This window comes from Suillus fuscotomentosus (assembly GCF_016647785.1).
Source record: "Suillus fuscotomentosus strain FC203 chromosome Unknown F5891scaffold_48, whole genome shotgun sequence".
In the NCBI taxonomy this organism is placed as follows: Eukaryota; Fungi; Basidiomycota; class Agaricomycetes; order Boletales; family Suillaceae; genus Suillus; species Suillus fuscotomentosus.
In genome coordinates this window covers 1-131258 of record NW_024539560.1, presented here as the reverse complement: position 1 = coordinate 131258, position 131258 = coordinate 1, and the positions used below count along the sequence as shown (strand labels likewise).

The 131258-nt window shown below is 48.7% G+C and overlaps 33 protein-coding genes across 33 annotated transcripts; 12 read left to right on the top strand and 21 right to left on the bottom strand.

The window, feature by feature from the left end:
• Positions 1–6528: 6528 nt before the first annotated feature.
• Positions 6529–10447, bottom strand: F5891DRAFT_540240 (CHAT domain-containing protein). The gene is made up of 5 exons (XM_041372177.1): positions 10191–10447; positions 9982–10132; positions 9787–9926; positions 9640–9737; positions 6529–9583 (listed from the first exon to the last, which is right to left on the bottom strand). Exons 1-5 carry the CDS (start codon positions 10228–10230, stop codon positions 6620–6622), a joined length of 3393 nt encoding a protein of 1130 aa, XP_041222789.1. The 5' UTR covers positions 10231–10447; the 3' UTR covers positions 6529–6619.
• Positions 10448–13732: 3285 nt separating this feature from the next.
• On the bottom strand, positions 13733–14678 carry F5891DRAFT_1049776 (uncharacterized protein). Its single transcript, XM_041362425.1, has one exon. It carries the CDS (start codon positions 14311–14313, stop codon positions 13822–13824), a length of 492 nt encoding a protein of 163 aa, XP_041222788.1. The 5' UTR covers positions 14314–14678; the 3' UTR covers positions 13733–13821.
• Positions 14679–18757: 4079 nt separating this feature from the next.
• On the bottom strand, positions 18758–20091 carry F5891DRAFT_1192144 (uncharacterized protein; the record flags this gene model as incomplete). Its single annotated transcript, XM_041367561.1, has 5 exons — positions 18758–19405; positions 19453–19506; positions 19561–19650; positions 19703–19996; positions 20050–20091. The coding sequence occupies 5 exons, from the start codon at positions 20089–20091 to the stop codon at positions 18758–18760; spliced, it is 1128 nt and encodes a 375-aa protein (XP_041222787.1).
• A 195-nt stretch (positions 20092–20286) lies between these two features.
• Positions 20287–23908, bottom strand: F5891DRAFT_957471 (uncharacterized protein; the record flags this gene model as incomplete). Its single annotated transcript, XM_041375491.1, is given in 17 exon segments — positions 20287–20394; positions 20446–20513; positions 20567–20669; positions 20717–20841; positions 20866–20867; positions 20887–21331; positions 21379–21502; positions 21557–21663; positions 21721–21814; positions 21870–22195; positions 22251–22352; positions 22400–22487; positions 22539–22676; positions 22729–23235; positions 23289–23412; positions 23471–23705; positions 23803–23908. 17 exon segments carry the CDS (start codon positions 23906–23908, stop codon positions 20287–20289), a joined length of 2802 nt encoding a protein of 933 aa, XP_041222786.1.
• Positions 23909–24507: 599 nt separating this feature from the next.
• F5891DRAFT_957402 (uncharacterized protein) lies at positions 24508–25678 on the top strand (the record flags this gene model as incomplete). The annotated part of the gene is made up of 3 exons (XM_041375484.1): positions 24508–24601; positions 24660–25069; positions 25124–25678. 3 exons carry the CDS (start codon positions 24508–24510, stop codon positions 25676–25678), a joined length of 1059 nt encoding a protein of 352 aa, XP_041222785.1.
• A 2269-nt stretch (positions 25679–27947) lies between these two features.
• Positions 27948–31383, bottom strand: F5891DRAFT_1149678 (CHAT domain-containing protein; the record flags this gene model as incomplete). The annotated part of the gene is made up of 4 exons (XM_041365105.1): positions 31301–31383; positions 31106–31245; positions 30961–31058; positions 27948–30905 (listed from the first exon to the last, which is right to left on the bottom strand). Exons 2-4 carry the CDS (start codon positions 31182–31184, stop codon positions 27948–27950), a joined length of 3135 nt encoding a protein of 1044 aa, XP_041222784.1. The 5' UTR covers positions 31185–31245; positions 31301–31383.
• A 1577-nt stretch (positions 31384–32960) lies between these two features.
• On the bottom strand, positions 32961–34343 carry F5891DRAFT_1049724 (uncharacterized protein). Its single transcript, XM_041362424.1, has 12 exons — positions 34310–34343; positions 34150–34246; positions 34055–34086; positions 33966–33996; positions 33872–33904; positions 33749–33825; positions 33644–33689; positions 33505–33586; positions 33316–33391; positions 33211–33257; positions 33134–33153; positions 32961–33073 (listed from the first exon to the last, which is right to left on the bottom strand). Coding segments are annotated over exons 2-10 (393 nt in total). The 5' UTR covers positions 34151–34246; positions 34310–34343; the 3' UTR covers positions 32961–33073; positions 33134–33153; positions 33211–33242.
• A 4335-nt stretch (positions 34344–38678) lies between these two features.
• F5891DRAFT_1243127 (uncharacterized protein) lies at positions 38679–42595 on the bottom strand (the record flags this gene model as incomplete). The annotated part of the gene is made up of 8 exons (XM_041369759.1): positions 38679–39233; positions 39293–41148; positions 41203–41329; positions 41373–41597; positions 41656–41788; positions 41844–41941; positions 41989–42128; positions 42183–42595. The coding sequence occupies 8 exons, from the start codon at positions 42593–42595 to the stop codon at positions 38836–38838; spliced, it is 3390 nt and encodes a 1129-aa protein (XP_041222782.1). The 3' UTR covers positions 38679–38835.
• A 3882-nt stretch (positions 42596–46477) lies between these two features.
• F5891DRAFT_539551 (uncharacterized protein) lies at positions 46478–47909 on the bottom strand. Its single transcript, XM_041372175.1, has 4 exons — positions 47692–47909; positions 47445–47459; positions 47087–47337; positions 46478–47029 (listed from the first exon to the last, which is right to left on the bottom strand). Exons 1-4 carry the CDS (start codon positions 47825–47827, stop codon positions 46691–46693), a joined length of 741 nt encoding a protein of 246 aa, XP_041222781.1. The 5' UTR covers positions 47828–47909; the 3' UTR covers positions 46478–46690.
• A 3806-nt stretch (positions 47910–51715) lies between these two features.
• Positions 51716–53828, bottom strand: F5891DRAFT_539520 (uncharacterized protein). The gene is made up of 15 exons (XM_041372174.1): positions 53444–53828; positions 53371–53380; positions 53297–53316; positions 53215–53247; positions 53055–53151; positions 52974–53002; positions 52888–52918; positions 52795–52827; positions 52666–52742; positions 52551–52605; positions 52395–52493; positions 52232–52342; positions 52127–52173; positions 52053–52072; positions 51716–51993 (listed from the first exon to the last, which is right to left on the bottom strand). Exons 1-15 carry the CDS (start codon positions 53501–53503, stop codon positions 51855–51857), a joined length of 861 nt encoding a protein of 286 aa, XP_041222780.1. The 5' UTR covers positions 53504–53828; the 3' UTR covers positions 51716–51854.
• An 8482-nt stretch (positions 53829–62310) lies between these two features.
• F5891DRAFT_539354 (uncharacterized protein) lies at positions 62311–63154 on the bottom strand. The gene is made up of 3 exons (XM_041372173.1): positions 62857–63154; positions 62540–62803; positions 62311–62488 (listed from the first exon to the last, which is right to left on the bottom strand). The coding sequence occupies exons 1-2, from the start codon at positions 63034–63036 to the stop codon at positions 62603–62605; spliced, it is 381 nt and encodes a 126-aa protein (XP_041222779.1). The 5' UTR covers positions 63037–63154; the 3' UTR covers positions 62311–62488; positions 62540–62602.
• A 138-nt stretch (positions 63155–63292) lies between these two features.
• F5891DRAFT_1174754 (uncharacterized protein) lies at positions 63293–65356 on the bottom strand (the record flags this gene model as incomplete). Its single annotated transcript, XM_041365683.1, has 14 exons — positions 63293–63328; positions 63369–63501; positions 63561–63586; positions 63644–63690; positions 63749–63859; positions 63920–64018; positions 64080–64134; positions 64198–64274; positions 64326–64358; positions 64419–64449; positions 64502–64530; positions 64583–64775; positions 65076–65098; positions 65275–65356. 14 exons carry the CDS (start codon positions 65354–65356, stop codon positions 63293–63295), a joined length of 975 nt encoding a protein of 324 aa, XP_041222778.1.
• A 1730-nt stretch (positions 65357–67086) lies between these two features.
• On the top strand, positions 67087–68347 carry F5891DRAFT_1049654 (apolipo protein O-domain-containing protein). Its single transcript, XM_041362423.1, has 5 exons — positions 67087–67164; positions 67217–67306; positions 67359–67530; positions 67587–68111; positions 68164–68347. Exons 2-4 carry the CDS (start codon positions 67229–67231, stop codon positions 68093–68095), a joined length of 759 nt encoding a protein of 252 aa, XP_041222777.1. The 5' UTR covers positions 67087–67164; positions 67217–67228; the 3' UTR covers positions 68096–68111; positions 68164–68347.
• A 179-nt stretch (positions 68348–68526) lies between these two features.
• Positions 68527–70371, bottom strand: F5891DRAFT_1280163 (uncharacterized protein; the record flags this gene model as incomplete). The annotated part of the gene is made up of 5 exons (XM_041370396.1): positions 68527–68656; positions 68708–69451; positions 69505–69751; positions 69799–70214; positions 70264–70371. 5 exons carry the CDS (start codon positions 70369–70371, stop codon positions 68603–68605), a joined length of 1569 nt encoding a protein of 522 aa, XP_041222776.1. The 3' UTR covers positions 68527–68602.
• Positions 70372–71085: 714 nt separating this feature from the next.
• On the top strand, positions 71086–72235 carry F5891DRAFT_539295 (CTR copper uptake transporter). The gene is made up of 4 exons (XM_041372172.1): positions 71086–71332; positions 71390–71522; positions 71572–71739; positions 71796–72235. The coding sequence occupies exons 1-4, from the start codon at positions 71185–71187 to the stop codon at positions 71890–71892; spliced, it is 546 nt and encodes a 181-aa protein (XP_041222775.1). The 5' UTR covers positions 71086–71184; the 3' UTR covers positions 71893–72235.
• Positions 72236–72443: 208 nt separating this feature from the next.
• On the top strand, positions 72444–74431 carry F5891DRAFT_1129976 (iron reductase; the record flags this gene model as incomplete). Its single annotated transcript, XM_041364469.1, has 10 exons — positions 72444–72484; positions 72539–72689; positions 72723–72834; positions 72894–72981; positions 73030–73335; positions 73383–73551; positions 73606–73680; positions 73849–74071; positions 74127–74309; positions 74373–74431. 10 exons carry the CDS (start codon positions 72444–72446, stop codon positions 74429–74431), a joined length of 1407 nt encoding a protein of 468 aa, XP_041222774.1.
• A 1487-nt stretch (positions 74432–75918) lies between these two features.
• F5891DRAFT_539281 (CHAT domain-containing protein) lies at positions 75919–79469 on the top strand. Its single transcript, XM_041372171.1, has 3 exons — positions 75919–76221; positions 76269–76366; positions 76422–79469. The coding sequence occupies exons 1-3, from the start codon at positions 76143–76145 to the stop codon at positions 79383–79385; spliced, it is 3141 nt and encodes a 1046-aa protein (XP_041222773.1). The 5' UTR covers positions 75919–76142; the 3' UTR covers positions 79386–79469.
• Positions 79470–79737: 268 nt separating this feature from the next.
• F5891DRAFT_539261 (uncharacterized protein) lies at positions 79738–80107 on the top strand. The gene has a single exon (XM_041372170.1). It carries the CDS (start codon positions 79799–79801, stop codon positions 80036–80038), a length of 240 nt encoding a protein of 79 aa, XP_041222772.1. The 5' UTR covers positions 79738–79798; the 3' UTR covers positions 80039–80107.
• A 423-nt stretch (positions 80108–80530) lies between these two features.
• Positions 80531–81026, bottom strand: F5891DRAFT_1049613 (uncharacterized protein; the record flags this gene model as incomplete). The annotated part of the gene is made up of 2 exons (XM_041362422.1): positions 80981–81026; positions 80531–80929 (listed from the first exon to the last, which is right to left on the bottom strand). Exon 2 carries the CDS (start codon positions 80904–80906, stop codon positions 80532–80534), a length of 375 nt encoding a protein of 124 aa, XP_041222771.1. The 5' UTR covers positions 80907–80929; positions 80981–81026.
• Positions 81027–81193: 167 nt separating this feature from the next.
• F5891DRAFT_1049612 (uncharacterized protein) lies at positions 81194–81569 on the bottom strand. The gene is made up of 2 exons (XM_041362421.1): positions 81498–81569; positions 81194–81447 (listed from the first exon to the last, which is right to left on the bottom strand). The coding sequence occupies exons 1-2, from the start codon at positions 81504–81506 to the stop codon at positions 81214–81216; spliced, it is 243 nt and encodes an 80-aa protein (XP_041222770.1). The 5' UTR covers positions 81507–81569; the 3' UTR covers positions 81194–81213.
• A 174-nt stretch (positions 81570–81743) lies between these two features.
• On the bottom strand, positions 81744–82638 carry F5891DRAFT_539252 (uncharacterized protein). Its single transcript, XM_041372169.1, has 4 exons — positions 82463–82638; positions 82284–82387; positions 82059–82140; positions 81744–82006 (listed from the first exon to the last, which is right to left on the bottom strand). Exons 1-4 carry the CDS (start codon positions 82561–82563, stop codon positions 81934–81936), a joined length of 360 nt encoding a protein of 119 aa, XP_041222769.1. The 5' UTR covers positions 82564–82638; the 3' UTR covers positions 81744–81933.
• A 1189-nt stretch (positions 82639–83827) lies between these two features.
• On the top strand, positions 83828–87405 carry F5891DRAFT_539208 (CHAT domain-containing protein). Its single transcript, XM_041372168.1, has 3 exons — positions 83828–84054; positions 84102–84199; positions 84255–87405. The coding sequence occupies exons 1-3, from the start codon at positions 83976–83978 to the stop codon at positions 87210–87212; spliced, it is 3135 nt and encodes a 1044-aa protein (XP_041222768.1). The 5' UTR covers positions 83828–83975; the 3' UTR covers positions 87213–87405.
• Positions 87406–89784: 2379 nt separating this feature from the next.
• Positions 89785–93664, top strand: F5891DRAFT_539137 (CHAT domain-containing protein). The gene is made up of 5 exons (XM_041372167.1): positions 89785–89983; positions 90040–90190; positions 90246–90385; positions 90433–90530; positions 90585–93664. The coding sequence occupies exons 1-5, from the start codon at positions 89944–89946 to the stop codon at positions 93540–93542; spliced, it is 3387 nt and encodes a 1128-aa protein (XP_041222767.1). The 5' UTR covers positions 89785–89943; the 3' UTR covers positions 93543–93664.
• A 1747-nt stretch (positions 93665–95411) lies between these two features.
• On the bottom strand, positions 95412–96809 carry F5891DRAFT_1129974 (RTA1-domain-containing protein; the record flags this gene model as incomplete). Its single annotated transcript, XM_041364468.1, has 11 exons — positions 95412–95554; positions 95601–95671; positions 95729–95906; positions 95965–96004; positions 96054–96134; positions 96192–96214; positions 96264–96376; positions 96434–96578; positions 96629–96656; positions 96707–96752; positions 96778–96809. 11 exons carry the CDS (start codon positions 96807–96809, stop codon positions 95412–95414), a joined length of 900 nt encoding a protein of 299 aa, XP_041222766.1.
• A 1720-nt stretch (positions 96810–98529) lies between these two features.
• F5891DRAFT_1243087 (uncharacterized protein) lies at positions 98530–104468 on the bottom strand (the record flags this gene model as incomplete). Its single annotated transcript, XM_041369758.1, has 14 exons — positions 103216–104468; positions 102977–103167; positions 102604–102829; positions 102405–102550; positions 102135–102323; positions 101923–102048; positions 101186–101862; positions 100696–101119; positions 100540–100645; positions 100319–100483; positions 99497–100270; positions 99146–99422; positions 98897–99090; positions 98530–98840 (listed from the first exon to the last, which is right to left on the bottom strand). Exons 1-14 carry the CDS (start codon positions 104438–104440, stop codon positions 98530–98532), a joined length of 5031 nt encoding a protein of 1676 aa, XP_041222765.1. The 5' UTR covers positions 104441–104468.
• A 271-nt stretch (positions 104469–104739) lies between these two features.
• On the top strand, positions 104740–106152 carry F5891DRAFT_538961 (uncharacterized protein). Its single transcript, XM_041372166.1, has 2 exons — positions 104740–105902; positions 105955–106152. Exon 1 carries the CDS (start codon positions 105071–105073, stop codon positions 105809–105811), a length of 741 nt encoding a protein of 246 aa, XP_041222764.1. The 5' UTR covers positions 104740–105070; the 3' UTR covers positions 105812–105902; positions 105955–106152.
• Positions 105955–108087, bottom strand: F5891DRAFT_1243081 (uncharacterized protein). Its single transcript, XM_041369757.1, has 4 exons — positions 107859–108087; positions 106306–107801; positions 106162–106252; positions 105955–106112 (listed from the first exon to the last, which is right to left on the bottom strand). Exons 1-4 carry the CDS (start codon positions 107983–107985, stop codon positions 106093–106095), a joined length of 1734 nt encoding a protein of 577 aa, XP_041222763.1. The 5' UTR covers positions 107986–108087; the 3' UTR covers positions 105955–106092.
• A 2907-nt stretch (positions 108088–110994) lies between these two features.
• Positions 110995–111870, top strand: F5891DRAFT_1174742 (uncharacterized protein; the record flags this gene model as incomplete). The annotated part of the gene is made up of 3 exons (XM_041365682.1): positions 110995–111021; positions 111075–111379; positions 111436–111870. The coding sequence occupies 3 exons, from the start codon at positions 110995–110997 to the stop codon at positions 111803–111805; spliced, it is 702 nt and encodes a 233-aa protein (XP_041222762.1). The 3' UTR covers positions 111806–111870.
• Positions 111871–114389: 2519 nt separating this feature from the next.
• Positions 114390–117450, bottom strand: F5891DRAFT_1049492 (uncharacterized protein). The gene is made up of 15 exons (XM_041362420.1): positions 116989–117450; positions 116746–116926; positions 116631–116684; positions 116505–116577; positions 116189–116456; positions 116102–116126; positions 115901–115995; positions 115765–115848; positions 115663–115707; positions 115579–115599; positions 115273–115526; positions 115029–115214; positions 114885–114976; positions 114568–114829; positions 114390–114518 (listed from the first exon to the last, which is right to left on the bottom strand). Exons 1-14 carry the CDS (start codon positions 117341–117343, stop codon positions 114649–114651), a joined length of 1914 nt encoding a protein of 637 aa, XP_041222761.1. The 5' UTR covers positions 117344–117450; the 3' UTR covers positions 114390–114518; positions 114568–114648.
• A 188-nt stretch (positions 117451–117638) lies between these two features.
• Positions 117639–118821, bottom strand: F5891DRAFT_1243057 (GPR1/FUN34/yaaH family-domain-containing protein; the record flags this gene model as incomplete). Its single annotated transcript, XM_041369756.1, has 7 exons — positions 117639–117959; positions 118011–118102; positions 118149–118247; positions 118298–118384; positions 118435–118485; positions 118537–118646; positions 118702–118821. 7 exons carry the CDS (start codon positions 118819–118821, stop codon positions 117808–117810), a joined length of 711 nt encoding a protein of 236 aa, XP_041222760.1. The 3' UTR covers positions 117639–117807.
• A 2011-nt stretch (positions 118822–120832) lies between these two features.
• On the top strand, positions 120833–122138 carry F5891DRAFT_1049481 (uncharacterized protein). Its single transcript, XM_041362419.1, has 9 exons — positions 120833–121051; positions 121104–121218; positions 121271–121304; positions 121360–121448; positions 121503–121533; positions 121589–121668; positions 121718–121746; positions 121795–121886; positions 121938–122138. The coding sequence occupies exons 1-9, from the start codon at positions 121026–121028 to the stop codon at positions 122012–122014; spliced, it is 573 nt and encodes a 190-aa protein (XP_041222759.1). The 5' UTR covers positions 120833–121025; the 3' UTR covers positions 122015–122138.
• A 2127-nt stretch (positions 122139–124265) lies between these two features.
• F5891DRAFT_1174738 (CHAT domain-containing protein) lies at positions 124266–128183 on the top strand (the record flags this gene model as incomplete). The annotated part of the gene is made up of 5 exons (XM_041365681.1): positions 124266–124387; positions 124496–124635; positions 124683–124780; positions 124837–127792; positions 128104–128183. 5 exons carry the CDS (start codon positions 124266–124268, stop codon positions 128181–128183), a joined length of 3396 nt encoding a protein of 1131 aa, XP_041222758.1.
• Positions 128184–128278: 95 nt separating this feature from the next.
• On the bottom strand, positions 128279–131099 carry F5891DRAFT_1049460 (uncharacterized protein). Its single transcript, XM_041362418.1, has 7 exons — positions 131028–131099; positions 130824–130952; positions 129560–130762; positions 129384–129539; positions 129186–129330; positions 128595–129131; positions 128279–128542 (listed from the first exon to the last, which is right to left on the bottom strand). Exons 2-6 carry the CDS (start codon positions 130884–130886, stop codon positions 128710–128712), a joined length of 1989 nt encoding a protein of 662 aa, XP_041222757.1. The 5' UTR covers positions 130887–130952; positions 131028–131099; the 3' UTR covers positions 128279–128542; positions 128595–128709.
• Positions 131100–131258: the final 159 nt, after the last annotated feature.

Here is a 131258-nt window from a genome sequence, read left to right as displayed (position 1 = left end):
CCTTGCTTCATTTGGACATGCTGCGCTATGGCCAATCTACATGTTCATCGGAAATCAGTCAAAGTATATCAGGAATTGTCCCTCTGCATTCGCTGCTCATCATCTGGCGTATATCCCAAAGGTTTGAATTTGTTTCTTGATCGAGTTTGCAAAGTTTGCTGACTTGCCTTCAAGTTACCAGACATCGTCCATGAATATTACCATAAATTGTATGGGCAAGCAGCGACGAGCGCAGTGCTCACACATCTCAAGCGAGAACTTATGCAAGCCATTTGGCTGTTTCTCCTTGACGAAGAATTCATGCACGCATATGAACATGGTATTGTGGTGCGGTTTGCTGATAATGTGAAGCGCAGAGTATTTCCTCAATTTTTTACATATGCCGCTGACTATCCTGAAAAGTAAGTACTCTGCCTGCACTACTATGCCATGAAACTAATCAAACGCTGACAGGATTCTTCTCGCATGCATCAAATTTCTGGGAAAATTTCCCTGTCCGCGCTGCCTCATTCCTAAGGAGAAGATTGCTGACCTTGGGACGAAGCTGGATAGACTGTGGCGTAAAAGGGACGTGCGATTGGATAATCACGCACGCAGGAGTACCATCGAGAGAGTGCGTGATTGGATCTTTACAAAAGGACGCAACATTGGCAGCACTGTGATCGACAAGTTGCTTGGGCCAATGTCACTGGTACCGACACGTGTAAGTTTCAAACTTCATTAAGATAACTTTGACTGATAGAATCAAAGAATGCATTTTCTGAACGACTATCTAGGTTTGGATTTGACTTTCATTCGATGTTCGTGCCCGACTTTATGCACGAATTTGAACTCGGTGTTTGGAAAGGGACTCTCACCCATCTACTACGGATTCTGCATGCGTTTGGTGGAGATACTATTACACGGTTCGATGCTAGGTGAGTTCTGTGATCTAATGCATCCAAAGACTAATATTTTGAAGATTTCGCTGTGTGCCAACGTTCGGGAGGGACACTATTCGAAAGTTCAGTCGGAATGTATCAAATCTCGCCAAACTCGCTGCGAGAGATTATGAAGACTTGTTGCAGGTCTGTCCACCCTTTAGTATACTGTTAGCTGTCTAATGACTCGATTCATATATAGTGTTGTATTCCAGTAATGGAGGGCTTGCTACCTGATCATGACGACGTCATTCTCGACTTACTTTTTGAGCTTGCGACCTGGCATGCACTTGGAAAGCTTCGGATGCACACCGAAACAACACTCAATTTCCTCGACAATTCGACTACCAGGCTAGGACGAGCTCTCCGCCGCTTCAAGCAGTCTACATGCGATTCGTTCATAACACAAGAGCTACCCAAAGAAGCTGCTGCTCGGGGGCGCCGAAAACCTGCATATTCGGCCAAGGGGAAGTCAAAAGCCATGCCGACAAACAAAGGTAACAAGAGAACCACTGAGGGCACTCGACAACGATATTTCAACATGTCTACCTACAAGTTGCATGCGCTTGGTGACTATGTGAAGTCAATCTGGTTGTTTGGGACAACTGACAATTTTTCGACACAAGTGGTGCGCTAATACACACATCTCCGCTCTTGATTCATGGTTCTAGTTTTGATTGCAGGGTGAACTGGAGCATCGCCGTGTGAAACGCTTTTATGCACGCACTAACAAGATCAAAATTGCACGGGGTATCGCAAAACAGCAGCGCCGGGAACGACTCCTTCACAAGATTCGACAGAAGGCTGCCACACAACGAGCTGAAGGTCGCTTGAACCATGCAGAAGATTCTTCTCCCTCAGTTGGCTTTGCCGAAACAGAGTCATTGCCGCAGTGTTCTCCGGAGACCCAGTATCAGATCTCCAACTCACGCCGCCAACACTGGGACATCACTTCATGGCTGCACAGGAACCATGAGGACCTTGCAGTGAAGGTAACTATCAGTCACTGTGGGTTTTGGTCTATCTGATTTTGCATAGGATTTTTTACCGCGGCTCAAGGACCATATTCTTACTCGTTTTCTTGGTAATGATGATTCTGAGGAACGCACATTTACTGTTGCGCAGCGGAACTCACTCATCATCCTCGACAATAAGATCTATAAACACAAAGTACTCCGTGTCAACTACACGACATACGATCTTCGAAGAGCTCAAGATTCGCTCAATCCACGTACACATGCAGACATCATGCTCCTAGGCAATGAGGAAAGTGAACCTGGTGAACTCACTCCTCACCCATATTGGTATGCGCGCATTATCGGCATTTTTCACGTATATGCCAGGTATCTTGGTCCAGATTCTGATGACCGGGCTTCACGACGTGTCGATTTCCTATGGGTGCGCTGGTTCTGTCGAGACTCTAATCATAAATCAGGCTGGGCTGCACGTCGGCTGCACCGGATTGGGTTTTATGATGCCAACGAGGTCGGAGCAGATGCTTTTGGATTTGTCAACCCTGCACAAGTGATTCGTGGTGTCCATGTGATCCCAGGATTCGCACATGGGTCCACCGCAAACCTTCTTCCTCCATCAATCGCTCGACAGGCTTGTGAAGGTGACACAGATTATAGCTGGTACTACGTCAACCAGTCGGTGGTTTTTTTTACTTGCAAAACAAATGGCTGACTTACATTTTTTTTAGATTTGTAGACCGCGACATGTTCATGCGGTTCCGTGGTGGTGGTGTCGGACATAAGACCACACGAGAGGCGACAGAAAGCTTCTACAAGGACCGAGATGCACTTGACTCAGTGCCGTTTACGAAGGAAAGCGAGCGCACCGGTATGTTTTACATACCAGGTTCGCCGATGAATGAGGACATCGACTCAGAGTCCAGCAATGATCGTGGAGACACACCGGCAGATGCAGACATGCGCAGCATCAGCAGTTCCAGTGAGGAGCATATGGATTGTACAGGAAGCCGGTCTGAGTCGGAAGATGAGCTTGAAGAAGCAGAGAACTTACAGAGTGCTACTTACGAGTTCGACACAGATTTGATTGATGGAGACGAGGAATCGGATGAAGAGGCTGATGATGACAAGGATGGTTCAGTGTTGGATGACGAGCGCAGTGAGTTTGGTTATGGTAACCTAGAGGAGCAGTTGTTATCAGATGACAGCTCAGAAGAGGAAGGCTCGCAGGATGAACTAGATGATGCCGTTCTTGGTGCTGAGGACGGAGAGGGTGCCGCGGATACCGAAGAGGATTATGGTGACTATGCCGAGTATTAGAATGCATTGGAAGGACTTGTCTTTCAGCCGTGTGAGGGAAGAAATATCATATTACATTACTATTGTATTGATAATTCTTGCATACATACATGTGCGAGTGACGTGGTTATAACATTACTTTGTGACACCTGGGAGCCTTACAATGCCTGGCACGACGCCCGTAAGGCCTGTAGCCATGTTTGGAACTCTACGCAAGGCTTACGGCATTTGCCGAGGCCTTGTCAGCTTGCGCCACTTTTGCTGATGCACTTCATCCTGCAGGACGCTGCACCTCGTGGAATTCTTGAAAGCAAGGGGCATTTTTACTGTCTCTTTTTGCATTCTGAATATTTTCCAAGCTTGTTTCTGTTGGTTTTGCGCAACAAAATCACATTGCGGACCACTTTTGCAGCGTGTGTATATTAGGTGTGTGGCGACTTCAAGTTGAAGCTCGACTTGCCATTTGCTCATTCTAACTGTTGTTCCAGGTCTCAGATCTCAGATCTCAATCATGTTCCTCGTCGCTCATAGTATCGTCCATCGCATTCCGCTATCACTTTTGACAAGCCCTGGCAATCCCTCGCTGGTGTTTCCACTTTGTTGCCCGTCCTTTCAGCAGTTTATATTATTTCTACTATGAAATACACATCTCACCTTACTATGTGCCGGGTGAATGGTACGACTCAGCGATAAAAGTACGGGAGTAGCAAACCTCACAGGATGCGCATGTTCCTTTCAGACTTGGCGTGCTACTTTCGCTCTTGACGTTGCTCACCTCTTTAGCATGTACAGACTCTCGCGCTAACATTTTCAAGTTGGCCATTGTTCTCAACGCTTTGTATAATCACACGTCTATCTTGCCAAACATAAATACACGCGCGATAAGACCTGGACCACCCACCTCTTCTCCTACCCCCGTCTTTTCATACTCCTCACTCATAACTGCACCTACCACTAGGCACATCCTTGATCCTCGTTTTCCTTCATCGCACCAGCATGTATGATGACTTGAAGGTGAGTCATTGCATATCACCGTACCCATTTCGTGATCCTTATGCTCAACAATCATCAGCGCAAAAAATATGAACGTTCCCTGCTCGTGTACACCCGCTGGCATTTACTTATGCGTCAGCGTCGACTCGAGAAGACGCTGAGATCAGCCGTTCGAGTCATATCATCCCATGAATATTTCACTAGGGTAGGATGAGATCATGACCTTGTGGTGTCCACGGGTGCTTTTGGATGCAATCCGTCACGGTACTTACACCCGTTTCAGCACCGAGGGCCAATCCACAAACGAGGCGTTCTGACCAAGGTCTTCGTGCTAGATGATCTTGGGGCCCTACAACCGTACGGTCACTCGAGTATTGGGTGTCGGAATGTTCAACTAGATGGTAAGTAAATGGTTTCATCTCAGTGATTCCATTGACTGAGTCATCAATGTGATTTGTACGTGCGAACAAGCGCATCGACACCACATTCGGCATGTTGTCACTTCGCATGCGACTCGCGCCATGAAACAATCATATACCTCCCCATCCCATCCTTGTTGTCCATCGATAATTTCTGATCAAGGTGAGTTTCACTCCGCGTCGGTTCCCACTTATACTCAGCTATCATGCCTGCAGTATCTGAAATTTGAGTGCTTGTTTCTATACACGCAGGTACTCGTCACCCTTGGACTTCGGAACTTCACGCAAGTCCAACACACACGCCGACTCAGACACGCAATAGACAATACGCCTGACACGGACATTTGCATTGCACCCTTGGGAGTGCTACTTATATTCTATTTAACATTTTTTTAAACTGGTTCTGCATACAGGTCCGATTTCACAGTATTTGCCCTGTATACAATACGCCGTGAGTCAACACGATAGGATTTGATACGAAACGAGTCTTACTAACCATTGGGGCTTGGTTACAGAGAGTCCTTGCCTACAACGAGGTTTACGCGTGCCCTGCTTACTTTGCGGTAGGTTCGGCCTGCATGTATTGCATGGTAAGTTCAATGCGAAACAAGACTCACGCGGGCATCCAGTTGTAAAGCGTTGGAGGTCGCCTAGCCCGTATGTCACCATCTAGTTTCGTCATCCACAATATACTGCATTGATGCAAAAGACAGATGTTGAGCATTACCGAATAAGTTATGCTAGACGACAAGACAAGGATAGCGAGTAGAGAGGGCATTGAACGCGGGAGTTCCCTTTCGCATTGGCTTTGGAGGACGTGGTCACTAACTCTGGAGCTCCTTGATTTTGGTGCTGGATGCAGGCGGACCAATGTTTGATGGGAGCACAGACGACACTTTGGTAGGTTCCGCTTGGTGTATTACTGATCTCACAATGTACAAAGCTACACGCATTTCTTCGAATCTATCTGTCCTAAATACTGACAGCCTTTCTGATATCTAGCTACAATTTCTGCACGCACATCAGCCACAAGATGTCCCATGCAGAAAGTCAGTCAGCAGTGAAATGTTCTTCAGTGAATGCGTCTATCACAGAAAAAATCCACTACTTCGTTATAACGTCAACGGGAGGTAGGTTTGAGGATGAGTCGAGGAGGTGCCGAGCACTTCACAAGTACACGTACATTTTAGATCATTCGTGCTTACCATAGGAAATGAATATTGAATACAGGCTATATCTTGCCTGAAATCAAAGTAGGCCTGAGCATGACACGACACGACACAATACTAAGTGCATGCTCCATGGGCAGATTAGGTCTGATTTAATTTGAGCGAATGCAAGCAGTACACATATGGGCCACAAGTCGAAGCAGCCAGCCGGGATTCGCTTCTGACTTGACTCGGCTTCTAACCGGCATTGCATTAATGACGTTGGCTGTGGTTAGTCGAGGTCAGACAAGGCAGAATGGGCGAAACTTGAAGGCGCGGGTAGGCTTGACTGGCATAACTCCCACTATCTAAGTACCCAAGTAGCAGACGAAGTTGCAAACGAGTCGAGTACACAGGAACTTTAATCAATGAACATTCTGGTCGAAAAAAAAAAACATGGCAGAGTATACGAAAACAAGATAGCTAGAGCGCAGGAACATGCATCAGGGTCATTTATACAACAGAATGCAAGAGGATCGCAGATCAACAACATGAAAATATAATTAGATTGGCTGTGGTTAGTCGAGGTTCGATGAGGCGGAAGGGGTGAAAATCGAAGGCGCAGTGGTGGGCTTGATTGGACTCCCACTATCCAAGTACCCAAGTAGCAGACGAAGTTGCAAATGAGTCGGGTATACAAGAACTTCGGTGAACATCCTAGTCGAAAAAAAAAATACTGCAGAGTATATGAAAACAAGATAGCTAGAGCGCAAGAACATGTATCAGGGTCATTTGTACAACATAATAAAAGAGGATAGCAGATAAACAATATGTGAATATATACCAGACGACAGCAATACGACGTAGGACTACACACCAATATGAACAAAAACCATCCTCTGCTCGAGCGGCACTTTCGTCTTCACCGCGTGCGTAGCACAGTTGAGCGCCCAGGCCGCCCTCGTACAGTCCATGACGCCACCCTTTTTCAAATCTCCAAACATATACCCGTAAAAAGCTTCGACGACGTGTTTTGCGACAGAATCGTCGACCTCCCACAGCGTGCCAATGACGCTCTTGAACCCTGAAAACTGGAGACCAGCTGCGAGGTGGATCACTTCGTCGGGCGTCTCCTCATCGCCTACAGCAGTGTGACAAGCCGATAAGAACGCGAACTCGGCCTGCGGAATATGTCTCTCCATGATATCGAGCAGCGTCAGATGTTCGTCTCTCATGACAAAATGCGAATCGTAAGGCTGTTTAGGGTCCTGCTTGCCATGACAAGCAAGGTGGACCCAGGTGTTCTGCTGCAATGCTTCGAGTGCACCTGCTCGTGTGGCTTCGTCGCCAGAAATAGTGGTGCGGTTGGCCGTGGCAGGGACGAGCTTATGGACAAGCTCGAGCTCGCTGTCGACGGCCAACAGCGCCTTGCCTTTCCCTGCACCCGGTTGACCCTGTCCGATCGCCACAAAGGACGGCAGCACACTGCGCTTCTTCATCAACTGTCTAGATCTGATCAGAGCAGAAAGTGTCGGCGTGTAAGAGCAGATGTAGATATCTTCGAGGCATGGCTCCTTTCCAGAACGATCCGCTTTTGTTTGAAACGGGTGAGCTGCATGGAGAGGAATGGACGTGAAAGCCGCAGTGGGACACAGCCAGATTCGAGAGCGGCGCTGTAGTTTGAGGACGTGCTCGAGTACGTCGACGATGGGTAGCATGATCTGGTCCCATATTATCCGCGAGAGCACTATGAGATCCGTCCTCGACTCCCGTGGGTTCATCTGAGATGAATCTCGTATTTCCCTGGCGAAGCGATCCTTGAGAATCTTGAGATCTGCGAAAGCGATAGACGGCAAAGGAACATAATGAGGGTCTCCTGACGTCGTGACGATGATGGCGCTGCATGAGTATTGACTCGCGATGAGGATGATGACCGGGCCCTGGCGCGCTGCCGCTTGCAAGTCTTCATACGAAGGTGGAAGTAGAAACCGCGAGAATGCCGGAAGATCGCGTATTTCAGCTACCACGTCTTCCCATTGCCTTGTAAGTGTCCTATACTCTGTTGCTGCCCGATCAGCAGCAGCTCTATCGGTGATGGTTGCAGAACTCTGGGCTGCATTAGAAATGAGTTTGCTCGACTCCAGATAGTTGCACGCCAGTGTTGGATTTGCTGACTCGAGGTCTTCAACTGGAGTCCTGAGTCGCGATGCCAGCGACCATTGCTGGCCACGGCCCTGCTCCACGAGCTCAACTGCTCGTTGTAGATTGACATGACGTATAGCACATGAGGCTGCATCTACTGGCAGCGATCTGGCATAACAGAAGGCAGCAGCAGCTTCGCGTCGTGAAATTGTCGATGATCGCGTTGCCAAGTAACCGTCAAAAAGGTTGAAAAATGTTGTGTAGGCCTCCAGTCCAGATGCATGGTTATACGCCTCTGCTGCAGCAACCCAGTACCAAACTGCCTTGATACGGTCCGGAAAGCCTTGTGTGGCATGTCCTGATGCTAGTCTGAAGTTCTCTACAGCGAGTGTCAAATCAGCAAGTTGGTGTAGAATTCGGTAACGAGACAAATAGGCTTCCTGCAGCCACCTGTAGCTGAGACACCTGTCCGGGTGCAGTGAAGACACAGCCGCCAATGATTGTTGGCAAAGGGTAATGGCCTCCTCGACATCTTCGTTCTTCTGAGTTTCCGTGAAACGAGAGCAGAGCGCCGAGCTCAAATTGAAAAGATTTCTATGGCGCTCTGGATGGTCAAGCTGCTTTAACTGAAGGGATTCGCGATACAAATCGATGGCCTCGTTCAGATCCTCGCTAACATGTGATTCGTTACATCTGGTTTTGAGCGCGAGGGCAAGGTTGTTAAGCGTGGTTTCACGACGTGGATGCCCAGGTGGGCACAACATCAGTGCTTCGCGACGGAGGCTGATAGCTCGGGTGATGTCATCAATGTCGCCGCGTTTGTTGAAACGGTCGACGAGGACGCTCCCTAGGTTGTCCAATGAGTGATTACGATATTCATGCCCGACAGGGCGCAGGCGCAGTGCTTCTTCGTGCAAAGAGATGGCCTCATCGAGGTCATCAGGGTTGCCTTGGTGTTGGAAGCGCAACGTGAGTGAGTCAGCGAAGTTGTTCAGGTAGGTATCACGGCCAGCATGTCCCTCGGCGCACAGAGACACGACTTCACGACCAAGTTGTATGCTCATGTCAAGATCATCGATGCTGCCGTGCTGATCAAAGCATGTGTTAAGTGCTTGTGCAAGCTCGTCGAGGGCTCTGTGACGCAGTCGATGGCCCAGAGGACAGAGCTCGAGGACGACTCGTCGAAGGTGGATGCCTTCATCGGATGCGTCTATTGGAATATAGTTGCATCCGCTGATCACATAATCAACACAATTCCCTGCCGCGATGCTACGAAGGTAAGTGCCCTCTGGACAGAGCGGCAGTAGCTCATGATAGAGTTGGGCGGCTTCGAATATGTCGGCAGCAGTAACTTTCTTGAAGTGGCGCCAAGTCAGCGCTAGGGCGAGATTGAATAGAGATAAGGGATGATCGGGATGGGGCTGCGGACGCAATGCAAGGGCCTCGCGGAACAGGGAAGTGGTGGCATCGATGTCTTGAACATCATTTTGGATGTAGCCTTGAAGGCGGGCCAACGCGAGGTTGGTGAGAGCAGTTGCATGGTCTGGATGGCTGACCGGACACTGGTCCAGAACCGATTGAAAATGTTCTACAGCACGTTTCAGGTGAGAGACTGTCTTGCGTCTCACATATTTGACAAATTGTGCATGGCCCGCATCTGTGTCTCGCGCAATCTTGCAGTCTACGAGGGACTGCAATTGCGTTCTGTCAGCAAAAGCTAATGGACAGATACCAGCGTCACACTCACATCAAACAGTGCGTCGTCCTGATAGTTGCAAGCGTGTACAATGGTGGCCTTCAGCTTCAGGGAAGGGTGGACACCGCGCACGGGTGGGAGGGAGATATCTACAGGATGTTAGTGTATATATGCATGAACGAGAAGCGAATCACTCACCGAATGGCTCATGTCGATGACTGAGTAGCTCGTTCCATGGCATTCTAAGTCTTCCAACGACCTCACCACTGCCAAGCATTCGACCAAGCTCCAAGGACGCCCTGATCTCCACTGACAACGTAGGTGAAGAGTGTGATGATCTATGAATCGATGATCAGTTCTCGCATCGCGTCAGATAATGTCTAAGGACTTTACAGAGTGACAGAATTCCCCCACACTACAGATTCATCAGACGATACGAAACTGATGGCTGATTTCCAGCGTCTCCGAGAGTCGACATTGACGGATATGTAGATGCCAGCAGGAATGCGCCAGGAGGGGACTTGAAAATTCTTGCCACTGATAACTGTAGGTCGAGTGTAAGGATGATGAAACAGATACGAAGGTAATATAGAGGGACTCGCCTTCAAGTCTGATGTATCGGCTTTCTGAGCTACCGGGCATGATGGTGCGATAGAGCAAATTGATGAGGATTGAAGATGGGCTGAGTGGTGTGGACGGAATCAGTGACAAAGTCAGACAGGGGTAAGGTTATGGTATGCGGATAGAGTTCAGCTGAGAGGGAGGTTGAGGGTTCAGGTGATGCTACACGTGTATTTCCATATTGTCGAAGGCTGTTCGGCACGATATAGACGCTGGTATGATTGCACTAAGCGCTGGGAATGGAGATTACCAGGACTAGCGGAAGAATCTAGAGTAGACAATGTCATGAGCAGTCTTCAGCGAAAGGGGCTAGCCGAGGTCGAGCGAGTCTCAGAGTGATTGGACTTGTAGCATACTACTCGTCAGCACACCAAGGGGAGATGTAGAATCGAGTGTATTTTGTATGGTAATGCGAACAATGTTAAAACCACTGAAGACGGCACGCTGAGAACCGAATGATTCGTCCGACTGAGCTCATAGCGGGTGGGAAAATGATCTTGTGTGGACAGAGGAATGAGAAAAGATTGACAACTTGGATGCAACCAATTGTGTGCTTATTCGGTGAAGGACGTGATCGCTGGCTTAAATATCAAGTACTGTGGAAGAGAAATACTCACTACTAAGTAATAATCATTGGCACCGGATGAACAGGCCAGCAGATCGTGTAGGGCCAGTGGCCACCTAGTACCCGCGTCATCCTCGGACAAGGTTAGCAACACGTCCTGCCAGGAATTCAATTTTCTATTTCAGTACAACTCCCGTGACCGTGTTGCTCATGTGATGCAATTGCCACCGATATCAATGGTTTTGATTCTTGAAACACTTACATCACCTCTCCTGGACGCTGCACCTCGTGGAATTCCAAAGCAAGGGGCACTTTTATTGTCTCTTTTTGCAATCTGAATCTTTTCCAAACTCAATTGTCCGTGTTGGTTTTGCGTAACAAAATCACATTGCCGACCACCTTTGCAGCGTGTATATATAGGTGTGTGGCGACTTGAAGCTCGACTTGTTTGCTCATTCTAACTGTTGTTCCAAGTCTCAACAAGATCTCAATCACGTTCCTCGTTGCTCATAATATCGTCCATCGCATTCTGCTATCCCTTCTGACATGCTCTGGCAATCCCTCGCTGGTGTTTCCACTTTGTTGCCCGTCCTTTCAGCAGTTAATAAATATTGTTTCTACCATGAAATACACTGAAATACACATCTCACCTTACTATGCGCCAAGTGAATGGTACGACTCAGCGATAAAAGTACAGGAGCAACAAGCCTTACAGGATGCGCATGTTCCCTTCAGACTTGGCGTGCTACTTTCGCTGATGACATTGCTCACTTCTTTAGCATGTACAGACTCTCCCGCTAACATTCTCAAGTCGGCCATTGTTCTCAGCGCTTTTTATCATCACACATCTATCGTGCCAAACATACAAATGCCATGGAAATACAAGCGCGGCAAGACCTGGTCCACCCACCTCTTCTCCTAACCCCGTCTTTTCATATCCTGACTCACCACTGCACCTACCACTAGGCACATCCTTTCCGCTAATATTCAAATCAACCTTAGTGTCCAGGAATGGATTAAATTCCAGGGTTTGAATTGCCATGAACTGTCTTGTGATCGATATGCGTGGAGCAAGCTGGTCAAGGACCAACAGACTATGGTACGGGCGATAGTAACTCTGGGGTGGTTGTCTCGCAAACTAACACATTTGTTGCAGGATCTCATGCAATCCCTATTGGATACTCTCCCGACAGTTCACAGCCAGCGAACGTTCTGGAAGGCATGGTGCGTTTTCAAGAAACATTTCTGCATCACTCTCGTTTACCTTTACCATTTGTAGGATATCCCCTGAGAGGCGCCCTAGGCACGTGGAAAAGGACGGTTGCTCATGCAATCTGCAACATGCTCAAGCGCCCGATGCTTGACGTTCGGGCGAATGGCATCCCATAACTTGCCGATGTGCAACCTTGGGCCACCAAACTAGCATCGGTAAGTACCATCCGCAGCATCTCTGACGGTGGCCTGAGCTTGCGATCGACTCGGATTGGAATGCGTTGGTGGTTGTAGACCGCGGGGATGTAAGTATCATCTTTCAAAGCGTCCATTATATTCCTTAGACACCTCGCACAGTATTTCATGCCAATAACGTAGTCTAGTAGCCGAATGATGCATGAAAACTTAAATAACTGACCCATATCTTGAGCAACCAACATCACACCACAAGGTAGAGCAAAATCAATTCAAAGAGGTATTAGGGAGTTGGGGGCTCAAGCACCGTTATGATTCAGTACTCTATGCAAACGTAGGCCAAAAGGAAGTCGGACTCGGGCGGGGATCCTGTCGAGGGAGACGCGAAACAATGTTAACAGCTACACATTCAGTTTATTCAAATCCCAGATCCTGTGTCTCGCATAGCCTCAGGGCGGAGAGCCACCATAAACCATCCTCTAACATCTTCTCCTTCGAAGTTCCAGACTGGTTTCAAAAATATATATTCTGTATGTCCTGTAGGCAGGTGTATTAATGTAGAATCAATGATAGTGATGTTTGTGTTGAACATACCAATTCCTCCTTACTCCTTACTCTCGATGGCCTCCCTGACATACTTGCAAGCGGAACATGACCCTGTCTGGTATTTCACCCATTTGTCGTGGGTGATATTCTGTGTCACGCCTCCCTTCGTAGTAGCTGTCCCTCTTCCCTCGCAAGTTTCGGAACATTTGGGGCAGTAACCAATTCTCGCGGCTCTCTTCGTCGAATTACCGCATTGGCAGTGATGCAAGCAGGGGAAGGGCGGGATGGTATATGTGATTGAGTAACTACGATGTGACTTCGCGTGAGGGTGTTATATAAAAATGACTCGGTAAAGCGGAACAGTGCCAGAGAGATGTAGTACAGTCCTAGCAGTGGCTGTATTTAAAGGGGTAGCGGCCTTAATTGCGTTGTATGAACCGTGGAAGGTGAGCAAACTTCTCGCATCATTCCTATCAAAAATGTCTCACTGTTGTCGTCGCAGCAAAATGTCGCCGAGAGGGCAGGCCCTGTCCTGCCGCGCATTACTCCCACTGTCACTGTGTTGCCACCGGACGCATGTTTTCTAGTAGCGATCACGTACTTTTCGAAGCGCCTGGAACAGCAGTAACTTAAAGCCCGATCATCCGGATCAGGTACCTAAAATCCGAGGTGGCCCGGAGGACCAGGGGGGACCAAGGAACTTGTGATGATAAGTACACCACTAAGGGGCAGCAACATTAATAAGACTTGATTCATGCATCAAGTCAGGGACCAGGGGGGACTTGTGATAAGTACTAGTAAGAGGCGCGTAATGAATCTAGGGAACTCTGATGATTCCGAACTGGTGATGGTGACGTGTTGTATGCGGTATAAGTTGAAGGTGAATTAAGAATTGAAGATGACGCGTCACTGACTGACGTGTTGACGTGTTGTTTGGTTGCTTACATAATTTTAACTCTTCTTGGCACTTTGGCCATGGCTCGTCTCAAACACGGAAACTATCGGTAGTCCAATATATGTGCATGTAGTATGATTATGTACCAATGCACTTTACAAATCGCTCAGATACCTAATCTTTGGGGAACAACATACATCTACAGTATTTCTATCGTCCTGACGTTCATCAGGTCTCGATCAGAAGCCACGTCTTCGACCTGTGCAATGATATCACGATCTGACGCGACCCTCTTGTATTCTCCGCCGCGCTGCCGCGCTAGCAAAAATGCGCCAAAAGGCTGCCCAAGGCGAACAAGTAACCGCAATGCTCGCAATTCTAAATCATCCACCTCCTGTTTTACAAGAGAACGGCTAGGTGAGTTGTCTGACGGAGAAGAAGGCGGCGTAAAATAATCCCCTTCGCTTTCTGAATCGTCTTGCAAATCTGTAAAGTCTGGTAGTTCGAGGAGAGACCGATCCCAGGGACGGACAAGCACGAAGGTTTGCTGAGTGGGCTTTGTTTGTGAGAATTGAACAATCGGCTCTTTAGTGGTGATCAGCAGGCCACGGAGCCCGTCTGCCTTGACTTCATATCGAATCTCCTGGGATGAACCGTAGCTCATATTGACTTCTGTAACACAAAATGCCATGCAAGGCAGGTGTAGTCTGCAGTTTGCGAAACGGGCAGCGCTCGTGTTATCAAGCCGTTCATAAAGTCCAGAAGCCAAATCCACAGCCACGGGATTTTCTCGCAGCGAAGAGATAGTTGTCTGAATCTGATCTTCGGACAAATATGGAAGGGTGCATGGAGGAGTAGCGTAAGAGGTAATATGGGCTGGAAGACAGCTATTGAACTCAGAAGGTTGTCCGATCCAGTTTAGGACAGTGATGTCGCCCGACCGAGCCACAATCTCCTGCAGGAGTCGCCCAAGCGCGTTCTGCGTCTTCTCGCCGTAAATTACAGGTAGGTGGACACCGAAGATGCCAAACAATGAGTACGCGATGTCTTCTTGCAATGTAGTGATGCAAGATGAGGCCCATTGAAGTCTCTGTCGGGCATCGCTCATCCCTGGACAGAAAGTTACCAGGGCCCGTGCGTCTATGCCCATCGCATCCTCCAACTCCTTCATGATTGCAGGGGACTCTTTGTGGTTAGGAGAACGATCGTCAAGATATAATGTCCAATCTTTCTGATAAAAGATGACAACTTTCGGAGCGACGAATTCTTGAAAGGTCCATCCTCGCTTGTTCCAAACACTCCTTGCCAGCGCACCGCGCTGGGATAAAGGAGGGACATCACATAAGTAGACGATGGTAAGCGCTGAATGGCGGTACCAGACGAACATGGAGTTGACCGATTCTTGAAGCTCGGTATTGCTCTTCTTGTCGATACAGCAGGTGTCCATCCATGCCCAGCGATACCCAGCGTCACGAGCGACTTTGCAGAATGACTGTAACTTCGCGATACCGCGAAGTCCATTCAACTCGCGCAAATCTTTGTTCTGAATGTCGTCCAGCAGTACCTCCGTCTCTTCCCATCTATGTGATAGCAGGACGCAGCGGAAGTACGTCGCCACTACGTCTTTGATGCGCTCCATTCGGTAGTTCGAATCCTTTGTTGCAAATGAGACAAGATCGTTGTATTCTGGACTCATTTTGAAAGAGTTTAGCTGCGCTGCTCGGTCACACAAAAGACCCGTAGAGGTGTTGAGGAGACGAAGGGGGGCATTTTCGAGTTCAATCCAAACCGCGCTTCGAATAGCGTCTTCTGCTTCGGATGGACAGACATACTGCTGACGTAGATCTGCAGAATGAATTAGGCATTTCAAGATCATAACGCAGGGTTCCATGGCTTACTTCGTATCTGCGCTTCAGGAGCATCGTCCAACTTAGACAACATGATTGTGAATGCCTCGATGGCTTCGTCATAACGTTGCGCGCCACACAGCGCCGTATGTGCCAACTGGTGTCCAACGTGAGACGAAGGATTGAGTTTGGTGACCTATGCATTGTCAAAGTCAACGCGGACTACGAAAACATAGTTGCCATCGCACCTTTTGCGCGTCGAGAAGCGCACCCTCCCATAGCATTTTCTCCGACCTCGCCTTGCTGCGATTTGCAAAGACGACATCGGATGCAGAATCCAGGTCGATCGTCGCCGAGTATAGGTCAATAGCCCTGTCGTACTTGCCTGCAGCGAGGGCAGCATCTCCGCCAGTAATACAGAGCGCGCTGCATTCTTCCGTGAAAACTAAGTGAAATACGGATGAGGATTGTAGTCTGCGCAACATTACAAACTCCACACTTGCCATCGGACCAGTCAAGGTAGTGGGCCTTGGTATTTTCGTCACTGGAAGCCATCATGTATCGGTATGATTTCACGGCATCTTGAAGTTTACCTGCCCGAAGGAGTGCATAACAATTTTTCTGGTGTGCAGTGCGCCACAACGATTTGAGATCCCAGCCGAAGAGCTGCACAAGGGATTTGGTTATGGAAAGTGTTTTGGACGTGTATCAACATACCACCACCAAATCCTCGTAAATGTCATGAATGTCCGATTCCGATGATAAAGCGTCAGAGTTGAGAGCAGCAGTGAAATGGTCAGCGGCTTCGTCATGGCGTGCATCATCCAAGGCTTTGAGTCCAAGTTGAACACGTAAATATGCCTGATGCGCGAGTTAGTGTCGATGACGCAGCGTGACTGCATGATACTGACTTCCACGATATGACATGCGCGAGTATCGGCATTCGGACAACCAAAAACAAGTTCTTTAAGGAGTAGGTTTGCCTCATCATATTGATCTGCATTGAAGAAGGCGATGACCTGAAATACGCGATGAAGCGGACAGTATGTGAGGCAAATGTAACATACTTTGATCAAAAGCAGGAAATGAATGGTTTGTGGATTTTGATCCGTGTAAATTGATGCAACATCAAATGCTGCCCTCGCGTTCCGGACATGGCCTTGTCCGCAGAGGGCGATGGCCTTGGAGATATAGCCTGTCAATGAGGGCTTAATGCTGATAGACTTTGTCACCGTCAAATTAGCCGTTTGTAAGGAGACCCTGATCAGCGCGTATAACTCACCTTGATCGCATCACGAAAGGCGTGGTCCCAGTTGTGTCTTCGGGCCATAACAAACGAGCGATGGGCGTAGGAAGAATGGTTGCGCGGATCGGTGTTGATATCTTGGGTGAGTAATTCTTCGGCAGTAGATAAATCTCCATTTATGCATGCAATGCGGGCAGTTGTGACGGCTAGGATCTGCACGAAATATGCTCAATTTGTGATATATGGGTCAAGGATGGAAACATGCCTTTGAGCGATGGGCGTAGGAAGCATGGTAGTTCGGATCGGTGTTGATATCTTGCGTGAATAGTTCTTCAGAGGTAGACAAGTCCTCATGCATGCATGCCTCGCGGGCTGTTGTGATGCCTGGGATCTGCACGAAACATGCTCGAATCGTGGTATACGAGTCAAGGACGAAAACATGCCTTTGAACTAATATCCTGGGGTAGTGCCCACTCCGAGACCACCCCATCCTCACCTCCGCCGAGGATGTAATTGCCATTCACGGAGAAAGTGACACAATTAACGATGGATGAGTACTTGAAGATGGCAATGGTTCGTCGGTCTGAGAGCTGCCAGAGACGAACATCGTTGTCATAAGATGATGATACAACGAGTGTGCCAGTAGGATTAACGGCGATGGAACGGATGTAGCGAGTGTGACCAGTCCAGGGATCACCGACTTGTTTCCAGGTTGTTGTATCCCACTCGCGTATGGTAGGATCGAGATTATCGCCGCCTGTGAGAATGCGTGCGCCATTGGGCGTCCACGTGAGGAACAAGTTCCATGATGTGTGGGCCTTGAAGAATGCGACGTGTCCCGGCGTCGTGTCTGGATTATAAATTTCGATATTGTCGTTGGTTGCGACGGCAAGACGTTTTCCAGACGGTGAATACTGTATGCAGTTGACCGTTCTACCACACATTATTGGATCTCCCTGTTGCTCCCAGGTTTTGGTGTTCCATAGCTTCGTCGTGTTGTCCCATGAACAACTGATGGCCAGCACTGTTCTGTCAGGAGAAAAATCCAGCGAGTTGATCCAATTGGAGTGAACTGCAATGGGTTGGGTGAGTGCTTCGCCAGTTGCTCCGTGCCAGACGATGAGCACTGAGTCTGTATCACCGCTCGCTATCAATTGCCCATCTCGCGATACTGCTAAGCTCAACACCCGACCGCGATGCCCTTCCATCTTCTTCAACAAGATACCTGTCTTCAAGTCCCACAGACGAAGCGTCTTGTCATGCGAGCCTGTAACCATGCGTTTTTTGTTGGGGAACACTGTGACTACATTTATTTGATTTTCATGGCCTTTGAACTCTCGCAGGGGTGTAGTGATTGGAATGAGCTCCGACATTTTACTGGAGGTTTATGGTGCTGAGCACGGTCGAGGTGGAATTTAATTCCAATTTATGTCCTTTGAGAGCAGGGATCACTTCAACTGTCACACCTACGGTGCTGCGGCGTCACGCGTCACGCCTAGGCTAGCACGGTACCACCTCGTACGTCTGCGTCAAACCCCACCTGCCAGCGCGCCAGTACTTCAACTGTTCGTGTAACTTAGGTACATTTTCAATCTTTCATAATAATTGATGTTCTAACAGCGTCTCCACCTTCCAGTCGAGCTCCGTGATCGCGCGATTGTCACTTATCATTCCCCCTCTCCACGTGTCATGAAGTACTTTCAAGTTGTTGACCAGAACTAGCTGCCTGCATCAGTATTATCGTGTGAGCACGCTGAATACTGAGTGCCCGTAATCAGTACATATAATATCGCTGTTCTTGCGATGTAACGGGCAGTCCTGACATATTATGGCTGCCGGCTGGCACCACATTATGGCAAAACGATACACCGTCTTGAGTTCAATATTGCGACCCCAATCGATAATCATTCGCCGCTATGCATTATAAAACATCAGGTGTGTAGGGAAGAACTTGAACATGGCTGATCGTCGTCCCTGCAGGTCTTCGTACAATTGAACCGTGCAATCATATTCTGATCTTCCTTGCATGAGCACTCGTGACATCAGTCCTCTCTCAACTGCGCAATCCTCGGCTCTCCTTCACAACCTTTAATGAGAACCGTCTGGTTCTCAAACACCGTGCCCTTCGCCAACAAGTACAAGCTTTGTTGATCATCCCAACCCAGCGGGACGCTCGAGTCGACCTGGAAGCCAGTCCAAACATACAAGAACCTGGACATGAGCCCACAAGCCACCGGAACACCAACAGCAGCCTTGTACCACATGAGTGCAACAACGAACGCCAGGAAGATCATGGCATGGTGGAATGCACAGTCGGCCCAGTGCGCAAAGCGACGAATACCTTGTAAGGACTTGAGATAGCCTGGGCGGAATACCACAAGCTCGAGTTCCTGAGGAAATAGAAGAAGCGCCCCGCCTACTGTTGCGCACCAGGGAACAAACAGTACCCCGCGGAGAATACTGGTGAGAATGCGCTGGGACGATTCACGCTCTTCATGAGAGGAGTCAGCGAGAGGGACTTGCGCGGCTACAGGTGGCGACGAGGGCATAGCGGCCTGTAGTTCCTCGACGAATCCAGGAAGACTGAAACTAAGGTTGCGTGATCTACGGGATGGCTTGTTGATGCTCGATGACGGTGGCCCCGAGATGGATGCAATCCTTCTTTCTGCCTTATGTCCAATAGTATTGGCCTGAGGATGTCAGCGAGGTTCGATAACGACGAATAACTGGAACGCACCTTTTGCATAGGCAAATCGTGTACGGAGAAGTATCGGTTTGGAAGACTGTAGAACTGTCCACAAGAACTTCATTAGTGCTGTATGCATGCCACTCTTAATGTACTGACCTCTTCTGGTCTGGTTTTGACCGAGATCCTCCTACCAAACCTTTCTCGCAATGGACTAGCAATGAAAACAGGCTCTTCTTCGTCCGACCTCTGGAAACAATTGGTTAGCTTAGCGTGATAAACAAAGACAAGACCGACTTACCCTTTTCTTAAAGACCGTAAATGCCCTACTCACCGTCTTCACAGCAGCAGACAACGTGCGCTGCCGGGAATGGAGTGCAGTTGCGGCCTTCTTCATAGCGAGACTGCCTCTCAAGACCGGACGGAGCTTCGCCTCGCTCTCTGAGGCAGAAATATGCCGCACGTCAAGTTGGAATACCTTATCCTCGTCATCTTCAGGAGTGGTCTGTCCTGACGAGGATGGGGAAGAATATTTGTCAAAGTCCGATGAGCCCGAACTTTTATCTGAGGATACACTGCTATATGATGAGCCGCGCTGGAGGGTTGTCAGTGTTGACGCTCATAAGTAGACACAAACAGGAAGCTCACTAGCACAATCAGCGATGAAGTCGTAGGTTTAGCGTTTGACATGGTTGCATGGAGTAAGAAGCTAACAGAGAGAAGAACGAAAAGAAATAGTCGGCCTGGGAGGGAACAATTCTGAACTCGCCTGACATCGTCATCAGGAAACAACTGATGGTAGTGTCCCCGGATGATGGTCTCAGATGAAATCAACAATAGTGTGACACATCATAAAGGATAGTATGAATTAGATGTTGTAATTCGTTAAATAGATAACCATCGTCTGTACAGTCCATCAGCCAATGGTACGGCACCAGTAGTCACATAGATGAGAGAAAGGTTATACGCGGCCTCTTTTGCGACGGATGCATACTGCCATAAACGTCAGCCACCATAGTCAAACGTGGCGGACGCGCCACTTACCTCGTTTCCCCGCTTTTCAGCAATCTCAAGAACACGCTCATAATGCGAGACAGCGTGCGTGTGAAGACCTTGACAAAGATTATAAGATAAAAGGTGTCAAATGAGAAGGTAAATTTCGTACCAAGCTGATGGAATGCCCGACCGAAATTGTATTCCACTTCTTCAAGCACCTCATCACCGGACGATTTCCGGAGTGTTCGATACTGAGACAAGAAGGCCATCCCCTGTCAAAAGTAAGCTACGGAGTCGATGAGGAGCACAAAATTCTTACTTGTGCTATCGTGTGGTGTCTATTGTCAGACTGCCGCTGCAAAGCTCGACCAAGAGAAGCGATGGCCAGAGATAGGCAAACAACAGGATCTTCAGGGCAATAATCGTATGCATGCAGCAGATAGACTGTAAAGAACGGTTATTAGGAACTCCTGGAAAGGGGATACTAACTTGCATATGGCGCTCTGGTAGCTTTTGGCAGCGAGAGACATCTGACCATAAAGAGTGACGATAATTGGATTATGCTTCGTAGGCATTCGGATCGCTGTTTTTTCTGTCGCGTTGTTCTCCACTGGACCAGGGATCTCCGCTTCATCATCCACTTCTTCCTCCGCTTTCGACGGCTCTTCCTTGCCCGACGACGACAGATTGTACTTGCGCCCGATAGCATTCCATTTCATGAGCTCTGGAGTCTTGACTGCAGCATCGTGAAGTCGGAGTTCACGAAGTGTATGCTTTTGCAACGTGGAAGAAACGAACGGATCAGTAGGGTGATGTCCGCTAGCTAACGAAACCAGCAGAAGACGGAAAGCTTCGTTGTTGAACTGGTGGGTGTTGATCATTTTGCGACACTGTTCTACCGCGATAGAGAACTTGCTGGCATGGATGGCGCACGCTGAAAGACGTGTTACGATGTCTAATCGAGAGAAATAAGACACTCACTGATGATCGTTATTCGAATCGTGTCCTGTGAATTGGAATCTCGATAGGCGTTCGATAAAAGGATATGTCGCAGGACTTCTTCACCCTGATCGTAGTCTCCCCGTTTGGTAAGAACAAAGGTATACTATGAAGTCAAAACGATTAAAGAGTCAGACGAATATCAACTGCGAAAACTGACTTGCATGAAAATCCTCAGCCAGTTTGAAAATGTAACGCCGCGGAACGAATCAACCTTATCGGATGCTTGGCCGTCATCTTTGGCTTTACGGGTATGCCTGTCGCGTTCTGCAGGAGTGTGAGGTCAAAATAACGTAGAGTCAACTAACGTCTGCCATCACCGACCATTGAGCTCGAGCCGTGACACCATCCTATCCTCTTCTGTATCGTCCCTTCGTTGTATTCTTCTCTTGGGGAACATGCCCTTAAAGTCGTAGTCCTAACAAAATCGATCAGTCACTTCAGCACAGGCGCATGAACACCCATCCAATCACCCTAGTCGTCACAAACAAATTCCTCGTCTCCCTAAACATCTCCACAAGTTTCTCAGCCTCCATCATCCACTCCCTCTCCGCCTCTGCATCTCCATGCCGCATACGCGGCCATAGATCCTCAACACGGGAATACCCTAAGCTCACCTCTCGCTCACGTTGCTCTTCGAGCGCTTTGAGCTCGGCCAAGGTGAGTCTGCTTTTACCGGGAGCTGGAATTTTAGCTTTAGTGCGTTTCTCTTCGAAGAGAGAGGCGCCTTGAGGTTGAGTGGCACTGGGTGTGGGAGTGGCTTCAGGCTGGTGGGCGCGTCGTTTGCGGGAGTCGATGACTATGGAAAAATAGATATTTGATTCTTCAGCTTGAAGAGTAAGAGATATCCTAACCTTGGTAAACGAGTTCCAGGGCCTTCCGGGGTTCGTCCATGATTTCGTAGAGCTCGGCAAGTTTCATCTTCGCGTCATTATTGGTTTGGTCTGCATCAATGACTAGCGGAAGATTAGACTTTAACGTGACTTGTTGAGGAGTATCTCACCTTGCTTATAGACCTCCGCGGCCTCTTGCAGGTCACCAAGCATCCTACGACATACAGCCACCTGAAGCAGTACATACAGGCTACTGGTCTTCACAGAAGATCAGTATGGAGACAGATATGAGGAGGAAAGGAAATGTACTGCAGGTTCTGAGCCAAGAATTTCATATATCGGCCTGGCGTCAGCATACATCTCGCGCTCAAAATACGAGTCAGCGATCTCTCCAAAAAGAGCAGCGTAATCGAGAACATCTTGTGCGAGAACAATAGACGCGTGCATCTATGTGACGAGTCACACATCCATAAGTTTTGACTGTATGACAAACGCGCACCTTGCCCTCCTCGACATCTCCGAGCTTGATCCGCGCGATAGCGAGTCGGTGTCGGGCGTTGATGTCGAGAGGATAGTGACCAGGCTGAATGTCACCGCTTCGCTCTGTATTCATATTGCCCTGATCTTCGGGAGGTAGATCGTATTCTCGATCGTCTGCACATCCATCCCAGAAGCGTTGGCCTGCACGGCCTTGCAGCCATCTGCAACCTTTCCTTACGATTTGGATTGCATTGTCGCTTTCTGCCATCGTGTTATACAGGTCGGCAAGAACTAGAATGTCGATGAAGCCAAATGTTTGGTTTGGTAACGGTTGGTCCATCAGGGAGGGGTCAATGGGTTGTGCAGGACCCAGGGGCTGAACGGTCTGATAGTGTTCCAAGGCAGTCTGGTAAAGAGAGGCACAGAGGGGAAGGTCTGATACTTCAATGAGTATCGGCCGAAGCTCTGCCAGAACCGTCATGTCGTGGGGGAACCGTTTCAGAATTGCAAGAAGAGAGTGTCGAGCCTACATCAGGTTGACATATTGAAGACGCGTGAATAGAAAACAATGGAGCGTACGGCGCGAAGGTCATTTATCTCCTTTGCCAAGGAAGCACGGTCCCAAAGTGCATCGACATTTGTCGGGTCAAGACTGTATACCTTGCTGTAGCAATATATAGCTTGTTGGTTGTAGCCCAAATCCCTGGGGAAACGCGCCATCGGTCAAGGTTCTCTTCGATGAAAGCCGATCACGACCCCACCTTGATTGTGCGGCCAGTCTCTCCCATTCATCTGCATCATGCCGGAGATGCGCCGCCATGATGCGCAGTTGCAGCGCCTTCTTCGGTTCATTGGAATCTTCATAACATTGAGCGATGACGGACCACGCAGACGCCGCTCGAGGCTCGATGCGGATGACTTCCTGCATCATCCGTATGGCTTCCGGAATGTTTCCATCGACATACGCTTGGTTTCCTTCACCTATGAGGGCGCGTACTTGATGGGAGAGCACGGGTCCTAGGTGACGACCACGCTGAAAACACGATGCGAAGCAGTAGTTGCGAGCGTGCCCAAAAGGGCCATCACAGACCACGCACCTTCTTGCCCTTTTTCTTTCCGATCCCGGATGCTTCGCGAAGGTCGTCACGAAACTCCGCGTCTTGCTGAGCGATATTGAAGTCCCATTCTCGATGGAGCATCGCTGTATTTGACACATCGTCCGTCATGCGAATGTTGCTTACTAGTCGGCTGTGCCTGATATTCAGATACATAAAATTGTCTCAAGGGAGATGAATGCACTTGAAATCAGTATCAATCTCTGCCTGAACACCCTGGGGCAATTCAATATCTTCAACTTCCGATTCCTCTTCTTCATTGTCAGATTCGGAGTCGGTGTATTCTGACTCTGAGTCCAGACTCCCGTCGTCTATTATGAGATTAAGTAAAGTCAAACTCCATGATTTCACGACTCACAAAAGTCATCCTCTTCATCCATGCTCATCATTGCGTTTGACTCGGAGCAATCAATTCCCCTTAATATGTGATGTGGCGTGCGTGACTCCCGTCACAAACTAGTTTACCGGGTGGCCCGGTGTAAGCCGTGCAGCACTTCGACTTCCACACTCAACTGACCAAGAGCTTCCACGTCGATTTTGCTCCTCTCAAACCGCGAATTCCTTCTCAGAGGCCAAAACCGGCACAACAACGCGATTGAAATCAACTTACGTAATACATAACTGATTTCCGAATTGCACGCACACAGAGTACCTGGCACTTCCTTGTCGACACCACCATGGCCATGGATTCATCACTAGATCTGAACGGTTTGGCAAAGTCTCTACCAGCAGCAAACCTGGAGAAGGCTGAGAAGGACTTACTGAACAATTTTAAAGGTGAGGAGCGTTTATCCAGGCTCCATCCACGTTACTCACGTTCAGCACACATAACAAGCTGCTGCGCTCAGTATAACAACTCTTTACCGATCTTCAAGACATGCGTCTAAACGCGCTTATAACGCTGGATATGCAACAGCCTGCCAAGATCTCATGTCGATGATCCAACAGGGCGTTTCTACAGGCGGTGTAGCATTATCTGGGTCAAGCAACCCAGCCGGAGACGTGATGACGATCGGGCGAATCATGGACTGGATTGAGGCTAGGATGGAAGCTGTAAAGGCTCGCGAAGAAGAGGAGGATGAAGATGAAGACCGTGAAAAGGAAAAAGAAAGAGTAAGAGGGAGCGTCCCTGCAAGCCGCCCCAACATAAATAAAGATTCCACTCCCCGTCATGTTTTTCCCGGGGAAACTACGAGGGACACTGTACAGCCAGGTCCCTCTTCTTCTCGTCTGGAACAGCAAACTGTATGCTTTCTCATCCTTTTTTGCGCATTGGCTGATATATTACCCTTTTCGTAGGCTGTTCCAGCGCCTTTGACTCCGCATTCTCCTTTCACGGTTAACATATCAAACGTTCCCAATAGACAAGCATCACCTACGCCATCCGCCGTGCCACCCGCGCGCCAATCAAGCCACCCATATGCCAGCCAACGTTCATCCAAATCTCGTGCCTTAGGCGCCAAGAAAGACAATCCCGAGTCATTTCCCATCAGCCCACCTATTACAGCATGCCTTACACCTTCAGAGAATATATTTCGCACCCCTCCTGTCACAGCCGCAACATCTGTTACAGGTGACCCTGCTTTTGCCGACTATACTGCTGGCGCTAAGCGCCGTCATGCTGTCATGATGATGCTCGATTCCACCGCTGTTTCGGGGGCTACCGAGTCATCATCACAAGGGAGTAGCGTCTCATCAACAATCACATCCGCCTCTGGAAATACCAGACGCAGAACGCGGAGCTCACGCACGTCCATCCTTAGCGCCAATCATACACAAACCCAAAACAACTTGGGGGACGCCATGGACGTGGAAGACGAGGGACGAGAACGAAAGCGAGCGGCTAGACGATGACAGCCATTCAATTAGAAGTATTAAAGGTAGGTATTACCTTTAAGTTGTATGTCATAAGGTCGCACTGTCTTTCTAACCCATTTTCATACAATCCTTTGGCATTTAATTTAACACACTTCTGATTCTCCCCTTGTATTGCTCACGCTGCACGAGTTCTGTATGTACGCTTGATTTCAAGTGATACCAATTTTTGTTTGGCAATCATCTTATCCCCATTACTGTTTTACATTAATATATGCAGTGGTTTAACGTTTATGGTTTACGTAGCAGGACTGGATTATCATAAAGGAGAACACACCACGATCCACCGTAACTGTTGTAGCCCTTGGCGTTATTTCACGACTCATCTCCACCTTCCCCGACTCGCCCTTGTATACCCTATTCCCAGAAGAAACCTCGGAAATTTGATCATTTTATCCACTCATACCCTTCCGGATCATCAGTCTCGTCATCATAAATCAAATCTACACGAACTCACCATCCGCTCAAAGACTCCTATTTACTGGAGCGGGTAGAGCCCGGAAACGACCCAAACCCATACGACGCTTGAAGCGCTCCAAAGGCCGCTTCATAATCCTTTGGCTGTGACTGCCCAGGGGAAGTCTGCTTCTTGTCCTTTTGTGACTTGAGCAGAGCTTCTGAGGATGCGTTGGAAGACGTGCTTGATGATGTGAATAATGATTTGAACATTTTCGGTAGTAATAGCGAAGATGATTATAGAGCTCTGGCGAAATATGATGCTTGTATTTTCTCTTTTATAAAGGGCTGGGGAAACTTGTATGAGTGAATGAGTGAATCACGTTCAACACTCACTGTTTTATACTGCATAGTAGATGTCATCATGTTTTGTGGTGCGGGATGCAGTAGCACGGCGGCACCGCAGTATCGGTACCATAACTGTAGACTCAAGACAGGTTCTGACTCGACTCATGCCTCGTGGTGCTGTTACAGCATATGACATTCAACCTGCGCAACGCAGTCCAGAAAGGAACACGGTAATGAATTTGCAATGAATACCGTCCATAATTAGCCGTGCACCAGTGAGCGCCAATATCGAAACAGATCCGCAGCATAACTTCGTTAAAAATCACGATGCCATTGGTTACATTGATCGCACTATATGACCATTGACCGTTATATAGCTCCCCAACCATATAAACATGTGGCTCGTGTGTTACTTGACCTCTCTTGCTGCGTTTCACATTCTTGGCACGGTCGAGTCAAGTTGCTGTACATGGTAAGTTTGACAGATGACGCAGCCACATTGTTGTCTGAAATGCGACTGCGGTGCACCTGCCACTGGGAGATGACATGGACACCCTGTTATTGTGCTCACCTTGTAAGTAAATAACAAGTGGTTCATCTTTCATCATTATGAACCCTAATAGTGAAGTTCAACGTAACCTAATTTGGTTCACTACATTATGGGGTCAGTCAGCACACTGATAGGACTCCAAGGACTTACAGGAAGTAGTAAACTTCAAACTTGACCATTTGGAGAACCTGCAACCACCATTGAATGTGTTGCAGATAATACGGCATTCGAGCACTGGTCTTTTGGAGCGCTGAGCGCTGAGTATTGCTGCGCGTGCTTGCGATCGTGTTCTAAATTGTGGAAGAACTAGTACAGGTGCGGAGAAACCATCCTTGGCAGAACGATAAACGATTTCAATTTGCTGACGCTGACCGTTAACGCGAAATGTTGAAGCTCCGATTCGAACCTTCCTGTACACTGCTTCCAAGTATCTACTCGACTTACGAGCGTGTGCGATATTGTCGGACATCTCTGGCACTGTTATAATAACGCCTGTTTTCTGTTTTCTGCTTCCTGACTCCCATTCTCTCACTGAAGAATTAATTATGCCTGGGAAGAGCACCTCACCTGCGTCGGAGCTCCCTCTGAATGATATTACCAGTCCCTTATGGGCAGACCCTGTTTATAAGACGTTGATGTTGATTGTGATTAATCGAGCTTTCGCGGAGCAGAACTTAACGCTTGAAACTTGAAGGATCTAGTATGACTGGTAGGCTTGACTGGCCCAAATCCCACCATCCAAGTACTCAAGTAGAAGGCTGCAAACGAGTCGAGTACACAAGAATTTTGGAACATTCTAATCGACAACAATATAACAGAGCATACGAAAACGAGATAGGGTATAGCTAAAGTGCAAGTATATATCGGGCTCGTTTTTTACAACAGTAAGAAAGAAGATCGCAGATCAACAACTTGTGAATATATACCACACGACAGGAATACGACGCAGTAGAACTACACACCAATATGAACGAAAACCATCCTTTGCTCCAGCGGCACTGTCGTCTTCACAGCGTGTGTGGCACGGTTCAGTGCCCAGGCTGCCTTCGTACAATCCATCGCACCTCCATCCTTCAAATCTTTGAACATATTCTCATAGAAGGCTTTGACGACGTGTTTTGCGACAGAGTCGTCGACCTGCCACAGCGTCCCAATGACGCTCTTGAACCCTGAAAACTGAAGACCGGCTGCGAGGTGAATTACTTCGTCGGGTGTTTCCTCATCCCCGACGGCGGTATGACACGCTGATAAGAAAGCAAACTCGGCGTGCGGAATATCTATCTCCATGATATCGAGCAGCGTCAGATCTTCGTCTTTCATGACGAAATGTGAATTGTAAGGCTGCTTAGGGTCCTGCTTGCCATGACAAGCTAGGTGCACCCAGGTGTTCTGCTGCAGAGCTTCGAGCGCACCTGCTCGTGTGGCTGCGTCTCCAGAAATAGTAGTACGCTTGGCCGTCGCAGGGACGAGCTTACGGACAAGCTCGAGCTCGCTGTCGACGGCCTTGAGCGCCTTGCCTTTCCCTGCACCCGGTTGACCCTGTCCGATTGTCACGAAGGATGGAGTGACACGCTTCTTCATCGTCTGTCTGGATCTTACCAGAGCCGAAAGTGTCGGGGTGTAAGAGCAGATGTAGAGATCCTCCAGGCATTGCTCCCTAGAGCCATCTGGATTGGTTCGAAACGGGTGAGCTGCGTGGAGAGGAATAGATGTGAAGGCTGCAGTTGGACACAGCCAGATTCGACAGTATTTTAGTTTCAGATCATGCCGGAGGACGTTGACGATGGGTAGCATTATCTCGTCCCAAACTGTCCGCAAGAGGACTATTAGATCGTTTCGCGGCAATTTGGGGCTCATGGTAGATGCCTGTCGTATTGCCCTGGCGAAGCGGTCCTTGAGATTGGTCAGATCTGCGAGACGGACAGATGGCAAGGGAACATGATGGGGATCTCCTGATGTCCGGACGATGATGGCGTTGCACGAGTATTCACTCGCAATGAGGATGATGACCGGGCCCTGGCGCGCTGCCGCTTGTAGGTCTGCATACAAAGGTGGGAGTAGGAACCGCGAAAACGCCGGAAGATCACGTATTTCAGCAACCGCAGCTTCCCATTGCCTTGTAAGTCTCCTGTACTCCATTACTGCCCGATCACCAGCAGCTCTGTCAGTGATGGGTGCAGAACTCTGGGTTGCGCTGGAAACGAGTATGCTCAGCTCCAAATAATTGTGCACCAGTGCCGGATTCGCTGACTCAAGGGCTTCAACCGGAGTCCTGAGTCGGGATGCCAGCGACCATTGCTGGCCACGGCCCTGCTCCACAAGTTCAACTGCATGTGGTAGATCGTCACAGCGGATGGCACATGATGCTGCATTTGCTGGGAGTCTTCTGGCGTAATGGAAGGCAGCGGCAGCTTCGCGTCGTGAAGTTGCCGAAGACCGTGTGGCTAGATGAGCATCCAGAAGCTCGAAAAATGTCGAGTAGGCTTCTAGCGCGGATCCATGACCATGCTGCTCCGCTGCAACGGTCCAATTAAATGCGCCAATGATGCGTTCTGGGAACCCTTGAGTAGAATGTCTTGATGCGAGTCTGAAGTTCTCCATTGCAAGCGATAAATCAGCAGGATCATGTAAAATCTGGTGACGAGACGAATGGGCCTCCTGCAGCCACATGTAGCTGAAGTACCTGTCCGGGTGCAGTGAAGACAGAGCCGCCAACGATTCTTGACAAAGAGCAATGGCCTCCTCAACATCTTCATTTTTCTGAGCTTGCGTGAAACGAGAGCAGAGCGCCAAGCTCAAACTGTAAAGAATTCTATGGCGTGTTGGATGGTCGAGCCGCCTTAACCGAAGGGATTCTCGATACCGATCAATGGCCTCGTTCAGATCCTCGCTGACTTGCGATTTGTCATATCTAGTTTGGAGCACGAGGGCAAGGTTGTTAAGGGCGGTGTCACGACGTGGATGCCCAAGTGGGCGCAACGTCAGGGCCTCGCGACGGAGGATGATGGCTTGGGTCATGTCTTCGATGTCGCCCCGTTTGTTGAAACGGTCGGCGAGGGCGCCCCCTAGGTTGTCCAATGAGAAATCTCGAGATTTGTGACCAACAGGGCGCAGGTGCAGCGCTGCTTCATATAAAGAGATGGCCTCGTCGAGGTCATTAGGATTGCCTTGATTCCTAAAGCGGGACCTGAGTGAAAAGGCCAAGTTGTTGAGGTAGGCACCACGGTCAGCGTGTCCCTCGGGACACAGAGACACGGCTTCACGACCAAGCTGTATGCTCGTGTCAAGATCATCGATGCCGCCGTGCTCATCAAACCGTGCTTTAACTGCTCGTGCAAGCTCGTCGAGAGTTCTGGGACGAAGTCGATGGCCCAGAGGACAGAGCTCGAGCACGACTCTTCGAAGGTGGATGCCTTCATCGGATGCGTCTGTTGGAAGACGACTGCATCCGTCGATCACATAATCAACACCATTTTTCCCTCCCGCGAATCTACGAAGGTACGTGCCCTCTGGACAGAGGGGCAGTAGCTCATGATAGAGTTGGACCGTTTCGCAGATGTCTGCGGCAGTACTTTTCCTGGAGTGGCGCCAATTCAGCGATTCGGTGAGATTATATAGGGATAAGGGATGATCGGGATGGTGCTGCGGACGCAATGCAAGGGCGTCGCGGAAGAGGGAAGTGATAGTATCGATATCTTGAAATTCATTTCGCATATAGCCTTGAAGGCAAACCCACGCGAGGTTGGTGAGAGCTGTTGCGCGGTCTGGATGGCCGACCGGACACTGGTTCAGAACCAACTGAAAATGCTCTACAGCACCGTTCAAGTAAGAGACCCTCTTGCGTCTCACGTATCTGGCAAGTCGTACGCGGGCAGCATCTGTGTCTCGAGCAATTTTACAGTCTACGAGGGACTATAGTTGGCGTTCCATCAGCAAAGCTAACAGGACAGAGTCCGGGGTTGCTCACATCAAACAGTGTGCCGTTTTGATCGTCCCAAGCATGTACAACAGCAACCTTCAGTGTGATGGAAGGTTGGACACCGCGCATGACTGGGAACGATAGATCTACGAGATGTTAACATATGTGCATGAATGAGAAGCGAATCAGTCACCAAATGGGTGATCTCCATGATCAAGTACCTCATCCCACGACATTTGAAGTTCCCCGATTACCTCTCCACCCCCTAGCATTCGACCAAGCTCATATGAAGCCCTGATCTCTATTGACAATGCAGGAGAAACATTTGATGGTCTATAAATCAATGATCAGTTCTCGTATCACGTCAGAAGATCACCATGGACTTTACAGAATTACAATATCCCCCCACACTACAGATTCATCAGACGATAGGACACTGATGGCCGATTTCCAACGTCTCCTCGAGTCGACATTGATTGACACGTAAATGCCAGCGGGAATGCGGTAGGACGCGACTTGAAGATTCTTTCCGCTGATGACTGTAGATAGAGCTTGAGGATCATGACACTGATACGAAGGTAATGTGGAGGAGCTCGCCTTCAAGTCTGATATATCGGCGTTTTGAGCGACGAGGCATGATGTTGGGACGGAGCAAAATTATGGGGATCGAGGATGGGTAGAGTGGTGGACGGGATGAATGGAAAGGGAAGATGAGGTTAATGATATGGGACTGTAGATAGAGTTCTGCCCAATGGGAAATTGAGGCCTAAGGTTCAGGTCATGCTGCACGTGTATTTTCATATTGTCAGTGGATGTTCGGCACGATAGACGCTGGCATGATCGCACAAGCGCTGGGAATGGAGATCACCGGCCAGGATTAGCAGAAGAATCTGTGTTGAAGTAGAGAATGACATGAACAGTTTGAGGCGAAAGTGGCCTGCCAACGTTGAAAGGGACATGCGAGTCTCGGAGTGATTGCTGCTCCTGGACTTGTATCGTACTACTCAGTTAGGACACAAAGGCAAAAGAATGTCTATATTGCTGAAAACGGCACGCAAATAAAAGACGAATGATTACATACGACTGGTCCAATTGAGCTGACAGTGCCATGGGGGAAGGATGATCTTGCCTGCAGCGACTCGCGAGGAATAAGATAGAATAAGGTGAGAATGCAACCAACTGTGTTCTCGTTCAGTGAAGGATGATTGACGAACAACGTATTGAAGAAGCTGTGACCGCTACCGGATTCGCTCACCACCGAGAGATATCAAAGTGAACCCGGCAGGAGAGAAATATCCATTGGAAATGGCATTGCATGGATAGCCTGGCAGGTCCATAGTGTAGGGAAGCCTTGAAGATGACGGGACCATACTTTGGCCAAGGACATGGTTATTGACATTAGCGCGACTTGAGGCTGAAAAATTGCATAGGTTACAGGAGCGAACTATTGCGTTGAGCACCTGAATGTGGGGCTTCGACGAGAGGGAGGGGTTGTGCTCGAAGTAAAGGTGATGTCAACGGAACAGGATGCAGAGTGACTGTTGAGTCAACGGTGAAGAAAACAGGATGAAGAGGGAATCGCCAGATATGAGGCGTATCTCGTAGGAGATGGACGTGGACTCCAATCATGTGAATGATTGAGGTGATGCGGATAGCTACTTTACCAAGTGTAAATCCTCGTGCGCTACGTCCCCCTTGAACTGCATCCTTAAGTACGAAAAGATGAATGATCATCTGAATATTCGGACTCCATAGAGAGAACCGTAGCAGAGGCACAAGGAATTCGAACTTGGGTGTCGAGACCGTGGTCCATCGAATTGCAACGTGCCAGCACATCAAGCGGCATCCCGTTTTCACGGTGTTTCTTAGCAATTTCCTCCAGTTCCCTTGCATATGATCTTTCAGAAGTTCTCGGCTTATGGCAATCATTCTATAAATGATAGCATCTTGTAGTTTAAAAGAGTCCAAAAGATACTACATGCACGGACCACCAACAACGCCGAATAAGTCACAGATAAGACGTTACACTGTACGGTCTGCAGGTAACATGTCGGACATGGAAATACATACGAGGGCGTCGGGATGGTGCGCGTGCCAGTAGTTATGCCAGAGATGGAGGTGCATGCGCGTGGCGAGTATTGCAAGGATAAAGACCTGAAAACTATAGGGTTTTGGGGGGTGTTGTAAGTAGAAATTCGCAACGGAAGTTGGAAGTGCATACCGTTCGAGGAAGTTTGCGGTCTGGGCGTGCTAAACATTAACGGTGTAATCATATTGAAGGGTATATGGTTCACTCACAACATAGGAAAACAGCACTGGCGTGAGGACGTTCATGGCTGAGAGAACTTTCGGAACAACAATCATCACTGATAAGCACAGAAACATATCCAAACCCTGACTCACACAAACTGCATGCGTAGTAAAACATATTGTGCTGCACCAGGATGGCGCCCAGAGGGCCCCTGGCTGTCCGCCAGCTCTGTATGACCCGTATGAGTGCGAGGAAGAACAATCCTGGGGAGAGCGCTGGTCAGTGCATGTCTGTAATGTATGTTTCCAGTTCCGGGAGACATACCTAGTGCAAATACAAACGAGGGAAGAAATGGCATGGAGAAATAAATAATGCGCATGTTCCAGGAGCAGCCTACGGTTCCTGAGATCGTGCTAGTCGTGGCTGTGAAAGTGGAGTGAACATGGGCGAATAGTAGTGGGCGAAGGTGAGAGTACAAACCATCAGAAGTGGCAAACCAAAAGCCGATGAATGATACAGTGATAGCCTGAGTGATCCATCAACAATGAACATTACAAGGTGTGGCCGAGGTAGCATGTGACTCACAAAGAGGGCGGACAGCATGGCTACGAGTACAATTCGATTTTTGTTCCAAAGCGCGTATGTTCTGAGTATAAAAATACCTGAATGAATCAGACAACGAGCATGTCGGAGGGGAAAGGGAGATACATTCAGAGAAAGTGAGTGATACCACCCCAAGACCTGTCAGAGGAAAGAGCAGAGCTCGGCTAGGAAGCGCAGGCAACATATACCGTGCACGCACATGAGTAAATATTCATCAACATCCAGCATTTCTGGCGAATTCACGCAGTCAGCGTCATTCACCAGCGGGCAAGTCCGCTGCACGCTCACAGCATCAGCATCCTTGTTTGGGGCAAAGATCACTGAAGGACAACATGTCAGTTTATTATCATTGGGATGTGTAGTGCTGCTTGAAATCAACGCACTATATAGGTCCGCAGCGACGAGGGAAAAGGGGACGTATCGTGCAATGATATAAAGAGCTTTGACCTTAGTCCAACGCGATCGAAGTAGGAATGTCCACTTTGAACAGCATGGTATCAGTACTCGAAGCGAGGCGCATAGCGGGACAAGTGCATGACTTACCTCTTCCTGAAGTGAACTAATGTAATCATAGGTCTGTATAAACAGGATCAACGGCAGATGGGAATGGATTGGGACAAGCCCACCCAAATTGTAACCAGCGTAACTGAGTTGTTAAGTTAGAACGAAGGGAGGGAGAAGCAGCTCAGACCGCACGCACCGCATGTATACTGGTGGTCGGGCATGATGAGTATCTGTTAATATCTTGCCCTCGTATCACGACGTACTGCCAAGTAATGCAAATTCCAGGCCATTGCGACTTGGATATCATCAGCCGAAGGCTCCATCTGCTCTCGTTCGAGTGGCAAAGAAATAGGTTTCGCGCATACATGATACAGCTTTTCTTATCTCTGTGAATGAGCCTGAGAACATGGCCGTTAGTTAGACCTAGTCCTATATATGATTAGATTTGATCGACACAAAGTTGAGTTGGACGCTCGCATGTGCCCATTGTGTCGGTCCTTGAGTCCTGTTTTTGAAGTTTGAAACACCATCAGTCCTTGAAAAACACAGCCACCTTGGAGGGACTCACGTTTATACAGGCTTTGATCAACCCGGCCGCTTCCGACGTACACTTCTTTCGCAGATGGCTTTGATATGTGGCGAAGGATACCAGCTTTCATTCTTGCATGAAAAATTGACACACACCTGAGGGAAATCAACCGTTCCAATAAGGAGTTGATACTAGCTGAAGCAGGACGCAATTTCAGGCTCGCTCGCTCGATGAGCACATACGCGTCGTCTAGAAGATACAGGCGCTCGTTCTTACATGGAAGATTGGCACATACTAGACGACAGTCAACCATTTCAAGAAGCTGGTGTTAATAGTGGAAACACGACGCAAATTCGTCCAAGTTTGAATGTGAGTGACACCAGGACCTTTTCCCAATCATAATCCTTTGTAACACAATCAGTAAATGTCCTTTCCTCTACAAGGTCAAATATAATGCTCGATAGCAAAATTACGCTGGTTCTTGTGATTATGTACTATATATCGTCATATATACCTTTCTCAAACCTTCACCGGTTCACTGATGCGAAGTGTAGATTTGCTGATGCTATACTAAAAGAACGAAAAAGATTGCCGACGTTGACACGTCGTCTGGATTCTCCGTTTGGTGGCGCTCGCACCTCGAGCTGCCTCATTCATCGGCCGTAGTCCCATTCTCCCCTTCGGCTCTTCCTCTCTCGGCCTTTCCGTCCTCAGGTTCATCGGCTCTCAACATAAACGTGAGTCCCTTCTAAGGTGACTGTGTGTTCCGAGGACTGATGGTGTTTCAAACTTCGAAAACAGGAATTAAGGACCGACGCAATGGGCACATGTGAGCGTCCAAATCAACTTTGTGTCGATCAAATCTAATTATATAGGATCCCTAGTTCTAAATTGAGTACTCTATATGTTCTCAGGCTCGTTCATAAGAGATAAGAAATGTTGTATGATGTGTGCGCGAAACCTATTTCTTTGCCACTCGAGAAAACAGATGGATCCTTCGGCTGAGGATGTCCAAGTTGCAACTGCCTGGAATCTGCATTACTTAGCGGTATGTCGCTTCCATAATACGAGGGCAATACATTAACCCCTCGTTCTAACTCAACAACTCAGTGACGCTGGCTACATTTTGGGTAGGCTTGTCCGAATCTATTCCCGTTTGCCATTAAACCTGTTTATCTAGACCTATGATTCTGGAGAAGGTAAACACGCTGATATGACCTAGCAGGTAAGAGTAGTCTCAGTCTCTGGGAACAGAACTCTATATTGACAAAACGTGTACCTAGCAGGTAAGAGTACTACGTCGCGTCAGCGTTTGTATACGAATAGCTAATGGTATAGGTACTCACGTCTCAGTCTCTGGGAACAGAACTGAGACGCTCGTGTGCGTGGGCGCTAGGCTTTATACTGTAAGTGATTTCTTATCGAGAATATTAGAATAAAACATTGATACTGTGCAGCTTTCGGTCCCGACGTCACATCCTCCTCGTGCCTGCCTTTCTGCCCTTGCGCTCGCATCATCTACTCGTCACGGCGTGCCTTGCCTTCGGTTTCATCAGCGTCGTTCTCGGAGGATTCGGTCGACGACGACAATGATTACATTAGTTTACTTCATGAAGAGGTAAGTCATACACTTGTTCCACTATACGCCTCGCTTTGGATACTAATACTATGCTGTTCAAAGTGGACATTCCTACTTCGGTCACACTGCATTAAGCTAAAAGCCCTCTATATCATTGCACGATATGTCTCCTTTTTCTTCATTGCCACGGACCTATATAGTGCATTCATTCCAAGCGATGAGCATACATCCCTACGATAATGAACTGACATGTTATACCTCAGTGATCTTCGCTCCGAACGAGAACCCCAATGTATGTGAGCGTGCATCGGACTTACCCACCGATGAATGATGCTTACTGTATGAATTCGCCAGAAATGCCGGATGTCAATCAATATTTACTCATGTACGTGCACGGTATATGTGACTGCACTTCCTGGGTGAGGGCTGATATTTCCTCTCACAGGTTTTGGAGTGATGTCACTCACTTCCTTCGAATGTATCTTCCTTCCCCTCCCACATACACGTACTCTTTATCTAATTCATTCAGCCTTTTTTGTGCTCAGAACATATGCGCTTTGGAACACTCGCACGTGTCATATAGAGCTGGTGGACAGCCAGGAGCCCTCTACGCGCTATCCTGGTGAAGCATAATATGTTCTACTATGCATGTAGTCTATGTGAGTCAGGGTTTAGACGTGTTTCAGTGCTCATCGATGATGATTATTGTTCCGAAAGTTCTCTTAGCCGTGAATGTCCTCACGCCAGTGCTGTTTTCCTATGTTGCGAGTAAACCCCCATACCCTTCAGTATGATTGAATTGTTGATATCCCTCACACCCAGTCTTCTCCGTCCTCGAACAATATGCACTTCCAACCTCTGTTGAGAATTCCCGCTGACGATACCCCGAAAACCCTATAGTTTGCAGGTCCTTGTCCTTGCGATCCTGGCCACGCGCATGCATCTCAGTCTTTGGCATAGTGACCAGCACGTGTACGACTCTAATGTCCTCATATATTTCGATGTCCGACATGTCACCTGCAGACTGTATGGTATAACGTCTTATCATGTGGCTTATTTGACGTTGTTGGTGGAGTGAATTCTGCCTTTTTAGACTGCAAGATGACTGATCTGGGTGGCTTGGTTGCGACCATAACTTTTCGGAATGATTTTTTGTCAGGATAAAGAATTCGACGCAGGAGATAAACCGAAATCTGGATGGTATGATAGTACTGGCAGCGCCGCGTTGTCACTTTCTCGTCCTTCATAGACTATCGGGAGTCTGTTTCAGCTCTCAGTCTGAACCACCACATATAACTGCTAAACTGTCCCTTCAATATCACGTCGACCAGGGCAAGACTCGTGGTCATTTGGACACTGCAAGCAATTATGACATCGGATGTGTGAATACTGACATATGTGGCATTATTTGTCACTATATGCTACCACACGTTGTATGCATCGCCGTGGATATTCCTTCCCCTTGCATTCCATGCCGCAGATGTTTTATTGCGCCTATTCCGCTATCGAATCAAGGATGTTACCTTACTGCACAAGACGCTCACATGACTTTGGCACGAGATAGGTGAGTGTCATTCGATAAACTGTTTGACTTCAACCTTCATAGATCCGCGTTAATAGTTGTGACGAAGGCTAGCCAACATATCAGACTGTGTGTTTTCTTCTGCAACAAAATGTTTGAATTCCACGCCCTGACTATTCCCTCGGCACCACCTTCCTATTTGTGCCTCTCCTCATCCAGGTTAGTGCGTCAACAGCACAGATTAGTGTTGGCCCATACCACTACGTCCCTGCAGAGTGTATACGTATCCTTGTGAGTTGTGTTGTTTGTGCGGTTTGCATCTATCTCACATTCTTCCCTAGTTCCTGGTGTTGTACAGTATCTCAACTGGTATGATTTTCGACTGTTGACGATGCCAGATACCATCGTTTTTTGTTGCTTTTTAGTATCATACATTCAAGTGGTATTAATTCCTCATATCTGACCTCCTCCTACGACATCATTTGCTTGATTGTACAAGCTGTGGGAGGCGCATCAGCTGCGCACGCCGCCAACACGAAGACAAGCGCTTCGATGGTATGAACATCATCTATAATAACGCCTGTTTTCTGTTTCCTGCCAGCTACCATACCGGTGGCTCCCATTCTCTCACTTAAGATTCCACGGTGCAGAAAGGCTCGACGATGGAAACTTGAAGGATACCTGATAGGACTAGTAGGCTTGACTAGTCTAATTAATTTCCCACTAAGGACGCAAGGTGAGTCAAGCAGAAGACGAGGCTGTAAAAGAGTCGAGTACACAAGAACTTTAGTGAGCATTCTATTCGACGAAAAAACGACAAAGTATACAAAAATAAGATAGCTGGAGCGCAAGAGTATGATATCAAATTTATTTTCACAACAGATCGCAGATCAACAATGTGTAAATATGTACCAGGCGATAGGAATCCGACAGAACTACACACCAATATGAACGAAAACCATCCTCTGCTCCAGCGGCACTGTCGTCGTCACGGCGTGCGGAGCACGGTTCAGTGCCCAAGCCGCCTTCGCACAGTCCATCACACCTCCATCCTTCAAATCTGGGAACATATTCTCATAGAAGGCTTTGACGACATGTTTTGCGACAGAGTCGTCGACCTGCCACAGCGTGCCAATGACGCTCTTGAACCCTGAAAACTGAAGACCAGCTGCGAGGTGAATCGCTTCGTCGGGAGTCTCCTCATCCCCGACGGCGGTATGACATGCTGATAAGAATGCGAACTCGGCGTGCGGAATGTCTCTCTCCATTATATCGAGCAGCGTCAGATCTTCGTCTCTCATGATGAAATGCGAATTGTAACCTGCTTTGGGTCCTGCTTTCCGTGACAAGCTAGGTGCACCCAGATGTTCTGCTGCAGAGCTTCGAGCGTACCTGCTCGTGTGGTTGCATCGCCAGAAATAGTAGTGCGTTTGGCCGTCGCAGGGACGAGCTCATGGACAAGCTCGAGCTCGCTGTCGACGGCCAAGAGCGCCTTGCCTTTCCCTGCACCCGGTTGACCCTGTCCGATTGTCACGAAGGATGGAGTGACACGCTTCTTCATCGTCTGTCTAGATCTGACTAGATCCGAAAGTGTCGGGGTGTAAGAGCAGATGTAGAGATCCTCCAGGCATTGCTCCCTAGAGCCATCTGGGTTTGTTCGAAACGGGTGAGCTGCGTGGAGAGGAATAGATGTGAAAGCTGCAGTTGGACACAGCCAGGTTCGACAGTATTTCAGTTTCAGATTATGCCGGAGGACGTTGACGATGGGTAGCATTATCTCGTCCCATACTGTCCGCAAGAGGACTATTAGATCGTTTCGCGGCAATTTGGGGCCCATGGTAGATGCGTGTCGTATTGCCCTGGCGAAGCGGTCCTTGAGATTGGTCAGATCTGCGAGACGGACAGATGGCAAGGGAACATGATGGGGATCTCCTGATGTCGGGACGATGATGGCGTTGCACGAATATTCACTCGCAATGAGCATGATGACCGGGCCCTGGCGGGCTGCCGCTTGCAGGTCTGCATACAAAGGTGGGAGCAGGAACCGCGAGAACCCCCGAAGATCACGTATCTTAGCTACGGCAGCCTCCCATTGCCTTGTAATTCTCCTATACTCTGTTGCTGCCTGATCGGCAGCAGCTCTGTCAGTGGTGGGTGCAGAACTCTGGGCCGCACTGGAAACGAGTTTGCTCAGCTCCAAATAATTGTGTGCCAGCGCCGGATTCGCTGACTCAAGGTCTTCAACTGGCGTCCTGAGTCGGGAGGCCAGCGACCATTGCTGGCCACGGCCCTGCTCCACAAGTTCAACTGCATGCGGTAGATTGTCACAGCGGATGGCACATGGTGCTGCATCTGCTGGGAGCGTTCTGGCGTAATTGAAGGCAGCGGCAGCTTCGCGCCGTGAAGTTGCCGAAGACCGTGTGGCCAAATGAGCACCCAGAAGCTCAAAAAATGTCGAGTAGGCTTCCAGCGCGGATCCATGACCATGCTGCTCCGCTGCAACGGTCCAATAAAATGCGCCAATAATGCGTAGTGGGAACCCTTGAGTAGAATGTCTTGATGCGAGTCTGAAGTTCTCCATTGCAAGCGACAAATCAGGAGGGTCGTGTAGAATCCGGTAACGAGACAAATAGGCCTCATGCAGCCACGTGTAGCTGAAATGCATGCCCGGGTGCAGTGAAGACAGAGCCGCCAATGATTCTTGGCAAAGAGCAATGGCCTCCTCAACATCTTCATTCTTCTGAGCTTGCGTGAAACGAGAGCAGAGCACCGAGCTCAAACTGCAAAGAGTTAAATAACGCCTCGGATTGTCAAGCCGTTGTAACCAAAGGGATTCACGATACTGATCAATAGCTTCGTTGAGATCCTCGCTGACTTCCGATTTGTTATATCTGTTTTTGAGCGCGAGGGCAAGGTTGTGAAGTGTATTGTAACGACGTGGATGCCCAGGTGGGCACAACGTCGGGGACTCGCGATGGAGGCTGATAGCTCGGGTCATGTCTTCAATATTGCCGCGTTTGTTGAAACGGTCGACGAGGGCGCCCCCTAGGTTGCCCAATGACGAATAATGAAATTCGTGCCCAACAGGGCGCAAGTGCAGCGCTTCTTCATGTATAAAGATGGCCTCATCGAGATCATTAGGATTGCCTTGGTGCTCAAAGCGGGATACAAGTGAACAGGCCAAGTTGTTCAGGTAGGTATCACGGCCAGCACGTCCCTCGGGACAGAGACACGGTTTCACGACGAAGCTGTATGCTCGTGTCAAGATCATCGATGCTGCCGTGCTGATTAAAACGTGCTACAACTGCCTGTGCAAGCTTGTCGAGGGTTTTGGGACGAAGTCCATGGCCCAGAGGACAGAGCTCGAGGACGACTCTTCGAAGGTGGATGCCTTCATCGGATCCGTCTGTTGGAAGTTCGTTGCATCTGCTGATCACATAATCAACACCATTTTTCCCTCCCGCGAATCTACGAAGGTACGTGCCCTCTGGACAGAGGGGCAGTAGCTCATGATAGAGTTGGACCGCTTCGCAGATGTCTGCGGCAGTACTTTTCCTGGAGTGGCGCCAATTCAGCGATTCGGTGAGATTATATAGGGATAAGGGATGACCGGGATGGTGCTGCGGACGCAATGCAAGGGCGTCGCGGAAGAGGGAAGTGGTGGCATCGATGTCTACAACATCATTTCGGATGTAGCCTAAGATGCGGGCCCACGCGAGGTTGGTGAGAGCCGTTGCATGGTCTGGATGGCTGACCGGACACTGGTCCAGAACCAACTGAAAATGGTATAGCGTCGTCCAGGTGAGAGACTGTCTTACTCGTCACGTATGTGGCCAATTGTGCGTGGCCCGCATCTGTGTCTCGAGCAATCTTGCAGTCTACGAGGGACTATAGTTTGTGTTCCGTCAGCAAAGCTAACAGGACAGAGTCCGGGATCGCTTACATCAAATAGCGTGCCGTTTCGGTCGTCCCAAGCATGTACAACAGCAACCCTCAGTGTGATGGAAGGTTGGACACTGCGCACGGCTGGGAACGATAGATCTACGAGATATTAACATATGTCCATGAATGAGAAGCGAATCACTCACCAAATGAGTGATCTCCATGACCGAGTAGCTCATCCCACGACATTTCAAGTTCCCCGATTACCTCTCCACCGCCTAGCATTCGACCAAGCTCATAGGATGCCCTGATCTCTATCGACAATGCAGGCGAGACATTTGATGGTCTATAAACCAATCATCAGTTCTCGCATCACGTCAGAAGATCTCGTGGACTTTACAGAGTTACAGAATCCCCCCACGCTACAGATTCATCAGATGATAGAACACCGAGGGCCGATCTCCAGTGTCTCCTCGAGTCGACATTGATGGACACGTAAATGCCAGCGGGAATGCGCCAGGAGGGGACTCGAAGATTCTTTCCGCTGATGACTGTAGATAGAGTGTGAGGATCATGAAACAGATGCGAAGATAATATGGAGAGACTCGCCTTCAAGTCTGATATATTGGCTTTCTGAGCTACCGGGCATGATGTTGCGATGGAGCAAAATGACGAAGATCGAGGATGAGTAGAGTGGTGGACGGGATGAATGGGAAGGGAAGATGGGGGTAATGATATAGGGACTGCAGATAGAGTTCGGCTGAGTGGGAGATGAGGCCTAGGGTTCGGGTCACGCTGCAAGTGTGTTTCCATATTATCGGTGGATGTTCGGCACGATAGACGCTGGTATGATCGCATAAGCGCTGGGAATAGAGATCACCGACCGAGTGAGCAGAAGAATCCATGCTCTAGAGAATGGCCCAGAACTAGCAGAAGAATCTGTGCTAAAGTAGAGAATAGCATGAACAGTTCGCGGCGAAAGTGGTCTACCAACATTGAGAGGGACATGCGAGTCTCAGAGTGATTGCTGCTCCTGGACTTGTATCGTACTACTCAGTTAACACGCAAAGGCAGAATGTAGAATTGAGTATATTTTGTGAGGTAATGACAGGCAAAAAAAGTCTATATCGCTGGAAACGGCGCGCAAAGAAAAAACGAATGATTACATACGACTGGTCCAATTGAGCTGACAGTGCCATGGGGGAAGGATGACATTGCCTGCAGCGAGGAATAAGAAAGAATAAGGCGAGTAATAGTATTCTCGTTCGGCGAAGGATGATTGACGAACGAAGTATTGAGGAAGCTGTGACCGCTACCGAATTCACTCACAGCTGAGAGCTAACAAACAGGACCCTGCGGAAGAGGAATATCCATCATAGGTGGCACTGAATGAATAGGCTGACAGGTCCATAGTGTAGAGAAGCCTTGAAGGTGACGGGACCATACTTTGACCAAGGACATCGCTATTGACATTAGTGTGGCTTGAGACTGAAAAATGACATAGGTTACAAGAGCGGACCATTGCGGTGAGCATCTGAATGTGGGGCTTCGACGAGAGGGAGGTGTTGTGCTCGAGGTAAAGGTGATGTCAATGGAACGAGGTGCAGAGTGACTGTCGAGTCAATGGTGAAAGAGACAGAGTGAAGAGGGAATCACCAGATATGAGGCGTATCTCGCAGAGGATGGACGTGAACTCCAATCATGTAGACGTGCAGAGGACAAGGAACTTGCCGGTGTCGAGACCGTGGTCCATTGAATTGCAACATGCCGAAATATCCATCTCGTTCTCACGGTGTTTCTTTCATGCCTCGTGGTGTTGTTCCATCAGAATACAGCATGTGATATTCGACCTGCGCACGCAGTCCAGAATTCAAAGCAACGCGGCACTAAAAATCAGCATGCCATCAATTGGTTACATTGATACTATCGCACTACATTGATCAGAATCAGCTCCCCAATCATATCATAAACACATGGCTCGTGTGTTACTTGACCTCTCTTGCTGCGTTTCATTACCCACAAAATTCTTGGCACAGTTGAGTCAAGTTGCTGCTTGCATCAAGGTAAGTTTGATAGATGACGCAGTCATATGGCTGTCTGAAGTGCGACTGCGGTGCACCTGCCACCGGGAGATGGCATGGACACCCTGTTATTGTGCTCACCTTGTAAGTAAATAACAAGTGTTTCATCCAAGTTTCATCATTATGAACCCTAATAGTGATTGAGTACCAGGTCGAACGTAGCCTAATTTGGTTCACTACATTATGGGGCCAGTATACCAGCACAGTGACACGATTCGGACCTGCAGCATCAAGCTTCAAGCTTGACCATTTGAAGAGCCTGCAACCACCATTGAATGTGTTGCCGGTATTACGACATCCGACCACGAGTCTTTTGAAGCGCTGGGTATTGCTGCGTGTGCCTGCGATCGTGTTCTAAATTGTAGAGGAACTACAGGTGCGGAGTGGGAGAACGATAAACGATTTTGATTGGCTGACGCAACTCACAATTTCGGAAAGCTAGCCAAGATGATTTGCCATATTCGGCCTGGCCTTGAACGTTACAATGCGAAAGCTCCGATTCTCTACAGCTACTTTCATATCGATAGGACCGGACTTGATTTTGTTCCCTTCCGCTCTTGTTTACTTGTGGAACTCGACAAACAAAAGGGTCTCGCTGGTTACGATATCTGAGCGCGCGAAGTGACTCAGAATGGCAAGCTCGGAGTCCACTCGTTTGGAGTCACTTGACGCTCATATTAGTCACCGAGTTGCAACGACGTTCGTCTGTCACCTCTCGTGGCGCACGACTATCGAATACGAATTGACAATATTGTACTAACACGTGTACCACTAGACTAATGTCTTCACAATTGACAATGCTGATTCCTCCTCGTGGTGATGCAAGTTCAGTGTTACTCAGCCCCATGCTCCCGGCTTACTGGGCTAGCAACCTGGTCATTGGCACGACGGCTTTCTTGTCTACACAAATTTCGGCCATTTTTCTGCACACACCGCGCATACTATTTGGTGGGTGCAAAGACTGGTTTTTTGGTGCGTCGCAAGTTTTATTTTATTTTTTCTACACCCTTGCTTGAAACTCGCCGAGACCCGTATCTGCCCTTGTCAATTTGATGCTGCCACTCCCGTTCGTCGCGTTCGCCGTTTGCTTTGAAGCTAGCTTTTCGATATCCAGTATCTAATGTTCTAGTATTGTCTTAATTTTTCTAATCTATTGTTATCGATGACCGAGACTAAGTTGACGCCTTGACAAAGTCTTGCGGGATCGAGATATTGTGCGATTCCCGACCAGCCTTATCATGAAATCGCTGTAACAAGGATGATGCTCTATTGTCGATATGAAACCTCTGCGAATTTTGCGCAATCAGCAGTGTGGTTTAGCCACATCATTGTTAGTGAATGTCTCACACTGATGTGTAACAAACGCTTGCAGTCAAACAATGAATAGAAAACAATACGCCCACGCAGTTGATGTGGATCGTGTGTAGTCGATGTCCACACCTGCCAAAGGTATATAAGGTCACGAACATCTCACGAAAAACATCAGTTGCAAACTTACTCACCTCATACCTCTCTTCCCCGGCAATCGGCTCGAAAATGAACGCAATGACAGTCCTGTCAGGCATTACTATCGTTGCCATCGGTATCGGGCGTAGTGGTACGGAAGGATAGCATGCGCAGCTACCTCTGCGCAATACTCCTGCTTCTGGTCGACATTTAGATCCACTGTCTGCGTGTGTCATCGCAAGCCCAGTCCAGTCCTTCATTACCCTCGCTGGAACAATGGGAAGACATGTCTCGACCCAATATCCCAGCGAGGGTAGGTGGAGGAGCTGGGCACGATGGCAAGGATCTCGATGTTGCGTGCCACAGGCTCCTTGCAGGGAATGAGTAAGTGTGAACACCGGGACTGCGCTGTGACGTGCAGATAGTAGTTGATCTACTGTCAGCGTAAGCCGGACCGGTCCCGTCCTTCATTACCCTCGCTGGTAGTATTGGAATGCATGTCGCAATAAAAAGCTGTCCAGCGAGTGCTAGTACTGTTTTCGGAGGTAAGCGTCGTGTGTTGTCATCATCCAACCGATCACTTACTACATGTGCCACAGTCTACACCGTACGTACGCGTAAGTGAGCATTACTCGTATTCCCGGGGTCAGGCTTGCGCTGGAGCGACAAACTTGCGATGCTGAGTTTATCGCAAGTTTGTCGTTCAAGCGCAAGCCTGTTACGTAACTTCCTGTCAGGTTCCGTGTTTTATTCAGGCGAAACTCGATATCAGCAAGGGCAGATCTAGAGCTGGCCGCAGACGGTCTCCTGTTTCCTTTGATGATAGCATAAATAGGTTATGACTGGGTACTCCTGAGCAACATTTGAAATTGATTGGTGGAGAACTCACCGCGGGCGAGTCTGACACTCAGTGAGCCAGTTCATTCCCAAAAATGAAATGACATCATTCAATTTATCGGACAGACACGAGGCGCAGATCATTTCAATTGACATTGACATCCCATCAACATCATCGCACCCTATCCTCGAGGCCAAAGCATGTAAGTACATCGATAAGATAAACAGTGCAGTCACCAAGAAAGGGGATTGATGAACTATCCCGTTCTCGACTACACCATTTGATTACTGCAAGCACAAGACGGCGACCATCCCAGAAAGCATCAACGCGCCAATTTGATCAACACAGCTATATTAGGCACGAACAGACCGATCAACGCCTACGTAAGTGATGGTGTGTCTGCCCTTCGACAGAATGCATGGCGATGAGGTGGCAGGTAAAAGTACATAACATCTATACATGTCGATGTAGCATGCTGTATTAAATAAGAGCGCTAGAAACAATAAGTATACATACATAGCCCAGAACCACCGTAGGTGCCTGTCATGGCTGGTCACCGCTTGGGCTCATGTCTCGGAGAGGGACATCGACGACCCCAAGCTCAATGACAGGTGGTCCATCCGCCTCCCGTGTGTGACATTGTGTGGGCATTGCAATGAGGACAGCTACGCTTACGGAATAAGGTGCCGATGTTGACGGAGATGAAGATACAGGCGTAGAAGGAACAATCGGAGATGACGTCGCCGGTGCTGGTGAAAATGGTGTACGGTAAGATCGTAGGAAGCGCATCGTGCGAGACGACGCGTCAGATCGGGTTTGCGGTGACTGTGGCCTCGAGGACCGTGGACTTGGAGAAGACTTAATATGAGCGGCGTAGACAGGCTGTGACATGAAGTTAGCGACAGCACTTGCGGGACGTTCTGCACGAGAGAAGCGTACCATTATGTCATCCCAAGCACATTTGATATCAGCTGGCCCCTCCTCATCACCACTGCGGAGCCATGCTTCCCACAACTTCGGCTTCTTTCCAACATCTCTTCGTCTACGACTCCCCCTGGGATCATACGATTGGTGAGGGAGCCATGTCCCTGCTCGAATAGCTTCTTCTACAATGCGTTGGTGACGTCGTCGAAGTATCAGGCTGCGAATAACAATGGCGGATGAGACAGCAAGCAGAAGGACGAGTGTAGCTATTAACGCCGTATATGACATAGATGTAGAAGCCATAGGATTTTGAGTGGAGGTAGACATTGCGAATCGTCAATGGTAGTGAAAGCAAGAAACGAGAGACACGAACCAAGAAAGGTGTAGACTGTGAAAGGCGAATTGATCATTTTGGTATTATGGGGATGTAATATGATTTCATGCACAGGTAACCGAACCGGTTCGGGCAGTTGAATAACACAAGCGAAGAAATCCCGGAACCACAGGAACGAGTTAGTGTACCACAAACACACGAGTAGAAAGTTGAAGGTAGAGGAGTGAGGGAAACATCGGAAAAGCAGTGTGAGAGCCATGTCACCATAACAATCAATTAGACTCACGATACAAGGCAGCACTCGAAGTTAAGCTGGGTTCGGCACTAGTAGTACTGTTCGTACTACTACCATTGATTGCACCAGTAGGAGTACCAGGAAAAGAAGATGTAAATAATGGTGAAAAAGTACTAGTGCTTGACATTTTGCGTGCTGAGCTGGCAGACCTTCTGGGAAGTTCAAGTAAGCGGGACCAAATCGTCGGAGCCTATTAATGTATAAGGTCTTGAGAACACAAGGGGGAAAAATCGAGACAGTCAGAGAGACGTGCGCGTGGGGTTTCGGTCGCCGTCCACAACGACGAGCTGGTCACACTGAATCCTGATCGACGATATCATTCCTCAGTGAACGATATTCACGGAATTTTGCGAAATGAATTCGCACACTGAAGTTCCACTGGATGCGGCCACGGTCAAAATTTGATCATACGCATTTCCAACTTCTTATTGATCACTGCGCACTCCAAAGTGGCCCGGTCCAGCCTGAGGGAAATCCATTATCCTTTGCAACCAGGTCCATGCCACGCATCAATTATGCATGATGCCTATCATTACTCTCCGGCTGACACCGAACAGCGTGGATTCAGGTTCCAGACTATTGACTTAATGAGCCCGCGGCGGCCCTGACAATGAGGTTGATTCTCTTGGTCAGGGTTTGTGAACCAGTAACAGCACCGACATGGTACTGCCGCCACCACGAAGTAAGTAAGTAGCCACGCGTTTCCGTGCTAATTAGAGTAAATCCGCTGTCTCGGTAAATTACTTGGAGGTAGCGGAGGCATATTCTACTTCCGTTCATTTGAACTGTGACACGACGACCGAGCGGTAGCAACTTTTTCGCAAGACTCATCTTGGAGGTGTATTGCGCGATTCCGTGTAAGTAATTTTTTTACTTCGGGTATTGCCTGTGACTGAAAATTTTGTTTTCTGCTGTCATCAATACACCGAACGATGAGATGCTTTACAGATGCGGTGGCACGCAAAAAACGCTGTGCGCTTATTTCCAATCCATGTCTACACACGACAACTTCAGCAGCACGAGCCCTTGAATCCAGTACTGTCCATTCAGAGCAGGTACCCGTATGTGGACGTGCTAATTAGGAGAACACCCGTGTCTTTTCCTCTTCTCCGTTCCTGCGAATGCTCCGAGACACGTACGCTTTGATACATACCCAAGTGCTGGGCCCTGGTTCGGTTCGTTCTCGGCCCCCTCACTTTCAGTGTCCGGCATTCACTTCAATTTGACTCGCGGTGACCTCGCCTCTTAATGCGTATACCCATTCATGTTCTTCCAACCCGTGTGGATTTCGATTTGAATTTCGTCGGCTTTTGAAAGGCGAGTTTAGGCTGCTATTGTTTGGAAAATGAGATACGGGAGCTCGTCGATAATCCATATACACGTCGAAGCTACGCAACACTATCGAAAGAGGTGCCACGAAAACTGGGTGAGATGCGCAGCCTTCTCTGCAATGGAAGTTCCACGTCACTGTTGACATCGCCCTCTGCATATATGTCTCACTATCGTCGGAGAAGCTGGGTTCGATGACCTTCTGCCAGACAATGTGAGGCTGAATCTATTTTAACTTCAGTGTCATCACTCTCTGCTCATTCTTCCAGGGGTACGTTGATGCACCAAGGTTTTAAACAGTCTTTATTCACTGATCGTCGTTCACCACAGAATATCACGAAGCTATTCGACGCAGCTGTGCGTTAACTAGTCCTTGTTCCTTCGCGCGATTTTGACTATCTACACTCTAGTTCATGCTACACGGCAATGACCTCCGAAAATCGAAGGTGCTCGTCGACTCATCGGTGCAAGGCTGGTCCTCGTAGTGCTTAATTATGCGCTGTAGGCTGTGCCACGCATGTGATAAGTTATCGGTCGTACGATATGATACGATATGACAATTGATGCCCACTTCTAAGAAGCAGCAGTTTATGTAATAACATAGTTGTGCATACCGTGTACTTTGCCACGATGCTCACTTCCTCCGCCTACCCCCGCTGGGCAGTCCCATATTGCAATTGCAACATGGAGTTGCCAGCGAGGATAATGAAGCTTGATAGAGCCGGGCTTGCGCTGAAATAGCAGACTTAGATCCTTCAAGTCTCGAGATCTCACCCTTCGGCACAGGCCTCATTACGGCCTGCTTATCTCCTATAAGCCGTGGCGCATAGTAAGTTCGTGGTTATACTTTGACAATCTGATACGATATTCACCCTCGGCGAACCTTGAAAATTTTGGGGTAATGCCGTTCAGAAGGGCTCAGCGCTCAGCAGTATTTGCGCATACTGTTGCCTATGCTGTGCCAGTGCGCTGGGTGCCAGTAACGATGGTGAAGCCTGATAGGACCGTCGTTGCGTTTGCTTGCAGCGATGCCGAAAACAAATGCACGGCCGGTCCTCCCGAGCACCGGCGAGGATCACGGGGCCCGGCGAGGCCGTGCTTTGACAGGAATGGACAGACTTCCGTGATCAAGACCTCTTGGAACCAGGCAAAGACCGGCCGCTGTAGGCCTGGTGGCTTGTGGCACACAGCAAACTATGAGCCATAGGCAGGTCTGGTGGCAAGTGAGGTATTGAGGGGTGAGTGGGTTTACAACTTATTTTTAGTGAGCTGTTCGCGACCTTATATACCTTATCGCACGTGTGGGTGAGTTGTTTTCTATTCATGGCTGGCTGCAAAATGCACTTCGGGGTGAGACACTTTTCTGATGATGATCAAGAGCGATGGCTTACAGTGGCAGCCCAAGGCTTCATGCCGACAATGGAGCATCCTTGTACGATTTCGTGATTTTTTTGAAGAAAAATTCTCTTATTGTCACTGTAGGCTGGCCTAATGTCGACAGGACTTCAAGCTTCAAGTATTACGCGATGTCAAATATGATCGAGTTAAATGTATAAATAAGTGTCCATTGGCTTGTACCTCCGCTGGGGGAGTGTACGAAGCAGTGAGAGTTGGTCTGACAACCATCTGGGATGATTTCGTGATACACGTCTGGCCAGAAACCGCACAAGGTCTTCACGTGATTTTGGCCAGGTGTAGCATTGTATATGCCCCCTATGTATGCGACGGAAACCTTGTCCCTGGATAAAGCCACGGCGAGAATTTACTGTCTTAGAGATGTGAAAATAAATAATCTTCGCTTGTCTGTTATTTTACCGATCCGATTTAAGTTGTTCAGGCACTAGTTGATGGGAGGGAGAGAGACTTCAAGCTTCAAGGTTCTCCCAATGGAATTGACTCCACGAGGGAAAACCAGTTAAGCGATGTTGGAGTGACAGAACAAGCAAGTATCGACTGTTTTCGTATTGCCCGCACCACCACTTAGTGCCCGGTTTAATCTAACGATATAGGTATGCCCGCGGCGAAGATTTTACTAGTGGTTATCCTCAGATGATCAATGAATCCTTGATGTATCCAGTGGATTTAATAAACATGTCGAAGTCGTGGCAGAACTTGAATACTCCATCATCACAAACATATGAAATCGTAGCGTTTTTAAATGGGAAGGTGAGCTGAACAGCCGTTCCTATTAATTCGGAATTACAAAGGTGGTCAATTTACAAGTGTCGAGTGCAAGCTCATACGTGCAGGGGTAGACCGAGCACTTTCTTTCGCGAGATCATCAAGTACGATTGGCGGCTCATAATATTTCCTGGAGCTGTGCTGGGAGAGCGAGCGTAGTTGATAAAAAAATTGTTTGCAATTTCGTACGTACCATTGACTAAAAGAAGGGAGACGTAGTCAAATGCCACTGCAGGGAAGAAATTGAGGTGATTGACATGAGAAATTGCAGTGCAACATCGTGTGTGTCAGTATATCCCCATCCCTGCCATCATTGCTTACAGTATCCAAATGACCACGAGATCGACGTAATATCGAAGGAAGAGTGCGTGCTGGAATTCTGGGTGGCAGTTCAGACTGAGGGTTGAAACAAACTCCCGATAGAGTCTATGAAGGACACTGTCACTGCGTACTACCATACCCTTCAGATTTCGATTTATCTCCTTGCGTCGGATCCTTTGTTCCTGACAAAACTCATTCTAAAAATTGAAGGACGTCCAAAACGCGACCACAGCACCCGGACCAGTCATCTCGTAGTCTAAGAGAGTCCAAAAGAGTCTGAACCACACTTCACCAACACGCCGAACAAGCTGCAGGATAAGACGTTACACCGTAGGGTCTGCAGGTAAGCTGTCGGACATGGAAATACATTCAAGGGCATCAGATTCGTGCGCGTGCCAGTTGTTACGCCAGAGATCGAGGTGCATGCGCGTGGCGAGGATCGCGAGGATAAGGGCCTGGAAACTATAGGTTTTGGGAGGTGTTGTATGTAGGAATTCTCAACGGAAGTGGGAAGTGCATACCGTTCGAAGAAGTTTATGGACTGGTGTGCGGAACATCAACAACTCAATCACATTGAAGGGTAGTGTCTACTTACAATATAGGAAGACAGAACTGGAGTGAGGACGTTCACGGCTGAGAGGACTTTCGGAACAATAATCAGCATCGATAAGCGCGGAGAAATATTTAAACTTTGACTCACACAAACTGCATGCATAGTAAAACATGTTATGCTTCACCAGGATGGAATGCAGGCGGCCCTTTCCTATCTGCCAGCTCTGTATGATGGGTATGAGTGTGAGAAAGACCAATACTGGGGAGTGCGTTGGTCAGCACGTGTATGTAACGTATGTTCAGCGACATACCCACTGCAAGCACAAATAAGAGAAGGAATGATACGAAGAAATAGACACTGCTCGAGCTCCGGTAGCAGCCTACAGTACCTGGGATCGTGCTAGTTATGACTGTGAAAGTGGAGTCAATATATGCGAACATTAGTGGAGGAAGGTGAAAGTACAAACCATCAGAGGTGGCAACAGCGGTAAACCAAATGCCGATGAATGATACAATGATAGCCTGAGTGATTCGTAAACGTTGCAACCACGAGAGTGGAGATCAAGGTGGCATGGAACTCACAAAAAGGGTGGACAGCATGGCTACGAGTACAATTCGATTTTTGTTCCAAAGCGCGTATGTTCTGAGTATAAAAAAGCCTGCATGTGTCAGATCAGGAGTACGTGTATGTCGTAGGGAAAGGGTAGATACATTCAGAGCAAGTGAGTGATATCACTCCCAAACCTATAAGAGGAAAGATCAGCCCTCGGCCAGGAAGTGCAGTCACATATACCGTGCACGCACACGAGTAAATATTGATTAACATCCGGCATTTCTGGCAAATTCATGCAGTAAGCGTTATTCATCGGTGGGTACTAAGTCTCACATACATTTGGGTTCTCGTTCGGGGTGAAAATCACTGAAACACAACATGTCAGTTTATCTATGCCCACTGCTTGGAATGAACGCACTGTATAGGTCCGTGGCGATGAAGAAGAAGGGGATATATCGTGCAACGATATAAAGGGCTTTCAGCTTAGTCCAGCGTGACTGAAGCAGGAATGTCCACTTTGAACAGCATGTTATTAGTATCCAAAGCGAGACATATAGTGGAACAAGTGCATGACTTACCTCTTCGTGAAGTGAACTAATGTAATCATAGGTCTGTATAAACAGGTTTAACGGCAAACGGGAATAGATTGGGGCAGCCTACCCAAAATGTAGCCAGCGTCACTGAGATATTGAGTTAGAACGAGGAGAGAGAGAAGCAGTTCAGACCGCACGCACCACATGTACACTGGTGGTCGCGCATGATGAGTATCTGTTAATATCTTGCCCTCGTATTAGGGAAGCGACGTACCGCTAGGTAATGCAGATTCCAGGCCGTTGCGACTTGGGCATCGTCAGCCGAAGAATCCATCTGCTTTCGTTCGAGTGGCAAAGAAACAGGTTTCGCGCGCACATCATACAGGGCTTTTCTTATCTCTTATGAATGAGCTAGAAACCCGTCGAGATGGGGGTGTAAATATTGGCGACACTAGTATGATGCTTAGCTGGATGATCATGTGGAACGTGTCACTGATTGGTTGATTTACATAACATCAGCCGTGCAGGACGGAGGTTGATGAGAATCATGGTAGTTGGGCTAGACTGATCAAGAGCATAGTCATGGGTACTTACTCGATTTGCAGCACCGCCCAGCTCTATATAATTAGATTTGATCGACGCATTGTAGTTGACTCGCATGTGCTCAATATTGTGTCGGTCCTTAATTCTTGCTTTGAAGGCTTAGAGTTTGAAACACCATCAGTCATGGAAACACACAGTGGGCCACCCTTACTACGGAGACGGGAAATCAACCCAGTCGCTAGACCTAGGTCACCATCATGGGCAGTATATGCATGAAGACGGGCAACAAATGTCAACGCCACTGATGAAACCTGCTGTACACGACTACTCATTAAAATCAAAGTCTCAGCGAACAACGAAGACCTGACCTGCTACAGCCTCCGACTGCTCTGACAACGTTGCGCTTTGCTCGGCTAATCCCAACCCAAACACCGCGGAACCTCCTCTTCGCTCTCACCCTCTGCCTATTAGTCCCTATTCCAACGCCTTTCCCTTGAACAGTTGCCACTCATCAACAACGCGGCTGATCATGGGACTAAAGAGCCCATGAAAGAAAGTTGGGGATCATGACTTGCGCCAGAGAGCTCACGACCGCTGAGAAATGCACGACCAGTTAGCTATTGAAAGCAGCTGCGATAGGTGCACCGGTGAGCGACGGGATAAGCTGTTGAGGTTGCATGATAGTTCTGGTCAAAGGGGCATGACGAAAAAAAAGAACAAAGGAACTCACTCGAGGATCTGGTTGTCTTTTCAGAAGGTGGATATCATTGGGTTATGAGCGTCAATGCGATGGAGAGAAAGGTGGAAACTCCAATCTACGTTGGGTCGAGTTAGGACAGTTAAATTTTCAACCAGTCTGATTGGCCCCCATCTGCAACTCGAATTTAGTCCAAATCGATTTTGAGGTCTGGAATAGGTCTACCACGTTGGTTACAAACCTAAACACCCTCGGATTACGGTGGAGCTAAAAATTTGTTTTCTACATGGAACTCCCGAAGTTGAACTCGGGGACTGGCCGCGCGCTTCTCCTATCATAGCACCGCTATGATGATCATGATATATGAAAGCAGACCAAAGGAAGCACAACACGTTTTCGTATGAAGCAGATTGATATAGAAATCTGTAAGGGGACAGATGTGATTGGGAAGAGCAAGTCGAGGCTTCGGAGTTTCAACATGCTATCTTTCAAAACCACCTCAATGAAGTCGCGTCATATGTATGTTCCATGGCATTGTCCACTATGAGACTCCCTTCCGATAACTCTAAAACTTTACGGTATCGACCGATATGCGTGTTCCTTGTTATCAGTTCGATTTGGAAGATAAGTGTACGGGAAGGAACGAAAAATTCATGGCGCAGCAGAAGGTCAGCTTTCGTTGCGAGACGCAACCCTTGACAGGCAGGCAATGCCATCGTAACTCATGCATTTAGTTCAAGAGATATATATACTGTGTGCACATGCATACGTCAGTATCTGGGTCTTGGTGTGTTGTGTTAAAGTCGCACCTCAGAAACTGCGCATGTTGCCAGAAAACAAGACTGAGGTATTTAATCTGCAGGACCAGTTGTGAAGAATACGAGGATAAGGCGTCAAAGACGCACCTGTATACGATTTGACTGCGTCACACAAAGCGAACTTACTTACAACTTAGGTGACGTCCGTGAGCCAAAATCATGTCTTCATTGGCCCCTATGAAACAAGAGAAATCAGCTATGAGGTACAAACGATCCAAGGACACACAGCCTAACATACTACATCAAAAAAACGGCTTAGTCACTTACCAAGTGGCACCCCGAAAAAGACCCCCGAACACCTCTCGAGCTCAACGCGCCCAACGGCGCCAGCGTCGCCCAACGGCGCCCCCTCAGATCATCTACTCATCCAGAAAACTCATAAAACCCTCCAAAAACATCAATTCATTAAGTTTTTCTTTAACTCATTCACACTAATATGCCTCCAGGTAAAACCAACACGACAGCCGGCACTGGCCCACCCAAAACGCACTCGCCGACCCCCACCAATGCCCCTAATACCCGTCGTACCACTCGTAACCCTATCACCACTGACGATATCTTAGCCCTGCCCAACGATGTAATGGATACAACCGACGCGGAGAAGTTTCTAACCTCCAAACTGCTCTGTCTCGAAAATCAACCTTTCACTGCGGCCCACCTGTCCTCCATCTTATTTCACATCACGCAGATGTCTTCTGCCACTCCGACTCCCGTCATCGCTGCCATCAGGGCAGTGGCTTTCCTACTCCGGAAACAGATCGTCTGTGAAATCGCCGAAGCTGCAGCAAACACCCTCGCCACCTCCCTTACTGACACCATTTCATCCCGTCTAGTAGATCATGCCATTGCAGCCTTGGCACCTCAGATAGCCAGCATCCATGTTGCCTCAGAGGCACTCTCCAAGATGGCTCAACAAGCCGATACGGCCCTGACCACAACACTGGATAAAGCTGAACGTCTCCATCGACTCGCCGCCAATGAACGTACCGAACAAGAAGGAGGGATATCTGTAGCTGCTGAGCGCATTGAGGAAGTAGCGGATGCATTATACGCCACTGTCTCTGACTGCCAGAACGCAGTCAAACTCCTCGCTCCCTCCCTAGAATCCACTCAAGAACGACTGAATCTCCTCTCCAAACAAATGTTGGCCAGCCCACCCCCTACCCACTCTGCTCCCCCGCTATCCTACAGCGCAGCAGCGGCTACTCACCTCCCTTCGAAGGTCGACCACGCAATTGGACGTGCAGCCATCAGGGCCTGCCAAATCATCTTAGACCCCAAGCTGGGCACCTCGCTGTTCCCTCCAGGGACGTCAAACAAAGACATCGCCGCCCGTCTGAAAGAAGCCATTGGCAACATACGCGATGATAACACCCCCCCAGGATATGTTAGAGCTGTGTCGGTACTCCGCAACGGCGGAGTCGCAGCTGAACTGAACACTGAGGAACTAGCAACATGGCTTCGCAGCCCTACAGGCCGCGCCCTCCTGGAAGGCCAATTTGAATCCACAGTATCGTTCCGCTCACGCACCTTCGCCATCGTCTTAGAGTACTTACCGATTCGTTTGCAGCTTGACGACGCCGAATTCCTCAGACATGTTGAAACAGAGAACTCACTCCCCACAGACTCCCTAACTTCCATCCGTTGGATCAAACCTCCAGCTCGTCGATCCTCGGAACAACGAAAAGCCTTTGCCCTCCTTCAAGTCGCGGATGCGTATACGGCGAACGGCCTCCTCCGAGATGGCCTTTGCATCGAACAAGAACGTATTGTTGTCCGCAAAGACAAGAAGGAACCTATCCGCTGCGCCAAGTGCCAAACCTATGGGCATATTGCCCGTAACTGCTCTGCTCCAGCTGATATATGCGGTACCTGCGCAGGCCGACATCCCTCCTCCCAATGCAACGCCTATCGCACCACCCGCTGCGCTAACTGTCGCATTGACAGTCACACCAGCTGGAGCAGGAAGTGCCCGGAATTCATTCGCAGATGCGAACTCCTGAACGACAGATTCCCAGAGAACCGGATGCCATATTTCCCCACTGAAGCTGCCTGGACTCATGCCATCTCACCTTTGCGCCCTCAAACCACCACTACCACTCAATCTCCCGCTCAAACCCCTGCTCCAATGCAACCCCCATCAACACAGAACACCCGCACCCTCCGCCAAGCTACCATCTCATTCCCGCCCGCTAAAACACTCCCCACTGCTGAGAATGTCATGGCGGATCTTTACCCCCCAACTGACTTCGACACCCCCACCACCTCTTCTCCCTCAGACGCCACGACCTTCTTCACCCCTCAACCCTCCCCATCCTCATCTCGTCAATCTGAAAGTTCCACCCCCTCCTCATCGTCCTCTTATGTCTGACGACGCCCTTGGAAACACCGTCCGACTTAGAATCTGGCAACAAAATCTCAACACCTCTCTCATTGCGCAACTGTCCTTACTCAACTCCCCTACCATCGTCGATTGGGATATTTTGGTAATCCAGGAGCCTCATATTAACTTCCTCCGCAACACCAGTGCCAACCACCACTGGCACGTTCTCTATCCCTCTCAACATCTCACGCACCCCCAACAACGAACAAGAGCCGTCATCCTGATCAGCACCAAACTAGACACGAACAGTTGGACGCAGTTGACCCTCCCATCCTCAGACGTTGTCGCCATCCAACTGTCTGGTGCATTTGGCCGATGTACCCTATTTAATATATATAATGACGGTAATCACGCTAACACGCTAACCACTCTCGACAACTTTCTAGAACTTAATAACACCTCTATTCGCTCCTCAGCCACAGACCATGTCCTCTGGATGGGCGACTTCAATCGCCACCACCCCCTATGGGAGGATATACGGAACCGCCACTTATTTAACTACGCTGCTGCTAACCCCCTTATAGACCTTATCGCTGAACATAGCATGGTGCAACTACTCCCCTGCGGCATCCCCACCCTGCAAGCCTCTAGCACGGGCAACTGGACCCGCCCAGACAATGTCTTCGGAACCGAACACCTTCTGGATGCCGTTGTCTCATGTGATACGGCACCCGACCTACGTGGCCCCAAAACTGACCATCTTCCCATCTTACTGACCCTGGATCTCGTTGTCCCACAGACCACACCCGAACTACGCCGTAATTGGCGAGAAGTCGACTGGGATGCCTTCAAAACGCATCTCCAGACCGCCATAACCATCAAACCAGCCATCCCTCTCGCCTCCGACGACGAGTTCCAACAAGCGGCCAGGCACCTCACCAATGCGATCACATCTGCCATGGACGCATGCGTCCCGTTCTCAAAGCCATGCCCCCATTCCAAGAGATGGTGGACTAAACGTCTCACTGACCTTCGGCAACGCATCAGAGACCTCGACAAGCTAGCTTACCAGATGCGCGCAGTCCCAACCCATGCAGTCCATACTGACTTGAAGCAGACTAAGCAGCTCTATGCTGACGAGATCACGGCAACCAAGAAGCAACATTGGGTAGAATGGCTGGAAGACATTGAAGGTAACGACTTATGGACAGCCAACAGATACATCTCCTCCGCGCCCTCGGACGGAGGAAAAACACGAGTCCCTACCCTACGCACCACCAGACCAGATGGCACAGTGGCCGAAGCGGCCACCAATAGCGCAAAAAGCGCAATCCTAGCTACGTCCTTCTTCCCGCCCCCTCCTGCTAACGACCTTCTTCCCCAGGACACCATCTATCCAGACCCTGTAGCACGCATGCCCACCATCACGACGGATCAAATCAAACGCGCCATCGTCAAACTCAGTGGGTATAAGGCGCCTGGCCCTGACGGGGTCTGTAATATCGCCTTTAAAGAATGCTCTGAAATCCTAGTCCCGTATCTCCTCCACCTGTTCTCGGCCGCATTCTCTCACCAAATGTTCTATCAACCCTGGCGGGAATTCACCACTATCGTCTTGCGGAAACCAGGCAAACCCAACTACGGCATTCCCAAAGCATATCGACCCATTGCATTGCTCAACACCACTGGTAAACTCTTGACAGCGGTAGTAGCAGACCAGCTGACCTACGTGCTCGAACACCACCATCTCCTCCCTAACACGCACTTTGGTGGACGCCCGGGACGGTCCACCACAGACTCGCTCCATCTCCTGGAGGAGACTGTCAAAAATGTGTGGCGCTCGCACAAAGTAGCCTCTGTACTCTTCCTCGACATAGAAGGCGCGTTCCCGAACGCGGTGACCACCCGGTTGATCCATAACATGCGGATGAGATGCATACCTCGTGAGATAGTCCAATTCACTGAACGGTTACTAACGCATCGACAAACTCAGCTCAAATTCGATGGATTCACCTCGGACTGGTTCCCAGTCACTAATGGAATCGGTCAGGGTGACCCATTGTCTATGATCCTCTACATCATATACAGCTCCGGCCTTGTGGACGTCGCGACACCTCGAGGCAATCGTCGAGCACTGAAGGAACTCACACTGGCCTTCGTTGACGATACGGCCTTCATCGCAATAGGTAACACATTCACGGAGACCCACGCTATCCTAGCGGATATGTTAGAACGCCCAGGGGGAGGCTATGATTGGTCCAGAGCTCATAATTCTTGTTTTGAAACTAACAAATTCGCGCTAATGGATTTTTCTATGAACAGACTCAAACCTCGCCCTAATATGCACATCCAAGGGGCCGTTATTCGTCCAGTTCAGACCCACAGATTCCTGGGTGTCATCCTCGACCAGGAACTTCGCTGGAAGGCACAAGTCGACAACGCAATAGCGCGTGGCCTATCTTATGTTATGCAACTACGTCGCCTATCTGCATCGGCCAAAGGCTTACCCATGCGCCTTATGCGTCAACTGTACCTAGCAGTGGCGGTCCCTAAGATGTTATATGCTGCTGACCTTTGGTTTTCCCCAGTATTCCACACAGGTTCTAATACCCTGCAACGCGGTTCCATTGGTGTTGCAAAGCGCCTAACGTCAATTCAGCGCCTGGCAGCCATAGCCATAACCGGAGCTTTGAGGACCACTGCCACAGACACACTTGAAGCTCACGCACATCTCCTCCCCACCACCCTCCTCCTCCAAAACGCATGCTTCCGCTCCATCGTTCGTCTCACGGCTCACCCAAGCTCTCACCCTCTCTTCATCCCAATACGCAAGGCTGCAGGCCGCTATGTAGCATCACATCGCACATCCCTCCACCGCCTCACCCGCCGTTTCGGTCTACACCCTGACACCGTCGAAACATTAATCCCAGCTCGTCGCCCACCATCCACGAGGAACACATGGACCTCTCACATCGCTGCAACCAAAGACGACGCCATCAAGGAATGTGAACAACTTACTGACCTCATCCAGATATACAGCGACGGTTCTGGATTCAAAGGGAGAATTGGGGCGGCAGCAATACTGTTCAGAGTGGGCCAACAACCAAGGACATTGCGGTTTCACTTAGGGTCAGAGGAGGAGCACACAGTATTTGAGGCGGAAGAAGTGGGACTAACACTGGCGGCGCACCTCATAGCCACCGAACCGAACCTTATCTTCCCTACCTCCATCCTCGTCGATAACCAAGCGACAATCCTTGCAGGTGAGAGTTTCTATTCACGCCCCGGCTCCTATCTGGCGGATCACTTTCGCAGAATAATGCAGCGCACAGCGCGAGAACACGATGGATTCAACGTGACCCTTTGTTGGGTACCAGGGCACTCCAACATGCACGGCAACGAAGAGGCAGACAAGCATGCTAAAGCAGCATCAGAAGGACACCACAACGACAGCCCTACGCATCTCCTACCCCGTTACCTCCGCCATCGCACCCTCCCCCTAAGCATCTCCGCCTTGATCGAATCTCAAGTGAAATCCACCGCAGAGAGATGGAAACATCTCTGGAGCACCTCCCCTCGCTTTCGCCATATAAACCGCATAGACCCCCATATCCTTCGTAAATCATTCGTCAAACTGTCTGCCACCTTCTCGAAACGCCTCACCAGCCTCTACCTCTTCCTACGCACAGGACATGCACCGCTCAACAAACACCTGCATCGCATTCAGAAATCAGCCAGCCCATCCTGCCCTCACTGCCCCAACACCGATGAAACGGTCCACCATTATCTCCTCGCATGCCCACACTACCGCAAAGAACGTCACCTTCTCACCGCAGCCCTAGGCCGTGACGCCTCGTCCATCCAGTTCCTCCTATCCACGCCCGAAGCCACCCCTCACCTAGTTACGTATATCAATGCTACTGGTCGAATGAAAGCAGTACTAGGTGTAGTACCTTTGCCCAACGTCCCGACAGATTAATCACTCGTTCTCCTTAGCTATAGTAATCTTCACATCAAGCATACCATCACCGCCATCACTCTCCCCCCTCATCACCACACCTTCCTCAACCACTCGCCCACATGGAGTCTTATGTATCACCCTCTACTCTTGGATCGCACCTCACGGAACTCAAGACATGAGGCCCTCTGCTCAAACCAGGGCCCAAACACTTAGTTATTCCATACATCCAACCAGACTCCTGTACCAATCCGCGCAAGCGGACGAGTATGTGTTTTATATTGCACATCTGCCAGCCTACATACAGCATATATGTACAACATTATCATCTCATCATCACAGGGCGGCGCGCCTAAAACGGCCGGCGGGAACGGCGGACTGGTGGGGGTACGCCTCACACCAGGGCATCCGCGCGCCCAGAGATGCGATAGGGGACACTGGGGGTCCCCTCGACTAGCTAGTATTGTCCTCCTTAGAGTACTTCTCTCCATAGGACATTAAATCTGAATTAAAAAAAAAAAAAAAAAAACATACTACATCGGGACTGAGGTAAGCATGCAAGCTTGACCCTCACTATTGCATCAACGGATAACTGTCCGGGACTGGCAATATTTGAGTACATTCAGATTTAGACTTCCGCGTTCCAGCGTCGCTGGCAGTCAAGGGTCATTCTGCGCATCTCTCGTCAAGCTCTCTGGGCCGCTAGCGCAGACCGCGACTCTCCCACCCAATCTCAGTAATATCTGACTTTTAGCACACCGCATGGTGATCGATTGTTCCCTTTCAGATGATAGCGGAAGACTGATGAAGTCCTTGAGAAGATTCTGACGTGAGAGTGAGACGACGGAGTTGGGGATATCGATATGACCGCTTCTCGATCGCAAAGATACGTTACGAAAATAGGAATGTGCAGGTCATCGTGCTATTAGACGCTGCCGTAGCAATATCCATCAGCATCAGAGTACACCATTCTATCTGACCTATGTAAATAGATCAGGATGATGTAACGCACATGGTCAAAATTGAAATACCGAAAGATCTGATGAGTACCAAATGAATTTGATTCTCTGAGTTCGTTACCCCCTGACTGCAGTCTAGCTTGACACACGTGTCCAGTCCCATCGCTTTGTGCAGCGAGAAGGAACCTGGGTGAGGATAGGCACAAGTAGGAAGGTGGCGCCGAGGAAAAAGTCGTGGGATTCAAACACTTTGTCTTTGTTGCAGAAGAAAATGCGCAGTCCGACATGCTGGCCAGCAAGCCAGTCATCGTCACTGTGACAATTATGAACGCGGATCTATGAAAGATGAGGTCAAACAGTTTATCGAATAACACTCAATTATCTCGTACCAAAGTCATGTGAGCGTCTTGTGTAGTAAGTTGGCGTCCTTGATTCGATAGCAGAATAGACGCAATAAAACATCTGCGGCATAAAATGCAAGGGGAAGGAATATCCATGGCGATGCATACAACGTGTGGTAGCATATAGCGACAAAGAATGCCACGTATGTCAGTATTCACACATCCCATGTCATAATTGCTTGCAGTGTCTAAATGACCACGAGTCTTGCCCTTGTCGACGTGATATTGAAGAAAACTCTTGGTGGCAGTTCAGACTGAGAGCTGAAACAGACTCCCGATACAGTCTATGAAGGATTAGAAAGTGACGGCGCGGCGCTGCCAGTACCATCATGCCATTCAGATTTTGGTTGATCTCCTTGCGTCGAATGCTTTATCCTGACAAAAATCATTCCAAAAAGTTATGGTCGCAACCAAGTCAACCAAATCAGTCATCTTGCAGTCCAAAAAGGCAAACTTCACTCTACCAACAATATTGTGTCAAACACGATAAGACGTTATACCATACAGTCTGTAGGTGACATGTTGGACATGGGAATATATAAGAGGACATTAGAGTCGTGCACGTGCTGGTCGCTATGCCAAAGTTTGAGATGCATGCGCGTGGCTAGGATCGCAAGGACAAGGACTTGCAAACTATAAGGGTTTCAGGGTATTGTCAGCGCGAATTCTCGACGGAGGTTGGAAGTGCATACTGTTCGAGGACGGAGTAATATGCGGACTGGGTGTGGGGATATCAACGATTCAATCATACTGAAGGGTATGGGGGTTTACTCACAACATAGGAAAATAGCACTGGTATGAGGACGTTCACGGCCGAGAGAACTTTCGGAACAATAATCATCACTGATAAGCACGGAAATATGTTTAAACCCTGACTCACATAGACTACATGCATAGTAGAACATATTATGCTTCACCAGGATGGCACGCAGAGGGCTCCTGGCTGTCCGCCAGCTCTGTATGACACGTATGAGCGTGAGGAAGGCCAATCCTGGGGAGAGCGTGGTCAGCGCGTGTCTGTAATGTATGTTTCTGGTTCGCGGCGACATACCCAGTGCGAACATAAACAAGAGAAGAAACGGCATGAAGAAATAGATGCTGCGCGAGCTTCGGTAGCAGCCTACAATGCCTGGGATCGTGCTAGTCGTGACTGTGAAAGTGGAGTGAATACGTACGAATGGTAGTGGGGAAGGTGAGGTGAGATTACAAACCATCAGAGGTAGCAATACTCGTAAACCAAATACCGATGAATAATATGATGGTAGACTGATTGATTCATAAACGTTTCAACCACGAGAGTGGGTGTGGTCAGGGTGGCATGAAACTCACAAACAGGGCGAACATCATCGTTACAAGTAAATTTCGATTTTTGTTCCAAAGCGCATATGTTCTGAGCACAAAAAAGCCTGAATAAATTAGATAATAGTACGTATATGTGGGAGGGGAAGGAAAGATACATTCAGAGCAAGTGAGCGATATCACTCCCAGACCTATAAGAGGAAAGATCAGCCCTCGGCCAGGAAGTGCAGTCACATATAGCGTGCACGCACATGAGTAAATATCGATTAACATCCGGCATTTCTGGCAAATTCATGCAGTAAGCGTTATTCATCGGTGGGCAAGTCTCACATACATCTGGGTTCTCGTTCGGGGTGAAGATCACTGAAATACAACATGTCAGTTTATCTATGCTCACTGCTTGGAATGAACGCACTATATAGGTCCGTGGCGATGAAGAAGAAGGGGATATATCGTGCAACGATATAAAGGGCTTTCAGCTTAGTCCAGCGTGACTGAAGCAGGAATGTCCACTTTGAACAGCATGTTATTAGTATCCAAAGCGGGGCGTGTAGTGGAACAAGCGCACGACTTACCTCTTCGTGAAGCAAACTAATGTAGTCATAGGTCTGGATAGACAGGTTTAATGGCAAACGGGAATAGATTGGGACAAGCCTACCCAGAATGTAGCCAGCGTCACTGAGATGTTGAGTCAGAACAAGAGGAGGGAGAAGCAGTTCAGACAGCACGCACGGCATGTACACTGGTGGTCGTGCATGATGAGTATCTGTTAATATCTTGCCCTCGTATTACGACGTACTGCTAAGTAACGCAAATTCCAGGCCGCTGCGACTTGGACATCCTCAGCTGAAAGTTCCATGGAGGGTGCTTTCGTTCGAGTGGCAAAGAAACACGTTTCGGGCGCGCACCATACAGCTTTTCTTATCTGAGCCTGAGAACATAGCCATGAGTACTCAATTTAGACCTATAGCCCTATATGATTAGATTTGATCGACACAAAGTTGATTTGGACGCTCGCATGTGCCCATTGTGTCGGTCCTTAATTCCTGTTTTTGAAGTTCGAAACACCATTAGTTTGGAAAACACAGCCCCCTTAGAGGGACTCACGTTTATACAGGCTGTGATCAACCCGGCCGTTTCCGGCGTACGCTTCTTCGCAGGCGAGAATACGGCTTTGATACGTGATCATGACATGAAAGCAGCCTGAAAGAGGCTAAGTTAACAGTCGAAGGCTTACATAACATCCGTCTATATAGCAAAACTACCTCAATGAAGTCGCGCCATATGTCCCTTGGCATCTACTATGAGACTTCCCCAGGATTCTGACAACTCGAAAGCTTTGTGGTACTGAACCATATGCATATCCCTCATGATCGGTTCGATTAGGTGGATGGAGTCTTCAGAAGAGATGGGTGAATGAAAAGGACTGAAAATTTCAAGATACGCCAGAAGGTCAGCCCTGGCTGCAAGACGCGACCCTTGACAGAGGTAATGTCATCGTAACTCATGCGTTTAGGTCACGAGATATACCGTTTGTGCACGCATATGTCAGTTGGATGATGTTCAGTATCTGGGTATTGTCGCACTTGATCTTGAGAGGTCTAGCACGATATCGACGAAGAAACTGCACATGTGGCCAGAAAAAAAGACTGGGGCGACCTGGAGGGACAGCTGTGAAGAACTGTGAAGTACGAGGATGATTGGAGACACACCTGTATACGACTTTAAAGCAGCGACATTTGACTGCGTCGCACAAAACGAACTCAACTGCAACTCTCACCACGCGTGTTTTGGCTTCCTGTACAATAAGTAATCGTTCGATGGAGAGCTGAATTCATCCCGCATCCATTAGGTGACATCCGCGAGCCAAAATCGTGTCTTCACCGGGCCCTGCGAAACAAGAGATATCAGCTATGATGTGCAAAAGCAAAGGAAGAGAGAATTTCTACAAACAACGGAAACTGTTCAAGACACGGTGCCTATGAGCTGTCCTGGGTAACAGTATATACAAGATCAGGAGAACAGCTGGTGTTAGGGTTCGAATGGCCGATAAAATCTGTTTTGAGGTGTTGATCTTCTAGATTGTGATGGCGTCCACGCTGATTTGATATGTAACAAACCCTCCACTCAACTCCCACTCTTTGGCGTCTTCTTCCCTCTCCTACTCATCCCTCCTCTCTTGCCATACCCCCCCCCCCTCCCCTCTACTTCCTCTATTATCCCTTTGATGTCTTCCTCATCATTTCTCTATATTCTCTTCTTGAATGCATCGGATTCTCTAAAAAAATGTAATCAATGCAATGATTCCTCTCTCCGTACCCATGATTTCGCTGGATGTGAGGTGACGAGATACTTCGCGCAAATGAATACATTGGCGGGTAAATAGAGGGCTTGCATAGTATATACTCTCGTGTTTGACGTGGTTCTCCGCATGAGCAACTGGTGGTTTCGGTGGGCACGAATTATGCATAGTATTCTCCGAAGAAACCGCGGCCGTAAACTTCCCGGGGATGACAAAACGGTCTCGAGATTTCAGTGTAGGAGGAAGCCTGGAAAAAGATACAAGGCCACACAGACTATTTATGACGACGTACTAGATCGGGACCGAGGTAGGGATGGTGAGGCGAATGAAGTGGTGAAGGCGGGCTTGTCCCTCACCGTTGCATGAACGGAGAGGTAAATAGGACCGAGACTCATGAGAGTGGCATTTGAGTCCGTAATTTCAGGCGAGTCTCAAACAAAGGTGTCAAGGAGTTGACGGTGACAGCCGGTTTTCGACTTCATTTATTTCCTACAGACGACTATCAGCGTATGAATCCTTGAGAAACATAACCCATGCTTACCTGCAGCAACTCGTGATAGGCTTCGGGACAGTCGAGCAGTATTTTGACTCTGCACAAAATGTGTTTCCCACGCCCCCTTCACCTCTCGCCACTGCCGTCCGCGTGAACATCCATTCGGTATTTGACATATACTGTTTCCTGACCAAACGTAAAGGTTTGTTTTTAAATGAGACGTCAAACACACTCACATTCAATGTACTCTCTAGGAAATTACTGCAATGACTGCAGAGGCGGGCGTAGTTGCAAATGCAGCTGAAGGTTCGGGATCTTGGACCTCGAGCTCTGGCCAGACGAAGGTATCTACTTCTCCTACAGCACGTCATTATCTGAATCAGTAACATCATATAGCTCTCCATATACCCTACACCCATACCCGAACTCATTCTACTCGACACCCCGTCAGCATTAGAGAAGCAGATCGGAATGGTGCGGCGGGAGATCACGGGTTATTATACCGGTGTCCACTCCAAAGCGCAAGGTATCATAGACCGGTGGATCTCTGTTGAAGAGAAGGTGGAGAGTGAGTCATCGTTTTAACGACTACTACCCCCTCATCGACCGTTGACCCGTGAACAGCTCGCATAAAATCCTTCCGCGATCCTACAGAGCCCTTAAATCCCGGACTGCTCTATACCGGAATTTCTGCCCTAACGACGTCGGTCCTCACTCGCTCGCGCGGACTCCCTACACGTATCCTTCTCCCTCCTACAGCCCTATTCGGTGCATTCGCATATTTCCTTCCCGGTACCGCTTCTCGGGTCGGTGCGTATGGCAGGGAGCTCGAGGATCGGTATGTTCCTCGCGTTGGAGAAATTAGAAGAACCTCTGTTGCACACAGCGGCATAGCCTGGGAGCGCGCGAAAGAAAGTGCTGGTGTTGGACGAGACTCGGTTAATAAAGGTGTGAAGAGTATTGTGGAGAGCATTGAACAAGGGACGGGGCTTAACCTAAAAGCTATGGGATGGGGACAGGAAGTGAAGAAGGAGGCGCAGAGTGTTGCTGATGTGATTCAAAAAGATACCAAAGAGGTCATGGAAAGCAAGAGCCCGAGTAGCGACTCAGAAGACTCCAAGCGATTGGTATAGAGTGCGGGTGTCGTATGTACGGACTCTTATTCATATAGTGATTTCTCACAGCCCCAATCATACTACAGCACTTAGAGACCATAACGTTCTGTGACCCTGGGGTATCATATGTGATGCTCCCATCTTCAAAAAGTGTTATGAGATAACCAACGGGACCAAGTATGAGAAGTCTATTACGGCCGCGGCGGTACCAGATGACAAACATGCCGCAAGCCACCACCGTCCTTGACTCCCCTTGGGTACACTCCTCATATGGCGAAGTCCAAGGCTGTGACTCTTGCGTATAAGTTCCAGTTGGAGTGACCAAAAACACGCACTCGACGATTAGTAAAGCACGTTCTTGTCAGGTCAAACTGTCATTTTGAAACAGTCTATGAGGACCAGGATGATGAGATAATGTTGATGCGATAGCAACACGATGCGCATCTCACAGAGTCCATTGAGTATGAACCAATCAGATATATTAAAATGCTGAAGTATCTTGAACAGTTTCGGTGTAGTAAATGATTACTCGAAATCAAGCATTTCGATGCTCTGTGAAACATTATGCATACTGCTTCCCTGCGTTTGAATAAGTGCCATGTCCACAATCAGTATCCGATGACGACTCACTTTGAGGGATAACAACGTTATCCTGTTTGCTTCCACGGTCATATCATTCGCAAGGAACTTTTCCTGAGAAATCGTCTCGATATATGGGAGACCAGGCCCTAGTGGATCCAAGAAAAGGGTCGAATTTGGTGATTCGCCTTCGACAAGTCGTTGATGCGATGTAGTGATGTTCCCAGCCTTGAAGTCCATCACCCTATGAGGGTTAAAGTCGCGGATGCGCAATGGTCGTGACTGTAGTACCCCATCGCGAGAGACAAGGTCGCCAATCAAATCCGCACTACGGAATCCGAAAATGCGGTGTGTGCAGGAGCTGTTGGCATTCTCGAAGAACCGGGTGTTCTTTGAGCCCCAGGCGGACCAAGGCAGACTAGGAGAATCCTGGCTTGCTTCTCCATAACGGCTGATGTAGGTAGATTCGAGCTCCAAAAGGGTGTTGCGCTCGATATAGAAGGTGAAATACGGAGATTTGGTGGTCGTAGGCGCCGACATACACATGTTGATAGCGATGAGTTGATTATGAGTGCTGGCGTGGAATGGAATAGGACTGAAGGTGATGTAGTGAAAGATGAAGGGGTCCCTCAATGCAGGGAAGGAGAATTTGCCAACGAGCCGGATGGCGTTGACCGAATCGATAGTCTCGAGGGAGAACAACATGAGTTCCGTCGCGCTGGCGACGAGGAATCTATCGTTCGTTAGAAAACTGAAATTCGTCGTTCCGCGATCCACGTCAAAGATTTGAAGGCACTGCAAGTCCAACTTGGTCGTAAGTTATAGCAAAACAGGAGACTTTGACCCACCTGAGAAGCTTCCTTGGACTTCCAGTTCCAAATTTGCAAAAAATCGATCAGCTCACCATCTGCTTTGTGAGCATATTTGCAGAACAAGCCATAATAGTCTCCGAAGATCATAGTTTGCGTGTAGGGGGAGTCAAAGAGTTGTGGATGGATTTGGTTGTCCAGTGCTTTCACGAGGGGGGATGCAGCATCAGGATGGGGTTTGTCCTCAGACAATGATCTGAAAGTGACGTCATATGCATGACTCTCTCTGTTGCCGTCAATATAACCCATCGTCATATGCAAGAAGATACTCACCCACGAGTTGTTCTGGAAAGGATAACCACAAGGTCCTGTGTGGGCGAAAAACTGTAACCCTCGAATGCTGTGCTGTCAATTTTGCAAATGCGTTGTCGCAAGTCGATGGTGTGGGTGTCGCCATCTGACAGTGAGGGCTGGACGAACTTGAGTTGTTGGAGAGATTTCGCTGGGATTCCAAGAATGCCACACGACCAACGGTAGTTGTCGGGAGAGTAAGACATCGTAGTGGAATTTCTTTGAGAGTATTCGGCTCTCTGCCACGCAGTTTCGCTTTTTTGAAGCAATTGGCGACGTGTTGCAATGGCGAAGTCGCAGCCAGGCAACGAGGGTGGAATTGCATTGAAGTATCGAACATCGATCAAGTATTGAAGCTCCGAGGAAGAGTCAATGAGTTGTCGAAGATCACTGCATATCTGGGGATTCTGCATTAGTAGCGATTTGGGCATTTTGAAAGAGACGTACTTTGCGTGCTCGGACTAGATCGTATACGTCTAGGTGACCAAGAATGTGCAACAGTAATTCGGCAGGGAAATCCATAAATGTGATGGTGATGTTGTGGACTTGGTTCATTGTTGACTTGGGAGGTGAGATTTATCGATAAAGACTTGTTTCAAGAGTGTGCAATGAAGATTTCGAGTGAGCAGTAATAACCAGCTTGCCATGTTTCGTTTTATACGATGTTGATGCCAATATAATTGCGGATGTGCGGAACGGAGGTCTCGGAGCATCTAGAGCCCCTGTGGCGTTAGGGTTCTATTCCAATTATATCCAAATAGCGCAACCCAAACATTCCCACGATGCGCCAAAATGCCTCACTCTTTCAATTCCCACCAGTTTTGCATCTCCTTCGACTTCTTGCAGCTCGAAGCTCTGCTAAATTCGCGCAGAGTGTTACAGGTCCTCAACTGCGCACAAGACATACGACTTACTTGGGAGCAAATGGACCATCGTGATAAAGTTGCACTTCTGTCGACCTGCCCAACAACACAACTGCGACCTTTGCGACACCTCTTGCACATCAAGTCAACTCGAAACCGTGCACTCGACATCCATACATTGCATATTGACAAGCATTGTACACTGAAACGGAACAGAAGCCAGATCACGGTGTGCCTCAGGATTGTCACGACGTAGATCAATATGAGCGAAAGTGTAGTTCGTCCAATTTGTCTACGTCTTGACATCCTGTTTTTTCCACCCTATTGCGACAATCTGGCCAATGATTTCATCCTCGAGCTCTATCTACCGCCTACTGGCAGTTCAGGAAGAATCAACTCTACCCCTCGGCCGTCATTCCGCTAGGGGAAGGTAGTTCCCACGGATAATCAAGTTGGCTGTCGGAACACCTTCTTGGCTTACTGCGCACACCTGCGAACGCCTAAGATGAGCTGGCAATTATTGGCGCTCTATCTCTCCTGTTTGAGTCAAATCTGTCTCGCAGACAATGGCATGGTCATGTCCATGGATGATGGCATGACTCTTGCCGTAGGGAACATGCTCTCGTATCTGCACTTTGCGCCAGGAGACACTCGTAGGTTATATCTTCTCAACTACATAAAATGAGCTCTTCTAACAGGCCTGTATACAGTTTGGTTCCTTGGCTGGGTTCCTGAGAGCTCGGGAACCATGGTTGGCACATGTATCGTACTGTTTATGTTGGCGGTGATCGAGCGCTGGATAGCAGCTTGCCGAGGAGTAATGGAATTCCACTGGAGCCAACAGTACGTCCTTTGCCTTCTTTCACATATTATAGTTCTTACGCATGATCAGGGCGATTATCATTGCGTCGGACAAACTCAATACTCTACCAACTCGGTCATATCCCATTGGATTCATAAAGCGCTTCACTCCACCCTTTATCCCCGCGCATGATATCTCACGTGGGGTCATGTTTGCAGCGCAGACGCTGCTGAATTACTTCTTCATGTTGACGGTTATGTAAGTCGCATCGCTCTTTTTGTTCGTCGAGTTGTTGATGTGCTGGGCGTGAACAGGACGTTCCAACTAGGTTTCATATTCTCCCTTGTGGTGGGGCTCGGAGTGGGAGAAACGCTCTTTGGAAGGTTTGGCGGTGTCACGCATGTGCATTAAATCTATGCACGTTCCTTTTTGTAAGTATGGAATGACTACAAAGTATTGACCTCTTGGTTATCGTCAGGCATGCCAAGCTAGGATACAGTGTATGATGCGGATAACTTGGATATGCTTTCTAACAACACAAACATGACACTACTTACCATGAGTAGGCGTGAGGGCACGAGCAGGTGTACGATTGGTGGTAGAACACAGCATGAGAAATAGGAAAGTCAACGGTGCCAGGCAGGAGTTCCAGAGTCTTGTCAGCATCGACCCCCAGCGCCAAATCTCAAGCTAAGTTTGAAGTATTTTGTTTTTACATTTTGTGTAACATTCAAAGCACCTTATATTGGTATCCTCGATGTGAATATATATATGGACTTGCTGACATGACTGTGATCGTCAAACCACGCAGCCCGTAGTACGTGTTCATTATCTTGATGAGGAGTGAAAATGTTATCTTGACTTACCAATCAGTACCAGGCACTTCATCCTGGGTTGCTGCTGCGCACCCGGCACCGGAAAGTGATTATTGCTACCTCCTACTAGGCCTCAACTCGAACAACATGGCTGCTCCGGTCGTTCCAAGCAGCTTCCAAATTTACAAGTATATTCGAAAAATCTCATCCTGCATACTGAAAACGCATGCATGAATTGACAGCTCATACGTCGAAGATCCCCAATGGCAAATTAAATTCACCATAATCTGGTGCTCTGGCGTCACACTGGCTGTGGCCGTTTCTATTCCAAGTGTTGTTCTTGGTCTGAGACATGGGCGTCCCCTCAAGGGAATCACTGGAATCTCAGAGACCGTATGATATCAGTCTGCCCATTCCGATGATAAGGAGCCACCGCCTACTACTCATCGAAGAGGTCGCAGATTGGTTGGAGCTTGGAATGCTCTTATCTCACTGACATACTGGTCTCCTCCGAAGCTCGGGCTTAATGTTGGACAAAGTGCGCATCGAGGGTGTTTGCAACTGATAGGAAAAACTGACACTTTGTAACTTATTCAGTTATAGTTTTATTGGCGTACCTCACAGCTGTACTCGTCTGCATCATAAAGGATGCACCTCTTATGTCTAATCCGAACAGAGCTGGTGAGTCAGTCGATCCGTTGACGCACGAGAGGAACTTATTTGGGCCATTTAGGATTTCTCGCTCTCGCACAGTCTTTTTGTTCGCAACAAAAAACTCGATTCTATCCTTATTGTTAGGACCAGGGAATGGCCACGAGAAACTCAACTTTATGCATAGGATGGCGGGAAGAGCTATGTTTCTTGCCGCATGCATTCATGGGTTCCTGTGGATCCGCAACCGCCTACAGTATGGACTTGCAATTCTTGGCCCGCAGAAAGAGACTTTGGGAGTGGCTTCGCTGGCACTCCTCTGCATCATCGTCCTTACGTCTTTGAGGCCAGTCAGGAGACTGTTTTATGAGTGTTTCTTCATCATACAGTAAGTTTCGTTGCTTCGCATCGTACCACAGCTAATATTTCTTGCAGCATATTGATATACGTGGCATTCGTTGTCGCTATGTGCTACCATACGCCGTATGCATCACCGTGGATATTCCCTCCTCTTACATTTTGTGGTGTAGATATTTTATTGCGCCTATTTCGCTATCGAATCAAGGCCGCCACACTTACTGCACAGGGCACTCACATGACTATGGTACAACAAGTGTTTGAGCGTTATTCGATAAACTGTTGATTTCATCTTTGATAGATCCGCGTTCATAATTGCGACGATGGCTGGCTTGCTGGCCAGCATGTCAGACTGCGTGTTCTCTTCTCCAGCAGAGTTTTTGAATCACATCCCCTCACTATTCTCTCGGCACCCCCTTCCCATTCTTGCCTTTCCTCACCTGGATTCTTTCTCGCTGCACGAAATGATGGAGACTGGATGCGGGCAATGAATAGATATACTCGGAGGGAACAAGAACATTTATGAATCAATAACACGTTAGAGGGCGACTCGGGTGCTTTCGTTCAAGTCATACTGGATGGTCCTTATGGAGGGTCAAGCGTTGATCTGGGTCTGTACGAAAGCGCGTTTCTTATAGCCGGGGGGTCTGGTATTACATTCACTCTCGGTCTGCTGGACGACATCGTCGGCAGGTGTGTCAGACTAGGCCGCAGTCAGGGAGAACGAACGAGGAGAATTGAGTTCACTTGGTGCATCAGATCTTTTGGTATTTCATTTTTGACTACGGGTGTTACATCGTTCTGATCTATTTGCACAAATAGAATGGTTTGTACCGATACTGATAGATATTGCCACGGCAGCGTCGAATAGCACCGTAGATCTGCACACTTCTGTTTTCATAACGTGCTCTCAGGCTTGCGATCCAGAAGCGGTACTTCATATCCCCAACTCCATCGTCACACTTTCGCGTCCGGCTGTCCATAATCTTCTCAGGGACTTCATCAGTTTTCCGTCATCATGTGAAAAGGAAGATTCGATCGACATGCATGCAATGTGATGAAAGCCAGAAATTAATGGAGTCGCGGTCTGTGCTAGTGGCCCAGAGAGCTTGACGAGAGATGTGTAGAATGCAGTGGCGAGATTGGTTTTGACGTCTGACAATGGGTATGGATGTGGGCGGGATTGCTCTACATACAGAGCAGTTTACTTTGTGACCTGTCGAAATCCAGCTCAAACCCGCCAAGCACATTGGAAGTTCTAAAAGTCATTTTTGGTTCCTGACATGCCTGGGGACTGTAATGGTAGGGTACCCTTGTGATGCTATCAACAGAAACCGGGCGAAAGACCATATGTATTGGAAAGGGGCTAAGAAACACCGTGGGAACGGGATGCCGCATGTGGCACACCACCCAAGTTCGAATTCTGCACGTCTATCTATGCAGTCCGAATATAGATCATCATTCATCTCTTCGTACTTGGCCGCACCACCTCCCAATTATTCATATCATTACAGTCCACGTCCATCTCCCACGAGATACGCCTCATATCTGGTGATTCCCTCTTCACCCCGTTTCTTTCACCATTGACTCGACAGTCACTCTGCGCTTTGTGCAATCGACACCACCCTTGCCTCAAATACAACCCCTCCCTCTCGTCGAAGCTCCACATTCAGACGTTTACTGCAATGGTCCGCTTCTGTAACCTCTGCCATTTTGCAGCCTCAAGCCACACTACATGTCCTTGGCCAAAGTATGGTCCTGTCACCTTCAAGGCTTTCCTACACTATGGACCTACCAGCCTATCCATGCAGTAATGGATATTCCTTTTCCGCAGGGTTCAGTTTCTTATCTCTCGGCGGTGAGTGAATCCGGTAGCGGCCACAGCTTTCTCAATCGTTCGTCGATCATCAATCACCGGACGAGAATATAATTGGTTGCATTCTCGCCTTATTCTTTCTTATTCCTCGCGAGTCGCTTCCTTCCCCCATGGCACTGTCAGCTCAATTGGACCAGTCGTATGTACTTCTCTTTGCGCGCCGTTTTCAGCGATATAGACATTTTTTACCTTTGTCGTTACCTCACAAGATATACTCAATCCTACATTTTGCCTTTGCGTGCTAACTGAGTAGTATGATACAACTCCAGGAGCAGCAATCACTCTGAGACTCGCATGTTCCTTTCAATGTTGGCAGACCACTTTCGCCGCGAACTCTTCATGTCATTCTCTACTTTAGCACAGATTCTTCTGCTAGTCCTTGTCGGCGATCTCCATTCCCAGCGCTTGTGCAATCATATCAGCGTCTATTGTGCCGAACATCATGGAGATACACGTGCAGCGTGACCTGAACCCTAGGCCTCAATCTCCCACTCAGCCGAACTCTATCTGCAGTCCCCATATCATTACTCCCATCTTCCCTTCCCATTCATCCCGCCCACCACTCTACCCATCCTCGATCCTCATCATTTTGCTCCATCCAACATCATGCCTGGTGGCTCAGGAAGTCGATATATCAGACTTGAAGGCGAGTCTCTCCATATCATCTCTGTATCTGTTTCGTGATCTATCTACAGTCATCAGCGGAAAGAATCTTCGAATCCCCTCCTGGCGCATTCCCGCTGGCATTTACGTGTCCATCAATGTCAACTCGAGGAGACGCTGGAAATCGGCCATCAGTGTCTTATCATCTGATGAATCTGTAGCGTGGGGGGATACCGTAACCCTGTAAAGTCCATGGAAATCTTCTGACGTGATGCAAGAACTGATCATTGATTTATAGACCATCAAATACCTCGCCTGCATTGTCAATAGAGATCAGGGCATCCTATGAGTTTGGTCGAATGCTAGGCGGTGGAGAGGTCCTCGGAGAACTTGAAATGTCGTGGGATGAGCTACTCGATCATGGAGATCACCCATTTGGTGAGTGATTCGCTTTTCATTTATGCACATATGCTAACCTCTCGTAGATCTATCTTTCCCAGCCGTGCGCGGTGTCCAACCTTCCATCACACTGAAGGTTGCTGTTGTACATGCTTGGGACGATCAAAACGGCGCACTGTTTGATGTGAGCGACCCCATACTCTGTCCTGTTAGCTTTGCTGACGGAACGCCAACTGTAGTCCCTCGTGGACTGCGAGATTGCTCGAGATACAGATGCGGGCCACGCACGATTTGCTGCGTACGCGACGAGCAAGACAGTCTCTGACTTGAACGATGCTATGGATCATTTTCAGTTGGTCCTGAACCAGTGTCCGGTCGGCCATCCAGACCGCGCAATGGCTCTCACCAACCTCGCGTGGGTTCGCCTTGTGGGCTACATCCAAAATGATGTCGAAGACATTGATACTATCACTTCCCTCTTCCGCGACGCCCTTGCATTGCGTCCGCAGCACCATCCCGATCATCCCTTATCCCTATATAATCTCACCAAAGCGCTGACTTGGCGCCACTCCAGGAAAAGTACTGCTGCAGACATCTGCGAAGCTGCCCAACTCTATCATGAGCTACTGCCTCTCTGTCCAGAGGGCACGTACCTTCGCAGCATCGCGGCAGGAGGAAAAGATGTTGATTATGTGATCGGCGGATGCAACAATCTTCCAACAGACGCATCCGATGAAGGCATCCACCTTCAAAGAGTCGTCCTAGAGCTCTGTCCTCTGGGCCATCGACTTCGTCCCAGAACCCTCGATGAGCTTGCACGAGCAGTTAAAGCACGGTTTGATCAGCACGGCAGCATCGATGATCTTGACACGTGCATACAGCTTTGTCGTGAAGCCGTGTCTCTGTGTCCCGAGGGACATGCTGGCCGTGATACCTACCTGAACAACTTGGCCTTTTCACTCGTGTCCCGCTTTGAGCACCAAGGCAATCCTAGTGACCTCAATGAGGCCATCTTTATGTATGAAGAAGCGCTGCACCTGCGCCCTGTTGGGCATGAATCTCGTGATTTATTATTGGACAACCTAGGGGGCGCCCTCATCGCCCGTTTCAACGAATGCGGCGATATTGAAGACATGACCCGAGCTATCGGCCTCTATCGTGAGGCCCTGACGTTGCGCCCACCTGGACATTCATCTCGTGACACCACGCTTCACAACCTTGCCTTCGCCCTCGCGCTCAAAACCCGATATGGCAAATCGCAAGTCAGCAAGGATCTCAACGAGGCCATTGATTTGTATCGCGAGTCCCTTCGGTTAACGCGGCTTGACGATCCAGAGCGCCATATAAATCTTTTCAATTTGAGCTCGGTGCTCTGCTCTCGTTTCACGCAAGCTCAGAAGAATGAAGATGTTGAGGAGGCCATTGCTCTTTGCCAAGAATCATTGGCGGCTCTGTCTTCACTGCACCCGGACAGGTGCTTCAGTTACATGCGGCTGCAGGAGGCCTATTTGTCTCGTTACCGGATTCTACACGACCCTGCTGATTTGTCGCTTGCAGTGAAGAATTTCAGACTCGCATCAAGGCACCCTACTCAGGGCTTTCCGTACCGTATTATAACAGCCCGGGATTGGGTCGCCACTGCAGAGACACACAGTCATACATCTGCACTGGAGGCCTACAACACATGCTTCGACCTTCTTGATGGTCATGTGGCAACGCGATCATCAACAATTTCACGACGCGAAGCTGCTGCTGCCTTCAAGGGTGTCAGATCGCTGCCTGTAGATGCAGCATCGTGCGCTATCCGCAATGGCAATCTATGGCACGCAGTCGAACTTGCAGAGCAGGGTCGTGGCCAGCAATGGTCGCTGGCATCTCGACTCAGGACTCCAGTTGAAGACCTTGAGTCAGCAAATCCGAAACTGGCGCACAATTATTTGGAACTGAGCAAACTCGTTTCCAATGCAGCCCAGACTTCTGCAACCATCACTGACAGCGCTGCTGCTGATCGGGCAGCAGTGGGGTACAGGAGACTTACAAGGCAATGGGAAGCTGCGGTTGCTGAAATACGTGATCTTCCGGCGTTTTCGCGGTTCCTACTCCCACCTCTGTATACAGACCTGCAAGCGGCAGCGCGCCAGGGCCCGGTCATCATCCTCATTGCGAGTCAATACTCATGCAGCGCCATCATCGTCCCAACGTCAGGAGACCCCCATCATGTTTCCTTGCCATCTGTCACTCTCGCAGATCTGACCAATCTCAAGGACCGCGTCGCCAGGGCAATACGACAAGCATCTGCCCTGGGCCCAAAAGTGCCGCGAAACGATCTAATAGTCCTCTTGCGGACAGTTTGGGACGAGATCATGCTACCCATCGTCAACGTCCTCCAACATGATCTAAAACTAAAATACTGTCGAATCTGGCTATGTCCAACTGCAGCCTTCACATCTATTCCTCTCCACGCAGCTCATCCGTTTCGAACCAACCCAGATGGCTCTAGGGAGCAATGCCTGGAGGATCTCTACATCTGCTCTTACACCCCGACACTTTCGGCTCTAGTCAGATCTAGACAGACGATGAAGAAGCGTGTCACTCCATCCTTCGTGACAATCGGACAGGGTCAACCGGGTGCAGGGAAAGGCAAGGCGCTCTTGGCCGTCGACAGCGAGCTCGAGCTTGTCCATAAGCTCGTCCCTGCGACGGCTAAACACACTACTATTTCTGGGGACGCAGCCACACGAGCAGGTGCTCTCGAAGCTTTGCAAGAGAACACCTGGGTGCACCTAGCTTGTCATGGCAAGCAGGACCCAAAGCAGCCTTACAATTCCCATTTCGTCATGAGAGATGAAAATCTCACGCTGCTCGATATCATGGAGAGAGATATTCCGCACGCTGAGTTCGCGTTTCTATCGGCGTGTCATACCGCCGTGGGGGATGAGGAGACTCCCGACGAAGTGATACACCTCGCAGCTGGTCTCCAGTTTTCAGGGTTCAAGAGCGTCATTGGGACGCTGTGGCAGGTCGACGACTCTGTTGCCAAACACGTCGTCAAAGCCTTCTATGAGAACATGTTCCCAGATTTGAAGGATGGTGGTGTGATGGACTGTACGAAGGCGGCCTGGGCACTGAACCGTGCTACGCACGCCGTGAAGACGACAGTGCCGCTGGAGCAGAGGATGGTTTTTGTTCATATTGGTGTGTAGTTCTACGTCGTATTGCTGTCGTCTGGCACGTATTCACATGTTGTTGATTTGCGATCCTTTCATCCTGTTGTATAATTGATTAGGCCTGATATATTTTTTGCGTTCTAGCTACCTCATTTTCGTATGCTGTTGTATTTTTGTCGACTAGAGTGTTCATCAAAGTTACTATGTACTATTCGACTCGTTTTCAGACTTATCTTCTGCTTGAGTACACACGACCAACCACTGCCAAGTTAGAAGCAGGGCCCATCCAACTCAACATGTACACCCGTCGAAGTCAGTTCTCTTCAACCCGGATGGCTGCTTTGACTTATTGCCGTGCACTACTTACCACATCCGCTTTGACATTAGTGCCAAGTTGAATCTTCCAAGGCGTGCACTGAGTGTATAACGACATCCAAGAGTTATTTGCCATGGTCAGCACTCCTAATTTATTATTGGAGTTACTCATACTTGTTGAAGGGTTCGGAGATCCGCCAGTACCTCAGTACTTCGCCTCATGGACAAGCCTAACCTCTGTGTCCCATCAACGTTATAACGAAGTGGTGATGTTTCTCCGCGAGAAGGCATTCACTGATCGCCCGTTGCTGCTCTCGGGCCTTCTAGAACACCCTGTGGTTGGCGCGCGTGCAGGAATGGCTGTCCCAGATTGATAGATTCGAGACGGTGAGATTAGATTGAGAGCGAGGGTACGCATCCTGTCATTTATGTCTGCATTTCAAAACTAATGTGCAGAATCAGAACTGTAGACATACTTGTAAATTTGACAGGTGCTGGGATCCGGAACGGCTGGAGGAGCCATATTATTGGGGACGTAGCGACCAAGTCGAGACTCTACGGACTGGCACACTGCGCATTGAAGATGATTGGTAAGTCGAAATCACTTCATACCCGAGCACCTGCTCTATCGTCATTTGCAGATGAGTACATACCATTTCTTCAAATGATTGCATGCAATACACGGCCGAATTTGAGCCGGTTTTATGGACCCAGAGGGAACCTGTCTTAATGATTATGATATAACGCGACGTGCTACAGCAAAAATACACGAGGCGTCGCAAGCAGTCAAAGGTAAGAAAACGCTGACCGCAGTCCTAAATGTAAACTCTTGAAAAACGCCAGTATGAGATGACATCTACCTCAGCGTTACAAAGTAAACAGCTCTGTATGTAGAGCAATCCCGCCCACATCCATACCCACTGTCAAACCCAATCTCGCGACTGCATTCTGCGAGTCTCTCGTCAAGCTGTCTGGGCCGCTAGCGCAGACCGCGACTCCACCACCCGAGCCCATCAATGTCTGGCTTTCTTCACATTGGGTTTCGATCGAATCTTCCTTTTCAGACGATGGCGAAAGACTGATCAAGTCCTTGAGAAGATCCTGAACAGACGGACGCGAGAGTGTGACAATGAGATTAGGGATGTGAGGTACCGCTTCTGGATTGCAAAGGCACGTCACGAAAATAGAAATGTGTAAGTCGATCGTGCTATTAGACGCTGCTGTAGCAATATCTATCAGCATCGGAGCAAACGATTCTATCTGACCTGTGCAAATAGATTAGAATGATGTGATGCCTGTAGTCAAAAATGAAATACCGAATGATCCAATGCACCAGCTGAATTCGATTCGGCTCGTTCGTTCCCCCTGACTGCGGCCTAGTTTGAAACACCTGCCGACGATGTCGTCCAGCAGACCAAGAGTGAATGTCACCCCAGGCCTGCCGGCTACAAGAGACACGCTTTCGTACAGACCCAGATCGACGCTCGACGCTCTACAAGGACCATCCAGCATGACTTGAACGAAAGCACCCGAGTCGCACTCAGACTTCTCAATTGACTTGTGAAGGTTCTTGTTGCTGTCGGGTGTAGTCATCCAATGCCCGCGTCCAGTCTCCATCGTTTCGTGCAGCGAGAAGGAACCCAGGTGAGGAAATATAAGAATGGGACGGTGGTGCCGAGAGGATAATGAATGTATGGGACTCAAAAACTTTGTCGGAGAAGAAAACGCGCAATCTGACATGCTGGCCAGCCGGCCGGCTATCGTCGCAATTATGAACTCGTATCTGTGAAAGATGAGGTCAACAGTGCATCGAACAACGTTCGAATACTGTACCGAAGTCATGTGAGCGTCCTGCGCAGTGAGAGTGGCATCCTTGATTCGATAGTGGAATAGGCGCAATAAAACATCTGCACCATAAAATGTAAGGGGAGGGAATGTCAACGATGATGCATACAATGTATGGTAACATATGGTAACAAAGAATACAAAATGCTTCAGAGAAGATTAGCTGTGGTGCGACGCGAGGCAACAAAACTTACTGGACGACGAAGAAACACTTATAAAACAGTCTCCTGACTGGCCTCAAAGATGTGAGTACGATGATGTTGAGGATGGCACCCCCGAAGTCTCTTTCTGCGGATCAAGAATTGCAAGTCAATACTGCAGATGATTGTGAATCTACAGAGACCCATGGATGCATCCGGCGAGGAACATGGCTCTTCCTGCCATCCTATGCATGAAGTTGATTTTTCGTAGCCATTCCCTGGTCCTAACAATGAGGACATACTTGAGTTTTTTGTTGCGAACAAAAAGACGACCGGAAACTGCGATAGCGAGAACTCCTAAGTGACCCAAATAAGTTCCTCTCGTGCGTGAACGGATGGACCGACTCACCTGGTAGCTCTGTTCGGATTAGAAATAAGAGGTGCATCCTTTATGATGCAGAAGAGCACAGCTGCGAGGTACGCCAATAAAACTATAACTAAATATTACAACGTGTCAGTTTTTCCTGTCAGTAACAAAATTCTCGACACGCACTTCGTCCGACATTGAGCCCGAGTTTCAGAGGAGACAAATACGTCGGTCAGATAAGAGCATTCCAAGTTCCGAGCAACCTACGACGTCTTCGACGGGTAGGCGGTGGCTCCTTTCCATCGGAATGGGCGGACCGATATCCGTTGGTCTCCACCAAATCATGGTGAATTTGATTTGCCATTTGAGATCTTCGATGTATGTATATGAGCTGTAGCCATTCATGCATGCGTTTCAATGTGCAAGATTGAAATTGTCAGACGTACCTGTGAATCTGAAAGCTACCAGGAACAACGGGAGCAGCCAATGATTGTCGGGCTAGTTGGGAGGTAGCGACCCAGTTGAGACTCGATAACCATCCATCCATAGAATGACAACAGAAGCCGGGTCTGATTTTCTAAAAAAAGATCATATGCAAGCACCGTGAGAACGGGATGCCGGCACGTTGCAATTGGATGGACGACACTGCACGTCTATCTTACGGTTCTCACGTAGTGCACCGCGATTTACGCTTAGCTGTCCGCACCACCTCCCTGTTTCATATCATTACAGTCCACATCCATATCCTACGAGATACGCCTCTTCTTTCACCATTGACTCGACAGTCACTCTGCACTTTGTTCAATTGACACCACCCTTGCCTCAAATACAACCCCTTCCTCTCGTCGAAGCTCCACCAAAGTGTGGTCCCATCACCTTCAAGGCTTTCCTACACTATGGACCTACCAGCCTATCCATGCAGTAATGGATATTCCTTTTCCGCAGGGTTCAGTTTCTTATCTCTCGGCGGTGAGTGAATCCGGTAGCGGTCACAGCTTCCTCAATACTTCGTTCGTCAAGCATCAATCACCGAACGAGAATATAATTGGTTGCATTCTCGTCTTATTCTTTCTTATTCCTCCCGAGTCGCTTCCTTCCCCCATGGCACTGTCAGCTCAATTGGACCAGTCGTATGTACTTCTCTTTGCGCGCCGTTTTCAGCGATATAGACATTTTTTGCTTTGTCGTTACATCACAAAATATACTCAATTCTACATTTTGCCCTTGCGTGCTAACTGAGTAGTACGATGCAAGTACAGAAGCAGCAATCACTCCGAGACTCGCATGTCCCTTTCAACGTTGGCAGACCACTTTCGCCGCGAACTCTTCATGTCATTCTCTACTTTAGCACAGATTCTTCTGCTAGTCCTTGTCAGTGATCCCCATTCCCAGCGCTTGTGCAATCATATCAGCGTCTATTGTGCCGAACATCATGGAGATACACGTGCAGCGTGACCTGAACCCTAGGCCTCAATCTCCCACTCAGCCGAACTCTATCTGCAGTCCCCATATCATTACTCCCATCTTCCCTTCCCATTCATCCTTCCCACCACTCTACCCATCCTCGATCCTCATCATTTTGCTCCATCCAACATCATGCCTGGTAGCTCAGGAAGTCGATATATCAAACTTGAAGGCGAGTCTCCATATCATCTTCGTGTCTCTTTCGTAATCCTCACACTCTATCTACAGTCATCAGCGGAAAGAATCTTCGAGCCCCCTCCGGGCGCATTCCCGCTGGCATTTACATTTCCATCAATGTCGACTCGAGGAGATGCTGGAAATCGGCCATCAGTGTCTTATCATCTGATGAATCTGTAGCGTGGGGGGATACTGTAACTCTGTAACGTCCATGGAGATCTTCTGACGTGATGCGAGAACTGATCATTGGTTTATAGATCATCAAATGCCTCGTCTGCGTTGTCGATAGAGATCAAGGCTTCCTATGAGCTTGGTCGAATGCTAGGCGGTGGAGAGGTCCTCGGGGCACTTGAAATGTCGTGGGATGAGCTACTCGATCATGGAGATCAGCCATTTGGTGAGTCATTCCCTTCTCATTCATGCACATATGCTAACATCTCGTAGATTTGTCGTTCCGAGCCGTGCGCGGTGTCCAACCTTCCATCACACTGAAGGTTGCTGTCGTACATGCTTGGGACAATCAAAACGGCGGACTGTTTAATGTGAGCGACCCCAGACTCCGTCCTATTAGCTTTGCTGACGGAACGCCAACTGTAGTCCCTCGTGGACTGTGAAATTGCTCGAGACACAGATGCTGGCCACGTACGACTTGCCGGATACGTGAGATGCGAGAAGGCCTTTTTCTTGGACGATGCTGTAGAGCATTTTCAGTTGGTCCTGAACCACTGTCCGGTCGGCCATCCAGACCGCGCAACGGCTCTCACCAATCTCGCGTGGGCCCGCCTTAAAGGCTACATCCGAAATGATGTTCAAGACATTGATACTACCACTTCCCTCTTCCTCGACGCCCTTGCATTGCGTCCGCAGCACCATCCCGATCATCCCTTATCCCTATATAATCTCACCAAAGCGCTGACTTGGCGCCACTCCAGGAAAAGTACTGCTGCAGACATCTGCGAAGCCGCCCAACTCTATCATGAGCTACTGCCACTCTGTCCAGAGGGCACATACCTTCGTAGCATCGCGGCAGGGAAAAATGGTGTTGATTATGTGATTGATGAATGCAACGGTCTTCCAACAGACGCGTCCGATGAAGGCATCCACCTCCGAAGAGTCGTCCTCGAGCTCTGTCCTTTGGGCCATCGACTTCGTCCCAGAACCCTCCACAAGCTTGCACAAGCAGTTGAAGCACGGTTTTATCAGTACGGCAACATCGATGATCTTGACACGTGCATACAGCTTCGTCGTGAAGCCGTGTCTCTGTGTCCCGAGGGACATGCTGACCGTGGTACCTGCCTGAACAACCTGGCCCTTTCACTCATGTCCCGCTTTAAACACCAAGGCAATCCTAATGACCTCGATGAGGCCATCTTTATGTATGAAGAAGCGCTGCGCCTGCGCCCTGTTGGGCACAAATTTCGTGCTTACTCATTGGGCAACCTAGGGGGCGCCCTCATCGACCGTTTCAACAAACGCGGCAATATTGAAGACATGACCCGAGCCATCAGCCTCTATCGCGAGGCCCTGACGTTGCGCCCACCTGGACATTCATCTCGTGACACCACGCTTCACAACCTTGCCATCGCGCTGCAAACCCGATATGACAAATCGCAAGTCAGCAAGGATCTCAACGAGGCCATTGATTTGTATCGAGAATCCCTTCGGTTAAAGCGGCTTGACCATCCAGGGCGCCACAGAAATCTTTACAATTTGAGCTCGGCGCTCTGCTCTCGTTTCACGCAAGCTCAGAAGAATGAAGATGTTGAGGAGGCCATTGCTCTTTGCCAAGAATCATTGGCGGCTCTGTCTTCACTGCACCCGGACAGGTACTTCAGCTACATGTGGCTGCAGGAGGCCTATTTGTCTCGTTACCGGATTCTACACGACCCTGCTGATTTGTCACTTGCAGTGAAGAATTTCAGACTGGCGTCAAGGCACCCTACTCAAGGATTTCCGCGACGCATCAAGGAAGCTATTGACTGGGCTCGCCAAGCAGAAGTCCATCAACATGAATCTGCCCTAGAAGCATACCAAGTGTGCTTTGAGCTTTTCGACAGCCATGTGATGACACGATCGTCGATCATCTCACGGCGTGAAGCTGCAACCGCTGTCGGTGGTGCACAATCACTTCCTGTAGATGCAGCCTCGTGCGCCATACGTCGTGACAATATGCGACACGCAGTTGAACTCGCAGAGCAAGGTCGCGGCCAGCAGTGGTCGCTGGCATCTCGACTCAGGAATCCAGTCGAAGATATCGAGTCAGCAAATCCGACGCTGGCACACAATTATTTGGAGCTGAGCAAGCGCGTTTCCGATGCCGCACAGAGTTCTGCAACCATCACCGACAGAGCTGCCACCGATCGGGCAGCAACAGAGTATAGGAAACTTACAAGGCAATGGGAAGCTGCTGTAGCTCAGATACGCGATGTTCCGGCGTTCTCGCGGTTCCTACTCCCACCTTCATACTCAGACCTGCAAGCGGCAGCGCGCCAGGGTCCAGTCATAATCCTCATTGCAAGTCAATACTCATGTAGCGCCATCATCGTCCCGACATCAGGAGGCCCCCATCATGTTCCCTTACCATCTGTCACTCTCGCAGATCTGACCAATCTCAAGGATCGCTTCGCCAGGGCAATACGAGAAGCATCTCAGATGACCCCAAAGCAGTCGAGGACGGATCTCATAGTACTCTCGCGGATACTATGGAACGAGATCATGCTACCTATTATCAACGTCCTCCGGCATGATCTGAAACTAAAATACTGTCGAATCTGGCTGTGTCCAACTGCAGCCTTCACATCTATTCCTCTCCATGCAGCTCACCCGTTTCGAACCAACCCAGATGGCTCTAGGGAGCAATGCCTGGAGGATCTCTACATCTGTTCTTATACGCCCACGCTTTCGGCTCTGGTCAGATCCAGACAGATGATGAAGAAGCGTGTCACTCCATCCTTCGCGACAATCGGACAGGGTCAACCGGGCGAAGGGAAAGGCAAGGCGCTCTTGGCCGTCGACAGCGAGCTCGAGCTTGTCCATAAGCTCGTCCCTGCGACGGCCAAACGCACTACTATTTCTGGCGACGCAGCCACCCGAGCAGGTGCGCTCGAAGCTTTGCAAGAGAACACATGGGTGCACCTAGCTTGTCATGGCAAGCAGGACCCAAAGCAGCCTTACAATTCCCATTTCGTCATGAGAGATGAACATCTCACGCTGCTCGATATCATGGAGAGAGATATTCCGCACGCCGAGTTCGCGTTTCTATCGGCGTGTCATACCGCCGTGGGGGATGAGGAGACACCCGACGAAGTGATACACCTCGCAGCTGGTCTCCAGTTTTCAGGGTTCAAGAGCGTCATTGGCACGCTGTGGCAGGTCGACGACTCTGTCGCACAACACGTCGTCAAAGCCTTCTATGAGAACATGTTCCCAGATTTGAGTGATGGAGGTGTGATGGACTGTACGAAGGCGGCTTGGGCACTGAACCGTGCTACGCACGCCGTGAAGACGACAGTGCCGCTGGAGCAGAGGATGGTTTTCGTTCATATTGGTGTGTAGTTCTACTGCGTCGTATTCCTGTCGTGTGGTATGTTGTTGATCTGTGATCCTCTTTCTTACTGTTGTAAAACATGAGCCCGATATATTCTTGCACTCTAGCTATACCCTATCTCGTTTTCGTATACCATGTTATGTTATTTTCGACTAGAATGTTCATCCGAAGTCCTTTGTACTCGACTCACTTGCAGCCTTGTCTTCTACTTAAGTACTTGGATAGTGGGATTCGGGCCAGTCAAGCTTATCAGTTATACCAGGGATTCTTCATGTTTGAAGCGTTCAGTTCTGCACCGCAGAAGCTCGATTAATCACAATCAATGTCTTATACACAGGGTCAAGTTTGGGTCTGCCCATAGAGGACTATTAATATCATCCAGAGGGAGCTTTGACGCAGGTGAGGCGCTCTTTTCAGGGATAATCAATTCTTAAAGTGATAGAATGGGTGTCAGGATACAGAAAACATAAAACAGGCGTTATTATAACATGCTAAGATGTGCCAGAGCTGTCCGACAATCGCACACGTTGGTAAGTAGATACTTGAGTGAAAGCAGTGTAGAGGAAAGTCCTCACAGCTGCTCTACTAGTAGACTTGAATGTGATAGTCCATCGTCTCTTCGTAGTGACAACGAACCAAAGTAGCCCTCTATCGTAATCGCTGGCCCAGCCCATCCTCCACAGTACGGTACCTCGATATAAGGACGGATTTGAGTACACGGTAACGGCTGATAACGGGATACGTTGAACACTAAGCAAATGAAGATGCAAAGGGTGCAGAACGCCATGCCACAAAGCATGAGTTGCAAGCTCTTACTCACAGCACGTTGGCCTCAGGCTTTCTCCGATATGCGAGGCTGTTCGACACAGCGGAGGAGTATATCATATTTCAAATGCAAGAGTCTTAACTGCCAAAGCAATTTAGACCACTAATGCAACTGGAAAGCGAAGGACGTGACTTTCAGTGAGACAAGTATTACGGGACCACTCATCATCCATAAAGCTGAGCAGCAATTCCTCCTAGCATAATGTTCGCACTCTGTCTCGATTATGTGAATGACAGATGAAAGATAGCATGGTGTACATACCGTCGAAGCGCTTGTCTTCATGTTGGCAGCGGATGCGGCTCCCACAGCTTGTACAATCAGCAGATGATATCCTAGGAGGAAGGGAGATATGTAGCAGCATTAAGAACAAGAAACGATGGTACCTGCACTAGATCAATGACTGAGCGCTAGCAGCATCAAAGCAACACTAACATAACTGACAGACACAGGTGGCCGAGTATCTGCAGACCCATAGTGAATAGCCGGAGACCGAGAGCGGGCGACAATAGCTGGACACCAAGAGTGGCAAGATCAGACGGCGACTCAGTGCGGGAGAGAGTGAATACAGCGAGTGGGAGGACGTGGCTGGAGATACTGAACGAGAGGGTGTGTCAGTTTGGACTGACATAACACCCTCGAAGCGCATATTATCCCAGATCGGGTCTGAGCGCTGAGCCTTGGAGGAGGGAGACGAGTACACTGGTGAGATGAGAGCACCAACCAATCCGCGAGCCCTTCGATGGTCGACAGGTAAGCGGCAGCTCTATGCCATTGGAATGGGCAGACTGATATCCAATGATTGGTCTTTGAGATTCCAGTAATTCCCTTGAGAAAACGTCCACTTCTCAGACCAAGAATAAAGCTCGGAATAGACACAACGACAGCCAGTGCCAACGCTAGAGCATCAGAGTGTTTCAGTGTGCAGGATGAGATTTGTCGAACATATTTGTAAATTTGAAAGCTAATGACGGGGGCAGCTATAATGATTGTCAGGCTATTGGGGAGGTAGGCTACAGCCAAGTCGATACTCGAGGACATGTAATTGTTGAAAATAGCGGCGAACTGTGACGTAAGACGATGCCGTGGGAACGGAAGGAAAGAGAACAAAGTTATTTTTACTCATATGTCCTCGGCCAAGTTTTGTTTCTATCACCTTCAAGACTTCCCTGTACGATGGACCTGTTAGCTTGTTCATACGGCGCCACCACTATATTGGATATTCCTTTCCTGCAGGGTATATCTCTCCGCAATGGGTGAATCTGGCAGCCGTCACAACTTGCTGAACACTGTTCGTTCACCGAACGAGCATCATATATGGTTCGTTGCATCCTTGCTTTTGAAGTTCATATTCATTTCTCATTCCTCGGTGCAGGCAAGATTATCCTGCCCTTCCCCCTCCCCCTCCTCCTCACCCCATGTCACTGTCAGCTCGATCGGACGAGTTGTATGGAATCATTCGGCTTTGCTTTGCTCGCCGTCTTCAGCGGTATAAACATTGTTCTTTGTCAGTCAGTACCTTACAAAATATATTTAATTTTGCCTTTGCGTGCTAACTGAGGAGTAAGATGCGAGTCGAGGAGCAGCAGTCATTCTGAGACTCTCATGTCCCTTTGAACTTTGGCAGGCCACTTTCGCCGCAAACTGTACATGACATTCTCTATAACGGATTCTTCTGCTAATCCTGGTTGGTAATCTCCATTCCCGGCGCTTGTGCGATCATACCAGCGTCTATGGTGCCGAACATCCACTGACAATATGGAATACACGTGCAACGTGACCTGAACCCTCAATCTCCCACTTAGCCGAACTCTATCAGCAGTCCCCATATCCTTACGCCCATCTTCCTTTCCCATTCATACCGTCCACCACTCTACCCATCCTCGATCCTCATCATTTCGCTCCATCGCAACATCATGCCTGGTAGCTCAGAAAGCCGATATATCAGACTTGAAGGCAAGTCTCCATATTATCTTCGTATCTCTTTTGTGATCCTCACATTTTATCTACAGTCATCAGCGGAAAGAATCTTCGAGTCCCGTCCGAGCGCATTCCCGCTGGCATTTACGTGTCCATAAATGTCGACTCGAGGAGACGCTGGAAATCGGCCATCAGTGTCTTATCGTTTGATGAATCTGTAGCGTGGGGGGATACTGTAACCCTGTAAAGTCCATGGAAATCTTCTGACGTGATGCGAGAACTGATCATCGGTTTATAGATCATCAGATGCCTCGCCTGCATTGTCAGTAGAAATCAGGGCGTCCTATGAACTTGGTCGAATGCTAGGCGGTGGGGAGGTCATCGGGGAACTTCAAATGTCGTGGGATGAACTACTCGATCATGGAGATCACCCATTTGGTGAGTCATTCGCTTTTCATTCATGTACATATGCTAAGATCTCGTAGATCTATCTTTCCCAGCCGTGCGTAGTGTCCAACCTTTCATCACACTGAAGGTTGCTGTTGTACATGCTTGGGACGATCAAAACGGCACACTGTTTAATGTGAGTGACCCGGACTCTGTCCTGTTAGCTTTGCTGACGGAACGCCAAATATAGGCTCTCGTAGACCGCAAGATTGCTCGAGACGCAGATGGGGGCCACGCACAATTTGCCTCATACATGAAAAGCAAAAATGTCTCTGACTTGAACGATGCTATGGAGCATTTTCAGTTGGTTCTGGACCAGTGTCCGGTCGGCCATCCAGACCGTGCAACGGCTCTCACCAACCTCGCATGGGTTCGCCTTGTGGGCTACATCCAAAATGATGTCGAAGACATTGATACTACCACTTCCCTCTTCCGCGACGCCCTTGCATTGCGTCCGCAGCACCATCCCGATCACCCCTTATCCCTATATAATCTCACCGAAGCGCTGAATTGGCGTCACGACAAGAAAGGTACTGCTGCAGACATCTGCGAAGCCGCCCAACTCTATCATGAGATACTGCCTCTCTGTCCGGAGGGCACGTACCTTCGTAGCATCGCGGCAGGGGAAAATGGTGTTGATTATGTGATCGACGAATGCAACGATCTTCCAACAGACGCATCCGATGAAGGCATCCACCTTCGAAAAGTCGTGCTTGAGCTCTGTCCTCTGGGCCATCGACTTCGTCCCATAACCCTCCACGAGCTTGCACAAGCAGTTGAAGCACGGTTTTATCAGTACGGCAACATCGATGATCTTGACACAAGCATACAGCTTCGTCGTGAAGCCGTGTCTCTGCGTCCCGAGGGACATGCTGACCGTGATGCCTGCCTGAACAACTTGGCCTTTTCACTCATGTCCCGCTTTAAGCATCAAGGCAATCATAATGACCTTGATGAAGCTATATCTTTGTACCAAGAAGCGCTGCACCTGTACCCTGTTGGGCATGAATATCGTGATCGCTCACTGGACAACCTAGGGGGCGCCCTTGTCGAGCGTTTCAACGAACGTGACGACATTGAAGACATGACCCGAGCCATCAACCTCTATCGCGAGGCACTGACGTTACGCCCACCTGGGCATCCGCATCGTGACACCACGCTTAACAACCTTGCCGTCGCGTTCCAAAACAGATATGACAAATTACAAGTTAGCGAGGATCTTAACGAGGCCATTGATCAGCATCGCGAATCACTTCGGTTAAAGCGGCTTGACAATCCAGAGCGCCATAAAACTCTTCACAATTTGGGCTCGGCGCTTTGCTCTCGTTTCAAGGAAACTCAAAAGACCGAAGATGTCGAGGAGGCCATTGCTCTTTGCCAAGAATCATTGGCGGCTCTGTCTTCACTGCACCCGGACAGGTGCTTCAGCTACATGTGGTTGCAGAAGGCATATCTGTCTCGTTACTGGATTCTACACGACCCTGCTGATTTGTCGCTTGCAATGGAGAACTTCAGACTCGCATCAAGACATTCTACTCAAGGGTTCCCACAACGCATCTTTCGCGCATTTTATTGGACCGTTGCAGCAGAGCAGCATGATCATGGATCCGCGCTGGAAGCCTACTCGACTGTTCTCGAGCTTCTGGATGCTCATTTGGCAACACGGTTTTCGGCAATTTCACGGCGCGAAGCTGCCGCTGCCTTCCATTACACCAGAACAGTCCCAGCAGATGCAGCATCATGTGCCATCCGCTGTGACAATCTACCACATGCAATTGAACTTGTAGAACAGGGCCGTGGCCAGCAATGGTCGCTGGCCTCCCGACTCAGGACTCCAGTTGAAGCCCTCGAGTCAGCGAATCCGGCACTGGCGCACAATTATCTAGAGCTGAGCGAACTCGTTTCCAATGCAGCCCAGAGTTCTGCAACCATCATTGACAGAGCTGCCGTCGATCGGGCCGCAATAGAGTATAGGAGACTTACAAGGCAATGGGAAGCTGCGGTTGCTCAAATACGTGATCTTCGGGGGTTCTCGCGGTTCCTGCTCCCACCTCTGTATGCAGACCTGCAAGTGGCATCACGCCAGGGCCCGGTCATCATCTTCATTGCGAGTCGCTACTCTTGCAGCGCCATCATCGTCCCGACGTCAGGAGACCCCCATCATGTTCCCTTGCCGTCTGTCACTCTCGCAGATCTGACAAATCTCAAGGATCGCTTTGCCAGGGCAATACGAGAAGCATCTCAGATGACCCCAAAGCAGTCGAGGACGGATCTCATAGTACTCTCGCGGATAATATGGAACGAGATTATGCTACCCATTGTTAACGTCCTCCGGCATGATCTGAAACTAAAATACTGTCGAATCTGGCTGTGTCCAACTGCAGCTTTCACATCTATTCCTCTCCACGCAGCTCACCCGTTTCGAACGAACCAAGATGGCTCTAGGGAGCAATGCCTGGAGGATCTCTACATCTGCTCTTACACGCCCACACTTTCGGCTCTGGTTAGATCCAGACAGATGACGAGGAAGCGCGTCACTCCATCCTTCGTGACAATCGGACAAGGTCAACCAGGTGTAGGGAAAGGCAAGGCGCTCTTGGCCGTCGACAGCGAGCTCGAGCTTGTCCATAAGCTCGTCCCTGCAATGGCCAAACGCACTACTATTTCTGGGGACACAGCCACACGAGCAGGTGCTCTCGAAGCTTTGCAAGAGAACACATGGGTGCACCTAGCTTGTCATGGCAAGCAGGACCCAAAGCAGCCTTACCATTCGCATTTCGTCATGAGAGACGAAGATCTGACGCTGCTCGATATCATGGAGAGAGATATTCCGCACGCTGAATTCGCGTTCTTATCAGCGTGTCATACCGCTGTGGGCGATGAGGAGACTCCCGACGAAGTGATTCACCTCGCAGCTGGTCTTCAGTTTTCGGGGTTCAAGAGCGTCATTGGGACGCTGTGGCAGGTCGACGACTCTGTCGCAAAACACGTCGTCAAAGCTTTCTATGAGAATATGTTCGAAGATTTGAAAGATGGAGGTGCGATGGACTGTACAAAGGCGGCCTGGGCACTGAACCGTGCTACACACGCTGTGAAGACGACAGTGCCGCTGGAGCAGAGGATGGTTTTTGTTCACATTGGTGTGTAGTTCTACTGTTGTCGTCTGGTACATGTTCACAAATTGTTGATCTGCGATTCTCTTTCATGGTGTTATATCGTACAAATGACCAGGCCTGATACATTCTTGTGCTCCAGCTATCTCAATTTCATATACTCTGTCATATGTTTGTCGACTGCAAGTTCTTGTGTACTCGACTCGTTTACAGCCTTATCTTCTGCTTGAGTACTTAGATGGTACTTAGGCGCAGGGCCTGTGAAGCGGGCCAAGTCCCGACTCTTGCCTTGCAGTCATACCTTTAAGCGTTCAAGGCCTTCTGCAATGAACACAACCACTGCCAGGTTACAAGCAGGACCCATCCAACTCAACATGTGCACTCGTCGAAGTCAGTCTCTTCAACCCAGCTTTGACTTATCGCCGTGCACTACTTACTACATCCGCGTTAACATTCGTGCCAAGTTGAATCTTCCAAGGCGTGCACTTATTATATGACGACATTCAAGATATATTTGCCATGGTCAGCACCCATAATTTATCATTGGAGTTAGTCGTACTTGTTGAAGGGTTAGTACCTCCTCGATCGACTCGTCCTCAAGCACCTTTGGGTCCCGTCAACGTTATAGCGAAGTGTTTCTCTGCGATGGACGCATTCGCTGATGGGCTGTAATTGCTTTCAGGCTTTCGGGACATCCTGCGGTTGATGCGCTTGCAGGAATGGGCGTCAATAAGCCAGATAGATAGATTCGAGGTAGTGAGATTAGCTTAGGAGAGGCAGTATGCGAGCGCACGCGTCCTGTGATTCATGTATGTATTTCAGTATGTAGAATCAGAATTTTCAGACATACTTGTAACTTTCAAAGGCACCATGGGAACGCCTGGAGCAGCCATATTGTTGGGGACGTAGCGGCCAAGTCGTACTGGCAGACTGCGCATTGAAGATTCTTAGTGAGTTGAAATCACTTCATACCTGAGTTGATGACAGCGTAGATGGCGGTTTGGGGAGGTCGTATACTGGATAGTGATCAGGTCTAATTTAAACGCCGTGGGAAAATGAGAAGTGCATCTTCGGAACGCTGGCATGTCATACCGCCGTCGGGGATGAGGACACGCCCGACGAAGTGATTCATCTCGCAGCCGGTCTTCAGTTTTCGGGATTCAAGAGCGTCATTGGGACGCTGTGGCAGGTCGACGACTCTGTCGCAAAACACGTCGTCAAAGCCTTTTATGAGAATATGTTCCCAGATTTGAAGGATGGAGGTGTGATGGACTGTACGAAGGCGGCCTGGGCACTGAACCGTGCTACACACGCCGTGAAGACGAAAGTTCCGCTGGAGCAGAGGATGATTTTCATTCATATTGGTGTGTAGTTCTACGTCGTGTTCCCATCGCCTGATACATATTTACAAGTGGCTGATCTGCGATCTGTTGTGAAAATGACTCTGATATCATACTCTTGCACTCCAGCTATCTTATTTTCGTATACTTTGTCGTGTTTTCGCCGACTACAATGTTCACTCAAGTTCTTATGTACTCGACTCGTTTACAGAGTCGTCTTCTGCTCGACTCGGCTTGAGTACTTAGATCTCAGGAAATTAATTAGACCAGTCGAGCATACTACTTAGTCATATTGGATCCTTCAAGTTTCCAGCGTTAAACCTTTCTGCACAGTGGAATCTCAAGTGAGAGAATGTGAGTCACCGGTATGACAGCTGGCAGGAAACAGAAAACAGGGGTTATTATGACATGCCAAATATATCCCAGAGATGTTCGACAATCGCACAAGGTACTAAGTAGATACTTGAATGGAAGTAGTATAGAAGAACGTCCCGACAACTGCTCTACTAATAAACATGACGGTCCATCGTCTCTTCGTAGTAAAATCCAAGAGCACTCAATGTTTTAGGTCTTGGTCGAACTAGATTCCTCGTCGATGGATTGCTGTGAAGCGTGAGTCAGAGGATTGTCTTTCTTCACCAAAATACCCGGGTAAAAGAAATTGAGAGTGTAGATGGCGAGAGTCACCATGCCACCATCGAGCCAGTCTACAGCATTGTCAGCGTATTCCTAGCGAAGATAGTGACAACGCACCAAAGTAGCGCTCCGTCGTAATCACTGGCCCATTCCATCCATCGGCGAGCTCCACAGTACGGTACACCGATCTAAGGACAATTTCAGCACATCATAACTACTGATAAAAAGATATGCTGAACACTAACCGAATAAATATGCAAAGGGTACAGAACGCCATGCCACAAAGCATAAGTCGCAAGTTCCTACTTACAGCACGTGGGCCTTTCTCCGATATGCGACGCTGTTCGACGTAGCGGAAGGGTCGATTATATTGCAAACGCAAGAGAGTCTCAACCGCTAAAGCGACATAGACCACTATTGCAACTGGAAAGCGAAGGTCGTGAATTTTAGTGAGAAGCATACAGGAGCACTCATCACGCACAAAGCTGAGCAGCAATTCCTCCTAGCATAATGTTCGCGCCCTGTTTCGATGATGTAAACGTCAGACAAAATATGGGATGATGTGCATACCATCGAAGCGCTTGTCTTCGTGCTGGCGGCGTGCGCAGCGGATGCGCCTCCCACAGCTTGTACAATCAAGCAAACAATGTCCTAATAGGAAGAGGAGGTACATGAAGGATTCACACCACTTGAATGTATGACACTAACAAAGCAACAAAAAACGATGGTATCTGCACTAGATCAGTAATCGAATGCTAGAAGCATCAGAGAAACACTAACATAACCTTGGGGTTAGACGGCTGTACTGGGGTCCGATTTGTGTAATTACCCTGCCAAGGATGATAAAGTTGGCTGCGACAAGCGGAGTAGGTGCTATTATAGTGCCGACGATTCTGCAGCGAAGATGTTTAAGTGTGCATACGAGTGATTCCTTCTGGATGGACACTTACTGCATCTCATAAGGCGTCAAAAGCTTGGGGTTCCGACTCGACCATAACCTGGCACTCCATCCTAGAATTTCCAGGATACCCGCGAAGGTCGCGGTGGGGATCATCCACCACAGTCTATACTTGACCGCCTGGCCCAAGTGGAGGACTGAAAATATTAAGCCATGACCGTGCATCTTCAACAGTCGAAAATCATACCAGTTGAGATACTATACAACACCAGGAACTAGGGAAGAATGTGAGATAGATGCAAACCGCACAAACAACACAACTCACAAGGATACATATCCACTCTGTAGGGACATAGTGGTACGGGCCAACACTAGTAATTGGTGCTGTTGACGCACTTATTCGTAGAAGTCACCGAGGGAAAATTCATGTTGAGGCACTTACTAGTTGTAGCAAAGACAGAGCCAACGAACATTGTGACAGAGGGATGGCCTCCAGTTGGTGGGTGTTGAACGTTGAACAATGGGAGCCTTATACACGGCACGGCACTGCAATCATTTCTTTCAAGTAGATACCGGGTTAGAATTCCTGCCATGCACGCCGCAGCGTCCTCAAATTAGCCCATCGTGGTGTGGATGACTCGCTAATGATATGTTTGCGACCAAGGTCTAAAATTGCCGATAAGCTGGAATGGCCCGTAACCGGAGTTACTGAGTCAGACTGTCCTGACTGCTGGGAGCTGACGTGTCCCTTGGCTCGTCCATCGAACATACCGTGATGATGTAGTACTACGAACACCGTTCATGAAGCAGATAGACTCATGATAACTAACGTGACATACTATGAGGACGATCAAAGACTTTGAAAGTGTTTTCATTGTAAAGTGCTGGTCGAAAAAAGACAGAAGCGTTTGGTAAGTGAGATCTGAAATCATGACAAGCTCACAGGAGTCCAACATGTAAACCTGGCCTCTTGTCCTGAGAATTGCATGCCACAGCCGAGGCTATATTTGTAGGAAGACATCCAACTCAGCCGTCGGCTGTCATGAAACGACGTCAACAGTGCCTATCCGTTTTTTACCGGAGCGATGTCCGATTCGAGGCGGCGGTTTCTGCGGTGTTGTACAATGACCTACATAGTACATACCGTCAATTGAACTTCTAGTTGGCAAAAGTTGAACAAAAGCCTGAGATAGGGGAGAAAATTTACATACCGTGGTAGGTGGTAGCCTGTGCCACTGCTGCCAGAGTTCTATATATATCGAGACTTGCAATGCCAGAGTCCAGACCGTGACCATGTGCACCTCGGGTGTGCATGTGAATGTTCTGGTTCAACCAAGTGTTGCTGGCTGAGCACTAATCAGAGGCTGTTGCAATCGGTGACATGGTGCAAGCATAGTAAGGCTCACTAGTTCCGATATTTCCTTACTTGGCACATAATGTTGCAGTTACTCATTTTCGTGACGTACTAGTACTGTAAGCACTTTGGCTCGTCTCTCGTACCATGCAAACAAGAATAACACTCTAGGCCCCGATTACACATCGTACAGGCTCACCATTCAACCGGGTCAATATAATCAGTGATTCCTTCCCAAGGTATCGGCAAGACACGAGGAAAGCTTGCAGGAATAGAACAGGGACAGCAGGGACTCTACACAATGCGCAGCTCGCGGCATGGCCAAAGATAAGAAGGGTGCGTATCCTTTCAATTCTTCGCTCGGACTGGTTACTTTGTCACAGAACATTGTCCGAAAAGAGGCACCTTCGGAGGATTAGGCGACCGCTAGCACGACCTCAGGTCTATGCATCGCGACTCTCAGCAAGCAGACTGTACGTTCGTGAATATTTCCGCATCTGTCGTGATGGGCATAATCAAACACCCAACCTTGTCTCATCGATCGGATATGTCATCCCGAAATCACAAGCTGCCGATTCGCTGGGAGGAGACGATCCAGAAGTTCAGTTGATGGGTATCGTACATACATGAAGCAGTAAGTTAAATATCCAGGTGAGAGAAACCAATCATGTAGTAAACAAGACTCATAACGGTCCATAAGATATAGCGATACAATATGAGGATTAAGTGATACTCAGTCGATGAAAACCGGACAGGATTAATAAATAATGATAGGTATAAGTCAAGTCTCGGCCTTACTGTGAAGTAGGCTCAGTTGCATCCGTGGGGAAGCGGAGCCTGGCCAACACCAACGTGTCCCAGTCTTTGTCGTTGGATCCAGCATTCAGCCGCACTGGCGACACTTTGCTCGCGAACACTGCCTTTCGGGGTATCTCTTCGATGTATGAGGGGCCACCCTCATCGGAAGGGTACTCGGTATCTGTGGTAAAGGTGCCCCATGGTCGACCACTCTGGCGATCCGAAAAGACGTTGAAATGGGCTTGGCCATTTGGATGAGAATGGCTCACGAAGAGCGCATATTCGGGTGCAGATAAAGTACCGAAAACTATAGGGGAAAGTCGGTATACTCTCCACTATGAATAGAAGGGTAGGGATGCTCACCCAAAATAACGTCTTCTTTCTGAATTGGATGATAGGGAGCATATTCCTTGACAATGGTATTGACATTAGCCTTAAACCAGTCTTTCGGTGCTGCAAGGTCTTCTATGAATCGGTACATTGTCGACTCTGCATAGATAAATGCAGCCTTATGGCCCGCTCGAAGGGGGAATGGGTGGCGCCTCGAAATGCGTTCCCTAAACGTGCGTGGTTACAACAAACCGGTCAAAAATATACCTGCTGTGCACTCACGAATATGACCCATCACGATCTATCAGCGGGAAGGTCAACAACCCGGAAATGAGCTCAAGCCCTCTTTGCGTCATCGTACGGATTGAATCAGACTTCTTCCCAATACGAATAGGTCCCTCGAGGTACCCGCCAAGCGAAGGAATATTCGTGACTTTGCTCCCCGCTGTTTGTTGGGGCTTCATAGCGTTAAAGAGCGTAATGAACTCCCCTTTTGGTGCAGAGAGATATCCCACTGCGCCTAGCTCGACATGAGAAGGTGACCAAAGGGGTAAGGTAACTGCCAACGAAACCACATGTTCAATCAGCGCCAGAACACCCAAGAACAGTTATAACACAGAGAAAAAGACATACGAGAATGATGGAAGTCATGGCTCGACTGTGCTAATGACCTGAACCGCAACTCGTTTTTCCTCTCTGCGAGTTGCTCATCCATTGGCAGAGACGGTTTGTCCAAGGCAACATGGGGCGAACGACGACGACGACGAACCTCCTCCAACGCACTGTGTTCAGCTTCTGGACTTGATGTGAGATGCGACGAGGCACTGCTCATCGAATCGGTCTCTGCCAAAGATAATTTGCGAGTCGGCGTATAGATAGCAATCCCTGAATACTTTCCCTCGGGCATCTCCATATTGCCCGTATGAGAATCCACGGTGGGTTCCCAATGATACGATGGATTGCTGCGCGGCTGTCCGATTGGATAGAAGGGTTTTGGCTGCGATTCCCGTGATGTTGTTGACACCGACTCCGCGTCACCAGGAACAAGTCTTCCCGTACCCTCAGACGCAGTACCAAACTCGTCTCCTCCCACACTGGCATCCAAGTCATTTTCCAGCATGACTTGACCTTCCTGCAGAGTAGACGGAGACGTCTCTGGTAGCTCTAGAGGATGCATGCTCGGCGAGTGGTGGGGCGGGTCTGACCAAGCCGTCAAAAGTACCTCGGCCTGCACTGGGATAGGGGATTCCTCCACCCCTCCTTGATGCTTACGAAGTCGCTTGAGCGTCGCAGCAATGTGTGTGAACGTAGGGCGTTGCTCGGGGTCGCGAACCCAACATTCCTGAATGAGAGGTTCCACAAGTGAAGTGATGGGTGTCGAGGGAATCTCGGGACGCTTGTTTTGGTCTGTAAAGGCGTTACTAATGTGCGTGTATTGTATAGGTCGGGACTCACAATTGACAAGGAATGCAACAAGCGTATCGTCGCGATGTCCGTACGGAAGGTCGCCCATGCCGAGAATCTCGATGCAGCAAATGGAGAATGCATACACATCTGTAGCTGTCGACAATCTCATGGGTCCATTGAGTAGTTCTGGTGCTTGCCAACGCAACGTCCCGTCTACATGGAGCCTCAGTCAAACGAAGAAGGATGGAAAGGAGACGAGGTAAACGCACTCGTAATGGGCTTCCCGCCCCCCCTCGACGCCTCCCACTTCATCTCGCTCTGCCCAAAGTCAGAGATAACGCACCGCCCGTTATCATCAACCAACACATTCGAAGCCTGCGTACTCCAAACTCAGACCTGAAGACCAAGTAGCGATCAATACTAACCTTGAGGTCTTCATGCAATACATTCTGATCATGCAAGTACACCATCCCCTTCGAAATGTGGTGCATGCACCGGAGAAGATCCACATCTCCCTTAGCACCTGCACTGGGAGGAGTCAATGCACCCCCAGCGCTCGTTTCACCAACCCTCCCTTTCCTCTCTCTCAACCACCCTACCAAACTCCCGCCGCTACAGTACTCGCTCACCATGAACCACGGTCGTTCGCCTTGTGCGCTGCTCGCACCCCACATTCCCAACACGTTCTCGTGCTTAAGTTTCCTCCATATCTCCACCGCTTTCCTGAAGAGGGGTGCAGGAGTGTGGAGGGAGAGGACTTTGATGGCGACACGCCGCCCAGACCAGCTACCAAGGTAGACTTTGGAGAAGGAGCCGCTACCAATCATGGTGAGGCGGTCGACTTCGTAGCTGTTTAGAAAGAAAATATTATTAGCTTAGTCGACTTCGCCCAAACGGAACTGAAACCAGACGTACCGGGTAATAGTCCAAGGCGGTAAATCCCAGGGAACATCCACATCTTGATTCTCTGCCTTCTGTACAGCAACACTACTCAACCTCGTCATAGCCTCAATCCCAGTCTCCATGAACACTCTCTCCAGGCCTTCATCGATTAAATCTCCTCCTTTCCTTTCATTAGCTTCTCTTTCCCCTCTCAGCGATTCCTCAGCCCTCCGAAGCGCCTTTAGTGCCTCAGGCACCTCTCCAGGACGTACTTCTAGTACCTGTAGCACCTCAGCATCCCTTCGAGCACTAATGGCACGTTGGAGTGTGCTGCGGAATAGTGCACGGTCTTGTTCTCTGTCGGAGGCGTTTTCGACAACGTGAAGGTCCTGAAGCTCAGTGAGAGGGGAGATTGGCGCGTCGGAGGGTGGATCAGTGTCGTTAGTTTGGGATTGTACGGATGACAATGGTGTATTCTGTGCTGGAGGACTCCTGCTCAGCCCAGATGTCGCTGGGAGAATGTCGTGCGGTTCTGGAAGTGCCGGTGTCCCCACCGTTGGAGTGCGGTCTAAGGAAATGGGTAGGGTCGGCGACAGAGGAGATGCATATACAGGTGGAGGCGTAGGCCCCTGCGCATGGTGCACAGGATCAAGACGCGTATCCCTTGCGAAGCGTTTGAATTCTTTGAGGATTCTGATTTGGATTGAAATCTATGTCAAGTCAAAGTTAGATTGACTTTAACCGAAAACGGAAGCAAAGATGACACTCACGCTAAACATCTGCATGGCATCCCCAAGCGCCTTGTCGCATGCTAGAATTTCCTCCTGTATTTCGTCGCTACGCAAAAACCGCTTGAGGAATGGACGACGGTTGAGCTTTAGAAGGAAGTTGTATACCTAGAGACTGAGTATTAGCGCTCAAGCAGAGGACAAACAAAATGGTTGGTCGATCCGTGACAAAATTGAAGCACAGCAAAACTTACCATCTCAATGCACTCGTTCAGCTTCCTGACAGGACCTTCCATCTCCTCTGCCAGCCCCACAACACCAACATCTCCAGTTTGACCTTGCTGGGACTGCATGTCCCTCTCAGCATCCGCGATCTCAGCGCGCACAGAGTAAATCGCCATCGCACAGCGTTCGGTGAGGCGAAGACATTGCAGGCGGTTAGTCTGTTGAAACCACGTAAGTTCTATCTCAAACTCCACTCCCGAAAAAGAACGATGGAAATCAAAATCAAATCAAATACTTACCTCGACTTCATCCACAGCCTCCCATACTGCCAGCAAAATCCTCGCAGCTTCATGGAGCCCATGGATAGGTGTAAGTTTGGCGACGTCACCAAGAATCATGAGGGAGGTTCGAAGCATAGGTGAAACAAACGTTGCTGTGGATTTGACTGATAAAGAGAATGACATTAGTGAAATCCAACTTCACGCGAGGAGGACTCACCTGTCAACCAAGCCTTCTGGCTGGTCCCAATCTTGCTCTCTGTACCCTGGTAAGTCTCGGTCACAGCACCTTTCTTGGTACCCGAAGATGCCTTCGCATCTTTACCATTGCCCTGCTCAGCGGTGGTACGAGCAACATGACCCTCCATCGCAAATGCCTTTCCTGTTTCTGACAGTTGTGCGAGCTCAGAAGTAGAAAGGACAGCATTCAACGCTAAGGATACATTCTGTTTGGGATGATACACATGAGTACGAATTTGATCTTAAACGAAAGAAAGAAGAAACGCCGAATCTCTTGGTTGAAGTCTCCATCCAGCAAGGACGGGATTAAAGACGACGGGGTACTTATAAGGTACAAAATAGATAGAACTTACCTCCCTCGTCCGAAGCCAACTTTCAGTCTCCTTATTCTCCTTCTCCTGACCTTTTGCGCTTTGACGATGAGTGAACTTGTCAAACCATGATTCCAAGTGTTTGCTGTGAGCTTGCGGTGTAGAGGTGGAAGGTTCCTTGTGGGGTGCATCTTGGGCTTGCCCCTTACCTTTCCCAGGATAAGCACGTTTTTCTGACGGGTTAGGGACACCAGTATCACAGAAAAATTAAGAGAACATACGAGGTAATGTCGAGGACACTGCCAGATTCGGTAGTCCAAGTGCTTTACCTTTCGTAGGTGAGGATGAGTCAAGGGACATGACCGAAGGAGGGACATCTAGGGACTTTCCATCCCATGCCTCCATTGAGACAACGAGACCCTCTTCAACTTGCGGAGTAGTCTCGCTTGCGGACGCACTTGTCCCTAAATCGGCACTAAGGGACTTGGGAGACGACTTTGGAGACATCTTGAGTAGCTTCGACCAATAGCTATTCTCGATGTCATCCCTCCGCAGACCCTCTTCAATCCCTATACCTAGTGACTTGAGGGTCTGCGGGTACATGTGTGCAGTAACGGGGAGAGCGGGCGATACAAGGGTGGCAGGAGTAGCCTCGGGAGAGGATAGCAAAAGCGAATGCTCATTCCCTCCATCTTCATCGCTGGAGTTCTTCTCATCGAGATCGCGGATTTGAAGATCCTCACGGGATAAAGAGAGAAGGTTATTGGACAAAGGAGCAAGAGACAGATCATTGGGCAACGAAGAAGAAAGTGGAGTTTCCCGTTCCGTAAAATCATCCGGCATCGAGAGATTGGAGCCCGACCCGGGCGAAAAAACTACCGGGTCTCTGAATATACCTCTAAGGAAGGGGACACTTCTCCCTCTTGAGGGCGAGACAGACCTTCCTCTCTCCTTCGAAGGTGAACGTGACCACCATTTCCTTGGTACCCCATTCGGCGGTGTATCTCCTTGGGGTTCATGATGCTGGCGTTGCAAGTAACGAAACAAGTCTGAGCGTTCGCTTGACGACACAGGCACAAGAGACGCCGGAGGTGACACCCTCTCCATAGGTGACGTCGGGGCCGACGAGGCCTTTCCGTCATCATGGTGATGATGAGTAAGTATGACAGATGGTGTAGGGGATGTATCAAATTTTGTATTGGCCGGTGACAAAAGAATGGAGTCACGAGGTATGTTAGCAATCGTGCGCGCACTCATATTCTTACTTCCATGTCCTCCACCACCTGCGATTTGATTCGAGTTCCTGGCACAGTCATCGCGACGAGATAGATGGACGGTGCTATCTCCTGGGGATGGCACACTGTGCTCTGGAGGGAGAGCGGAGAATGATTGATTCTCGTCTGCACCGGATAAGGATCGGGTTGGGGGATGCGGTGACGATGAGGTAGATGAGCTAAGACGAACTTCGGGGACACCTGATGTAGTGCTGGAAGGAGGTGTGCTCATTGTCAGTTGGCAGTTGCCGCTCACCGTCACGGTCGATTAGCTTTTCGGACTGTGAAATCGTGTCGTGAGTCGTCTAAAATGAAGGAAGGAATGAAAGAAGGTTATTTATTCGACACAGCAAGCGACTCTTGATGTTATACAGAAATAATTTGGTTGCACCATGCTCAGTGTATCTGAATGCAAGTAGTAAATCGGGCCCCGGGGCTTTAAGCTAAGCCTTTCTTGGCAGTTACAGTATATTTGTTCATGTTTCCATTTGAAACGGATGACCATTTTTGCTCCCGCGGAACTTTCCAAGTCGCAGCGGTGATCAGTCTGCGCCGCAAAAACTGACGCTGACTAGTTTAAACATCACATCTTCGTAGATCAAGCCGATTCGGATCAAACCTTCATCATGATTCCACCGCAACGTCATACTGGGACTCCCTTCATCAAAGGCGATACAAGCCCGTACCACTTTCCGCAGTGCGAAGAGCAGTGTATCTGACCTATGTAATCATCTGGTAGTAAGTGATCGTACCACTTGCATCGTCTCTGACATCTTGCTTGCATTGTTGCTCCACTGGCAGGTTTTCATTTTATTAACCGAGCCATGTCCTTCAAGCTTTATCACAATCAGACCGGTGATCTATGCGTTCCGTGTATTTCATATGCGTTATCCTTATTCATGGTAACACGAATACTCATCGAATAATGTGTTCACTCGCAGGTACCGTTACTTGGATATTCTCGGGTAGTAATTGTTCTCACCATAATGGTTGCATGTACACAGCTTTGCTTCAAAAGCCCGATAGCAGTTTCTTCAGCGCTCAATATCATTGTACGTGTTCTTACATCAAATCACTGTCTGATTCCAAACGCATGACAACTGATCCCAGACCCGTCGCCACAGCTTGCCAAAACGATACAGCAATACCTACACGTGTTTGCGCAGTGCGCGCTGAGCACGGCGTCCATATCTTTCTGCCAAGTCGAGATTTAATCTCGATTCGTCTCATGTTCTCCGTGTCTGCATTCTTAAAGTCGATGTCGTCATCCCCGCCCAATGTTCCCTGTATTTCATGTCACCAATACCGAAACTCCAGGCTATTCTTTAACATTTGCGCCGAACTATATAACTTTTTTCTATTGCAGCTCGTTCCTTCTTATTTCTTAGTAGCCAATGTTGGCCCAGGCTCAAATACTCGACTTTGTCAATGTTTCAAAAGACCAGGCCCTCACTTTGACGACATTAATGTCCCTCTGAGTTGGAGCGTCTGCCATAAATTTACTCTTTCCTCAGTCGTCGACTGGAATTTCGTCATCCTGCCACAGCCAAGTGCTCATGCTGTATCACAATATTCATGTCTTACAGCATTGGTCGTTGCCTAGCACTAGACACACAATGCAACCTGAATCCCCACAGGAAGCAAACACAGCAACACGCTCCAGCGCAGTGACATCATTGACACAGACAATACATGTGGGTAACAGATTTCATCGCCTAACTACAAATTTGACCTACAAAACCCTAGTCAGATGCGTCACGACCAACCGCCCAACAACCGCCCCTTCAATTGTTACGATTGCCTGCAACACCAAAGATTGCGCGCCTTGAACATCATATCAAGTTCGCATTGCAGGGCGATTTAAGTTGCCACTTGCCCTGCTACTTATGTATTAGTTACGTTAGCTAAAGAAGTCAGGTCAGCATACGCAACGCTATACTCGTGTCCACTCACTGTTTGATTTCTTCACCTCCCTATAAACTTTTCTTGAAGCTTTGACAATACGCCACGCAACGACAATATCAGACAAACTTCTGATCCATTTCTAAAACAAAATTTGATTAGTTGCCACCTCTTACCAATATCCAAAACAGTCACCCAAGAAAAACAAGCGTTGTTTGCTTCATGCAAATTGAATATGAGAGGACCAAGTGATTGATCTTGTTCTGCGACTGCTACCAAACGTTTCAAATCCTCCTTTTTAAACCTAGCGAGCAGATGCCGAAGTTCGCTGCTAGGATAGGCCGAAGAAAGATGTGTACCCCACCAAAAATGTGCATACCGGTGCGCATTGCGTGCCACTGCTCCATATGCTGGTTCCGTTCGTGTGAGCAAGTCAATGCAGCGACACGCAAGGTACTCGTGAGCACGAGCGTTGCTCACGTAGAGTTCTGCCGAGCAAAAGGGATCCTTCATAAAGTCGTGGAGCGAAGCATGATAAATCTCGACGTTTCCAACTCCATCGGGTGGATTCGAGATCACGGGTGAAAATGCTTCCAGCATTACACCCAAGCTCTCTTTGTCCGCATGGAAAAGTTCTTGGAGGTCTCTAAGAGGGAGCGGTTGCATGAGACGGATGGATGCTAACATCCGGCAGTACAATGCTGGATTCTCCGAAGTTGTAATAATCTGTCGATAAAGCTCGTTGATATCTCGGTCGATGACAACGCAGAATCTTGACTTCTGACGAAGTAAGAGGTCTAGCCTCTGCTGGGGACATTGACCGGCGGGAGATAAAAAATTGACAACCATAGCAGCATTGACAAAAAGACCGCATGTCCTAGAGGCCAAGGTCTCGAATTCAGCCTCTGACGGCCAAGGTTTGGGGGGCCGCCCGAAAATATCGGGACGGCTTGTCCGTATGTTGTCAAGTGATGCTCGCAGAAAGAAATGAACGTCTTGTACAATAAATGAATCACGTATAGTGAGGGAAATTTGGCAGACGCCAGGTGGCATGGCCGCACGGATATGAGCGTCGGGGCGGCTCGTAAATATCAGGTGGATGGTCGGCAAGTTCGTGCCCGAGAGCATCTCCACGAACAGCCTAGCCAGTCTTGCCGCCTCTTGACAAGAAAAGCATTCATCAAGAGCATCGATAATGATGACATAAGGCCTCTCTTGACGGAATCGCAACGTGTGTAGTGGATTGATAACCAGCTCCCGCATCTGGTCAACACGGGACTTTTCAGACGATAAGAGAAATTCGTCTTTCTCGATCGCTTGTATGATATCGCCTCGAATGCACGGGAAAGTCAGTGCGAGCTGATATGCGATGGTAGGAATAATCTTGCCAGCAATTTGGGCATGCTTGTGCGAGAAGAAGAAAGTGGCGGCAAGTCTTCCGGCTCTTTTGAACTCCTCGGCTACGGTGAACGCAATGGATGTCTTTTCAATGCCAGCGCAGCCATTGAGCCAAACATTCGTTTGATCACGTCGGTGGAGGAGTCTTCTCAGACTCGACCAAAGTTTAACACGCGTGTTCTCCATGCATCGTAAGTGGGGCTGACGTTTGTCGGAATCGAAAATGCCGCTGTGTTCTACGACATTGCATAGGCTCCTCCATGCGTCGTTAGAAGACGATGTACTAATATGCACTTAGAGGTAAGCCTTTTAGCACGATTCTAGATGGGGTGAGCAAATGACGAACTCACTGAAATCCATTGTCGGGAAGCTGAGAGTGAGTGCTTGGGACAAATCCAGGTACATATATGTTGTGTCAACTAGAGCGCTGAGGCTGTCACGCCCACTGTCTACCGTGCCTAGAAGTTCATTGCGCATCGAATCTTCCCTGAGGCCTGAACGTTAACGAATGGCCGACCCCAAGTTTCATGTCACTGCACCCCTCCCTTGCGAGAGATTTCAAACACGGGCATAATGAACCAATGAATTACAAATTCCATAGCTAGGTAGTGGAGATTGCCTTGCCTAACGAAAATCATGCACAACGGGTGAATTATTAGTCAGCAAGCTCAGACGGGTTACTAATTCTAATCTTTGAATTAGACATCGATCGGCGAGCGGCAGCCAGTATCATAGGGCAAAGACACAGCGATGGCGCTACCTCTCAACAAGACTCGACTACTGTACTTGGAAGCACTCCCGCACAACAGCACTACAGCCGAATCGTTGAATCCCGGCGATCACATCGGGACAGTTGTTCAGGTCACCATCAAAAGCAGAAACCCAAGGTAACAAGACAACTGCTGGAGATAATTTCAGTCTCATCTCGAGAGGTTTAACCACATATTGCTTCCAGTCCTTCGAAGGTGGAACTGGCCATATTCGCTATAGAGCAGCATGATATCACGGTAAGCGCGCGTTAACCGTGACGCATCCTGGCAAGCTCGGCCAAACTTACATGTCTTTTCAGACGGCTATAGAGACACTACTGCTTGGACATGTCAACGGTTCTGACTCGGAGAAGCTTCCAAAGCGCGTGGTCATTCGAGAAGACAGGCTGCTGGGGTACGTCCTTGTTGGCGGTAAGGAGCTGCATTTTCTGTTTTGTTGATTTATCTCGTTACAAAAACTTCCAAGTTCACTATTGAGCTAAAAAAAATTTCCGTCGATAACTTCTAGAGCGACGGAAATGGACGTACGGACAATGCAAACAATTCTACTGGGGCAGATATCCGTTAAGGAGTAGCGAAGATAAATGGATATTCTACTTCGAGACTACGAAATTGCCGGTTAGCTATACAGGGCGTCGAGTATGAAGAAGGTACTGTCAGCTTTGTATTCCACCATGTTGTTCATACAAACTGTATCCATACATTCCCCATATTTACGCAGCCAATTGCTGAAAAAAATGCCTATAAGAAAGTGCGCTTCTCCTCATGTGTGCATCCATCTCCTACAGCCAAAGACTTTACACATATCCGAGCTCGTTCACAGATACCTCCTCTAAATATATCAGCATGATACGAATATAAAGCTGTGGCGTCTTTCTCTTTTATCCACGCTGTAATTGAGTGTTGTCGCTGTTGTATCTTACACTGCTTTTTCGTAGGCTCTCTGTTCTGTTCTCCTATGTGCATTGGCTTATCCTTTCCTGCGGCAGTGTGCGATGAAGTTCATTTACAAATTCACGTGCCACATCGCTCGTGTGCTTGACGAACGTTGTTGTCCACCTCAGGCGGTTGCCTGTATCCCATTTACTATGATGCACTTTATTACCCTGAATTTCATCTGTCGTGCTTCGAATCCCCTGAAGACTTATGCTCTGGGCTTTCGTGAGCGCCGGGTCCGTTGTTTATTCGTGGACTTACTGTTTGCAGATTGTGTGTAGTTTGACGGCGAATCGATTGTGGTGACTCACAACAAGGTGTCCATGTTATCGTCTCTTGTCTTTTAGATATCAAATTATATTGGTTGGCTTCTGACCAATGTTATGATGTATTGGGGTCTGTTATTTCATTTCCTTGCTCATTTCCGGCACAGCTCCACTATGATCGCAAACCATTTGAGCGCTTTGATGGCCCCCTTCCGGCTCAGAGTCTGCGCTGGCTTTCTCATCTGTAGTACTGCCCAGCACAAGGCCGTCCCATTTCCCTCATTCTCGTGCTAAGACCGGTCATGTATCAGTATTTTGCATTTAGGAACGCCTCTTGTTTCTGCAGTCAGCCAGCTCTCAAATCATCAGTCCTTTCCAAAATGAAGACAAGATAACGGCGGAAGAAAAGGGGCTTGCTGTACATGTACAGTTTTGGAACCACATGACGGTCAGTTCCTCATGAATTTGTAGAGCTGCGGACAGAACCCTCCTAGGCGAATCTAGAACCTGGACTTAAAGAGGTCCAGGAACTCACGAGGGCTTCGGAGGGTAGCCTACCTATCAGGTCTAGGCTGTAGTGAGTTGCAGAGTTGGAATGTATAATGGTGTCATCTTGCGACACTGGTATGCACATGTGCTGTGCAATGAAACACAGTATGTACGAAGTCCGGGCTTAGTCCGAGTCATGTGTAGATGAAGGTAAGTCGTCACTCTTGTCTATCATTCTCTTACAGTTTTGGTCTCAGCAAAATTTTTAGAACTACAGTAAGTTCCCTGAGCTAGCGGAGAGGGAGTCTGTCTGTCTAGGCCTGGGGCGGGTAGGGCGCAGAAAATGCAGATCCATCGTCCCAGATCTGCTGTCACTTAGGTTTCATGGCGGCTCTATGCAAGAAGATGTGGGACATCCCGGGCCACCATCAGCCTATCTTCCTGGTCATGAGTCGCCCTTCTTTGGTACTCGTACCTCCCACTTTAGAAGGAACACAGGCTCGGTCTGAGCGATGTGTAGATGAAAGTCAGTCGTAGCCCTTGTCAATCACCTCCTTACAGCTTCAATATATGTCTCCGAAGGTCTCGCACACGCTTCAACAATATCATGTTGCCTGTTCCTTTTGCAGAAAGATAGACATGCCACCACCAACGAGTTACGACGGTGATACTAAGGACAGCTGGTCCAGGGGGATCGAGGCTATATCGAATGCCGGTCGTTATTTTTACACACCTGTCGGACGAGGCTACTGACTTTGTGCATCTTCAGGTGCCGGTAAATGCAGCCTGCCGGAATGTCCAGCTTGACGCGACATGTCAAATCGTCATATCTTACATCATGTCCTCGCTCGGATTGGCAGTGTTTCTTTATCCACCCCCTTTTGATTTTCAAATCGCAGTTGGTCGAGATGTTATGATCAACCCGACCAAACAATTTTTTCTCTGTATATAATGTACAGTCGTCGAACAACTCATTTCAATCCAACCACAGCCAACAAACCATCTCTCCTGTTGAATATACAATCATGATTTTCTACGCATATGTCAAACAGGTACCAAAATCCATTCTTCGTTGTCTGCGATGTCGTGCTAAATCGCTGGTTAGATCACGGACAACGTGACCTATCGATATGTGATTACCTTTGCTAGCCGCGAAGTTGCGGATGAGTGGTGGCGCGCCGTGTCCACTTCCGCCGTCACTAGTTTTGTCACCAGTGTTCAGCGTGTCAATGCCCAGTTCTACACTCATAACGTGAACGTGGCAAACGCCGCCAACTCCCTCACCACGACTGGGGTTGCGACTCAATTCCTCGGTAAGGTGTTTTTCACCTTGCTGAACGACCTGGGTGGTCGCGGCTTGAGCATCATCCCACGGCTCGAACGTTGCGCGGACCACATCAGTGGAAACTCGTAAGTCAGTTCCTTGCGGGATGTTCTGCATTTTTCTGATAGCGGCCCTACCAAAGTTTCTTCGTTCGCTCCAAAGTCGCTCCTCACGACTATTGGTACTATCCCCCATCTTCTAACGCGACGAACGCAGTCTGTGTTTCGCGCACTGAACGCACTCGCTTCACCGTTAGTCGCACCGACAGCGGTACTGCAGGGACCGTTATGATTGGCTCTGACAATGTCGTTATCACGTTGACCACCGTCGATCTGTCCGTCAACGTCAATTCCACCACTGGTCAGGTGATCCTTTCACTTGCTCCTCTGTCGGGGTTGACTTTTAGTACCCTTTTGACCAACTTCACCGTTGGGCCTTCCTTGTCTGTGGACGGTGAGACCGCGAAAGAACTCCTCTACACGGAGAACGGGGAAGAGTGGGAACTCGCTTGAATGGCTATCATTTGAAACAAAGTTGTCTTGTACTTGTACTGCTTTAGTCTCCCCGTTATGCATTTATGAAGGAAGCAAGCAATCGGTTCTCGTACTGTTAGTAACGCTAGGAAGCAATCACATTTTTTGTTGAACGCCTGCCATTACGTATGACTTTAAGATACATGAATCCTTTTAGCATCAACAGGCCTCTCTACCAACCTACGACGACAGTGTTTAGAGTTACCTCTTTCACTAACAGCCGGATGATTGATGACTACATCGATGAGTGTTGATCATTACGTACTATGATTGCTCCGATCGACGTGCCCAGCCCGACCCCAATTGATGTTGATGGGTCAATCAAACTTCTGGTTTGGAATGATATCAGTGTCTGAAACAAGCAAGTACCATGTCATGTCGGCGAGGCCAGGTCCTACTAATAGCGTACCGTGACTGTTACTAGAAACACGACCTTAGTTTCGTCGTTCAACAAATCTGTCCCATGTATTAGGTGGGCGCCCGCACCTGGCCAGTAGCTGCACTCGGGTACATACCATCCATTACCACATGTGTGGCTCGACGTAGAGGAGTTAGGCCACCGACCAAGTAGTTTTTCGTTGCAGCAACTTGAGAACGGCGAATGATGTGGCGTGACTCACTGGACAAGCTTGGACACATAAAGGTCTAATCAAACGCCACAACGAGTTTTCAATTAATTCTCCTGCCTCCATCTGTTGCAATGCTCCATAGGACATGCATGGCTCCTCAACAGGATCCGTGTAGGTGCCCATAAAACGGATATTAGCACGTCTGGCTGGCCGTTACAGCTGAATTAGCACCATCTGTCACCGTTCCGCACCCCATCGCAATGGACCCAGGACCAGTATGGATATATCAGCTTCACGGCGTCACCCGTCCGTCTCGCAGGATGTCGAGTCACATCTACCATGTCCCGATCAGTGTTGAACGTTATATCATGACGCCGCCGGTCATTATTGAATACAGTCAAAACCATGTATGGACCAGTACAACTGCAAATAAGAGTCCCGATTTAATTTTGCAGAAACGGTGAAATGAGCAGTACTTATTTAAATCTATATGTATACATACCTAAGACAGACAATTAACCAATAGTTTTTTATCCCTAGGGTGCAACATGCAGATGAGGGTCTGCTAACGTGTGCAATGCAATAAGGAACTGTCGAAGTTACACGCCTGATGAACGGGTTTATGAGTAACGCTGGGCGACCTATGTATGAGCGCTTGCTCTACCAACCCCACGAGAGCCAAAATAAGGTCGAACCTGATCTGCTGTACCAGAAGTGCGGCTGCCCTGCAGAGTCCCAATCTCTGCGATGAAGTTGAAGTTAGGCCTGCATCTTGCTGTAGCAATCCTCTGAAAGGATACGGGTGCCCGGGATCCGCCGCGTAGTAGTACGCCACGCGACTTTCGCCTCATTCTGTGTCATGGAGTTTGCGATCAGTAACATTTCGAGGACAAGAATTGGCGGTGGGGTGACGATGACATAATACTGCAGGCTTTGACAAAGTCCTCGGCACTTTCCGGACAACCACTAGCAGATTTGTCCCCCAGACTTCAACACGCAGTCTGTGACTTGTCTGTCTAGACTTCACGCAGACTGGCTAAATCCCGCACTTTCTGAGGACTCGAATCTCCGCGTGATCAGTCAGAGATTCGACTGTCACTTATTTGAGCAAAACCAACTGCTGCCATGGCCAGGGCCCAGAGGCAAGCCTGGCATGGCCAGAATCGATACATATGGATGTGCTTTCGCATAGCCCAACATGGCCTTACTAGTACTGCCTCACCAAAAATGGCATCGACAGGAAATGCGTTGAAATCATCTCACGAGTCATCACGCTACTTCCACCGCAACTCCCATCTAAATTCACAACAATGGGACCAGCAAATATTAACGCAGTGACGGTCAGTGACTTTTTAGGAGACTGGGTTCGTGAGGACTTACATGGACGACTAGAGGGACAAGAAGTCTAAGAATGACAGGATCGTACCAGAGACTCCTCGAACAGCTGACAAGAAAGATGGAGCTGACAAGAAAGACGAAAAGAAGACTGCACCACCTCAGAAGGTTGACCCTCAGAAACATGCGAAAGCTTCAAGGTGCGCTGAGACCCTTATCTTACGGGATCAACGATCTCACCCGGATGAAGATGAATGTGATAATTCAGAATTTACTTCGTGCGGAGGAGCGGTATAACACCGTACTTAAATCGAAGTGGCACAAGGACAATCGGAGAGTCGAGACACGCCGAGCGCTGCCAGTAATGGTCAGCGGGACGATTCTATGAGCCTCGGATCGAGTCAGAGCTGACTGAGTGACCGAATATTACAATTACAATTACATAAGCCTGTTTTACAATTTCACTCTATAGTAGTACCTTGTTTGAGCGTCGGCCATCGTGCTTAAAAACAATCATTAATCATTAATCAGTCCTATATCATATCTATGTTATCTACACTGCAGTTTGTAGATCATCATCACCCTCAAGGGCACTGCGCATCTGTACCACCTCATCAATCTTCAGCGACATAGACATCTTGACATTAAGAATATGATGACTCCGCGCCAGACCTGGGCTGAGGCGTCAAGAACATCTCTGGTTATCAAATTTGTCAAATGCCAGGGGCTCATGAGGGAATTTTCGAGGCACAGCTGTAAAGCGCGAGTCGCGGTACCAGAGACCGAGGGTAACGATCAGTGTTTTGAAGGTGGTGAGAATACTGAATCAAATTTTAGACCTTTCAATACCTCGAAGTCTTACTCAATTATACAACGAACGTACGTACATAACCTACAAGTCATCAAGTATGCTGCCAGCTATTCGGATAACGCTAGTCGTTCACGAAGCCAACTGAACACATGATAGTCTCTCGTACTCCAAATCGGCCACAAGATGAGCAGGATGATGATCAACAAACCACAACCAACTATTCCTCGAAGTATGTCGGAGGTAGATTTAAACACCAGGGAGGAAAATGCGACGAGGAAGAATATCATCCTGGCTCAAAGTTAGTCTGAGTATCAGCAGGCATAACCGAGTGGAGAGTACTTACCCCCACATAAGCAGTGCGAACGGAAGACCGTGTAAGATTGCGAGGGCTTTCTCACCAAATATTGAATTTGTCATTCTGGTGAGGAACACGACCTGCACAAGGGTTATTAGTGCGAGCGCAGTCCACGGTAGAAGTATCTCATACAGCGGTATCGGCAGAGACATTGCCATATTTGCGGTTTTGTCCGGCGAGTAAAATGGACACAACTAGGGATCCAATTACACAGAACGTTGCCAGATAAGCTGCGATAATGGTAACAGATTGCGATTCGTCAGCGTTCACGCTGGGCACCGCGAGGAAAGTGAGATCCACAGTTAGCATCACCGTCGACTGTGAACGTATCGGTTTAGAACAGCAGAAATAGCGAGTAAGGTAAATGATATCGCACATAGATCGTGATAGAAACCCATTCCCTGCCGAGCTTGTCATTGAAATCTTTCCATCGAGGTGAAGTTGTATTTTTATCCACCCAGACTCTTCGCAGTTCCTTCATCTGAGCATGGGGAGCGCCGAAACACAAAAGCTCCATGATCCAAGATATTACGGACTTTACGATGTGCTCATCATCCGTGAAATATATTGACTGGTCAGCTGCCAAACGTGCACAAGATTGGCCGCAGAAGTTCAAAAATTTGGCTCGGGCTATTCCTGAATGTCAAGTCCGCAAAAAGACTGATGCAACGACCAACCATACCGAAGTATCGCATAAAACGTGCTAATATTAAAGCAGAATACGTGAGGCGAGGAAACTTGCGATTTGAAAGTGTCAAAGACGCACCAATGACGCATATGGAGTAGGGGCCACATTCCTTTGAAGTAGTTTCTGTTAAATGTTTGATCTGAGTGAACTTGGCTATATGTATGCCATACTTCTGCGCACCTTTGAGGTGATCGATTAGATCCAGTATTTTTGAGAGGTCTTCCCCTCCAAATGGTGACAAGGACGTTTCAGACGTGATGACGTCTAGGCGGAGACATGAGCAGAGTTAAATAAACGAAAATTGGAGTTATTTGACCTGCACTAGCATGCACAATGATTTCTCTGAGCTCCGCAAGAAGTCCCTTTTGTGATTCCTCCTCTCTGTTGTTGGGATAGAGCTCACAGTGCATCCTGTTTCAACAGAGTTGCTAGCTCGAACTGCAATACTAATGTGGTATGAGCATTCAATCAGTATGTTGTATCAAGATACTCACAGAATGATAACTTGGACGGTTACCAGTACTGGCTTTGGATGACATAACCTGTAGGAGGTCAATTCAATTCCTGTGCCGCACATCCTGTGTCACATCGGGCAGGTGCTCACAGATATGACTGTGTTCCTCCACCCCTCTGACTCCATTAAAAAGGTCTTCGGTATCTAATTTATGAAGCCAGAAGATGGTGCGCTCGACACGGTCAGCGAAATAATAACTGCAGACTCGTTCTCCGGTATTCGGATGCTTGCCAAGCTGCAGCGTCAGCTCGATATGAGTCAGGTCAATGTTATTGCTCTCGGCAAGAGCGCGTAGATCATCTGCACAGTTGTTCAAATCGTCGAGGAAGTCCTGCACGTTTGTATCGGTGAAGACCCTCTAATAGAATCGTCAGTGTCATGAATCACGACAGGAAGAAGAGCTGACCTTCCCCGGATGATAGAAATACAGGGCACCCTCGGGATGAACATGCGCTTCCCAATCAGTAGGCAAATGGCGTCTCAATTGCATAGCATCAGCTGAGGATCATTTACCAGAATATCTACTACTTACTTGGGGTACTGTCTAACGGCAGGGTGGATACTTTCTATCCCGCTAGAAGGCTCACTATACGGTGCACATTCCTAAACAAGCTGCTGCCGCATGATGAGCATCAAGAATAACTTACATTTTTATGTCCTTTCCGTATCTTTGAACAGATGAAGCTATAAAGGGAACTTTACGGCGGCAATGAATATTTGGTACGACTGGTGGTGCACTGTGTTGGTGCGACTGCGACTGAAGATTGATCATTCCTGACTGTGCCAAGGGAGACATAGCAACAGGTGCCAAACTGCATGCAATATTATCTGTAACAAAACTTTATGAGCCGTACAAGGAGAATCTGGTTGACTACCAACAAACAACGTACTGGATGCGTTGGCAGGTACTGTTGGAATACCCCGGAGACTGATCGCAGCGACTCCCGCCGAGGCATCTGATTGAATACTAAAACCACTGTCAGCTGGTCGGTAAATACTTAGAAATGAAGATATAGGATTCCGGGAAAAGCAGGAATGTGGGACATTCAACAGACCGCCAAACAGGCGCCGGAAAAGGGTGAGGGATGGGGAAAAGAGTCCATTCGAGAGTGCCTTGAGATATTTCCACAGCGTGGAAAACCCAAGGAAGGCCTGACGGTGGAGGTAAACCATCTCCCTAGATCCTGCTGTATGTCGATTGTTGATATCACTGAGATTACTGCCAGGGCCCGGGCAGGAGTTCATGGTACCTGTTATAAGTCAGACCTTACTCGGTTCTTTTGACTTACCTCAAACCCTGAACAAACAAAGTGCCGGAAAACGCCCTCACGACTCATTTACAGTTTGCAAAAGACCCTAGATTCTACATCAGCAAAAGCGCTGAAATGAACAGGTGTCCAATATATATAGATGAGGAAGGAACGTTTGATCCTGCGGAAGCAATTCGTGTGTGCTCGGTCAAGCGCCGTGCGCTCTTATGTCATTCTGAGTTCCAGACTTGGTTTGTTCCCGCGGGAGTAATTCACGTGACTCCTATGTACATGCGTGCTCCAGTATTTATTATAATCATCCCGGAACCGAAGCTGGCGCTGTGGTAAATAGTCGTCTTCTACTCATATGATCGAATACAAACCAAGACCGAAAACGTAGTTGAGAATGAAAACTGAAGAAAAGAAAGAGCGATCGGCTGAAGACTAATAGCATAGTCCTTAAACATTGGAAGGGGCTGTAATGAGGGGAGGGAGGCGAATGAACGAGAACGTTGTTTGTTGAGTCCAGAAGAGCGAGAGGGCGCCGTAGTATGCACCGAAGGAAGCGATGATGCCAAGGGCACCACCTGCAGTTGCAAAGTGTGGGTTGCCTACGTATCGCGAGTCAGATAGAACATAATACTAGAAGGGAGAAGACGCACCGGTGAAAGCATTTATGGAAAGACAAGTGAGCGCGCAAATGGTGAATCCGAGCGTTACAACGATGGGGGCGGTTGTACGGATTGCACCAAGGCTGTAATATTATTAAGGATGTGTCTGTACAGCATACTTCCTCGGACTCACAAAAGAGGAACGTAATCAAGTCCCAGATGGCGAGGTAGATCCCGATGGCGTTGTAGAACTCCTGCCCAACAACCCCGTCAACGGTGTATGCAGCCCTGAAAGCTATGTGAGAGAGGACATGCAACAATGCTTGCAAACGACATACGCAAGGCCGATTTGAGGCAGGTAGAGAGCACCAAAAGATAAATTGAAACCTCCGTAGGTAGTAAAGACTGTTGCACTGAACGTGTTACTATGGAAAAATCTTAGTGGTAGCTCTCCATCCAAAGGTTAGAACCATACCCAAGGAACATCTCCCACATGCCCACAAGCGTTTGTGAGATGCCGCCGTAGCTGGAAATGACTAGGTTACAATCAAATCATTTGCGAGTAACAAAAACTGACAAGGTTGCGAAAACCAAGACCAAGTTAGGTTGACCAACGCTCTTGGAGGCGAGCGTCAATATTGAAGAGCACAGGAAGACGGTACCGTAGGCCATCATGCCCAAGGGTGCCTAAAAGCCAATTACATGCTGTTGACATAGTAGCAGTAAAACATGAAAGACATACAGGGTTACCATACGTCCTCTGGAATGGCTGCATCTGTGGTGCAGGGGGTGGTGGGGCGTCCATGTTGACGGTTTGGACGTAGTAGTTGTCCCTTGGGTTCTCTTTTTCAGCAACAGACATGACTGGATGACCGGTATCGACTTGTGGTGCTATGATCCTTCAGAGAGCGGGGATGAGGTCAGTTGTACACGTCTACTTCAGTCCTTTATACCACTAGTAGGGCTGATGTATCTCCGCTAACGCATGGAACGCGGTGCCAATTGTACGCATGCACTCTGCTGCAGTGAATAGCGTGATTGATATCTAATCTGAGTGAGGGAGTTAACCTTGTTACTATAGAATTCGAAGACGGGTGACCCTGGCTTCCAGGAACTGATTCAAAAGATGTACATACTGTTCACTTCTCACTCACTATCAACTACTCCCGATTATCTCGGACAGGGCTCCGACGAAGTCTAAACTGGAAAAAACAATCGCGGAATATGGTTTTGGTTATTTTAATTTGGTCGTTGCAGCTCGTGCAGGCTATGCCAAGAGTATCTGTCCAGTTAGTCATTTTGATGGAAGGAACAGCTTCTCAGGCTAGTATTGGTTTACCTTGCAAGGGTGAGTCACGACTCGGTGATTTACATGAAATGAAAAGCCTGTATCAGGACTCCTCTATGAGGAATACATCATGATTGTGTCACTGCGGGTACTTCTGTATTTGTTAAGATCACAGTGTCTTGATGGTGTTGGCATATTAAAGGTAGAAAGTCAAAGAGACTCGGAAGTCGCCGGTATTTGCCGCAATTGGGTCTGGAGCATCCCCCACGAGTCTCGAGTCCCAGGCGATAACGAGTTGCCTTGATCCTGACTTTTTGAGGTCACGGTTGCATCTGGAGTTGCGCATAGTCCGCAACCATAATCATCATCCTTCATAATGGAGATTTTTAGGCTGTCGTTTACCCTTGATCTTCCGAGTCATGAAGTTTAAATCATGCTGTTTTCTTGTCCATTCGGTGGAAGCCTAGAAGAAGTTCGTTCCTTCAAACTTGACCAAGCTGCTGGTGAGTATTCTAAGTTTGATGTCTTATCTTGGTTTTCTGGAGGGATTCACACACCCACAGTGAACACTGAACATGCAAGTTCTCGGCAGGTAGCAAGAGGTATCAGAAGACCAAAGGTATGGAATTTTGCTCGACATTACATGACTACGCAAACTTACCAGCCCACACTACGCATGTCGCACATTTGCGTATCTGGGTCTTATCGCCACATGGCTGGCCATGCGTTGGACCATCCGAAATACCATACATTGAATTTGATCAGCCCTTCACACATTCACCTGGCGTTCAAGTCCATCGCACGTGGTTGATGGTTACTTCCTTATCAGATTAAAATTTGGATGGCAAGACACAGACAATTGAAGTACCAGATCGCTGGTTAAATTTGCAACGGCGGCAGTGTGCGGACAATGGATACATGTCGGGTACGTGCGAAGTTCCCGAACCCATGCTAATTGGGATGCAGAATACATGTGCTTGTGAACACAAACATAGTCCTCCTTTGTCCGCCATTCACTCTCAATGGGCTGCAAGTATGAATAGAGCATCACTCGGCGGACGAAGGTCAGGGTTGTGCGCGTTCCAGCAACAGTGACCAAGCCTGTGGCAACCCAATGGTTTCAAGAAGATTTCATGTTCCGAGTCGGCCATTGCATGCGCACAGCTGGAAATACTCGTGTGCGCACACTAATACTTGGTCCGCCCAGATACTTCAATCAACACGGGAAGCAATTTTTTTTTTGTTCCCAAGGCAATGTCAGTTTCGGATCAGGAATATTGGCGCATCTTAGACTTGCATTTTTTGCAAACGAAGGCACCGTCTTCTATGCGTGCATCTTGACACACGATACTGGAGACTGCTAGATGCCGGTAACGTGCTTGATGATTAGAGCGAGAGATAACGCAAGCAGTGAAATGACAGACATGTTTAAAATGCAATGGTCGAAAGGTTTTTCATGTTATGTCCTTCCAGTATGAATTATGTAAGTTTTCATGAAGCTGAGGACTAGGTATGATTCAGATATCAGCGAGAGATCAGAAAGTATGAGTAGTAACTTGAATATACTCGTCACGACATTCATTCCCCCAGCGAGCAGTATACAACTACCGAAATTATCTCCCCATGATTCCACCGTCGCGGGCGTCAAGTTACGTACATCGGACAGCCTAAGTAGCAAGAATATCGCACGTTGAATTCAACTTCCGCGGTTCCGAGTCTACAACTTGGTACGTTGGAGTTCCCCAGAACTCCAATTACCCCAAACGATTTCTTCAACCATGGCCTCAGTTCTTCGGTTATACAAGTCGGTGGCTTCAACTCATCCATTCTTAGTTTTGTTTGCTCAAGTATCTCAGTGCCGCTCTCATCCGAAGACCCGTATTGGCACAGTCCGCCACTGCTGCCGTTTTATTTGGCGCAGGTGATGTGATCGCGCAGCAAGTCATCGAGCGCCAGGGCAAGAATCATGATGTGAGCATTGGTGTGACTACAGAAGGAACTAGTTTTGATCAAATCTGCGCAGTTCATGCGCACTGCACGCCTCACTTTTTATGGAGGTAAGATGAACCAAGTGCGGGCGGGATTAGCCTAATCCATGCCTAATTTTATCAGGAGCGTTCTTTGGGCCAGCCTTGACAAAATGGTATCAACTTCTGAACCGCATCAAGTTCTCCAGTCCTACGAAGGCTGTGGTATATCGTGTATGGGATGTACTATTTCTTCGGATTTCATGAGGAATGATCGCCTTTTTGCAGGTCTGGCTGGACCAGGCGGTCCTGACTCCTGGTTTGTTGACTACACGTGGATCTACTCGTCTTTCTCACTCTTCGCTTTCTTCTAGTGGTTGTCGGTTTCTTTTTCGGCACAATGAGTATCATGGAGGGAAAGGGTATCTCTGGTGCAAAGGAACGCATTAGTACTGTAAGCCAATCCCCCCTGGAATCTGGTAACCATCTCACGTGTCTCCCAGGCGTATGCCCCAACATTGATTCGTAACTGGTAATATTTGCGTTGTTGCCTACGCATCATGCACTGAAATAGATCTAGGGGCGTCTTCATTCCCACCCAAATCATCAACTTCGCTATCGTACCGCATCACCTCCGCTTTGTTGTCGTGAGCGTTGTCAGCTTGTTTTGGAGTAAGTTTTGAGTTTATCGAAAGCCCTTTCATCTTGATCATTGCCTTTTAGACACGTACCTCAGCGCTGTCAATGCCAGTTCACAGCACCAGGAAGTATTCGAATCAGGCAAAAGCACCGAGAAGTAGCACGATCGTACTCGTGCGCCTCCCACCAGCATGTATATATCAACTAGACCATCGGTACTGCCATCCCACATAGAGTTCTTTTGTTCTTTTTGCTGAAGTGTTCAAAATGCCTACTGAAGTCTAAGGTGGATAAGCATAGTGAATGACTCGAGTATTGGCACTGCACACACATGCACATTATCATCCTCCCTTGTTCTTAGGATGGATCAAGCGGGAGTATGTGCATGATGCGATATAGCTTCCGGGACGCGCTTTGTTCGAAATCAGACATTTCAGGCACAGCGAGCTGTCCTGACAAGATCCGCGCCTATCCGCGCTCGCTCCTCCAGTGTCATTCACCACCAATCGAAATGTCATTCAGTCTCTAAACTACTTCCGCTCTATAGTGAGGCCAGCCTGACTGCAGGGTTCACTTGAAATCTGTAATCGAGATTTTTCTGCACAGTACTGCGATTCAATTTGGTGGCCAGATCAAAGTGCCAACCCACAGTGGGATCATAACCTGCGCTTCTGCTCTAAGGAACCTGTAAGCAACTATTCCCAAAGGTGTACATATGCGCAAGTAGGCGCCCAGGCCCTGATGCGACTGGGAAATTTCTCACGTGGAAGCGCCGCTACGTTGGCGTTCCTTTTCCTTTCTGAAGTTGGGGTGTAGCAAGTGGAGAGCCGATATATATATATGTCAAGGACTTGCTGGTGAGTACTCCCGGTGGTTGTTCTTCGGTGCTACTTTCTGACATGACTTCGAGCATTAGTCAAGAATGTAGAAGGACGGAGACCCGGCACACCGTCGATTTTGGCAGCGGAACATATCCGAGTCAACACGGAAACATCACGATCCATCATCAGGGAGCAGACGGTCGCATTTCCATCCTTTATACTGCATGGTGGTCCAAATCATCGTTGCACATATTGGATATTAATCGCCACAGGTTTCACAAGCTTTGGACAATCTCTTCTAGACCAGAGGCAAATCGAGCAGACTGACGAATATAATTTCCGACTTGGCTGTTAAGATCTTCGACACGACGAGTTGGAGTGGACGTAATCCAAGCTTTCACTCGAATTTCACTCTGGTTCAAGGTAAAACGGGCAGCAGGGATACGATTGTTCCATGGCGCGAGCTGCATGCGAAATGGGAAAATACTGAATGTGATATCGATGCACTTGTTCGTACGTCCAAATCACATTCGGCAGGCTTCGTATGACGGTGGATGAATGGCTTGAGTTTTGCGTTTGTGCTTTCACTGTAACCAGGTCTGTTGTGTTTTTAGCCATAATCATGCGTACCTGCTAGACTCGCAATCAACTTGTCTGTGATAGTGTATGCCAGCCTAGCCACGAGCGTCATCTGTAATCTTATATGAGTATATTTTAATATGATGTAAATTGAATGCACAGACGATGTTCTATTGATACATGGGAGATTCGGCTCGTGATGACTCTGGCAAAAAAGACACATTAGAAGTGCCCTTTGCTTTGGAATTCCAGGAGGTGCAGCGTCCAGGGGAGGTCCAGGAGCATGGTATGAGTGCAAATGTCGGTGGCAGTGCGTCACATGACTCACGGCCAAATAAATAGAAAATTGAATTGGCAACCTGTAATCATCGCGCTGACCTTGTTCCTCTCATTGTCAAGGCACACCAACACCAATGACCATGTCCTCTTGATCACACAGTGTTTAGTTTGATACAAGATCATTCTCCCCCCATAGCGCTGTCAGATCAATCATACGAGTCGTATATACAAACATTCGGCTTTTCTTTGTGCGCCGTCTTGGCTCTTCACTGGTTTCAAAATTCAAACTACCTTGCGAAATACACTCGATTCTACATCTTGCCAAAATATTGGTGTACTGACTGAGTAGTATGATACAATTCGGTATCACTCTGAGACTTACATGCCCCCCTCAATGGCTGGCTACAACTGGACCCTGGTCATGGCATTCTCCACTTCAATGCAGATTCTTCCGCTAATCCTGGTCGGTGATTTCCATTCCCAGCGCTTAGTGCAATCATATCAGCGTCTAGACTCTATATCGTGCCGACAGCCGTAGCATGACCTGAACCCTCAACCTCCCTCTCAGCTGAACTCTATCCACAGTCCCCATATCATTATCCCCGTCCACGCCACTCAACCCGTCTTCGAACCTCATAAATCTGCTCCATCGTAACATCATGCCTCGTCGCTCAAAACGCCGATATATCAGACTTGAAGGCGAGTTTCTTCATATTACCTTCGGATCAATGTCATGATCCTCAACCTCTATCTACAGTCATTAGCGGAACGAGTCTTCAAGTCCCCTCCTGGCGCATTCCCGCTGGCATCTACATATCCATCAATGTCGACTCCCGGAGACGCTGGAAATCGGCCGTCAGTGTCTTGTCATCTGATAAATCTGTAGTGTGGAGGAATACTGTAACTCTGTAAAGTTCATGCAGACTTTCTGACGCGATGCGAGAACTGATTATCTGTTTATAGATCATCACACTCCTCACCTGCATTGTCAGTGGAGATCAGGGCAACCTTTGAGCTTGGTCGAATGCTAGGGGGTGGAGAGGTCATCGGAGCACTTCAAATGTCGTGGGATGAGCTACTCAATCATGGAGATGAGCCATTCGGTGAGTGATTCGCTTCTCATTTATGCAGTTGTACTAACGTCCCGTAGATTTGTCCTTCCCACGCGTGCGCGGTGTCCACCCTTCCGTCAAGCTGAAGGCCGCCGTTGTACATGCTTGCGACCATCAGGACGACGTACTGTTTGATGCGAGTGACGTTTTTCTCTGTTCCGTCGACTTTTACTGATAGATTACCAACTGTAGTCCCTTGCAGACGGCGAAATTGCTCGAGACACAGATGCGGGCCACGCGCAATTTGCCAAATACGTGAGACGCAAGACGGTCTCTCACCTGAGCGATGCTGTAGACCATTTTCAGTTGGTTCTGGACCGGTGTTCGGTCAGCCATCCAGACCATGCAACGGCTCTCACCAACCTCGCGTGGGCCCGCCTTCAAGGCTACATTCGAGATGATCTTCAAGACATCGATGCCATTACTTCCCTCTTCCGCGATACCCTCGCATTGCGTCCGCAGCATCATCCCGATCATCTCTTATCTCTATACAATCTCATCCAAGCGCTGACTTGGCACCACAACAAGAAAAGTACTGCTGCCGACATCCGGGAAGCTGCCCAACTCTACCATGAACTACTGCCTCTCTGTCCAGAGGGCACGTACCTTCGTATCATTGCAGCAGGGAAAAATGGTGTCGATCGTGTGATCGGCGGATGCAACAACCTTCCAACAGACGCATCCGATGAAGGCATCCACCTTCGAAGAGTCGTCCTCGAGCTCTGTCCTCTGGGCCATCAACTCCGTCCCAGATCCCTTGAGGAGCTTGCACAAGCAGTTGAAACACGCTTTGATCAGCATGGTAGCATCGATGATCTTGACATGAGCATACAACTTGGTCGTGAAGCTGTGTCTCTGTGTCCAGAGGGACATGCTGACCGCGATCACTACCTGGACAACTTGGCCTTTTCACTCTCGTCCCGCTTTGATCATCAAGGCAAAGCTAATGACCTTGATGAGGCCATCTTTTGGCACGAAGAAGCGCTGTGCTTGCGCCCTGTTGGACACAAATTTCGTGATTACTCATTGGATAACCTAGGGACTGCCCTCGTCGCCCGTTTCAACACACGCAGCGACATTGATGACATCACCCGAGCTATCAGCCTCCATCGCGAGGCATTAACGTTGTGCCCACCTGGGCATCTACATCATGACACCACACTTAATAACCTTGCCCTCGCACTCCAGACTAGATATGACAAATCACATGTCAGGAGGGATCTTAATGAGGCTATTGACCAGTCTCGCGAATCCCTTCGGTTAACCCGGCTTGACCATCCAGAGCGCCACATCACTCTTTTCAATCTGAGCTCGGTACTCTGCTCTCGTTTCACGCAAACTCAGAAGATTGAAGATGTCGAGGAGGCCATTACTCTTTGCCAACAATCATTGGAGGCTTTGCATTCGCTGCACCCAGATCGACACTACTCCTATCTCAGGCTACAGGAAGCCTATATGTCTCGTTACTGCGTGCAGCACAAGCCTGGCGATCTAGCACTTGCAGTGGAGAACTTCAGACTCGCATCACGACATCCCACTCATGGCTTTCCAAACCGCATCATTCAGGCACATAAGTGGGCTGTTGCAGCAGAGCAGCATGGTGATGGATCCGCACTGGAGGCCTACTCGACATTTTTCGAGCTTCTGGATGCTCATTTGGCAACACGATCGTCGGCAACTTCACGGCGGGAAGCTGCTGCTGCCTTTCATTATGCTAGATCACTGCCTGTAGATGCAGCCTCGTGTGCTATACGTCGTAATAATCTACCACGAGCAGTTGAACTTGTGGAGCAGGGCCGTGGACAGCAGTGGTCGCTGGCATCTCGACTCAGGACCCCAGTCGAAGAACTCGAGTCAGCAAAACCGACACTGGCGCGTAATTATTTAGAGCTGAGCAAACGCGTTTCCAATGCAGCCCAGAGTTCTGCAACCGTCACCGACAGAGCTGCTGCTGATTGGGAAGCAACAGAGTATAGGATACTTACCAGGCAATGGGAAGCCGCGGTAGCTGAGATACGCGATCTTCCGGCGTTCTCGCGGTTCCTGCTTCCACCTTCGTATGAAGACCTCCAAGTAGCAGCGCGCCAGGGCCCCGTCATTATCCTCATTGCGAGCCAATACTCGTGCAGCGCCATCATCGTCCCGACGTTAGGAGACCCCCATCATGTCCCCTTGCCGTCCATCGGTCTCGCAGATCTGACCAATCTCAAGGATCGCTTTACCAGGGCAATACGAGATTCATCTCGGATGAACCCAGGCGAGTCCAGGACTGATCTAATAGTGCTCTCGCGGATAATATGGGACCAGATCATGCTACCCATCGTCAACGTACTCGAGCACGTCCTCAAGCTAAAGCGCCGCTCTCGAATCTGGCTGTGTCCAACTGCAGCTTTCACGTCCATTCCTCTCCACGCAGCTCACCCATTTCAAACAAAGGCGGATCGTTCTGGGAAGGAGCCATGTCTGGAGGATCTCTACATTTGCTCTTACACGCCAACACTTTCAGCTCTGATCAGATCTAGACAGTTGATGAAGAAGCGCGTGCCTCCATCCTTTGTGGCCATCGGACAGGGTCAACCGGGTGCAGGGAAAGGCAAGGCGCTCTTGGCCGTCGACAGCGAGCTCGAGCTTGTCCATAAGCTCGTCCCTGCGACAGCCAACCGCACCACTATTTCTGGCAACGCAGCCACACGAGCAGGTGCGCTCGAAGCGTTGCAGCAAAACACATGGGTGCACCTTGCTTGTCATGGGAAGCAGGACCCTAAGCAGCCTTACGATTCGCATTTTGTCATGAGAGACGAACATTTGACGCTGCTCGATATCATGGAGAGACATGTTCCGCAGGCCGAGTTCGCGTTCTTATCAGCTTGTCATACCGCCGTCGGCGATGAGGAGACGCCCGACGAAGTGATCCATCTCGCAGCTGGTATTCAGTTTTCAGGGTTCAAGAGCGTCGTTGGCACGCTGTGGGAGGTTGACGACTCTGTCGCAAAACACGTCGTCGAAGCTTTTTACGGGTATATGTTTGGAGATTTGAAGGATGGTGGTGTCATGGACTGTACGAAGGCGGCCTGGGCACTCAACTGTGCTACGCACGCGGTGAAGACGAAAGTACCGCTCGAACAGAGAATGGTTTTCGTTCATATCGGTGTGTAGTCCCACGTCGTATTGCTATCTGGTACATGTTATTGATCTGCGGTCTCTTTCATCCTCTTGTACCAATGACCTGATACATTCTTGCGCTCTAGCTATCTCGGTTTCGTTTACTCTGTCACGTTTTTGTCGCTCACCGAAGTTCTTATGTACTTGACTCATTTGCAACTCCGTCTGTTACTTGGGTACTTAGATAGCGGGAGTTAGGCCAGTCGAACATACCCGCGCCTTCCAGTCATATAAGGGGACCCTTCAAGTTTCACCCCTTCTGCACTATGTAACCTCAACTAACCACTGCCAATGTAGTCGAGTCAGAAGCAAATCCTGGATGGCTGCTTCGACTTGTGACCCATGTGTACTGCTTGCATCTTCGACATCAGTCCTAATATACCAATGAAGCATCCACCTAGTATGCGTTGTGTTGTGCATACGACACGGTTCTTTTTATGAGTTATCGGCCTTGCTCAATGCTCACAACGAGTTGTTGAAGGTTGTTGATCGTGAAGTCAGAAGCAGGAGTTTAGCATGGAGATGGTAAGTAAGAGTCCGTTTCTACTTTGTCCGGTATATGGCTATCCCAGCTAGCCAAAGCTATAGTGTAAATCATTGGAGTAGGGCTGTAGGGCTATTTCTAAAGAACCAATCTTTGCATCTTCCAATGCGCGTCACAGCACCAGATACCGTTTATCCACGATAAGTTGAAGGCCTCCGGGGGTCCATGCAGTCCTGTGAACCACGCGATTTCCTTTGACGACAAAATCAATACGTGAACATAACTCTTTTAAAGACCTACCGACCTTTAAAATGCCGCTTCAAATTTCAGTAACGCGCCTCGTCCGAGCTCCAGAATGCAAGTGCTAAGTGACTATACCTTGGTTGAAGGTATTGCCAAACTAGACTTCTCATGCAATCTCATGGATCAGGCGTCCGAGGATGCTCATGGATGTATCGTCCTCCTTGAATGCCCGACGTCCACCCAAACGCGACACCCAAAGCGGTTGCTGGGCTGAACAAAGAATAATACTCTCTCCCAAGCCTGACCTTGACCGCAACCAGATCGTATGGGCTATCTTCTGAGGTTGTGATCGACTCAGCAACTTCTCGTTCGAAGGTATGAGAGCCGGAAACGAGGAAATAGTCCCGCAAGGAGTACATATTCAATTCGATGGGATAAACGGTCAGGTCCACCTCTACGATGGAGCGATCGTTTTCGGAGGTTTTCACCACATCTTTATCGAGCGCCCTGATTTCGTTGACGCGTTCTTCGCATATCCAAGACTCGATCATCGCAATAACGGGCAAACTTTTGCGGATCTCGCGCACATCTTGATTGCCTTAAGTTTGATCATCAGTTAAGACTTTATAAATGCGTAGGACAAGAATCTGACCGAGAGCAGAACGCAGCATGCGGCAGTGAACACGGTGGCCGGATTCCCAAGCTTCCTTCTGGCAATATTTTGAGCAGTAACGTGTCAGCATGCACCCTGAACAACGATATGCTGTGACATCGTCTTCAGAGAAATTGAGAGAGCACTGATATTAAGGATTTTAGTTGGCGAAGAGAAGCGGACCGTTCTCGAACGCACTTTCGGGCTACAACATTGATACCGGTAGAAAGGAGCTCCCTCAGGCAGCTCGTGGAAATTGGTGAAGGTACGGGCTGCGGAGTCAACGGCTTGCCATAACTCCCATAATACAGGGTCTTGGGACGCTCGTTCTTCAAGGCCTAGCCGATCTAATCTCTGAAGGCGGGTTGAAGAACCCGTAGCACTTTTGAGAATACGAAGAACCGAGGAAGCTCTTTGAGCAGTTGAATGTCATGGTCATCCTCAAAGCGTTTGGTATTGTCAACATGTTCAGCTGGCGATGACCCAGTCCGTAGGAGACATTCGAGTAGCCCATGCTGAATGGCCTGAGATATCACCAAAGCAGAGTCATTTGCGCAATTCATTGAATACCCGATATAGCGATATGCTATATATAACACTCTGCGTCGCGCTGCCAGCCCTATATCTGGTTCATTATCGGAACTATTCCAAGCAGGGGTTAGGAGTCGTTCCCAGAGTGTTGTGATAGCACTTAGGACAGTACGAATTGAGCCGATTTGGAGGAGCAATTCGTGACAACCGCCCTCTCTATCGCCCAAGGATTGCATGAAGAGGATGGCTTGAGCCAAACCAGTAGCACATACTGTCATGGATGAGAAGTCAACGTTTTCTCTTGCTCGTAACCGAGGTTCTGGCATATTGGACACCTCTTTAGTCATACGACGAATATATCGGAGGGCTAATGAGGCCATGGGGAGGGTTCCGCCGGCGACAGAGGAGATGATAGATACTGGCAGAGACGCAGGGGTGTCTTCCATGCAAATAACGCTAAGCGAGCACATATTCGCACGTATCAGTGCACTGAGATTTTTGTCGCCTTCTCGAAGAGGATCAGCGACATCATCACTCTTCAACCCATCGACGATGACCCAAGCCCGGAAGAAGAATGCTTGAACAGTGGGGTTCGTTCTCATCAACTGCCTGCCAATTGTTGTGAATTGACACAAGGTTGATAGTGGATGTATGGTAATCCTAAGGGCTTCGTAAGTGCTAACAGACAGGCCATGTGGGAGGGCAGCGGGTCTTTGCGAAGGTGGGAGGAAATTGTTGCTGAAGAACTGCATCCACGGGAAGAGCATCTCCCACTTTGAAGCAACAGCGTCATGGACAATGCGTTCTCCAATACTGATATTGCTGCCGAGGTTATGACAAATTTGTACAATGCCACCCATGGACCATTTGGCGAGCATGATCACTGGTACAACATCAGGACTAATTCTGTCCGGAATAGGATATGCCTCCAGTTGTGCGTGAAAGACGGGAAGTAAAAGTGGCGTGACATCCTTGAGTTGATTGAGACTACCAACGACATCTCGGAGATCTTCGACTGAGCCACGCAATGCTCCATCAATTTTACGCTGTAAGAGCGAGAAACAAGGAATCAGCGTCGTCATGCTTCTTGAAGAGAATCGAGCATACCTGCATCAACCGAGGCAGAGCCCTGAGAGCTTCCCTATCCCGTGCGTTGATTCTGGGCGCCATGAGTGAATAGTGTGGTATCGGTCATCGATGGTATCAACATAGCATCGTACATAAGCATTTCCAGATCTAAATTTGTAATATGGACAAACAATGTTGTCAGCCTTGTGGCGGTGCCACCATATCAACAAGACAACAACTTACAAGACAACAAAAAACCGAAAAACACAAAAAAGTCGATTTACCAGGACCAAGTCAAGGCTTGCGAAAGTTACTCGACATCTAACTTACGGGATCTAGTTGGTGGTCGCATATTCTCAATTGTCAAACTTCGTTTCTTCATTGTTTCCATCGTCACTGTGGCGTTACCGGTGTGGGCCTTCTGTGGCGTGCTACTCGCCAACACGAGCCCATACAATAGTGCAGCATAGAACG

Bases quoted from the DNA above. Each gene is read 5' to 3' on its own strand.
- F5891DRAFT_539354 (XM_041372173.1), bottom strand. From the start codon at position 63,036: ATGGGATGTGTGAATACTGACATACGTGGCATTCTTTGTCGCTATATG. The intron at 62,804-62,856 runs GTACGAGATAAT...CATCTTTCATAG, and splicing joins AAGACGCTCACATGACTTTG to ATCCGCGTTCATAATTGTCA.
- F5891DRAFT_539551 (XM_041372175.1), bottom strand. From the start codon at position 47,827: ATGTCAAGCACTAGTACTTTTTCACCATTATTTACATCTTCTTTTCCT. The intron at 47,030-47,086 runs GTACGCTTCTCT...TTCATGTCACAG, and splicing joins GTGCTTGGGATGACATAATG to CCTGTCTACGCCGCTCATAT.
- F5891DRAFT_1049654 (XM_041362423.1), top strand. From the start codon at position 67,229: ATGACTGCAGAGGCGGGCGTAGTTGCAAATGCAGCTGAAGGTTCGGGA. The intron at 67,307-67,358 runs GTATCTACTTCT...AACATCATATAG, and splicing joins CGAGCTCTGGCCAGACGAAG to CTCTCCATATACCCTACACC. The intron at 67,531-67,586 runs GTGAGTCATCGT...ACCCGTGAACAG, and splicing joins TGTTGAAGAGAAGGTGGAGA to CTCGCATAAAATCCTTCCGC.
- F5891DRAFT_539208 (XM_041372168.1), top strand. From the start codon at position 83,976: ATGCTAGGCGGTGGAGAGGTCCTCGGGGCACTTGAAATGTCGTGGGAT. The intron at 84,055-84,101 runs GTGAGTCATTCC...AACATCTCGTAG, and splicing joins TCATGGAGATCAGCCATTTG to ATTTGTCGTTCCGAGCCGTG. The intron at 84,200-84,254 runs GTGAGCGACCCC...CGCCAACTGTAG, and splicing joins AAAACGGCGGACTGTTTAAT to TCCCTCGTGGACTGTGAAAT.
- F5891DRAFT_539281 (XM_041372171.1), top strand. From the start codon at position 76,143: ATGCTAGGCGGTGGAGAGGTCCTCGGAGAACTTGAAATGTCGTGGGAT. The intron at 76,222-76,268 runs GTGAGTGATTCG...AACCTCTCGTAG, and splicing joins TCATGGAGATCACCCATTTG to ATCTATCTTTCCCAGCCGTG. The intron at 76,367-76,421 runs GTGAGCGACCCC...CGCCAACTGTAG, and splicing joins AAAACGGCGCACTGTTTGAT to TCCCTCGTGGACTGCGAGAT.
- F5891DRAFT_1049724 (XM_041362424.1), bottom strand. The intron at 33,997-34,054 runs GTGAGCGTGCAG...TGAATTCGCCAG, and splicing joins CAAACAAGGATGCTGATGCT to AAATGCTGGATGTTGATGAA. The intron at 33,905-33,965 runs GTGCGTGCACGG...TTCCTCTGACAG, and splicing joins GTTGATGAATATTTACTCAT to GTCTTGGGGTGGTATCACTC.
- F5891DRAFT_539520 (XM_041372174.1), bottom strand. From the start codon at position 53,503: ATGGATTCTTCGGCTGACGATGCCCAAGTCGCAACGGCCTGGAATCTG. The intron at 53,248-53,296 runs GTAGGCTGCCCC...CTGTTTATACAG, and splicing joins TGACGCTGGCTACATTTTGG to ACCTATGATTACATTAGTTC. The intron at 52,606-52,665 runs GTGAGTTCCATG...CGAATCACTCAG, and splicing joins CCATGCTGTCCACCCTTTTT to GCTATCATTGTATCATTCAT.
- F5891DRAFT_539252 (XM_041372169.1), bottom strand. From the start codon at position 82,563: ATGGATGGATGGTTATCGAGTCTCAACTGGGTCGCTACCTCCCAACTA. The intron at 82,141-82,283 runs GTAGGTTGCTCG...ATTTAGTTATAG, and splicing joins GCCTACCCGTCGAAGACGTC to TTTTATTGGCGTACCTCGCA. The intron at 82,007-82,058 runs GTGAGTCGGTCC...TGGGTCACTTAG, and splicing joins AATCCGAACAGAGCTACCAG to GAGTTCTCGCTATCGCAGTT.
- F5891DRAFT_539261 (XM_041372170.1), top strand. From the start codon at position 79,799: ATGGTCAGCACTCCTAATTTATTATTGGAGTTACTCATACTTGTTGAA.
- F5891DRAFT_540240 (XM_041372177.1), bottom strand. From the start codon at position 10,230: ATGCCCGGTAGCTCAGAAAGCCGATACATCAGACTTGAAG. The intron at 10,133-10,190 runs GCGAGTCCCTCT...CTCGACCTACAG, and splicing joins CCGATACATCAGACTTGAAG to TTATCAGTGGCAAGAATTTT. The intron at 9,738-9,786 runs GTGAGTGATTCG...AACATCCTGTAG, and splicing joins TCATCGACATGAGCCATTCG to ATATCTCCCTCCCACCCGTG.
- F5891DRAFT_539137 (XM_041372167.1), top strand. From the start codon at position 89,944: ATGCCTGGTAGCTCAGAAAGCCGATATATCAGACTTGAAG. The intron at 90,191-90,245 runs GTAAAGTCCATG...ATCGGTTTATAG, and splicing joins TGGGGGGATACTGTAACCCT to ATCATCAGATGCCTCGCCTG. The intron at 90,531-90,584 runs GTGAGTGACCCG...CGCCAAATATAG, and splicing joins AAAACGGCACACTGTTTAAT to GCTCTCGTAGACCGCAAGAT.
- F5891DRAFT_538961 (XM_041372166.1), top strand. From the start codon at position 105,071: ATGCGTTCCGTGTATTTCATATGCGTTATCCTTATTCATGGTAACACG.
- F5891DRAFT_1049776 (XM_041362425.1), bottom strand. From the start codon at position 14,313: ATGGCATTTTGTGTTACAGAAGTCAATATGAGCTACGGTTCATCCCAG.
- F5891DRAFT_1243081 (XM_041369757.1), bottom strand. From the start codon at position 107,985: ATGCGCAATGAACTTCTAGGCACGGTAGACAGTGGGCGTGACAGCCTC. The intron at 106,253-106,305 runs GTGACTGTTTTG...ATTTTGTTTTAG, and splicing joins ACAACGCTTGTTTTTCTTGG to AAATGGATCAGAAGTTTGTC. The intron at 106,113-106,161 runs GTGAGTGGACAC...TGACTTCTTTAG, and splicing joins GGAGGTGAAGAAATCAAACA to CTAACGTAACTAATACATAA.
- F5891DRAFT_1049460 (XM_041362418.1), bottom strand. From the start codon at position 130,886: ATGGCGCCCAGAATCAACGCACGGGATAGGGAAGCTCTCAGGGCTCTG. The intron at 130,763-130,823 runs GTATGCTCGATT...TCGCTCTTACAG, and splicing joins CTCTGCCTCGGTTGATGCAG to CGTAAAATTGATGGAGCATT. The intron at 129,331-129,383 runs GTGCGTTCGAGA...CCTTAATATCAG, and splicing joins ATCAATGTTGTAGCCCGAAA to TGCTCTCTCAATTTCTCTGA.
- F5891DRAFT_1049492 (XM_041362420.1), bottom strand. From the start codon at position 117,343: ATGAACTCCTGCCCGGGCCCTGGCAGTAATCTCAGTGATATCAACAAT. The intron at 116,127-116,188 runs GTGAGCACCTGC...GACCTCCTACAG, and splicing joins GGAGGAACACAGTCATATCT to GTTATGTCATCCAAAGCCAG. The intron at 115,996-116,101 runs GTAACCGTCCAA...CTGTTGAAACAG, and splicing joins GTCATCCAAAGCCAGTACTG to GATGCACTGTGAGCTCTATC.
- F5891DRAFT_1049481 (XM_041362419.1), top strand. From the start codon at position 121,026: ATGGCCTCAGTTCTTCGGTTATACAA. The intron at 121,305-121,359 runs GTAAGATGAACC...TAATTTTATCAG, and splicing joins ACGCCTCACTTTTTATGGAG to GAGCGTTCTTTGGGCCAGCC. The intron at 121,669-121,717 runs GTAAGCCAATCC...CGTGTCTCCCAG, and splicing joins CAAAGGAACGCATTAGTACT to GCGTATGCCCCAACATTGAT.
- F5891DRAFT_539295 (XM_041372172.1), top strand. From the start codon at position 71,185: ATGAGCTGGCAATTATTGGCGCTCTATCTCTCCTGTTTGAGTCAAATC. The intron at 71,333-71,389 runs GTAGGTTATATC...GCCTGTATACAG, and splicing joins CTTTGCGCCAGGAGACACTC to TTTGGTTCCTTGGCTGGGTT. The intron at 71,740-71,795 runs GTAAGTCGCATC...GGGCGTGAACAG, and splicing joins TTCTTCATGTTGACGGTTAT to GACGTTCCAACTAGGTTTCA.